The following is a 144,179-nucleotide window of genomic DNA, read 5'->3' as shown; positions in this document are numbered from 1 at the left end:
AAGGTCAACATAAATTTTTTTTCTGTTTTTCCTAAACAGTTGTGATATATAATTACTAACTATAATTACCATCCATTATTATGTTCCTTAATTTTTAATTTGAAAACATTGATGGAAGTAAAATTAAGACCCATATTTATTTTGAAGGAAAATCAAAACAGTTTAGTATAATCTTTTTAAACACATTGACTACAATTATATTTAATATTTACCCAAGACGTTTAATATTTCTTTAAATCATAAAAAATTAAGAATTATATTATTATTATTATTATTATTATTATTATTATTATTATTATTATTATAAATAAAGAATAATTTATAGTAATTAAAAAAAAATTATGACCATTATAGTCATTGATTTGAGAGCAACTACCAACTTATTTACCTAAAGTTTGTAGTTAATATTTTAGAGTTTTAATATTTTAAATAGCAACTTTAAAATTTTGCAATTAAAGAATAACATTTTTTTTACTTAACAAAAATGGCCTAATTAAATTTGATCTGAATTTTCCCTATATCTCTGCTTATAAATAGATGATATTTTCTATCATTTGACTAAGCATTCTTTTTATAAATAGTTGGTCACCAAATCTTTTTCTTTTCACTAAGCATTCTCTTTTCATTTAATTACTCTTAAATCCTTTTTTAATTTACTCTATTATTTATATTGCTTTGTTCGAGAGTTAAATAACTATATTCTTATGCATAAAAATAGAATTATATTGAAAATTTGACTACAAGCATGAATAATTAGAAATATTAGCTAAAGTCAAATAAAAAAATAGAATGTATATAATAATTTGGTCAATAAATTAAATGTTAAAATAGTTCACGTTTATAATCTTATCAGATTAAGTAGTAATTTAGCGTCAGCTAATTTTTTTGACTGATAGCATTAGTAAATTTTAAATTGTTTTTGTAAATAAAATAATGCTATTATATTTTAAATAAAATAATTATATAAACTACCATTAATTTATGTATAAAAAGAATTAAAAAATATTTTTCAAATAATTTCACCATAAATGTAACAACCATTAAAAAAAAAAAGAAAAAAAGAAGATGGGACTTGGCGTGTGACAGTGGGTTTCCACTGTCACTGCCAGTCTTTTTATAAAAAAAAAAAGGGGGTCAAAAATCGGGAGGAGGAAACCACCCCCCCCCCCCCCGCCCCCAAATTTCTCTTATCTCCTCTCCTCCCCTCTCTTCTTCTTCTTTCCTTCTCCGGTAACCGGCCGGCGACCTCCCAAGCGGCTCCCTACCCCGCCGGCGACCCTCCGGCGACGGCCAGACACCAGAAACGACGGCAAGAGAGGGAGAAGAGAGAGAAAACGCGCACACAGTGGGCAGCGGCTTTCCGGCACGATTCCGGCTTCATCCAATGTCCGATCGAGGCGATTTAGGTGGCGTTGGAAAGCTTGTTCCGAGACCTTTCTTTTGATACCAATTTTGCAGCAAATGGAGGTCGGATGAGTGAGATATGGAGGAGAGAAGTTTTGGATTTTTCAAGTTTTTTCGTCAGATCTAGGACGATCCGACCGTTGGATCGACGATTCGAGACCACATATGGACTGAGGAAGAGGGGAGGAACATGATGGTATGATCAGATCCGGAAAATGTCACCGGCAACCGCGGCCGGCCACCATGCCCGGTGGTTCCGGCGGTGGCTCCGTGGGCTTTGGAGATGATTCAACTTCCAGAGGCTTCCTCATAAATTTTTGGAATTTTTGAGACACAGATAAATTTCGGGTAAGACTATTTTCATTATTTCTCCGTCTGTGGAGCATAAATACAGTGTTTCGTAAACAGGAAAAATTGGAGAAAAATTCTAAGAAAAATATATTATGAAAGTAAATTATTTGGAGATATTCTATGGTGTTTGTTGAATTTTTGAGTGATTGTAGAATATTTTTGAAAAATATAGATAGATTTTAGTTAGATTTTTAGCATATGGGCATATAAGATTATTTGAAATTAAGATATTTAAATTTTATATGATTGGTTGAAGCTTGAGGATGGAGGTTTAAATATGTGGATATTGAATGGGGTTGAATAAAGAATATGTTAGCTGTTGGAAACTTATGAAATTGAGTAATATTCTTGAATAAAATATTCATGGGTGATTAGAAAATTACAATTCATTTTGCAATAGCCTTATAATATTATTAAGGACCGCGGGACAAAATTTTAGAATTTTTAGAGTATGTTTGAGTGGATTTTTATAAAATATCAATTATAGGAACTAAAATGTAATTTTTAAGGTTTTTAGTATTGCTTGGTTTGGAGGGCCCAGGAGGGGCCATATAATGATAATGAGATATGAGTTGAATTTAAAAGTGTTATTTGAGCCTTTTTGCAGGTTGGGTAGGTACCTTTTTGCAGGTATAGGCATGAATTAGGATGTCTATTGCCTCTTTAGAGTTTTATCTTAACTTAGTACTAATAAATTTATAATTTAATTATTAGGTGATCGAGGTCAGCTATTTTTCTGCATCCAGCAGCCACAATAGTCATCAGTGTACTGTGAGTAAAATATTAATTTTAATTGTAATTTCGATATTATTATATGTTCAAGCATACCCATGCATCACTTATATGTATATATCTATGTAGTTAAACTCTAGGCACGTTTTATGTTGCATTCACAGCTGTTAAAGTGCTATGGATGTTGTTGTGGTAATTTGGAGCAGTGTGCGTGCATTGGCGTGCGTGTGATGTGGTGTGGACTATGGATAGGACGGGTAGACACGGCTTGAGATCTTCGCTGGGACCCGGTCCTTCAGGGTAGACACGGCTTGAGTTCTTCGCTGGGACCCCGATTTGGTTTATTAAGCGAAAGTCCGGCTTGAGTTATTCACTGGCACAGGTTGGATCTAAGAGAGCTGTATAGGGGATCAGCTCCCATATATTATGATTGATATTACTGGGTGTGTGAGTGCTCCAAATTACCTTTTTGATGTTATGATGTGAAATTATTGCTGATGTTCCATTTCACTCTATAGGGTGCATTAGTTTTAGATAGTTATAGAGATTATGGTTAAAATTGATATTTTACTCTCTGAGTCGAACGCTCACTCCTGTTCACCACATTTTTCCAGGCTACAGGAGGAGACATTTTTCAGAATAACCTGTCCCTTTCCTCTCAGGTTATGAAAAGATTACTTAATTGTATTATTATTCTCTAAATTTGTAATTTAGGACTCCGCATGTACTAGTAGTAGCGTTAATCCTGTCAGGGACTGCGTGAATTTAAGTTTTTGTATTAATAAATGAAAAATTTTTATGAGTTTTAAATAGTTTGTAAATGATGTAACAGGGTTGAGCTGGGCTCCCCTAATTTCAGTTTTTGATAATTACTGGGTTAAGTTGGCCCGAAATGAAATTATAACAGTTTAATTTAAATTATTTTATATGCATATTGGGTCTAAGTTGTGGGTCTGGTTATGGATTTGAGAACAGTAAGGCTTACTACGGGCCTCGGAGGCTTTATGCCGGCCCAGGTCCTAGTGCCGGTCCGGCCCATAGGTTGGGTCGTGACAATAAATTAATTTAAAAGTTACAACTAAAACAAAGGAAATTTTATTTAAATAAAATTAATTAAGCAAAAATTTTGAACAAAAACTAATTTAATAAATTTTTATTATATATATATATATATATAAATACACCAGCGTGTATAGCACAAGTATTCCACTAATTTTCAATATTATTGGCCAGAACAAAATATGTTGATAATTTAAGATGAGAAACAAATAGCTTGGTTAGTTACTAATTTTAAAAATATGGGGGAAAATATTTAATACACATATAATAATTAAAAGTTTTGAAAAATTAGGATATTTTAATCGTTATTACTGGGCTAGTAATTTGACCCATTATCTTAGGTGAATTTAACATGATAATTTTTGAAAGATTAATTGCTATTATTGCATATTGACTTCATTAGAATATGTTATGGGCCACATTTAAAGTTTTTATTTAATTGGATTAATAAAAAAATTTTAAATTATTGACAATTTAATTTTTTTATTGTTTTAAAAACTTTAAATGTAAGTGTGTATATATATATATATATATATATATATATATAAAGAGTATTATATTATTAACATAAAAATTAATACATACTAATTATAAATAAGTCAAATCTCTATATTTTATTTTTATAACTTTTTATGTAAACTATATTTTTATCTCTCCAAATTTTTAACAAAGATTTCATAATAAAAAGTATAATAATATAGTAAAAATATTTATTAAAAATGTGAAATAATTTAAGATTGATTAAGTTATATAATAGCTATTATGAGATCACAAATTAATGATTAGTTTTTTTAAATTAATGGTTATCAGTGACTTTTTATTATTATTATTATTGTTGTTGTTGTTGTCATCTTTTAAATTAATTTTATTTTAAACAATATATAATTATTATAAAATTTAATTTTCCAAATACAATTCTTTATTAATTTGATCTTCTAAAATTAAATAATGGAAAGGTAATAATTATTAAATATAATTATCATTCGCTATCATATTCCCTAATTTTTAATTTGAAAACGTCAATAACAGTAAAATCAAGACTCATGTTTATTTTAAAAGAAAATCAAAACTTTTTAAAGAAATATTTTTAAACACATTATTTATTATTATTATTATTATAAACTAAGAATAACTTATGGTATTGTTGTTGTTGCTATCATCATCTTTTAAATTATTTTTTATTTCAAACTATTATATTATTATTGATGATATTGAAGGAGCGGAAGCATGAAAAACATAAGTTTAGATCATTGAATTCAAAATTTTTTTATCTAGGGTCATATGCATCATGTAATATTTATTTTTATTTATTTGATTTTAATGATAAACAGCATATTAAAACTCTTTTAATATATTTTTGGATCTACATTTGCCATTTAAGATTTTAGAATTAACAGATTAATTCAGTAGAATCCTAGATTAGATCAAGAATAAGTGCACTAACATTTTTTATGCACTGCAGTGTGTTTGGCACCTTTGGGATGCGCCTAGGATACCAGATGTTGTCCCTCTAGCTTGTCCACACCAAGATCACCAATGGCAGCCCCTTGAACAGTTTCTAAAGCTTTTCCAATCAATTAGAAAATCAGGTTTTGCCTTTTTAGAGACTACAGATGTAAACAGGATACTAGAAACGATTTCTAGTATTTTTAATTCAAGAGATTGTTGGCAAATCTCTTTGAATTGTTGAGAGATGAAGAAGAAGAGAGGAAGAGCAAGGCAAGGGTGGCGGCACCAAAGAGTGAATGAGCAGCTTGTATTTTTTCTTTTCATCCTTTCCCTTATATAGCTAGGTCACCACTTAAAACCCTTGCCACATGTCACCTTCTGATTAGCTCTAGGTTTAATTGACCCAATCACATTGTGCCAAGTGTCAAACCTATATTTAATCTTGACTTTGATCATCTTACATGATTAAAAGACATATGGCAAGCTTATGTGTAGTGCCATATGTCACCATCTCATGGTGCCATATGTCACCATCTCATGGTGCCACATGTCACCCTGTGAAATAACCAAAATACCCCTGTATCTTAATTTTGAGTTCTCAACCCAAAATAATTATTTCTCTTTTTCTAATCAATTTATATCAAATATAAATTAATTAATTAATCTCTATTAATTAATTTCTCATAATTAAATTCATATTTAAACACTTTAAATATAAAATTAACTTATATTATACATCCATTAACCTAGATTTGATTTCAAGCCATGCTAGGGACTTTGTAATCTAATTGCAAACCAAACCTATTTAATTAATCAATTAAACTTTTTAATTAATTAATTAAATCATATTTAATTTGGTGATTACTTGTGTATGTGCGTGACTTACTAGGCTCATCACTAATTGGCAATGAGACATGATATCAACTCTTAATATCATCAGAACTCTTTCTTACCATAAATGGTTTCTCTAAATCATTTTATGCAACTCATAGACCATGGTTAACACCTAGCATAGCATGTCATGGCCACCCAATCAGTAATAAGGTTTACCTTAAATGAACCTATAATCATATGTTACCATGCACTAGAATCTCTCTGTAACAAAATCCTAATTCGAGCTGGAATCATAGTTTATGTCAAACCCCATTTGCTATGAATATTATGTTCTCTTTTAATTCCAGTTCTTGATTAAAAGATTTTCTCATCAGAAACTCTTTTCTGATTAAATCTATCTGTCCTGACCAGGAACTTGAAACATCAAGAATAATTAAATGAACATAGGATTTTATCCCTATTTACTTAGGGTAACAGATTCCATCTTGATCAACACCTACCTCCATATATAACTAGTAGGAGCCAACATATGCCCATATACCCATACACAGTACAAGTATGAAAGCAGTATCAAACTCAAACTGCCCATGTACAAGATAACTGTGCTATCTCAGGTCTAAAGATTATATGTACTAATATGATTTATAACAATACATTAATAAGAGTAAACTCCATGTGCTTGTCATAAATGTCACTGGTTCGGCCTACTTATCATATATAAGTGCCTATCATGTCTGTGATATGGCATGAGACTCACCATTCCATCTTTTTTACATCTCATATAAATAACTTGGGAATAAACATGATACAATCTTTCTGGATAAGTCATGTCCTTATTGTGAAGTATCATCGATTGTGAACCAATTTATGATACTTTGTGCTAGAAATACTGTCACTCATATTCTTAACAACTTAAGAATAGAATTTCTAACAAAATATCAATGGACCTTTTCTATTATACATAAATATATTATGTAAACGGAAAAGTGAAAATGCCTTTTAATTAATAAAACATGTATAATATACATATTAAATGATATGCTCTAGGGAATACTACTAACAGATATGTGGTAAATAATAGTTTTACATAAATAAATTTATAAAAAAATAATATAAATAATTTTTAAATATTAAAGAAAATTAAATTTTTTAAATAACAGTTAATCACTAAAGGTTTTAATTTTTTTAAAAATTAAATTTTAAAGAAAAAATAATTTAATCATAAATGTTAAAGTAATATTGTCAATAATAATAATAATTAAAAGATAAATAAAAAAATTAAATAATAATGAGTATAAAAAGTTGTTTATAAAAAATGACGCGCGCATGCTCTTTAAAAAAAGTGCCACGTAGTGGTCTTTTGAGAATACTTTTCTCCCTTATATATATATATATATATATATATATATATATATATATATATATATATATATATATGTAAAATGCAAAGTTGGATGTTAACTAACAAAGTTAAAATATTTTGTTTAATTTTTTTCTAAGTGGGCCATATTTAAATAAAATTAGTTTTTAACAAAACGCGCGTTACATGTTAAAAAAACTCGTAATTTAATTTTTATTTTTTTACATAATTTTCTATTATTTTTATATATTATATAATATTATCATAGTATTATAAATATTATATTTAATTATTTAAATTAAATATTAATTCTAATGTCATTTTAATTAATTATATAAATAAAAATATTTATAAATTTAAAAATATTATTTTGTTTGTTAGTTATATGTTATATTATTAACATATAATATCAATTTAATTATAAACTTAAATTTAATATAATAAAGAAATATAATAATAAGTTTTAAAAATATAAATATGTGAAAAAATATAAAAATTAAATTAAATTAATAATAAATATAAATTAACTAATTGAATTTAATTCATTTAAACTCTATTATTTTACTTTTTTTTTAAAGATTGATTTGCATATATTTTATTTTAATTTTTTATAATTTAAAATAATATTAGCTTACGTAAATTTGAATAATTATATACTAATAAAATATTTTACTTAGTATTGTAATACGATCAAATTATTACTTTTTATTTTTTTATTTATTACTTTTTTATTTTCGTTAATTACTTATTATAAAATTTTATATTTAATTAAGTTAAGTATAAATAGGAGTAATAATTTTAAATTTATATAAAATTTAAAATTAATTTAAATAATAAAATATATTATAATTAATTTTAAGACTGAAAAATAATTTGGGTAAAGCTAATGTTCTCCCTCCTTTATACATTTATATATACCTTAACGAGTATTGCACGTTGATTTACTCAATATATAAACATGTGTTTTAAAATTTTTTGTATTATGTTCTTTTAATTATTTATATAAAATAATATTATCATTATATATTATTTTCAATAGCTAATTAAATTTAGCTATTCATTAATATGACTGTATTTTATTTATAATTAAAGTTATTCAAAAAAGTTATAAGAAAATAAAATTAATAAGCTATATTATTTTAGTCAATTGAAATATTATAAATAAAATACATGAAATAGAATATTTAAAATACATTATTTTAGTGTTTAAAATATTATAAATAAAATGACAAAAATAAGGCATTAGAATATGAATATTTTGATTTTACAAATTAAAATTTATTATATACAAAAAGTTATTTTCAAAATAGTTTCAAATTTTTTTATTAAAGTTATTATTGTCCATTAAAAATAAAGAGAGTAAAGCAAAAAAATATGTATTTTATTGCTTGACTTTATCTTACCACAGTAAGAGTTATAGAACTAATAATTTTTTATAAAAATGTTTTTTTGTATTTTTGTAAATTATAAAAATAATAAAGGGTAGTTTTGGAAATCTTGATGTTTCCCCTTATCAATTTTTAATTTCTTTTTCAACTTCTTGCTATTGTAGTCAATTTTTTAATTTTTGAGAATTTTAGCTTATTTTAAATATTTATTATTTTTAATGAACAGTAAAAATTGAAATAAATTGACAGTTAAAATTATAGTTAGAAGAAAACCAATAATCAAAACTACATCATGTTAATTAATTTAAGTCAATTTTGACTATAGGTTAGAAAAAAAATTTTAAAACCATGCTATTATTAAAAAAATTAGCTATAATTATAAAAATTTGAAAAAGAAATATTTTTTAATATTAAGCTTTTAAATTACATGTTATCATTTACTATTAATAAAATTATTTATGATTTCAGGTTTTTGTTTATATATGTATTTTTTGAAATAAGATTTTTAATAAGGTTAAGATTTTAACATGTTAATTATTATAAATTAAAAATTTATAAAATAATTTGATCATTTCATAAATTCTTCCATTTATATTCTATATTTATTGGTTAATTATTAAGAAAGAATATAACACTATATGTACAAAGTTAGGTTAATGATTAAAGTTTATGTAATGTAAATCAAAATTAAAAAAATTGAAGTATTTAAAATCCAAAAGTATATATGGTAAATACATTGATGAAAAGTTAAATTATATGATTTTAAAGTACATTATTATAATTATATATCATATATTAATTTTATTTTTTAATATAACTCTAAATATTCACATATTTACATAATTAAATGAAATTAAAAACAAAAAAATCTAAACTTTTCTTCTTTATCAATTTTAATAAAAAACTTTTAATTATATCATTTTAATTAAAAATCTCTCCAAATGTTTTCAATTTTAATAATAAATTTAATTAAAAACAATTAACTTATTAATTAGTAAAAAATAATTAGAATTTTTTCATTTATTATCAATTTTAGCTACTCTTTTTAGTTTTATTAATATATTCAATAATTTATCATTTTTATTAATTTTAACAAATTTTGTGTTGACAAAATATAATAAATAAATAATATATCTAATATTATTATCTGAATTTTTTTTTCTCTTTTTCTTTTAACTTATACTTTTAATTCACATATTCCTATTATTTTATTTTAAATTTGATGCAAAAAAAATCAAATATTTAAAAACAAAATATGAATAAAAAATAAAACCAAAATAAATGTGATTATAACTTTTAAAATAATAGATAAATTAATTAAAATAATCTTTTTTTTATAATTTGAGGATAACTGCTAAAATTGATACAAAAATAAAAAGATTTGTTAATATTAATAATGTGTATAAATAATTTAGATTGCTTTTGTCAATTAAGTAATCCAGTTAGACTAATTACTAAAATTGAAAGTAACATCAAAATTTGAAATTAAATTGATAAAATTAAAAGGCTTGGTTTAATTGAAGAAATTTATAAAGATTTTCATTTTTTTAGTAATTTAGCCATTAAATAATAATATAAAATTTACATAAATAGGTAAAAGTTTGAAATGAATAAGTATTTAAATTTGATATTATGATTTTTTTATTATATTTTAATATAAAATTAAAATTTATTTTCATTTTAAACAATTAATTATCCAAATAAAGTTTAAATAATTTTTATGAATATTTTTTTAAATTTTAATATACTTATAAATTATAATATTCTACTAATGTAAAGAATAAAATTAATTTAAATATATGACTAATTAATAAAAAAATTCTAAGCACTTTTTTAATTTTATTTAAAATTTTTGTTGATTTTATTAAAATTGTAAAATTAAAGTTAATTTTATTTTATTTACCTAAATTAGTTAAAATTGAAATGCAATTATAATAATTTTACTAAAATTTTCAATAAAAATTATTTTTCAATTTATTATATTAAACAATAATTTGAGAATATGAAATTATTTATTTTATTCTTAATAAAAATGAAATAAATAAAATTTATTTATATATAAAAATAAATTTTAAATTTGATTAAAGCTATATTTTCATCAATTCAAATACTTAAAAAAAAGCTATAAATTTATAACTAATAATGTGATTCATCTATTTGAATTCGATTACAAATTAAAATCTCGATTTCAATATGTAGTTGAAGCTAATATTTTTTTAAATTAAATATATATATATTTATTGATTTATTTTATTAAAATAAATTAAATAATTTTTAATAAATTAATAATACTTATAGTCTTATAATTATAGAATTATTATTAAAATAGTATTAAGAATTATAATATGTTTTTTTAGTATAAGTAGAATTATTATTAAAATAATATTAAAAATTTTATTTATATTAATTATTGTAATATTAAAAAAAATGAAATTATTAGGTATTTAGTGGCAAATATTTTGTCACTAAAAGTTATTAGTAACAATATAAGATATTTTAGAATTGACATTATAAAAGATTTAGTGACAAATTTTTTTTGTCTCTAAAAGATTGGATTAGCGACGATAATGTTTGTAAGGCATTCTTGCTAAAATTATTAGCGATGCATATTTTATCGCTAAATAGTATTAGTGACAAATTTACATGATTAATTTTATTGTCTTTAATTATGCATTGTTAGCGACAAATTTTTTATCTATCGCTATAAATATATTTTTTATATTTTTGTAAATAATAGATTGATTAATAATATTTTTATTTTTTATTTATTCATTTTTTATTTTAATTAATTATTTCTCATAAAATTTTATATTTAATTAAAGTTAAGCATCAGAAGAATTAAGAATTTTAAATTTATGCAAACTCTAAATTTAATTTAAATAACAACAATATAATTATAATTAATTTTAAGAGTGAAAGGCAGTTTATGTAAAACTGATGTTCCCCCTCCTTTATACATTTATATATAATATAAATTATTAAGCCATTTTTATTTTTAGCTTGGCTCACATTTTATTTTTAATTTTATTTTTATTTTTTTATATTATTTACATATAAATTTAAAAAATATCAGCGATTAATTTAAAATTGCGGAGGGTATGTCCAATATTCTTAAAAATATTGAACTCATTAAACTAAATTTAGTGGACAACTAGACCTAAGGTGATATGGTTATTAACATATGTTTAATTTAGAGGTATATAAAACAACTAAGTGTAGTTATTATATCCGTCATTAATCTCATATATCTAAATATTATAATCATCACTAAGTGATTTTTTTTTATTGGTCAATAAAGTAAAAAATTTAATAGGCAATATTTTAATAATTTAAAAGTTTTTTTATTAGTCCAATTAAATAAAAAATTAATGGGTTTATATTTTAATTTTTAAAAGATTAGTTTTTATTGACTTAATAAAATTAAAAAATTAGTGACCTATATTTTTAAAATTTTCCGTTAAGTAATAAAAAGGAATTTTAAAAAATATTAGCTTAATAATTGGTCACTAATGAAAAAAATTAAATTGTGAGGGAGTATTACTATGGACCATATTCTATTAAAAATAATAGATAACCTATATTAATAAAAATTTCATTCACCTAACTAAAAGTTTTAAAAAAATTTTCAACTTATTTTAAAATAATTTTTTCTTTTGATTTAAAGTACTTTAAATTAATCTTTTAACTCACAATTTTCCTTTAAATAGTAAAAATTTTTAGCCTAAAAAGTCAACTAAATGGCTAGGTCTAGTTAAGTCAATTAAAAATATTAATTGTGAATAATACTTAAAAATTTTTAAATTAAAATATGAACCCAATTTTTAAAAATATTAAATTTAGATAATTGGACCTCTAAGCAATAAATGTTCGGCAAAAAAATAAATTGGCCTATTAATGGATAGTATTAATGGTTAAAAGGCTGTGAGTTAATTAATGTGCTAAGTAATAATTTAATTCTAATATTATTATAACGTCAGCTAAATTAGTCGTAATACTTAACTTTTTAAAAATTTTATTAAGATATTTCCATTAGCTTTAACGTGGCAGCTCACCATTTAAGAATACATAAAAATTAATTTTAATATTTTAATATTTTTAATTGACAATTTTTTTTTTCTAAGTTGTTTTAAATATGGGCTAATTAATAAAAAAATTTTTGAGTATTTTAGATGTGGGTGTGTTTTTAATTATCTCTTACATTACAACTAAGTTAAGCCATTAAAAAAATATATTTTAAATTATTAAAATATGAATTTATTAAATTTTTTATTTAATTAAACTAATAAAAAAATACATTTTTTAAAATTTTATTAAGATTTTTTAAAACTAAATATGAAAAACAATTAGTAATATATCCATTATTAAAATGGGCTATAAATTTAATGAGTCAATTAGTTTAACAACCTCAATAAGAGCGCAATGTTTATTACATATTGGGCTTATCAAAAAATTTTTACTAGAATAATAGATATTGACCCACTAATTAGTAAAATATTATTGACTCATATTAATTAATGATAATTATAACATTTAGATATATAATCACTATAAATATTTAAAATGAACTTTAATTTAATGGGCTAATATTTATATTAAATGTGGGCTAATTAATTTTAAGTAAAATATCAGCCCATAAAACTAATAATTTAAAATTTTTAACATTCAAATATAAAGTTCATATTTTAATTGTATGTTTAGTTGTTATATCACTTTGCTTTAATTTTCGAGCTCAATGTACTTTTATATCATTATTTTAGTCCCTATTTTCATTAAATGAAAATTTAAAGTGTTAGTCCATATAACTAGTATTTTAAAAAGATTCAATTTAATATATTGGGTGAATAAAAATATTAAATTTTAGTCAATTTTAAAATATTCTTAATGATTTATGTACTATAAATTATATTTATTTAAAATTGATATATTTTAATCCATTGATATTAATAGAATATAGGCTATATTTTAACGATGTTAACAATTTTAAAATATGGAATATAGTATATCTAACTATCATTTAATTCAGTAAATGTGGCTTAAAAGAATTATTTAGTTGGGCTAAATAATAAAATTATTGTATTATAATATTAAAATTATACATTTCACGTTATTTTAATAGCATAATTTAATATATATTTTACTATACTTTATAATTTCATAATTATATTATAAAATTTTAATTATTTTATGATTTTAATTAATTATAATTTATTTCAAGTTTAATAAATAAAATATGTTGATTAATAGATTTTTTTTAATTAGTCTTTAAATTATTTGACATATACCAATAAAATGATGAATAAAATAGAAAGAAAATACATACATCACCTGACGATTTTAAGAAAATAACACGAAGAATATAGTTTTAAGAAAATTTTAAAACTTTTAAAAAAATACAAAAACTAATTTTAAATTTTTTTACAGTTAAATTTAAATATATTTAGATAAATTAATATTTAATATGATAAGTTAATTTTTATAGATAAATTTAAAAATAAAGATAATAAAAGACCTGTAATATGGCAATTTTTAAATGTACTTATTAGCCAATATAGCGCATTATAATAAAAGTGTTGTCACATATACAAATGATTTATTATTTTATTTTAACAACATAATTTAATATATATTTTACTATTCTTTATAATTTCATAATTATGTTACAAAAGTTTAACAATATTAAAATTTTAATTAATTATAATTTTATTTCAAATTTAATAAATAAATAAGTTGATTAATAGATTTTTTAATTAAAAATTTAATTAAAAATTTAATTTTAGGGATATATAATATGATGAATATAATTTTATAATGTTTGAAGTTGTAAATTTAAGAAAATTTTAAAATTATTAAAAAATAAATAAAAAAAATTAAATTTTAATAGTTGAGATATGATTTTCATAATTAAAATTTAAAAATATTTAAATAAATTAATATTTAATATGATAAATTATTTATAGATAAATTTAAAAGTAATGATAATAAAAGAGGTGCTACATTATAATTTTTAAGCAGGCATATTAGTTTATGTGGCACACCCTATGATAAAAAAGGTGACGCATGAGAATTTTTTTAAGCATGCTTACTAACTTACGTGGCATTCTCTCATGAAACCTTTTTTAAGGCTTCGCTTTATAATATATATATATATATATATATATATATATTAATTTTTAATGTTATACCCAGTAATCATTATATCTACTAATAACCATAAATTAATAAAAATCAACCTTATTAGAATATACTCACTAATTATTAGAATATTGACCTATTATATTTGATATTAGCCCAATTAAACCCCTAAAATATGAGGTAGACATATGTTATTTATTATAGCCCAATTAAACAAAAAAATCAGTCCAATAAACATCTTAACGAAAGTTAAATACACATAATTACATTCAAATTGTTATTTATTTTAAAAATAAAAAAAATTAAATATGTAATTTTATCAATAAAATATGTTAATATAAATACGTCATTAAGAATATTTTTAAATAATAGCTAGGCTTAAAAAAATTGGAGTTGTCTAACACATTAAAAATCCAATAAATTAAAAAGTATTTTGGGACTTATGAAAACATATTACAATTTTTAAAATAAACACTACAGAATGTTATAAAATTAAAAATTTTAAAAATGTATACCATTTTTATAATTCATCACCACATTTTCAATTAAAAATGTGGACAACTAATTTTTAACTTGCAACTAAATAAAAATACCCACATTTAAAGATTTAACTTGACCATTATTAAAAGATTTAAATTAGTAATAATCTAAACAATTTAGAAATATGGGGCGAACATTTTTAAAATTTTCCTTAATATGGACTAATAATCTTTAGTTCAACAATTGGTAATTTTCAAAATAATTAGTGGCCCATATTCTTAATTGAAAATGTTGTGATCCTTTATCATTTTCAGCACATTAGAATATATTTTTGGTCCATAATTTTTAAATTTAATTAAAATTATTTTGTTTAAGTACTTTAAACTAATTAAATTAAATTAGATTCTATAACTATTTTATGTAACTCATATTTATTAACTCATTAGCTCTATATATATAAATGATATAATTGTCATTAATTAATATTTTTATTAGGCAAATGTTTAATACATTTTTTAAATTTAACATGATTAATATTTTTTATTGGTCAATTTTATTGAAAAATATCATCTATTAAAAAAATTTCAAATTGGTTCTATTTAAAATTTAATATACCTTATTCTAAATGTTGCATCCGTCTAATGCCAAACTCGAATCTAATTAAGTTAAGAATAATACCTTAATAAAATCGGATTCTTTTAAATATGACAATATTGTAATTCAACGCAATATTTTAATTAATATTTTTAATGCCAACATTATATACTAATTAAATTACTATAATATTAGTTCAATAAATATTAGACACTTTTTATAACAAGTACATTAAATTTTAATTTTTGGCCTAAAATAAGGAACGATACAAATCACATTTAGATAAAAATTATAAGTTTAGGTTAGAAATACTTGATCTAGTTGATTTAAAAGCTAGCGAATTTGTTATAATATCTATTAACATTTGAATTTAAGATGGGCTAATAAAACATTAAATTATATATAAATTTAGTTGGACCAATTTAATTTAATAATTGGCTATGAGTTAATGTGGTCATTTGAAAAATTATTTATGATATTTTATGTACCTCCGTGATTATTATTAATATAACTTAATATGATATAATATTTAAAATGTTAGACCAATTAAATTATTGATTTAGAGTACTAATCATAAATAATTTTTCAAATACAAGAAAAAAATAAATATTGTCAATGATGGAAAATATTAGATACTTATATCTATTTTTTAAAATTGAACATTAGAAAAGAATTAAAATTAACCCAATAAAGCACTCATTATATGGCTCATTGGTTATACTTAATTGGTCTAATGAAAAAAAATATTAGTCTAACACTGAATATATAAGTTAGTTAAAAATTAATAACCAATTAGGGTCAAATTTTAAAAAGATATAATTGACCTCCAATTTATTAAATAATCACAATTAGTTTTCTTGCTTTATTGGCCCAACTAAGTTGTTATATCTAACATTTACTAAATATATTTAAATATTATAATCATCATTACACTTATAATATTAGAATTATTATAATTTTTAAATTAATAAATATGACTTAATATATTTTATTCGTAATATATCAATCCGTAATTATTGATAATTTTATAAAGATTCTTTAAATCGTGAGAGACAATTAAGAACATACTCATATTTATAACATCTATCTACTAATAACAAATAGATTCAAATTATGATTTAAATGTTGCATCCATTGTTATAAAAATTTAATGACCTAATTTAGTTATATTTGAATTAATTTTTTTTTGTTGACCTAATTTGAATCTTATAATTTCTAAATTAGATATATTAAAATAGGTCATACCTAACAATTTATGTGGCCATATAATAACTAGATTGGTAAAAATGAGCCACAAAATAAGCTTATTGACTATTTAACATTTAGAATTGGCCATATTCAACTTTATTTAACATACTCATAATGTTGTCCACTTGGATTGAAATATCTCGATCCAGTTATTAAATTAAATTATTTTATTTCCATTTAAAGTAATAAAAATAAATTAAGCTTCAAATAAATAGTTTTATTTTTTTTTTAATTATTAGAATAGGTGAGCTAACTTATTTTTAATTAAATAATAAATTTAAATGAATTCATCTTCTAATAATCAAGTACCTTAAGTAACTAATTGAGTGAGTTTAAATTTTGAGATAAAATATTGTGATCCCAAAATCTAATATCTAAGTTAATGAGCCATAATAAGCTTATCAATGTTTTAATGTTTTTTTTTTTAATAGATAGACACACACGGCTTAGTGATAAAAATGGACGCTTGTTAAATTCATTATTCTAATGTTAATACTCATTAATAACAATTATCAAATTAAAAATATATGGGCCAATTTAGATTACTAATTTAACCTTATGTAAAAAATTAATTAATGTTATTAATTGCTATTTTTTATTAGTCCAATAAAATTTTAAAATAAATGGACACTAGATTCATTTATTAGGGCCAATAAAAAAATCTAATGATTAAATATATTTAATTAAATATCAAATAGAAAGCTTTTATTACTACAATACAAGGCTGATGTAATTCTTTTTAAGTTTTTTTTTATTACTTATAAATAGCTCATATATCCATTACAAAAAATAGACCAATATTGATTTATTATAAATATTAATTCATTAATTGGATCAATAAAAAAATAACTTATAAAAATATTAATATTTTATATTTTCTATTCAAAGTTATTGATATTTTATAATTTTTTTAAAAAGCTTTCGAAAGTTTTTTGGAGGGTTGTGGCTCTTAATTAATTTTAAAATTATTACATATATTATGACTGATGACCGATATTCTTAATTATAAATTGAAAATATTAATAAAAAATTAACGAGACAGTTTTTTTTTTCCTTAGTTGGCCATATTCTTAAAAGCTTGCTAATATTGGTCATATTCGGCTTATTTTACCAATTTAACCTTTTATTAGGTGATATTTTATTAGGACGATAAAAATTAATTAAAAAAAATTTAAAATTATTAAAATATTAACTTATTAAATTTTTTTAAAAAATAATTGACATTACCTCTTTAAATGTGAATGTACCATATTTTAATAAAAACTTTTAAATTATTAAAATATTTTTAAAAAAATAATTTTTTTATTCTTAATGAAATACTTAAAATTAAATAAAAATTAGTTTCACATTAATATTTAAAATGACTTTAAAACAATTTAATATACTTTCATTGGACTATTAAATTAATTGTTAATTTTAATTTTACCTTAACTTCAATTATTGGATCACCAATATTACTAGAATATTGAGTACAGCCCATCATTGCCATACAATTTGTCTAGTAATTTGTTTATAACATATTTTTATAATGTTGAAATTAAATTTTATTATTTTTTTATTGATCCAATTAAATAAAAAAATATTTATTGTTTATATTATGAGTGAGATATATAAAATAATTAAGTCAAATTATTATATTTTAATTTTAAAAGATATTTAAAACTTTAAAAATGTACCCACGTTTAAAACACTCTAAAAACTAATACATTAAATTTAAAATATCTTTATGTATTTAAATGTTATAAAAATAATCACTGATATTCTTTTTACTGGTAATGGCTTAATATTTTTCATTAATTTTTTATTTAATTATGCTAATAATTTTTTTAATTATTGAAATATTGACCTATATTTTTATTAATAAAAATTAATATCCAAATATTAATAAATATCTAATATTTTCAATATTTAAAATAGATAAAAAAAACTTTAATTTTTTATTAGCTTAATTAAATAAAAAATTAATGAAAAAATATTCTAATAAAAAGAATAATGATGATCAAAATTTTAATTAAGTTGGACTAATAAAAAAATAAATTTACTACAATAACTCCACTAATTTTAAAAAATATGAGCGCACATTTTCAATAAATATGGCCAATAAATTATTTTAACCCAGTGAAATGGCCCAATATTACTTATTAGTCCATTTTTAAATTATCAATAATTTTGTTAAAATCAATTTAATATTAATGACCTAAATTAATGTGGTTCATAAAAATTTTATTATAATATGCCCATAAATTAATATTATTAAATTTTATTGAGCTAATAACATTTAGATATATTTTTTCTATTGGCCATATTAATGTTGGGTCATATTGGGTGAATAAAAACTATTTTTGTAATTTAAAAATCAATTAATTTTAAAAGGTTACTAGAATAATTATTATTGCTCACAATTTTAATAATAAAAAAACTTTAAATTAGTGGATAGTAATTTAAAAATTAATAATGGGCTTAGATCCATTAAATAACTATTTTATTTTTAAGCTAATTCTTGTAAGAATTAAAATTTTTATATGGATATAATCATTAACCCCATATATATATATATCTAATTAGATGGCTTATATTAGGTTTAATTGAATCTTTTAAAAAAAAATTAAATGGGCTTAAAAGTAGTACTTCAAATATGGAATGAGTCCATATTTCAAAATATTTTACTTTATTAGGCTAATAAACGATGTGCCTTGGTGAGGGAGAGAATTAAACTCAATCAAATTAAACAAAAAGGGAATTCAAATTGAGAGAAAGAAACAAGAAAACTAACATTAAACAAATAGAAAATAAATAAAAATCAAGCAAGAATACTCAAAGTACAAGAATTGAATATTGTCGAATTTTAACTCTTTTGGTATTTTATAGTTTTAACTTGTAACAAAGTAAAATGAAAGGATAAAAGAAAATATTTTTGTAGTTTTGATGTTTATAAACTGAAACTAAGAACAAAACAATAAAGATAAAAGGATAAGTAGAAAAGAGAAATTCTTTGATAAGTTCAAAATGCCATAAAGAACTCAATCTTTAAAGGTAGACGCCACACAAGGAATCTTCTGATAAGTCAAGTAATTCGTCACAATCAAACTAAATTGATAAAAATTAAAATTTGGTAACACTTTGCTAAGCTTTCCTCTTCATTCTCTAAAGCGTCTGAAATTTCTTTATTGTGTTTGAAGCATTACATAGGTGAGATTATTTATAGGCAAAAATAAGAAACTAAAGCGAAAAATTACAAAGAAACTAATTAGGAAATAAGGAAATATAGATCTGGAATAAATCCTAATATAAATAGGAAAAGAAAAATAAAAGATCCATAATTAATAAAGTACAAGTCAAGATCTTCCAAGATAGTAATAATCTCCCAAGATTGTATTTTAAGTTGACAAGTCAAAATTCGTCCATATTATTGCTAGCCATAATCTTTGAAGATATTAAAGAATATTTGGTGGCCAAATATGCTAAATTGACTCTCAACTTTTATAGGAACGTAAAAAGCATCAAAAACACTAAAATCTCCTCAATATGGGCTTCTAAAAGTGAATAAATAATAATATATTATAGACTCACAAATTTTGAAGAATAAAGGCTCACCACAAATCAGCTCAATACATGCTCTAATAATGTGCTCTATTTAGGCCTAATTTTCTTAACCCTAAATAGGCTTAACTCTTTTACTTTCACTAAGCCCATGTAATCACAATGAAACAGTTTCTCATGTTCTTTCCACCTTACATGCTTGTGATGAACATGCTTCAAGGTTCTAAAATTGACAGAAATTCTTGACCCCTCATAGGCACATCAATAAACATAGGTGAATATTACTAGATCCACAGATATATTGAGTAATGAGCTATTTAGATTGATTTTTTAATCTAATTTCTCCTATTTTTTATTAGTCTAATTAAACAAAAAATTAATGGCTCATATATTCTTTTTTATTAGAATATGTGGCCATATATTTACTTACAATTTGAAAATTTATTGAATCAATTTCGTTAAAATATATTTTTATTAGCCCAATTTTTTTATATTAGTCATTAATATTTTTAATTTTTTCATTAAAGCAAAAAATTTAATGAGCTAATATTTTAGTAGTTTAAAAGCTTTTATTAAATAAGCTTGGCCAATAACAGCTGGGCAAATATTAATAAATTAATTTATAAATGATATATTTTATTAAATTGTGAGTAAGTACATAAAATAGGTAGGTCTAGTTATTATATGTGATATTAAAATATGGACTAGAATTAATTAAAAATTTTTTTGCTTTAGATTGACCATTAAGATTAGTTTTGAAAGTACAAGAATTATTGAATCAACTAGTGGATAAATTAAAATTCATGGTGATTAATCAATATTGGATTCATATATGGCCATAAATTTTAACAGTTAAACTTTATTAAAATCTTGGTAGGTGTAAATTGAATTGGTCTAAATGTGGGGAAAATAATTAAAACAAGCTAGGTTGAATAAAATTATGGATAAAAAAATTAATGAGTCAATATTCTAATAATTTTAAATTATTTTTAAGAATCTGAGTGATTAGTTTAATAAATATAAAATTGTCCCCATATTTTAATTAAATTTTTTAGTCATTGGCCATATTTTATCATAAAATATTGGTATTAGAATAAACCTCATGAGGATAAAAATATCCAATATTTTTACATTGATCATATTAAAATTTATTACAATTGGCCAAAAATTTAAAATATCAATAATTACATAAAGTAATGGGACTATGGATATGACGTAATCTATTATAATTTTGGCCCATATAATTGATATTAGAATATTTTAACATAAATTAGTGGGACCATATTATAATTTTGGTTATGGCTATAACATAGATTAGTAGGATGATATTATAATATTTTAATTTTATATTAATGTGATAAACTATTAGCTCGTATTAGATTTTTTTTTATTTAATTGATTAATAAAAAAAATATATTGATGTATATTAATTAATTACGATTATAACATTTAGTTTTATAAACCAATTATATGGGTATAATATTTAAGTATTTTATTAATTTAAAATATCCACTAAGGCCAATTAAGTGTGGACGTAATTAGTAGATATATTGAAAAAAAAAAAAACTTTAACAAAAAATCATTGGATAAGCTATTTAATGCTAACATAAAAATTATTTATTAACCGTTTAATTTTTAAATTATTGTTTAAATATATTAGGGCCATATAAATTTTAACTGTGATTAAATGTTGATTTTATTGGCCATTAAAAATATTTTAAAAAATTTAGAGTATTTTAAATGCGGCTTAAAATTAATATTTAATTAGCCTTATTTTTAGAACTAAATATTGGGCCATTCTAAGGTGACTAATTTAGGTCTAAAAATGATGTGCTTACAAGGGGATCAAGAATTTTTATCAATTTTAGAACCTTAAAGCATGTTCATCACAAACATGTAAGGTGGAAAGAATAAAAACTCTTTCATTATGGTTGCATGGGTTTAGCGAAACTAAAAAAATTAAGCCTATTTGGAGTCAAGAAAATTAGACCCAAATGGAGCACACTAATGGGGCATGTATTGGAATGCCTTGTGGTGGCCCTTTATTCTTCAAAATTAGTGAGTTCATAATATACTATTATTTATTCGCTTTTGGAAGCCCATATTAAGCAGATTTTAATGTTTTTGATGCCTTTTATGTTCCTATTGAGAGTCAATTTGGCATATTTGATCACCAAATATTTTCTAAGATCTTCAAAGATTATGGCTAGCAATAGTATGGACAAATTTGACTTATCAACTCAGAATACAATCTTGGAAGATTATTACTATCTTGAAAGATATTTGCTAATACTTTATTAAATAAGAATGTTTTAGTTTGCTTTTCCTATTTCTATTAGGATTTATTCTAGATCTGTTTTTTTTTTTTATTTCCTAATTAGTTTCTTTAAAATTTTTCTCTTTAGTTTTTTTATCTTTGCCTATAAATAGGCTCACATATGTAATGCTTAAACACAATTAAGAGATTTCAGACACTTCAGAGAATGAAGAGATCAAAACTGTAAAAAGATTTTCTTTTATCCTTTCTTTTTGCTTTGTTGCAAGTTAAACCAGAAAAAAACCAATAGTTAAAATCTGGCAGAATTCCATTATTGTGTTTCAAGTGTTCTTGCCTGATCTTTATTTATTTCTTATTTGTTTAATGTTAGTGTTCTTGTTTTCTTTCTCTTAATTCAAATTCTCATTTTATTTAATTTGATTGAGTTATTTCTCCCCTCACCAAGGCACATCAGTTTGGCATCAAAGCTTAGGTGATAGCACTTTGTGTTCTTGAGAGTATAAACACATGAGAGAGTGTGTGAATTGAGTGTTGTATATAGATATACGAAAAAAAAAATGTTTGCAAGAGGTTATGAAAGGTGTTGTCACAACTTCACAACATCATTCAAGCTTCGAAGAGAATGATTGGGCTATGCAAATTGAAACAAGGTGACAAGTGTGTAGCAATATTTGATGGAGTTTGTTGGATGCTATGATTGTTAAAAGCCTCAACAACAAACAATTGCGAGATTTCTTACAGGTTTAAGGTATGATATTGCAAGAATAGTTGAATTACAACAGTTTGATTCTTTGGATGAATTAATTTAACTTGCATATGAGGCTGAATGACAATGTATGCATAATACCAAATCAACTTCTACATCATCTAATTCCAACCTAAAAGAGGAGACAAACTTGCAACTTATTCAAGAATAAGTTGAGAGTAAGTATGAAGTACTCTTGATAGAGAAGGAGCAAGATGACGTTGTGAAAGAAATTATTGTGTATGCTAATGAGAGAGAATTGCTATAATTGGATTCTACTATGCAAGATGCTGAACATGAGGAAATAATGTCTTTATCACTAACAATTCCCAATAAAGTTTTATTATCTTTGTCAAATTGTAGGTTCGAAGAGGTGCAAGTCAAGGTACCAAAGGTGTTTGACACTCTTGTTCCTCTACTCCAAAGAGATCATATTATGTTTAGACAAATGATGAACCGGATATTAAGAAGAGCGGACCTTTCAAATCTTGTTTTTATTATCCTTGGTGAGTGTTTGAGGACAAATCCTTTTCAAGAAGGGGGGGTATGATGCATACAGGTCAAGAATTTTTATCAATTTTAAAACCTTGGAGCATGTTCATCATAGAAACTCTTTCATTATGGTAGTATGGGCTTAGCAAAAGCAAAAGAATTAACCCTATTTGGAGTTAAGAAAATTAGACCCAAATGGAGTACACTAATAGAGCATGTACTAAGCTGCCTTATGGTGAGCCTTTATTCTTTAAAATTCATGAGTCCGTAATGTGCTATTATTTATTTACTTTTGGAAGCTCATATTAAGGAGATTTTAGTATTTTTGATGCCTTTTATGTTCCTATATGGGTTGGGAGTCAATTTGACATATTTGATCACCAAATATTCCCCAAGATCTTCAAAGATCATGCCAGTAACAATATGGACGAATTTGACTTGTCAACTCAGAATACAATCTTGGCTAACATTTTATTAATTAAGAATCTTGTAGTTTTCTTTTTCTATTTCTATTAGGATTTATTCCAGATCTGTATTTTTTTATTTCCTAATTAGTTTCTTTGTAATTTTTCTCTTTAGTTTCTTATATGTGCCTATAAATGGGTTCACATATGTAATGCTTAAACACAATTAAGAGATTTCAGACACTTCAGAGAATGAAGAGAAAAGCTTGGCATAAGTGCTACCAAATTTCAATTCTTATCAATCTAATTTGATTGTGGCGAATTTCTTAACTTATCACAAGATTCCTTGTATGACGTCCACTTTTGAAGACCGGATTCTTTTTGGTGTTTTGAATTTATCAAAGAATTTTCTCTTTTACTTATCTTTTTATTTTTCTTGTTTTATTCTTAGTTTCAATTCATAAATATCAAAACTATAAAAAAAAATTTCTTTTATCATTTTTTTTTTACTTTATTACAAGTTAAACTAGAAAAAACCAAAAGAGTTAAAATCTGGCAGAATTTTATTTTTGTATTTCAAGTGTTCTTACCTGATTTTTATTTATTTTCTATTTGTTTAATGTTAGTTTTTTTTGTTTTCTTTCTCTTAATTTGAATTCTCATTTTATTAATTTAATTAAGTTATTTCTCCCTTCACCAAGGCACATCAAAAAATGTTATCAATATTTTTTTTGGATATGGGGGTAATTTTAATGGACTCATTAACAAAATGGGAATGTTCTAATTGGCCGATATTTTTAAAATTTATTTTTAAATAATAAAAAATTTAAAATTTTTTTTTATATTAGTCACAATTAAATTAAAAAATTAATCCGCCATAAATTGTGTGTGAGTACATAAAACAGCTAGACTAATTTTAAATCAAAAGAAAAATTTTAATTGAATGCATAATCCCATATCTCAATAAATAATAAATAATTTTCTTTTAGTTTTTATTGGCTCATATTATAACATGGACAATTTTTTAATATTAGAATAAGCTTACTAGAATAAATGACAGATATTTATCATAAAACAAAAATGCACAATTAACCTGGTTGATACAACTAATAATAAGCACATAAAATTAATGGTCATATTGGTATTTTTTATTAGAATCTGGCTTTATTAAATTTATTTAAATAATTAAAGTACTAGTGACGATATTACTTAAAATATGAGGCTACTAAAAAAGTTTTGTTTAACATACCACTCATTTTTACAATTTAGCTGATATTTTTTAAATTTATTCACTCAATTTTTAAATTTAAGTTAATATATTCAATGTAAATCTTTTAAATATTTGGGGCCATTTAAAAGTTTTGAATCTTTTTAATTTACTAAATTTTAAAAATGAACCTTTATGGGTATGTTCTAATATGGACATTTTAGTATTACAACTATAATTTTGAGCTCATAAATTTATTTCATATTTTAGTCCATAAACTGATATTTAGGCCTTCATTAAAATTTATAATATTGTGACTCATTTATAATATATTCTATAAATTATTAGAATATGATCTCATTAAATAATAAACTTAAAAATTCTTTATTATTAGCTCAACCTTTTAAAATTTTATAACAATTAGTTTGAAACTAAAGGTGAGAAACAGTTAAAAACATATTTCACTTAAGTTTTTTTTTTTTAATGAATAGTTTAATTGTTAGAAAAGACCCTAGCTGAGGCCATATTAAAAGTTGTGATGTAAAAACGTTTTTAACCGATATTATTTGAGCCAATAATAAAACTGTCCAATTCGTCCAATTTTATTATGTTGATTAAAGCTAGTTGAATATTTTTAAATGAACAGGGCTAATAAAAATGTTTGAATAACCCCACATTTTGTATTCATTTAGAATAAAATGCCAATCCATATTAATATTTTTATTCTAATCTTTTGTTAATAATCTTATTTAGGCAAAATAAAAAATTTTAAATTTAGGTGTTATTTACGTTATTTTTCAATTTATTTTTAAATAAAATCAATTAAAACATTTACATTCAACCTTTATCATCATTTAAAAGGTTATATCCTTCTAAAGATATTTTGATTTTAAATTACAGTTGTTTTACTAATTTAATCACTAATTGATTTTGCTAAATTATTTGATTTAGAAAATATCAACTAATCTTATTGGCCCACTAAATATTGTTCAACAAAAATATATTATTAAATTGACCTAATTTTAAAAATATTTTTGTGTATCTCAAAACAAACTAAATTACTAAATAAGCTTATTAAATAATTTTTTCGTTGAGTAATAAAAAAATTTTAAAAGAATTAAATTACTAATTAACATGACTTAGGTTATGACAATTTCTAATTACAATTAAAAATTTAGGTGATATAAAATTTGATCTAGGAGTTTGCCCATATATCGTTGTAAATTAATTTTTAAAAGCCATATTTGAGTTAGCTAATTATTCATATATTAACTTATAACTTCATGATGTATTACTTGATGATTATAAAAATATTTTTTTATTATTTAATGGCCCAATTTAGATAATGATCAATGTTTTGTCCCGATTAATGTGCTTTATAGTAATTAATGACTAATAAAATTATTGGCCCCATTTTTGACACAAATTGAATTTTTTTTTATTTCCAATTTTTATTAGCCCAATCAAATTAAATTAATGAGCTAACTGTATTTAATAGAAATTGAAATATTGACAAAAAAAATTAAGCTAAATGACGATAAAATAATAAAAAAATATATTAGGCTAAAATATTGACTATTAAACATTTTAATAAATTAATGTTAAAATAATTGTTGAAAAACTAATGTTATTTAATTTAGATGATGTATATTTTTAGTAATGAGGTACAATAAATATGGTCATTGATTATCAGGCCGTCATAACTTAATTTACAAAGTTGTGAGCTAAATACACAATTTAGATAAGCCCCATATTTTATTTTGATTCAATTTAATTAATATCTACAAATAAAAAATTTATTTGGCCTATGTTGACTCATATTTTATTGACCCATTAATTGTTATCAATGTATTAATTTCTAGTTGGATTCACAATTGATGTTTAACTGTCCATGTTATTAGAATATAGCCTTATTAAATTTTTCACATCAGCTCAACAATTAGTTTAAAAGAATATAATTAAGCTATTTGTTTAATATCTATTTTGTTCACTTACATATAAGTTAATACGTTGAACCTCACTCTCAATTTAATTTTTTTTTAATTTTTTTTTATTACTTAAAAATAAATTCAAAAAATATGTGCAATCGCTAAAATTATCTAATGACAATTGCAATAATGATTTTAAATTATTAGAATGTCAGTGTCATATCATTAGGCCAATAAAAATTTTTTTATTCTAGTCTACTAATATTTATTTCTTTTTAATTTTAAAAAAATAATGGTCAACATTTTAGTAATAAAAATTAATTGATGGCCTATTTACTAGACCTAATTAATGGGCCAATGATGGATTTTTTTAAAAAATCAAATTTATCAAATTTAAAAAGATTAATTGGACTGATATTTAAAATCTTAATTAATAAATGGTCAATTAAAATTAGCATTTTATTGAATCTATTATTAGAATAATATTTAGACATAGGTTTTATAGTAATAAGAACATATTATATTATTATGGCAATTCTAAAAGATTGATTTTTTTTTTATGTATGTTTTGTTAAAATTAAAATTATAATTTCAATAAGTTTAAAATTTTTTTTTTAAGTAATAGAAATACATTAAACTTTAATTTGTTTCGCCAATATGTAGATATATGGGGCTAATTTATCAACAATATAACAAATTTAATTCTAGTCCACAAATTGTTATAATCATATTGACTATTATATATTATTAGCCCAATTTTGTTAATAAAAGTGAGTTGAAATTAGAATATGGTAAATTTTTAAATATTTGTTGGCCCATTAAATAAAATTGAATTCTAACTATGTTATTATTTTATTTCAAATGTTATAAAATTTAATTAGTGGTTAAAAAACATTAGGCCATATATATATTTTAAAGAAACAGCAGCATTCTCAATATAAATGCATTTTCTTGTCTTTAATAATATAATATTTATTTACTATAATATTTATTTACTACAACAATTTAAAGGAAATTTATTTAAATTACAAAAAGTAATAAATATTATTTAAAATAAATAAATAAATATAATTTTTTTCTTAAAAAATAAACTATAACTAGGTGGCCCCATATTTGCATCTCACTTTTTACTTGAAATGTTAAGGAAGAAAGGTTGCTTTTTACAGGGAAACTATCACCTCTTAAGTCTTAAAAAATGATATAGGACATCACTTTTTTTTATTAATTATTATTTTCTTAATTTATAATTAAGAATTTAAAATTTTAATTTATCATATAAATACTTTATTATAATAAAGAATTATTAATATATTATATTATAAATCAAATTTTATTATATTTATTATAGTACTTATATATTTTGAAGTACAAATTTAATTAAAAATAGAAATTAAAAAATAAATATATAAATTTATGTATAATTAATAAATTATATTTGTAGTTTAATGGTAAAAGTGTTTTTATAAAATTTTTAAAGTTTTTTTTTTAACAAATTAATAACACTTGTTAGCTCAGTGATTAATAACAATATGTTGATTAAAATTTTTAATTATATAGATTAAAAGAAATATATAATTTCTTTATTTTAATATATACAAACATAACGTATGTATTTACATGTTTAATTTTTAAAAATTACTTTTTTTATTTAACTAATATAATCTATACATACTTAACATAACTTGTGTCTATATATATATATTAGTTATTGAAAATTTTTTAATATGAGAAAAGGGAATTTTTTAGTGATAAATTAAAAAAAAAAACTTAAAACTTCTTATATAAATAAAGTTAATTTTAATGAATTTAAAACAAATAACATAATATTTAGAGACTAACAAGTTTTGTCTAAAAAATTAATTATGAGAAACAAAAAATATAACACATAGAGATTAATAAGTTTTGCCTCAAAAAATTAATTATTATAAATAAACAATATAACATTTAGAGACCAATAAGTTTTTATCTCAAAAAATGAGTTATTAGAAACAAATAATGCTTAGACACTAATAAAATTTTACCTCAAATAATAATTATTAGAAACAAATGTCTTATTTGTCTCAAGATATGTATCTCTTAAAGACAACATTATAATAGTATAAGGTATTGCCACATGGCATTTTCTATAAATAGTTTTTCTTGCTTTATAATTATTTTTAATACTAAATTTAATTTTATTTTTATTTTTCTTTTAAGTATTATTATTATTATTACCATTACTCTTTTAATTTTTATAATTATATTTCTTTTTTTCTTTTAAGCATCATTAATATCATCGTTAATTTCTTTTTTTTATGATTTAGATGATTATTTTCTATAATAATTTATTTTTATATTGCTTTTTGTCTAAAAAAATAAAAATAATAATATTTTTAATTCAATAGTCCCACATCCTATATTATGTATATATTTACCAAAAAATAAATTAAAATTTTATTTATGTAATATAATTTATTATGAAGTTATGAAAGTAGTAATTTATTTGCACAATATAACTTATTAATTTCAATAAATTTTCTTTGTTTTTATCAATTAGTTATTAGTTATTTTAAATAAATTATAAATTCAATTATCTTTTTAATGCTATAATAAGTAGTCATTATTATTCCATAAGTAATAATATAATAACATATATATTTATTCCATATATTTATAATTTTATATAGTATATGCATATAATTTTTTTTCCTTTAGAAGTATTTTCATATTGTTAATATTATTTTTTAGAGTATTGTTAATATAACTAAATAAAAAAATATTTGAATATATTACATTTATTTAATATATTGTGAGAATACAAAAAATTTGAAATTTTAAAGTGGTGAAAAAATCACATGATTTAACTAGCCTAAAATTATTCTATATCTTTAATCAATTTTTATTATAGTACTAGATTTTTATTATGAATCTTCATTAAAAAAATTGAGAGACAAAAAGTTTAATCTACATAAAAAGTAATAAAAATAAAATATGAAACAAAAAAAATTTAAAACATTATTTTAATTTTATATATTAAAATTAAAAAATATAAATTAAAATTATTATTAATCACGTATATAAATATGGATAATTTTTGAATATATAAATATAAAGTATATATGTATTTTCATAGTGCTATTACATGACACTTTTTATGAAAATTGAGTACAATTTTCTCACTATGCTATCACATATCACTATCTAAAAAGAATTAGTGTTCTCTTTTATGTTAATTATCTAATTCTCTTTTTATTTTTCTTTTAAAGGTTCTTTATTATTGATATTACTATCTTATTTTTATGATTTAAATTATTATTTTTTAAAAAAAATTGATTATCAAAATTCAAGGCTTTTGAGATTAAATGTGTTATTTAAAATTTTATTATATTACTTTTTTTATAATTTAATTTATGCAAAAATATGATATGTTATTTTATACTTCACTTTTGCATTTTATTTTTAATTAATAAAATATCTTTCATTTTTTATAAATAAATTAACTATTATAATTTATTTTATATTGATTAAATAATAAATATGAATTTTGTATCATTATTACCATTTTAAATTATACGAAATGGTAATATTTTAGAAAGAATTTTACATTATTATTATAACATTATTTCCTTAAATATTTCCTATATTTAATCTGTTTACACAGTACAATATTATTTAAATAATCTCATATTACTGCACTGGTAAATATTATTCCATTGATTTAAATTTTTTTAAATGAAAGTATATTTTTCTATCTTATTTTGCTTTTTATTTACTTTTCTTATACAATTATTTGAGATATTAATCTATTTTAACATTTTATATATTCTTAATTCATTTTATATATCCCTTTTTCATAATTTATGTAATAATAAATTTATATTTTTTATTATAATTGGTTAATATTAATTTTAATATTAATAATTAAAAATCAAAAAATTCACGCACTTTTGCATAGACATTTAAGTAGTTAGGCCATATAATTAATTGGATATAAATGCTCAATTAATAATTTATTAGCCAATTTATTGCCAATGCTCTAGACTGTGTAACTAATTGAACTAATTTATATATTCATCAAATATTGGCCAATATTTACTCACATTAGCATTGTTTAATGCTCTAAATTAATTTTTTAAATTAAAGATATATAAATTACGCCATATATCTAAAATATCCTAAAAGTATATAGTTCTTAGCTCAATTGAATTTAAAATATATATATATATATATATATATATATATATATATATATATATATATATATATATATATATATATATATATATATATATATATATATATATATATAAGTGAGATACATAAAATAGTTAGATCTAGTTATTATATCTATCATTGACCACATATGATGTTATTGATATTTTTTAAATTCTTGACTCATAATTAATGTAAGTAATTGCCTAAATTATATTTTTTTATTAGCCCAACTTAATTGAAAAATTAATTGTTAATATTTTTTAAATTTAATATTAAGAAGCTTAAATAGTTGGAGTTGGGTCATAGAACACCTAGGTCATATTAATTGGGCTAACACCAAAGAAAATTAAAATATTCAGCTATTATTTTTCAAATCTTGAATATGAGCTAGATAAAATATTAAATAAATTCATAAAATTGATAATTAATAATATTCTAGTAATTTAAAAGTTTTTATTAGCCCAATTAAACAAAAAATTAATGAGTTGATATTTTTAATTGGCCAATCATATAATATACCCATATGGGCTCAATATTCTTTTAGAAAATATTAATTTTTATACCAATCTTCATATGCCGTAAAACATTTAGATATATGGAACCATAAAAACTTATGACCCAAGAAATTAAATTAATGAGCCTAAAATTAATTCAGATATTCTAATTTAATTGGGCCATTATATCTGCTTTTAAATAAAATTGAAAATTTAATTTAATTAAATTTTTGATTAATTAATAAAATTGGTCATTTGAATATTATCCGTTGATGGTAAAATGTTGGCAATATGTACCAGAGAAACCAATTACATATTCATTAGTTTAATATGGCCTCATATTCGAATACTAGGATACATAAAAAAAAAAAATAATAATAAAAATTTTAAATGATCATTAATAATCTTAATGAATTTTTTAATTAAGTTGGGAAAAAAATAAATTATTAAAATATTAGCTCATTAAATTTTTTATTTTATTGAGACAGTAAAAATAATTAATTAATGGATAATTAGAATATAGAGCCATTTAAAAATATTCCATTATGGTGTGAGTTAAACACACTAAGCATATGGGTAATTGGCCACGCCTGGGTTTTAGCTTGTTTGGGTAAACACATTTTAAAGTATTATATCATTAGTGAGTTGGTCAATTTATTTTTCTAACTTAATTACTATTTTTAGACCAAATTTAGGTAATTATTAGAATTATAATTAATTAGCCTAATTAAATTTAATAATGTGATATAGATATCATTTAATTTTTTTTATCAAATATAAGTCCAATATCAAATATAAGTCCAATATTTTTTATCAAATATTATTATTATCATTAGGGGTTAGTTAATATCAGTATCTGTTCCTGCTACTGCGTCTAACAGGTACTTACATTTACAACAAACACGAGTTAAAACCAATATATATTACAAAAAATGATATAGGGAGACTCGTAGCAGACTATTAACAGCAAAATGTTTAATTTAGTTATATATTTTATTGAGAAATTTTAATTTAATTTTATTTTTAATATTTTATTTAAATTAGTTTAAAAGTTTTAATTTAAGTTTAATTTAGCTTAAATTTATAGCTTAAATTTTTTCATTTAAATAAAAAATTAAAAAATTTATTTTTTTAATTTTAGAACTAAAATTTTTATTTTTTTATTTAATCTTAAAAAATTAAAATTTTTTTTAGGTTAAATTAAGTTTAAATTGAAAATTTTAAATTAAATTGAATAAAAAATTAAAAATTATTAAATTCAACTTTCCCTTAAAAAAATACAGGGCGTAATTGATATTTCAGCCGACTATTAACAATACATAATATATTACAAGATCCACCAAAACCTAATAGATGTACAGATTGATTGGCAATGCTTTTGACCAGTTTTCAAAGAGACCGCGAGGCTGAATATTTCGATATAAATACTTGATTTAAGCACTATAAACAAGGTATTTGACTGTTAAACCGTTGTAAAAATAAATTTTTTCTTTAAAAAAAAGGAAAAACCAATCTAATTTAAGTTATTTTAAAAATTCTGCTGGTTGAGTCTGGCAGCAGCAGCTATCGAAGCAGAAACGCCCGCAGGATGTGTGGTGAGGTATGGATTATTCCTCATTTCTGCACCTGTCACCCCTTCCGCATCTTTCCTCGTCGCCGGCCTATCCATCGGCAACTTCGGAGTCGCATCCTGCATTCATTATCATTTTATCTTAGCTGATTGATAATAATATTAATTAATTAGCTGATTGACCAAACCAACTCGCTATTAAGATTGATTTTTTTTTTTTTTTTTTAAATCTGAATTCGCTATTAAGATCTAGAAGAACATGAAGCACATTCGTCGTGACACAATTTATTTGGGCAAGAAGCATTATCAATGTATAAAATGAAGACAAGCCAAATTTGTTGAGGAGATAAATCTGCATGTCAATTATAGCATCGTAATGGCATCAATATCACCTCGTAAAAGACTATAATGTCAAATATGATTTAAAATTCTTCATTTCCTGGTGACAATGATGCAGGAATCTTTCTCTGCTGTTAGCAGCCGCCCTAGTCTCCATTGATATCTGGGTGAGGTCCACGATTAGACATTCATATTCCTCTGCCAACAGCGTACCATCCTTAAAAATGGCCTTATTTAAACGCAAACTATCTTTTAATCACTTTATTACCCGAATATGGTTAAAATCTGTCTCTGTCATACTATTACAATATATATAAAATGAGAGAGAATAAATTTTATGCTAATTGGTAATTTACAGTAATCCTTAGCTTTATGAATTTGAATTCCCTTATGTTTCATTAAATTCATTAAATTAAAGTCATGTTTGATAATAAGGAGAGAGCAGATTTCGGTTTAAACCGAAAATCGAACAAAACTGAGTCAATTCGGTTCAATCGGTTTAATTTATAATTTTTTATAATTTCGATTAATTGGTTCGGTTTGGTTATTTTCATAAAAAATAAAAAAATAAAAAAAATAAAAAAACCGAACCAAACTCAAATTATTAATATATATATATATATATATATCAAGAAAAATCAAAGAAAACTGAACCGAACCCTAAGATTTTTGAGTTTTGATTTCTAATTTTTTTTTGTTTTTATGTTTTTGTTATTTAGTTTTAATGTTGCAAATATGAAATTTTATAAAATTCAGTTTGATCGATTTAAAACCAAACTGATATTTAGGGATTTGATTCTGTCACGACCCAACCTATGGGCCGGACCGGCACTAGGACCTGGGCCAGCCTAAAGCCCCTGAGGCCCGTAGTAAGCCTAACTGTTCATTAACCCAACTCTAAGGCCCATTTGGGCCCAAATTCAAGAAATCAAACGGACAGAGTCCGGCCATAAAATGGACTTTCCAACGGGGAGTTTTCGACTCACCCGACCTGTAAACACAATAAATACTCAATTTGGGAGCTCAGCTCACCCTCCACATACTCATCAGCATAAAAATAAATGGGAGCTCAGCTCCCTCATCCAATCCATCAAACATGCATAGAATATTAAGTTTACAGGTCCAAAATAATAACTTAGTTTACAGACCCAAATCAAATAAACATTTCTAACACATGCGGAAATTCTAAGATTTAACAAGTTTATACAAACATTAGTAATCGACCTGCGAGGGAGAAAGCAGGTTAACCTCAAAAACATCCTCTTGTGGCCTGGAAAAATTTTTGAACAGGAGTGAGCGTTCGACTCAGAGAGTAAAATATCAATTTTAACCATAATCTCTATAACTATCTAAAACTAATGCACCCTGTAGAGTGAAATGCAACATCAACAACATTTTCACATCATAACATCAAAGAGGTAATTTGGAGCACTCACGCACCCTGTAGCATCAATCGTAATATATGGGAGCTGATCCCCTATACAGCTCTCTTAAATCCAACCTGGTGCCAGCGAAGAACTCAAGCCAGACTTTCGCTTAATAAACCAAATCGGGGGTCCCAGCGAAGAACTCAAGCCGTGACTACCCCTCGAAGGATCGGGTCCCAGCGAAGAACTCAAGCCGTGACTACCCGTCCTGTCCATAGTCCACACCACATCACACGCACACCAACGCACGCACATTGCTCCAAATTACCACAACAACATCATGGCACTTTAACAGTTATCAATGCAACATAATTCGTGCCTAGAGTTTAACTACATAAATATATGCATATAAGTGATGCATGGGCATGCTTGAATATATAATAATAGTGAAATTACAATTAAAATTAATATTTTACTCACAGACTTGACGGTGGTCACTGAGGTGGCTGGGCGGAGGAAGAAGGTTGTCCCGGCTCACCTGACAATTTTATTACAATCATTTAATAAATCTGACTCAATACAAACAAAGAAAAAGACCAATACGTCCTAAGTCGTGCCGAAAATCCGGCAGAGTCTCCCTTATACCTAGGACCTACACAACCTGCAAAAGGGCTCAAAACACACTTCTATACTCACAATCCATATATCCACAACTTAATCACATCACACAGCCCCTCCTGGGCCCATCAAATCAATCATCCATCACAATATGTAAAATTTCAATTTAGTCATTATAATTGACCATTTTTGCAAAAACTGCCCAAATAAGTTCTAAAAATTCTAAAACTTTGCCCCGCGGTCCTTAGCAACATTACTAAGCTATTGTAAAAAGAATCATAATTTTCTAAGCTACCACGAATATTTTATGGATTTTTAATCCTATTTAAGCACTAGAAAATTATGAAAAAGCAAGGTTTGGGTTTACCTTTGCCGATTCCGACTTCGAGGACGCGCTCGGGACGTCTGACAATGGGGGGATAGACAAAACCTCAATCCAATTCAGAGACTTTTCCGATAACGGGTCTGTCTGGTCGGAAATTCACAGACCTAGTCAACTGTCGAATTTCCCCGAATTGAGGATACCTACACGAAGCCCATAACACGGGGGTTAGTACATAAATTTTTCAGAATTTTCTAAGGTCATTAAATGCTCAGAAAAACACTGCGAAGTTCCGTGGGACCCACCGAAAAACGGTGTCGGAAAATTCGAAATTTATGTCGCCGCAAAGCTCTCGACGAGTGGAGCGTGCTGGTACCCTCAGTTTTCTCGTGGGATTCACGGTTTTCGAGAAATTTAGCCCAAAAGTCGAAATGGGCTAAAATCTTCCCGAGCAAAAATCGGACAAACCGCTCGATGGATTTCATTGTTCTTGGTGTCTATGGAAAGCTCTCGTCGAGTAGATGATTTTAGACACAAGACTCGGTCCGATTGGTGGCCGGATCGACCGGATTTTGGCCGGAGAAGTCGAAACGCCGCGCGCGTGAGGGAGGGAGTTCGCGTCGCTTCCCATTGTTTGGGCGCGTGGGCTGGTGGTGAGGTGGGTGGCGCGCCGTGAGCCGGGAAGGCAGGGGAGGTGGCGGCGCGGCAAGGGGAGGAGGGAGGAGAGAGAAAAGAGAGAGAGAAGGGGAGGAGGTCGACGCGCGCGGGAGGAAGAAAAAGGGAAGGGAGCCGGTCCGATTCGACCGGTCTGATCCGGTCTGGTTCGATTCGGACGGTCCGATTCAAGATACAAAATTTTGAATTTTTACTCTGCCTCGGGACTGAAAACGAGGTCCAAAAATTCCGAAAAAATTCCAGAAAACTCAGAAAAATTCGTAGACTCCAAATATATTTTTAGTTTTGCCACGTGGTCTTTAAATTAATTTTTAAAAATCATCAAAGTTTATATTTTCGGAAAATCAAACCCGATTTTTAAAATCCGAAAAATCTCAAAAAAATTCCTAAAATTTAAATAAAATTAAAATACCAAAAATGCTCATAAAATTTAAAATTTTGGGGTGTTACATTCTTCCCCCCTTACAGAAAATTCATCCTCGAATTTTACACAAGGCAGAATAAAGTACAGGATTACACATTGAACAGATAAGGGTACTTGCTACGCATGTCCCGCTCGACTCCAGTGCACTCTTCCACTGACTGACTCCTCCACAAAACCTTAACTATAGGGATCTGTTTTGATCTCAGCTGTCTCACTTGGTAGTCCACTATGGCTACAGGCTGCTCCTTAAATGTCAAGTTCTCTTTTAGCTCTATTACATCCGGCTGTAGCACATGAGAAGGATCTGGAATGTATTTCCTGAGCATGGAGATGTGAAACACGGGATGAACGTGAGAAAGGTTGGGTGGCAGCTCCAACCGGTAGGCAACTGCTCCAACTCTATCAGTAACCTCAAAAGGTCCAATATACCGAGGTGCCAACTTGCCCTTCTTTCCAAATCTCATGACTCCCTTCATTGGAGAAACCTTTAGGAATACATAGTCGCCCACTGCAAACTCCACATCCTCCGTCCTGGGTCCGCATAACTCTTCTCTCTTCATCGAAAGTCGCCTCGGCTCCTCGATTAAAGGAACTACCTCTGAAGTGTACTGCACTAGGTCTACATCATGCACCTTCGCTTCCCCCATTTCTGTCCAACACAGAGGAGACCTACACTTTCTTCCATATAATGCCTCATAGGGTGTCATTCCTATGCTGGAGTGATAACTGTTGTTGTAGGCAAACTCCACCAAAGCTAGCTGCTCATCCCATTGACCTCCAAAATCCAAGACACTCATGCGAAGCATGTCTTCCAGTGTTTGGATTGTCCTTTCGACCGTCCGTCATCTCGAGGGTGGAAAGCCGCATCAAGTTTAATCAGGTGCCAAGTGCCTCCTGCAACTTTCTAAAACCAGAAGTGAATCAGGCCTCTCGCCGATATTATGGAAGCCGAACTCCATGCAATCGACTATTTCTCGAATGTAGAGCCGCATACTGCGCACGTAATATGTAGTCTTCACAGGTAAGAAGTGAGCTGATTTGGTCAAGCGGTTTACAATTACCCATATCGAATCATATCCTCACGTGGTACGAGGCAACCCAGTCACAAAATCCATAGTAATCATTTCCCACTTCCATTCTGGGATAGGGAGCTCTTGCAGCTTCCTTGACGGTCTCTGGTGTTCAAACTTCACCTTCTGACAAGTCAAGCACTTGGACACAAAGTCTGCTATGTCTCTCTTCATGCCATTCCACCAATAGCTATCTTTCACATCATGGTATATCTTGGTGGAACCTGGGTGGACACTGTACAGTGTGTAGTATGCCTCTCACATGATTTCATTCCTGAGGTTGTCCACATCGGGCACACATATCCTAGAACCATGCACTAGGGCGCCATCATTGGCAAATCCAAACTCACCACCTTCACCTTGCTGTACTCTTTCTATGATCTTCATCAATTGTTGGTCTCTGTGCTGGGAAACTCTAACTCTGTCTCTCAAGTCTGGCCTCACTGAAAAATGAGCCAACAATACCCCCTCATCTGAAAGATCTAGGATTAAACCTTGATCCATCAACTCATGTACCTCCTGAATCAATGGTCTCTTCTTTGCTGAAATGTGCGCTAAACTACCAGAAGATTTTCTGCTCAAAGCATCTGCTACTACATTGGCCTTCCCAGGGTGGTACTGGATGGTGCAATCATAGTCTTTCAGAAGCTCCATCCATCTCCTCTGTCTCAAGTTTAAATCCCTCTGTTGGAAGATGTACTTTAAACTCTTGTGGTCGGTGTATATCTCGCACACTTCACCATACAGGTAGTGTCTCCAGATTTTAAGTGCAAAGACTACAGCCGCCATTTCCAAATCATGGGTGGGGTAGTTCTGCTCATGCCTCTTCAGCTGCCTTGAAGCATAAGCCACTACTTTTCCATTCTGCATTAAAACACACCCTAGGCCAACTCTGGAGGCGTCACAATACACGGTGTATCCTTCACCACTCATAGGTAGTGTCAACACAGGGGCAGTGGTTAGACACTCCTTAAGCTTCTGGAAACTCACCTCACAAATATCCATCCAAATGAATGGAACTTTCTTCCTGGTCAAGTTTGTTTGGGGAGCCTCTATCCTGGAGAAATCTTGTACAAAACGCCTATAGTAGCACTAAACCCAAAAACTTCGCACCTCGGTGGATCTTGTAGGCCTAAGCCAATCGATTCTGACTTCAATTTTCTTGGGATCCACTTGAATACCTTCACTAGAAACCACGTGTCCCAAGAATGAGATGCTTTATAGCCAGAATTCACATTTTGAAAATTTGGCATATAGTCCGTGCTCCTCAAAGTCCGCAACACCATCCTCAAGTGCCACACGTGTTCTTCCTCGGTCCGAGAGTACACCAATATGTCATCTATGAATACGATGTCAATACGGTGGCTTGAACTCCCTGTTCATCAAGTCCTTGAAGGCTGCTGGTGATTTAGTGAGTCCAAAAGACATCACCAAGAACTCATAATGACCATATCTTGTCCTGAAAGCCGTTTTGGACACGTCCTCATTCCTGATTCTCAACTGATGGTAGCCTGATCGCAGGTCTATCTTGGAAAAGAATCTTGCTCCTTGGAGCTGATCAAACAAATCATCGATCCGAGGAAGTGGATACTTGTTCTTCTGATCACCTTGTTCACCGTCTCAGAGTCGATACACAACCTCAATGACCCATCCTTCTTTCTCACAAATAGAACAGGAGCGCCCCAAGGTGAAGTGCTCGGATGTATAAAACCCTTGTCCAAAAGCTCCTGTAGTTGCTCCTTTAGCTCTTTCAATTCTGCTGGTGCCATCCTGTAAGGTGGCATGGATATGGGATTTGTACCCGGCACAACATCAATGCAAAACTCTATTTCCCTTCCTGGTGGCAACCCTGGAAGCTCCTCTGGGAAGACATCCATAAATTCTCTGATAACAGGAACATTTTCCATGCTGACACCTTCTATAGATGTATCCCTCACCAATGCCAAATACCCTTGGCATCCACGCCTCAACATTTTTCTAGCACTAATTGCTGACACCAAATTATATGGAGCCACGCTCCTGTCACCATCAAAGCTAAACTCTTCCACACCAGGTATGTGGAAATACACCTTCTTGTTCCTGCAGTCTAAAGTGGCATAATGAGTTGCCAACCAATTCATCCCTAAGATTACATCGAAATCCATTACTGGTAGAGGAACCAAGTCTGCTGGGAGGATCTTTCCATCCACTACTACTGGGCTACCCGGAAAAACCATGTTTACATCTATGTTGTCACTAAGTGGGGTAGCTGCCGACAAAGGACATCCTAAGGTTGTAGGGTTTCTACCCAACCTCATGGCAAACACAGGGGAGACAAATGAGTGCGTAGCACCCGGATCTATCAAAACACGAGCCTCATAAGAATGTACTGTAAGAATACCTGCCACAACTACATTGGAAGCCTGAGCATCCTGGTGGGTCAGGGTGAAAACTCGAGCTTGACCCCTACCCTGAGTGGCAGAACCCTGATATTGACTTCTACTTCCTGATCTGCCTCCAAATCCACGTCCCCCTTGTCCTCGCCTGGCCATCGAATCGATCGCCGCCATGTTGGAAGAACCCGATACAATCAAGTAGAAACATTTACAATGTAACTCGTGACCCCATCTGTGGCTCACTGAACACGGGGCATTCCCTAGCAAAGTGACCTGGTTGGCCACACCTGAAACATACTCTTGAACCCATCAAACAAGGTCCTGAATGTCCTCTTCCACACTGTGCACAAGGTGCCAAGGAGGATCCTGAACTGCACCAGAATCATGTACTCGAATCGTGACTACCGCTGGATCCGCACTCGTCCAATCCTTGAGGTTTGTGTCTAAAACCACTCTTCTTGTTCCTACTTTTTCCTCTGTAATTACTCTGGCCACCACTGTCCGGAGTACCCATGGAAGGGACACCTGAGGAACCCTCTGCTCTGTTTTTCTTTGCTCTCCCGCTGTCATCCGCAGCATAGCTAATCTCAATCTGTCTGGCTCGATCAACCACCACATCAAAAGACTGATCAGACATCATGGCCAGGTTCGCATACCTCCTGTCAAGCCCCTTTAGGAATCTCTTCACCTTCATAGTTTCTGTAGCTACTGCTGTAGGGGCATATCTGCTCAATTCCGTAAATTGCAGAGCATATTCATCTACAGACCTGCCATTCTGTATTAAGGCCTCAAAGGCCCACTGTTTCTGATCTCTGAAGCTTTCTGGCACAAACTGATTGATAAACAGTTCCACAAACTGAGCCCACGACAAACCCTCCATCCGAGGTAACACGTAGTCATTCATCCATTATCTAGGCATAGGCCCCATGACATGCTGCATACACTCTATAAGTCTTCTGTCAGTCAACTGCAGCTCTGTCCCTGCCTGTCTGCAGGAATCCAAGAACCGATATGCATCATCAGACACATCGTAAGTACCAGGCACCAATTTCTTGAAATTTATTATCTGTTTGTAAGGTTCTCCTCTTGGTGCGGTGGACTGCTGCTGCTGTGGAGGGTGGACCATATACTGCGCCATCATATCGATGGTTCTCTGCAGACCAGCTAGAGTAGCTGCCATGGGGTCCATGGGACCCTGTGCCATAAAGGACTGATCCTGTACTGGGGGTGGTTGCTCCTCTACTTGAGCTCTAGGCCTCCTACCCCGCCTCCTCGGGGCAGGCGCCTCATCCTGTGCTGACACATCGTCAGGCACATCTGGCTCTGGTGCAGTGGCAGCTCTCCTGCTTCTACGCATTTTCCTGAAATTCAGCAGCATTAGCCCACAAAATTCAAAACTGCACATTACACAGCTCTATAGACTCATATTTACACACAATATATGAAGCAGAAACTAGAAGCAAAGACGGCAATGCAAGATGAATGTGGACCCTATTTTTTCGCATGTGACTCCTAGTAGACTCTTCCCACCACTTTAGACAAACATTCCCTAAGAATCTGGAGCCTAAGCTCTGATACCACATTTGTCACGACCCAACCTATGGGCCGGACTGGCACTAGGACCTGGGCCAGCCTAAAGCCCCTGAGGCCCGTAGTAAGCCTAACTGTTCATTAACCCAACTCTAAGGCCCATTTGGGCCCAAATTCAAGAAATCAAATGGACAGAGTCCGGCCATAAAATGGACTTTCCAACGGGGAGTTTTCGACTCACCCGACCTGTAAACACAATAAATACTCAATTCAGCATAAAAATAAATAGGAGCTCAGCTCCCTCATCCAATCCATCAAACATGCATAGAATATTAAGTTTACAGGTCCAAAATAATAACTTAGTTTACAGACCCAAATCAAATAAACATTTCTAACACATGTGGAAATTCTAAGATTTAACAAGTTTATACAAACATTAGTAATCGACCTGCGAGGGAGAAAGCAGGTTAACCTCAAAAACATCCTCCTGTGGCCTGGAAAAATTTTTGAACAGGAGTGAGCGTTCGACTCAGAGAGTAAAATATCAATTTTAACCATAATCTCTATAACTATCTAAAACTAATGCACCCTGTAGAGTGAAATGCAACATCAACAACATTTTCACATCATAACATCAAAGAGGTAATTTGGAGCACTCACGCACCCTGTAGCAAAGAACTCAAGCCGTGACTACCCCCCGAAGGATCGGGTCCCAGCGAAGAACTCAAGCCGTGACTACCCGTCCTGTCCATAGTCCACACCACATCACACGCACACCAACGCACGCACACTGCTCCAAATTACCACAACAACATCATGGCACTTTAACAGTTATCAATGCAACATAATTCATGCCTAGAGTTTAACTACATAAATATATGCATATAAGTGATGCATGGGCATGCTTGAACATATAATAATAGTGAAATTACAATTAAAATTAATATTTTACTCACAGACTTGACGGTGGTCACTGAGGTGGTCAAGGAGGAAGAAGGTCAGGCTCACCTGACAATTTTATTACAATCATTTAATAAATCTGACTCAATACAAACAAAGAAAAAGACCAATACGTCCTAAGTCGTGCCGAAAATCCGGCAGAGTCTCCCTTATACCTAGGACCTACCCAACCTGCAAAAGGGCTCAAAACACACTTCTATACTTACAATCCATATATCCACAACTTAATCACATCACACAGCCCCTCCTGGGCCCATCAAATCAATCATCCATCACAATATGTAAAATTTTAATTTAGTCCTTATAATTGACCAATTTTGCAAAAACTGCCCAAATAAGTTCTAAAAATTCTAAAACTTTGCCCCGCGGTCCTTAGCAACGTTACTAAGCTATTGCAAAAAGAATAATAATTTTCTAAGCTACCACGAATATTTTATGGATTTTTAATCCTATTTAAGCACTAGAAAATTACGAAAAAGCAAGGTTCGGGTTTACCTTTGCTGATTCCGACTTCGGGGACGCGCTCGGGACGTCTGACAATGGGGGGATAGCCAAAACCTCGATCCAATTCGGAGACTTTTTCGGTAATGGGTCTGTCTGGCCGGAAATTCACAAACCCGGTCAACTGTCGAATTTCCGCGAATTGAGGATACCTACACGAAGCACATAACACGGGGGTTAGTACATAAATTTTTCAGAATTTTCTAAGCTCATTAAATGCTCGGAAAAACATTGCGAAGTTTCGTGGGACCCACTGAAAAACGGTGTCGAAAAAATTCGAAATTTATGTCGCCGCAAAGCTCTCGACGAGTGGAGCGTGCTTGTACTCTCGGTTTTCTCGTGGGATTCACGATTTTCGAGAAATCTAGCCCAAAAGTCAAAATGGGCTAAAATCTTCCCGAGCAAAAATCGGACAAACCACTCGATGGATTTCGGTGTTCTTGGTGTCTATGGAAAGCTCTCTTCGAGTAGATGATTTTAGACACAAGACCCGGTCCGATTGGTGGCCGGATCGGTGGGATTTTGGCTGGAGAAGTCGAAACGCCGAGCGCGCGAGGGAGGGAGTTCGCGTGCGTTCCATTGCTTAGCGGCGCACTACCGGGCCGGGAGGTCGGGCGATGACGGCGGGAAGGCAGGAGAGGTGGCGGCGCGGCAAGGGGAGGAGGGAGGAGAGAGAAAGGAGAGAGAGAAGGGGAGGAGGTCGACGCGCGCGGGAGGAAGAAAAAGGGAAGGGAGCCGGTCCGATTCGACCGGTTCGATCCGGTCCGGTTCGATTCGGCCGGTTCGATTCAAGATACAAAATTTTAAATTTTTACTCTGCCTCGGGACCGAAAACGAGGTCCAAAAATTTCGAAAAAATTCCAGAAAACTCAGAAAAATTCGTAGACTCCAAATATATTTTTAGTTTTGCCACGTGGTCTTTAAATTAATTTTTAAAAATCATCAAAGTTTATATTTTCAGAAAATCAAACCCGATTTTTAAAATCTGAAAAATCTCAAAAAAATTCCTAAAATTTAAATAAAATTGAAATACCAAAAATGCTCATAAAATTTAAAATTTTGGGGTGTTACAGATTCGGTTCGATTTTCTCTTATTAATCGGTTTGGTTCGGTTTTTAAAATTTTTTATTTTTTATTTTCAGTTTTATCGGTTCGGTTCGAAACCGAACCGATCGTTTGTATACCCCTAATGATAATAACTTTTAAGGTAATTTTTAATATTTTGATATTTATTATGCTGAATAACATAATATTTATATTTTAAAGGTAATATTTAATAGCAAAAATATTATTATTCAATTTTAGAGTTCAAATGGATGCAATATATTTTACAAATTTAATTTTTTATTTTAATTATTCAATTGCTTTCAAATATAATAAAATTATTATTTCTCTACTTAGGAAAAACTTTTCTTCTGATATTTTATTCTCAAATTCTTTCTCTGACTTGCTTTATTTTTATTGTTTTTGTTCAATATTTATTAGTCTCAATTATAAAAAATTATTTATATTTCTACTTATTTCTAATTTTCTGTAATATTAAAAAGAGTATGTTGATCCTGAAGGGTATTGACTTATGCCACAATTATTCTAAGGACAATGTAGAATAATATTTTAATTATCAATCATTTTATTATTTTTTCAACATAATTATTTTCTTATTTTAATTAATAATTATATTTTTATACATAAATCATTTCTCGACTATAGTTTTACAAAGCCGTAGAATTTCAAAGATAGATGATAAATATGATTATAACTATAAATAAGTTAATTAAAAAAATAAGTTATAATATCAAAATTATGGGTATGTCTTTGTAAAATTTATTAGATCAATAGAAATGATGATATACATGTATTGTTTATTTATTCAAAAATTTAAGTTTTATGAAATTTTTATATTTTATAAAATAAATTTATGTAAAGTGATAATAATTTTTGTAAAAAAATTATTTTACAAAAAATAGATCATATTAATAGAAAAATTTGTAAAATATAAAGATATAGCATTTTTTAAAATAATATAATAAAATATGATTCGTAATTAATAATAATGTTGTATATTTTTATTATTATTTAATTTAAATAATTCAATTCATTATTATTAATTTAAAATAATTCTTTATTATATTAATTACAAAAAAATTATATTTATATATTATTGGTTCTTTAATCTAATATATTTTTTGTAAAGTAATAAAAAAAATATTACTTTACACAAATTTATAAGATAAAATATACAAATTTCATAATGTTCAAATTATTTTTGAAAATAAAATAATTATTATATTTTAAACAAAGTAATCATAGAAACTATAATTAATTTATATACAAAAAGAATTAAATAAGGTATTTTAATAATTATACCATAAGTTAATGAAAAAATTGCTATCACAAAATTTATTCAAATTTAATTAAATAAGAGAGAAATTTGAATAGAAATTAATTTAATAATAATAATAAGAAAAAGAAGAAGAATTTATTATTTAGATAGTAATTAAAAATTTAAAATTACATAATAATTTATGCATATTATAGGCATTCTAATGGCGAATATAACAATTAGATCTAATTGTTAAATTAGGCTAATAATATGAAATTTTATATATTTTTAATTAACGCTATATTTTTTTAATGGGTATTTTTAATATTAAATATTTTTTATCAAAATTAAATAATTGTTAAATAATTTGTTCCAACTTGTTATATTAAAAATAATTGAGTACTATTTTTATTAATAATAAGGTATGGGTAATTTCAATCATTAATCTAATGGGCATACTATGACGCAAAGAATTAAACATATCCATCTATAATATTTAAAAGTTATAGGCCAATATGAGTAATTAAAAACTTAGTTTAATAAAAAATTATAATAACATTTAAATATTAGCCTATTAATTTTTATGTGGGTAGACTATTTTTTATTAGCCCATATTTAATCTAAAATATTAGTATTTAATTAATGACGATTATAATATTTATATATATAAATAAAAATAATTGTGACTGAGTACGATTAAAATTAATAGTATAAGCTTTAATGATGCAACCCAAGATCTTTACTCAAGATAGCCGAATTAGCATTTAGTATCCTTGCCGCTGCTTCAGATGCCTCAAGCAATTGATTGGTTTATAAACTCACCTTAATTGACTTAACCTAATTGATTCTAAGGTATTTTAATCATTAACCCCAATTTAGTAGCAATTAAGAACAAATTAAATAGGAAGCTGAATTGTTAACTTAAGATTAAAACCCTAAGTAAACAATTAACTACCTTAGCATAAAATTAAAGAAAGCTATTAACTCATTTTAATATGAAATTTATAAAAGAAAAAACTCAATTCTCAAATCTGATGTTTATAGAGTTCGGCTAAGCATATTTATAGGGGTTTAGAATTCAGATTTCCCCCTTTACACAGAGTCCTAATGATAAAGTAATTCTTATCTAAGTTGGTTAAGTCAAACCAACCAGAATAAAGTCCTAAGAGATTAAGGAGACTTGTAAAACTAATCATAACTTAAAGAGTCCTAATTGAAATTAATTCCTAAGGGAATTCGGCATCAGCAAAAAAATAATTAAAGAAAACAATCTTAACTAGGTTACAAGTCTTTGTCTATTGGCCCACCAATAAACTTGCTTATGTATTAGGCTCAAAAGGCTCAATTAAATTAATTAACTTGGGTTGGTTTATGCCTTCATCTATCCATATTTGCTAGTCTTTTAAGCCTTAGTTGAATTCCACCTAAGTTGGCATGTAACATGGTTTTGTGCATACATCTGAAATTGGGCTTTCAATTGTTTTAACTTAGCTCTTATGATTGGCCCATTGTTTATTATTGAGAAATCATTCAAAGCTTCATAATGGGCTAACCGAACCTCCTCTTGTGCGTAGTCCATTGGATCTACCTTTGATCTTACATCATTCTCCCTCTCCTCAAAAGCATTTGCCCTCGAATGTAAATTTGCATCATCAAAATGGGACAAATCAGAAACATTAAATGTTGCACTAACATTATAATCACCTGGCAAATCAATTTTGTAAGCGTTGTCATTAATTTTTTCTAACACTTTGAATGGACCATCTCCTCTAGCATTTAGTTTTAACTTTCATTTGGATGGAAACCTTTCTTTGCGCAAGTGTAACCAAACCCAATCACCAGGTTCAAATTGAATTTGGTGCCTCCCTTGGTTTCTATATTACGCAATCCTTTCATTCTTTCTTTCAATTTGTACTCATGCTTTCTCATGAATTTTCTTCACCAGATCAGCCTTTTTTTGCCCATCTAAATTTGTAATCTCATGCAAAGGTAGAGGCAATAAATCCAAAGGCGTTAGTAGATTAAAACCATAGACAATTTCAAATGGTGAAAACCAGTGAGAAGAATGCACACTACGATTATATGCAAATTCAACAAATGGCAAACACTCCTCGTATGACCGAATGTTACTTCTCACCATTATCCTTAATAAAGTTCCTAAAGTTCGGTTTATCACTTCAGTTTGCCCATCCGTTTGAGGGTGACAAATTGTAGAGAAAAGCAGCTTAGTACCCAATTTAGCTCATAAAACACGCCAAAAGTGGCTTAAAAATTTGACATCCTTATCACTAACTATAGTTTTAGGTATGCCATGCAATTTAACCACATGGTCAAAGAACAAATTGGCAATATTAGTAGCATCATCAGTCTTATGGCATGCAATAAAGTGTGTTATCTTAGAAAACCTATCCACTACTACGAATATAGCATCACAACCTTTTCTTGTTCTAGGTAGCCCTAATACAAAGTCCATACTCAAATTAACCTATGGATGTGTTGGAATAGGAAGTGGCATGTATAACCTATGGGGTTGTACTTTTGATTTAGCTTGCCTACAAGGAATGCAACGTGCATAAACTCTTTTAACATCTTTTCTCATATTAGGCCAGAAAAAGTGTTCATGCAACATGCTTAAGGTCTTATCTACGCTAAAGTGTCCCATTAATCCCCCATTATAAGCCTCCCAAACCAATAATTCTCTAATAGAACTAATGGGTATACTTAGTTTATCTTTCTTAACAAGAAACCCATCATATCTATAAAAATCCTTAAAGGCTGAATGCTCACATGCATGGAAAACATTGGAAAAATCATGGTCATTAACATACAATTCTTTGATATGTTCAAAACCCAACAACTTGGAACTAATTGTAGAGATTAGAGCATACCTTCGAGATAGTGTATCAGCAACCACGTTTTCCTTACCTTTCTTGTATTGAATCACATAGGGGAATGATTCAATAAATTCAACCCATTTAGCATGCCTTTTATTTAGACTACTTTGACCCTTGAGATGTCTCAATGAATCATGATCAGTATGGATGACAAACTCTTTGGGCAACATGTAGTGTTGCCATGTTTCTAAAGCACGCACCAAGGCATATAATTCTTTGTCATAGGTCGAGTAATTCAGCTGTGCTCCATATAATTTCTCACTAAAATATGCAACAGGTCTTTTATCCATAATCTTGTTGATAGCTCTACAATCAACACACATCCTCCAAGAAATATCCTTTTTAGCACCAAAAGAATTGGTACAGCACATGGGCTCAAGCTTTCCCTTATGTGCCCTTTGCCAACAGCTCATCTACTTGCCTTTATAATTCTTCTGTTTTCTCTGGATTGCTTCTATAAGCTGGTCTATTGGGAATTGTAGCTCCAGGAACAAGATCAATTTGGTACTCAATACCTCTAATTGGTGGCAAGCCTGGTGGTAAATCATCAAGAAATATATCCTTACAATCCTGCATCAAAGAAACAACACTTACAGGCAAATGCTTGGGTAAGTCATTAGTAGTAAAAAGATTTTCTTTAAACCTAATTACAATCAATACCTTTCTACAATTATAAGCCCTTATCAAATCTTTTTCTTTTGCGTAAAAGCTCCCCTTCTTCTCTCTAATTTCAATAAAGCTGAATCCACTCTCTCCATTCTCTCTCTTTTTATCTTCATATTTCCCTTCCTTTTCACTCTTTTTCTTGCCACTCAAATTTTCACTCTTGATTTTTTTTCTTTTCGGCCTCACTCTTTTCTAGCTCATCATAGGATTGCTTGATTCGCAGCTGGTCCTCCATCACTTGCTTTGGTGTCAAGGGAATTAGTATGTGCTTTCCCCCATCTTTCTCAAAAGTATACCTATTCAGGTATCCATCATGATGTGCCCTTCTATCAAATTGCCATGGCCTACCAAGTAGTATATGGCTTGCATGCATGTGAATAACATCACATATTACTTCATCACTATATCGCCCAATGCTAAACATCAATCTAACCTGCCTTGTCACCTTCAATTCACTTCCATTGTTCAACCATTATAACCTATAAGGATGTGGATGCTTCATGGTTGGCAATTTCAATTTATCAATAAGCAAGTTACTTACCACGTTCACACAGCTACCTCCATCAATTATCAAACTGCAACCCTTTCCACCAACAATTGCACGAGTATGAAAGATATTTTCTCTTTGAGCTCGCACGCCATCATCATCATCTTTGACCTGTGAATTCAAAACCCTACGGGATACAAGCAACTCAATATTAACATGTGCTTCTATATCACTACAATCTTTGAGAGGGGGCATCTTATCACTACTTTCCCCTTCACTCTCAATTAGCACTTTCCTATCAATCACAACCATAGTCCTTTTGTTTGGTCATTGAGAAGCAATATGCCCTAATCCCAAACACCCAAAACATTTGATATTTCTATTTTGGGTAGAAACATCTTTGTTTTTATCATTGTTACTCCTTTGGGCTTTAGTTTTATCATCCTTTTGAGTTGGGCAGCCTTGTTATTTGTTGCTTCAACCTTTGATTTGTTGAAAGGTTGATTCGATCTCCATGATTGATTGACCGAATATGATGTAGTGGTTTTCCCCTTCCTTTTAAGTTGTTTTTCCACCTTGATTACCATATGAAGTGTAACACCCTGAAATTTTAATTTTTATGAGTATTTTGGTATTTTAATTTTATTTAAATTTTAGGAATTTTTTTGAGATTTTTCGGATTTTAAAAATCAGGTTCGATTTTCCGAAAATATAAACTTTGATGATTTTTAAAAATTAATTTAAAGACCACGTGGCAAAACTAAAAATATATTTGGAATCTACGTATTTTTCTGAGTTTTATGGAATTTTTTTCGGAATTTTTGGACCTCGTTTTCGGTCCCGAGGCAGAGTAAAAATTCAAAATTTTGTGTCGTGAATCGAACCGGTCGAATCAGACCGGTCTCTTCTCTTTTTCTTCCTCCCGCGCGCGACGCTCCCTCCCCTCTTCTCTCTCTCGTTTCTCTCTCCTCCCCGCCGCCACCGCCTCCTCGCGTCCTCCTCCTGGCGCCGCCCACTGGCCTGACAGGCAGAACGGCCGGAACGCGCGATCTCCCTTCCTCGCGCGTTGGCTTCCTCGCCAAATCCGCCGATCCGGCCACCAATTGGACCGGGTCTTGTGTCCAAAATCATCTACTCGGCGAGAGCTTTCCATAGACACCAAGAACGCCGAAATCCATCAAGCGGATTGTCCGATTTTTGCTCGGGAAGATTTTAGCCCATTTCGAATTTTGGGCTAGATTTCTCGAAAACCGTGAATCCCATGAGAAAACCGAGGCCACCAGCACGCTCCATTCGTCGAGAGCTTCGCAACGACATAAATTTCGAATTTTTCCGAAACCGTTTTTCGGTGGGTCCCACGGAACTTCGCAGTGTTTTTCCGAGCATTTAATGAGCTTAGAAAATTCTGAAAAATTTATGTACTAACCCCCGTGTTATGGGCTTCATGTACGTATCCTCGATTCGCGGAATTCGGCGATTGACCGGTTCGCAAATTTCGCCGCATGCACTGCTATCAAAAAGTCTCCGAATTGGACCGAGGTTTTGGCTAGCCCCATTGTCGATGTCCCGAGCGTTCTCAAGTCGGAATCGGCAAAGGTAAACCCGAACCTTGCTTTTTCGTAATTTTCTAGTGCTTAAATAGGATTAAAAATCCATAAAATATTCGTGGTAGCTTAGAAAATTACGATTCTTTTTGCAATAGCTTAGTAATATTGCTAAGGACCGCGGGACAAAGTTTTATAATTTTTAGAGTTTGTTTGGGCAGTTTTTGCAAAAATGATTAATAATAAGGACTAAATTGAAATTTTGCGTATTGTGATGGATGACTGATTTGATGGGCCCAGGAGGGGCTGTGTGATATGATTGAACTGTGGATATATGGATTGTGAGTATAGAAGTGTGTTTTGAACCCTTTTGCAGGTTGGGTAGGTCCTAGGTATAGGGAGACTCACGATTTTCGGCACGACTTAGGACGTAATTGGTCTTTTTCTTTGTTTGTATTGAGTCAGATTGTATTAAATAATTGTAATAAAATTGTCAGGTGAGCCGGGACAGCCTTCTTCCTCCGCTCAGCCGCCACAGTAATTTGTCGTCAAGTTTGTGAGTAAAATATTAATTTTAATTGTAATTTCGATATTATTATATGTTCAGCATGCCCATGCATCACTTATATGCATATATTTATGTAGTTAAACTCTAGGCACGAATTATGTTGCATTCATAACTGTTAATGTGCCATGAATGTTGTTGTGGTAATTTGGAGCAGAGTGCGTGCGTTGGCGTGCGTGTGATGTGGTGTGGACTATGGATAGGACAGGCGATCCACGGCTTGAGTAATTGGGACCCGATCCTTCGAGGGGTAGTCACGGCTTGAGTAATTCGGGACCTCGATTTGGTTATTAAGTGGAAGTCCGAGCTTGAGTAATTTGTCGCACCAAAGTTGGATTTAAGAGAGTCAGATAGGGATCACCGCCATATGTTATGATTGATACTACAGGGTGTGTGAGTGCTCCAAATTACCTTTTTGATGTTATGATGTGAAAATGATGTGGATGTTGCATTTCACTCTACAGGGTGCATTAGATTTAGATAGTTATAGAGATTATGGTTAAAATTGATATTTTACTCTCTAAGTCGAGCGCTCACTCCTGTTCAATATTTTTTTCAGGCTACAGGAGGATTTTATTTTGGTTAACCTGCTTTTCTCCCTCGCAGGTCAATTATTACTGTTTGTATAAACTTGTTAAATCTTAGAATTTCCGCATGTGTTAGAAATGTTATTTGATTTGGGTCTGTAAACTAAATTATTATTTTGGGACCTGTAAACTTAATATGCTATGCATGTTTGATGGATTGGATGAGGGAGCTGAGCTCCCATTTATTATTATGTTGATGAGTATGTGGAGGGTGAGCTGAGCTCCCCAATTGACTATATATTGTGTTTACAGGTCGGGTGAGTCGAAAACTCCCCGTTGGTAAGTCCATTTTATGGCCGGACTCTGTCCGTTTGTTTTCTTGATATTGGGCCCAAATGGGCCTTAGAGTTGGGTTAATGAACAGTTAGGCTTACTACGGGCCTCGGGGGCTTTAGGCTGGCCCAGGTCCTAGTGCCGGTCCGGCCCATAGGTTGGGTCGTGACAAATGTGGTATCAGAGCTTAGGCTCCAGATTCTTAGGGAATGTTGTCTAAAGTGTTGGGAAAAGTCTAATAGGAGTCACATGCGGAAAAATAGGGTCCATATTCGTCTTGCATTGTCGTCTTTGCTTCTAGTTTCTGCTTCATATATTGTGTGTAAATATGAGTCTATAGAGTCATGCAATGTGCGCTTTGAATTTTGTGGGCTAATGCTGCTGAATTTCTTGAAAATGCGTAGAAGCGTGAGAGCCGCCATCGCACTGAACCGATGTGCTCGACGAGGTGTCGGCACAGATGAGGCGCCGCCAGGAGGCGGGATAGGAGGCCTAGAGCCGCCAAGTAGAAGAGCAACTACCCACGCTCGAGAATGTCTTTCATGGCACAGGGTCCCATGGACCCCATGGCAGCTACTCTAGCTGGTCTGCAGAGAACCATCGACATGATGGCGCAGTATATGGTCCACCCTCCACAGCAGCAGCAGTCCACCGCACCAAGAGGGGAACCTTACAAACAGATCATAAATTTTAAGAAGTTGGTGCCTGGTACTTATGATGTGTCAGACGATGCATATCGGTTTCTGGATTCCTGCAGACAGGCAGGAATAGAATTACAGTTGACTGATAGAAGATTGATAGAGTGTGTGCAGCATGTCATGGGGCCTATGCCTAGACAATGGATGAATGACTACGTGTTACCCCGGATGGAGGGATTGACATGGGCTCAGTTTGTGGAACTTTTTATCAATCGGTTTGTGCCAGAAAGCTTCAGAGATCAGAAGCAGTGGGCCTTTGAGGCCTTAAGACAGAATGGCAGGTCTGTAGATGAATATGCTACAGAATTTCTGGAATTGAGCAGATATGCCCCTACAGCAGTGGCTACAGAAACTATGAAGGTGAAGAGGTTCCTAAAGGGGCTTGACAGGAGGTATGCGAACCTGGCCATGATGTCGGATCAGTCTTTTGATGTGGTGGTTGATCGAGCCAGACAGATTGAGATTAGCTATGCTGTGGATGACAGTGGGAGAGCAAAGAAAAACAGAGCAGAGGGTTCCTCAGGTGTCCCTTCCATGGGTACTCCGGACAGTGGTGGCCAGGGTAATTACAGAGGAAAGGGTAGGAGCAAGAGAAGTGGTTTCAGACACGGTCACGAGGATTCGCACTGTGGTACGGATCCAAAGCAGGGTCACGCCTGGGTACAGCAGCCTGGTCCTGTTCAGATCCTCCTTGGCACCTTGTGCACAAGTGTGGAAGAGGACATTCAGACCTTGTTTGATGAGATCGAGTATGCTTCTGTGTGGCCAACCGGTCACTTTGCTAGAGAATGCCCCATGTTCAATGAGCCACGATGGGGTCACAGTGGTTCATTGCAAATGTTCCTCACCATTGTATCCGGTACTTCCAACATGGCAGTGCGATTCTGGGCCAACAGGCCGAGGACAAGGGGGACGTGGATTTGGAGGCGGTCAGAGGTAGAAGTCGAGATCGTGGTTCTCGCCACTCGGGTAGGGGTCAAGCTCGGTTTTCACCCCGACCCACCAGATGCTCAAGCTTCAAATGCGCTTGTGGCGTATTCTTCCTCGTCCGTTTCTTATGAGGCTCGTGTTTTGATAGATCCGGTGCTACGCACTCATTTGTCTCCCCGTGTTTGCCATGAGGTTGGGTAGAAACCCTACAACCTTAGAATGCCCTTTGCCTAGCTACCCCACTTAGTGACAACATAGATGTAGATATGGTTTTTCCGGTAGCCCAAAGAGTAGTGGATGGAAAGATCCTCCCAGCAGACTTGGTTCCTCTACCAGTAATGGATTTCGATGTAATCTTGGGGATGGATTGGTTGGCAACTCACTATGCCACTTTCGACTGCAGGAACAAAAAGGTGTATTTCCACATACCTGGTGTGGAAGAGTTTAGCTTTGATGGTGACAGGAGCGTGGCTCCATATAATTTGGTGTCAGCAATTAGTGCTAGAAAAATGTTGAGGCGTGGATGCCAAGGGTATTTGGCATTGGTGAGAGATACATCTGTAGAAGGTGTCAGCATGGGAAATGTTCCTGTTGTCAGAGAATTTATGGATGTCTTCCCAGAGGAGCTTCCAGGGTTGCCACCAGGAAGGGAAATAGAGTTTTGTATTGATGTTGTGCCGGGTACAAACCCCATATCCATGCCACCTTACAGGATGGCACCAGCAGAATTGAAAGAGCTGAAGGAGCAACTACAGGAGCTTTTGGACAAGGGTTTCATACGTCCGAGCACTTCACCCTGGGGTGCTCCTGTTCTATTTGTGAGAAAGAAGGATGGGTCATTGAGGTTGTGCATTGACTACGCATACCGAACAAGGTGACAAAGTGAAGAACAAGTATCCACTTCCTGATCGATGATCTGCTTGATCACCCAAGGAGCTAGATTCTTTTCCAAGATAGACTGCGATCAAAGCTACCATCGCTTGAGAATCGGGAATGAGGACGTGTCCAAAACGGCTTTCGTGACAAGATATGGTCATTATAAGTTCTTGGTGATGTCTTTTGGACTCACTAATGCACCAAAGAAATTTTCATGGACTTGATGAACAGGTGTTCAAGCCATTTTTGGACCGCTTTGTCATCGTATTCATAGATGACATTCGTATACTCGGACCGAGGAAGAACACGTGTGGCACTTGAGGATGGTGTTGCAAACGTTGAGGGAGCACCAGCTATATGCCAAATTTTCAAAATGTGAATTTTGGCTAGAAAACATCTCATTCTTGGGACACGTGGTTTCTAGTGACGGCATTCAAGTGGATCCCAAGAAAATCGAAGCTGTAACTGATTGGCTTAGGCCTACAACAATCACTGAGGTGCGAAGTTTTCTGGGTTTAGCTGGTTACTATAGGCGTTTTGTACAAGATTTCTCCAGGATAGCGGCTCCCCTAACTAAGTTGACCAGGAAGAATGTTCCATTCATTTGGACAGATGACTGTGAGGTGAGTTTCCGAAGCTTAAGGAGTGTCTAACCACCGCCCGTGTTGACACTACCCGTGAGTGGTGAAGGATACACTGTATTGTGACGCCTCCAGAGTTGGCCTAGGGTGTGTTTTGATGCGAATGGAAAAGTAGTGGCTTATGCTTCAAGACACCAAGAGGCATGAGCGAACTATCCCACCCATGATTTGGAAATGGCGTGTAATCTTTGCACTTAAAACTGGAGACACTACCGTATGGTGAAGTGTGCGAGATATACACGACCACAAAAGTTTGAAGTACATCTTCCACAGAGGGATTTAAACTTGAGACAGAGGAGATGGATGGAGCTTCGAAAGACTATGATTGCACCATCCAGCACCACCTGAAAGGCCAATGTTGTAGCAGATGCCTTGAGCGTAAAATCTTCCGCGATTTGGCGCACATTTCAAGAGAGAAGAGACCATTGATTCAGAGGTACATCGGTTGATGGATCAAGGTTTAATCCTAGATCTTTCGGATGAGGGGTATTGTTGGCTCACTTTTCGGTGAGGCGGACTTAAGGGACAGAGTTAGAGTTTCCCAAAGACAGAGACCAACAATTGATGAAGATCATAGAAAGAGTACAAAGAAGGTGAAGGTGGTGAGTTTGGATTTGCCAATGATGGTGCCCTAGTACAAGGTTCTAGGATATGTGTGCCCGATGTAGACAACCTCAGGAATGAAATCATGCGAGAGGCACACTACACACTGTACAGTGTCCACCCAGGTTCCACCAAGATGTACCATGATGTGAAAGATAGCTATTGGTGGAATGGCATGAAGAGAGACATTGCGACTTTGTGTCCAAGTGCTTGACTTGTCGAAGGTGAAGTTTGAACACCGAGACCGTCGTGAAGCTGCAAGAGCTCCCTATCCCGGAATGGAAGTGGGAAATGATCACTATGGATTTTGTGGATCGGTTGCCTCGCATCACGCGAGGATATGATTCGATATGGGTAATTGTAGACCGCTTGACCAAATCAGCTCACTTCTTACCTGTGAAGACTATATATTCTGTGGCACAGTATGCCCGGCTCTACATTCGAGAAATAGTCAGATTGCATGGAGTTCCAGCTTCCATAATATCTGACAGAGGGCCCCAGTTCACTTCTCGGTTTTGGAGAAAGTTGCAGGAGGCTCTTGGCACACGCTTGAACTTCAAGATGCCTTTCCACCCTCGCATGCACGGACAAATTGAAAGGACAATCCAAACACTGGAAGACATGTTTCGCATAAGTGTCTTGGATTTTGGAGGTCAATGGGATGAGCAGCTAGCTTTGGTGGAGTTTGCCTACACAACGCTTATCACTCCAAAGATAGGGATGGCACTCTGTGAGGCATTATATAGAAGAAAGTGTAGGTCTCCTCTGTGTTGGACAGAAATGGGGGAAGCGAAGGTGCATGATGTAGACCTGGTGCAGTACACTTCAGAGATGGTTCCCTTAATCAGGGAACGATCAAAACACTTTCAAGAGGCGTAAGAGTTATGCACTGCACGGAGGGATGTGGAGTTTGCAGTGGGCGACTATGTATTCCTGAAGGTTTCTCCAATGAAGGGAGTCATGAGATTTGGAAAGAAGGGCAAGTTAGCACCTCGGTATATTGGACCTTTTGAGGTCACGGATAGAGTTGGAGCAGTTGCCTACCGGTTGGAGCTACCACCCAACCTTTCTCACGTTCATCCCGTGTTTCACATCTCCATGCTCAGGAAATACATTCCTGATCCTTCTCATGTAATGCAGCCGGATGTGATAGAGATAAAAGAGAACTTGACATTTGAGGAGCAACCTGTAGCCATAGTGGACTACCAAGTAAGACAGCTAAGATCCAAACAGATCCCTATGGTTAAGGTTTTGTGGAGGAGTCAGTCAGTGGAAGAATGCACCTGGGAGTCAGAACGGGACATGCGTAGCAAGTACCCTTATCTGTTCAATGTATAATCATGTGCTTTATTCTGCCTTGTGTAAAAATTCGAGGACGAATTTTCTGTAAGGGGGGAAGAATGTAACACCCCGAAATTTTAATTTTTATGAGTATTTTGATATTTTAATTTTATTTAAATTTTAGGAATTTTTTTGAGATTTTTCGGATTTTAAAAATCGGGTTCGATTTTCCAAAAATATAAACTTTGATGATTTTTAAAAATTAATTTAAAGACCACGTGGCAAAACTAAAAATATATTTGGAGTCTACGTATTTTTCTGAGTTTTATGGAATTTTTTCAGAATTTTTGGACCTCGTTTTCGGTCCCGAGGCAGAGTAAAAATTCAAAATTTTGTGTCGTGAATCGAACCGGTCGAATCGAATCGGACCGGATCGGACCGGTCGAATCGGACCGGTCTCTTCTCTTTTTCTTCCTCCCGCGCGCGACGCTCCCTCCCCTCTTCTCTCTCTCGTTTCTCTCTCCTCCCCTCGCCGGCCACCGCCTCCTGCGTCCTCCCACTGCCCTCACCTCCGGCCCACCAACGGCCGAAAAACGCGCGCGATCTCCCTTCCTCGCTCGCGCGGCGTTTCGGCTTCCCCAGCCAAATCCGGCCGATCCGGCCACCAATTGGACCGGGTCTTGTGTCCAAAATCATCTACTCGGCGAGAGCTTTCCATAGACACCAAGAACGCCGAAATCCATCGAGCGGATTGTCCGATTTTTGCTCGGGAAGATTTTAGCCCATTTCGACTTTTGGGCTAGATTTCTCGAAAACCGTGAATCCCACGAGAAAACCGAGGCCACCAGCACGCTCCATTCGTCGAGAGCTTCGCAACGACATAAATTTCGAATTTTTCCAACACCGTTTTTCGGTGGGTCCCACGGAACTTCTCAGTGTTTTTCCGAGCATTTAATGAGCTTAGAAAATTCTGAAAAATTTATGTACTAACCCCCGTGTTATGGGCTTCGTGTAGGTATCCTCGATTCGCGAAATTGACGATTGACCGGTTCGCAAATTTCGCCGCATGCACTGCATCTAAAAAGTCTCCGAATTGGACCGAGGTTTTGGCTAGCCCCCCATTGTCAGACGTCCCGAGCGCGTTCCCGAAGTCGAAATCGGCAAAGGTAAACCCGAACCTTGCTTTTTCGTAATTTTCTAGTGCTTAAATAGGATTAAAAATCCATAAAATATTCGTGGTAGCTTAGAAAATTACGATTCTTTTTGCAATAGCTTAGTAATATTGCTAAGGACCGTGGGACAAAGTTTTATAATTTTTAGAGTTTGTTTGGGCAGTTTTTGCAAAAATGATTAATAATAAGGACTAAATTGAAATTTTGCGTATTGTGATGGATGACTGATTTGATGGGCCCAGGAGGGGCTGTGTGATATGATTGAACTGTGGATATATGGATTGTGAGTATAGAAGTGTGTTTTGAACCCTTTTGCAGGTTGGGTAGGTCCTAGGTATAGGGGAGACTCTGCCGGATTTTCGGCATGACTTAGGACGTAATTGGTCTTTTTCTTTATTTGTATTGAGTCAGATTGTATTAAATAATTGTAATAAAATTGTCAGGTGAGCCGGGACAGCCTTCTTCCTCCGCCCAGCCGCCACAGTAATTTGTCGTCAAGTTTGTGAGTAAAATATTAATTTTAATTGTAATTTCGATATTATTATATGTTCAGCATGCCCATGCATCACTTATATGCATATATTTATGTAGTTAAACTCTAGGCACGAATTATGTTGCATTCATAATCATAATGTGCCATGAATGTTGTTGTGGTAATTTGGAGCATTAGCGTGCGTTGGCGTGCGTGTGATGTGGTGTGGACTATGGATAGGACCAGGCGATCCACGGCTTGAGTAATTCGCTGGGACCCGATCCTTCGAGGGGTAGTCACGGCTTGAGTAATTCTCTGGGACCCTTGATTTGGTTATTAAGTGGAAGTCCGAGCTTGAGTAATTCGCTGGCACCAGGTTGGATTTAAGAGAGTCAGATAGGGATCACTCCCATATGTTATGATTGATACTACAGGGTGTGTGAGTGCTCCAAATTACCTTTTTGATGTTATGATGTGAAAATGATGTGGATGTTGCATTTCACTCTACAGGGTGCATTAGATTTAGATAGTTATAGAGATTATGGTTAAAATTGATATTTTACTCTCTAAGTCGAACGCTCACTCCTGTTTAATATTTTTTTCAGGCTACAGGAGGATTTTATTTTGGTTAACCTGCTTTTCTCCCTCGCAGGTCAATTATTACTGTTTGTATAAACTTGTTAAATCTTAGAATTTCCGCATGTGTTAGAAATGTTATTTGATTTGGGTCTGTAAACTAAATTATTATTTTGTGATAAGTAAACTTAATATGCTATGCATGTTTGATGGATTGGATGAGGGAGCTGAGCTCCCATTTATTATTATGTTGATGAGTATGTGGAGGGTGAGTTGAGCTCCCCAATTGACTATATATTGTGTTTACAGGTCGGGTGAGTCGAAAACTCCCCGTTGGTAAGTCCATTTTATGGCCGGACTCTGTCCGTTTGTTTTCTTGATATTGGGCCCAAATGGGCCTTTGAGTTGGGTTAATGAACAGTTAGGCTTACTACGGGCCTCGGGGGCTTTAGGCTGGCCCAGGTCCTAGTGCCGGTCCGGCCCATAGGTTGGGTCGTGACATGAAGCATGTCTCCCAATTCGACATAATGATGCAACTCCACAATGTTGACTATATCTCTATTCATTCCAGTTAGAAACTACGCCATTATAGTCTCCCTATCTTCCTCTACATTGGCTCGAATCATCGTGATTTCCATCTCCTTGAAATATTCCTCCATGCTTTTGCTCCCTTGCGTTAGACCCTACAATTTAATATGTAAATCATGAAAATAATGTGAGGGTACAAAATGCTTTCTCATCACTTTCTTCATCTTTTCCTATGTCCTAATGGGTCTTTGTCCAACTCTTCTTCTGGTAGAGATTAGCTGATCCCACCAAACCAAGGCATAGTCACAAAACTCCACGATAGCTAGTTTCACCTTCTTTTCCTCAGAATAATTATGGCACTCAAAGATAAGTTCCACCTTCCTCTCCCACTCCATTTATGCATCAGGATTGTCTTTCCCATAGAATGCAGGAATCTTTATCTTAATACTGCCAAGATTTTTGTCTTTACCAAACTTGGTCTTGCACCCATCATTTAGAGCAACAGTAGCATTATCATCTACATTCTCCTCCTTATCACTTGAGCTATCTACCAGAGTTTGAGTGGCTGGTCAATTGGTACTGGACCTGCCTCAATGCGCCCCACTTTACAAATTTGAAATTTGTGCTTGTTGTGTCTCTAACTTATCATTGACAGCATCAAACTTCAAATTTATTCGCTCTATTTGCATTTGAATGGCTTTCATGAACAATTTCAGATCTGGAGCAGTCGTTTCACTCTTTTGTGTATCCATGATTTCTGATATGGGACAAATAAAATAAAGAAAACCTCACAAGTAATACGCTTGTGTTTCACTCAATCGGCTTTTACCCTCAATTGAACTCACCACTCAGCCTTTTAGCTCTCAAGCTTTCTTTTGTGTTTTATACGTTTGGTAGTCAATCACTCATACAAGAATTAACCTTAAATCAACAAACAAAAATTGGAATGCAAAGAACCTAAAATTTGCGATTCCGAAGAATTGTTGAACACAATGATATGTGCACACTTAGATGAAGGGATTAAGCATGCAAGTTTATTAAGCAACAGAATCAATTGGTCACTTAATTCGATGTATGGGATGCAAATCAAGCTAAGAATAGAAAAGAAAATTGTAAAAGAAAAACACTAACCAATACCAATTAATGCGAATTAATCAGATTAAATTCAAGACAAATAATTCAAGTTGATATGAATTTGTTGTGTGCGAATTTGTTTAGGTTTGTGTTGATGCAATCAGAATAAGAATTGGATGATAATTTGCAAATTGATTCAATGCCCAATCACAAATCATGCACTAATTGTAATCTAACGTATGTGCACAATTAATGGAAGCAAATAATCTTGAATTTTTGTTTTTTTTTTTTAATCTGATATATATATATATATATATAAACTGAATAAAAAGAACAAGAACAGAAACTTAATGTAAAGCAGCACCTAAAAATTTGAAGGATTTGATGGAGATCAATTTGCACACACACAAGAGAACAAGAAAACACAAAAACATAAGAAGAACAGCAAAATTCAAAAAAGGAACAGAAATAAAATTAGAAAGGATACGTAATTACTTGATTCTTGAGCCAAAGCTTTGATACCAAGATGATGCAACCCAAGATCTTTACTCAAGATAGCCGAATCAGCCTTTAGTATCCTTGCCCTTGCTTCAGATGCCTCAAGCAATTGATTAGTTTGTTAACTCACCTTAATTGGCTTAACCTAATTGATTCTAAGGTATTCTAAACCTTAACCCCAATTTAGTAGCAATTAAGAACAAATTAAATAGGAAGCTGAATTGTTAACTTAAGATTAAAACCCTAAGTAAACAATTAATTACCTTAGCATAAAATTAAAGAAAGCTATTAACTCACATTAATCTGAAATTTATCAAAGGAAAAACTTAGTTCTCAAATCTAATATTTATAGAGTTCGGCTAAGCATATTTATAGGGGTTTAGAATTCAGATTTCCCCCTTTATAAAGAGTCCTAATGATAAAGTAATTCCTATCTAAGTTGGTTAAGTCAAGCCAACTAGAACAAAGTCCTAAAAGATTAAGGAAACTTGTAAAACTAATCCTAACTTAAAGAGTCCTAATTGAAATTAATTCCTAAGGAAACTCGGCATCAGCAAAAAAATAATTAAAGAAAACAATCTTAACTAGGTTACAAGTCTTTGTCTATTGGCCCACCAACAAATTACAAATCATACCCATTGGCCCACCAATAAACTTGCCTATGTATTAGGCCCAAAAGGCTCAATTAAATTAATTAACTTGGGTTGGTTTATGCTTTCATCCATCCATGTTTGCTGGTCCTTTAAGCCCTTAGTTGAATTCGACCCAAGTTGGCATGTAACATGATTTTATGCATACATCTAAACTTGGGCTTTCAATTGTTTCAGCATGGCTTCTGTGATTGGCCCATTGTTTACTATTAGGAAATTATTCAAAGCTTTATAATGGGCTAGCCGAACCTCCTCTTGTGCAAGGTCCATTAGATCTGCCTTTGATCTTGCATCATTTAATTGATATAGTTGTTTAGTAATTTTTGTTTATAACATTTCAATTAAGACTTAGTTGAAAATTAGTGAGGCTAATAATATATTAGCCAAATCATTTTTTTAAGCACACTCACAATGATATTATAACAAAAAAAAAATTTTTTTAAACAATATGTCGTAGTTGCTTTGTTTAATAACTCATTGGCCCATTAATTTTATTTTTAATGTGGGTATAAAAATTGATTCCATATTTTAATTTTAAAAAATTATTTTTTATTAATCTAATAAAATTGAAAAATTAATGGTTCCAACTACATTGTAGGCTAAATGTGAAAGACGGGTAAAAAAATTAGTAATGTTGATTATTGACCAACATATATTGAAATTAATAAATTAATTGTAAAATATAGACTAATATTGGCCCAACACCTTTTGGGTATGTTATCAAGAATAAATTTAATTTTAACATAAATGAATGACCCATTTTTAAAAAATAAGCTGATATTTCTAGAATTTTAAAAAATATGGCCCAGCCTTACTAAATTATGTTATCACAAAGTAAGACCTAGGTCTAGTAGACTATAAAAAAGAATTAATGAGTTTTTATGATTTAATGTCCATTAAATATTTTAATTTGTATTATAATAATCACTAATTGATATTTAAGGTTTAAAATTAGTTAATTTAAATTGTGAGTAAGTATGTAAAAATTAATCAACTAATGTTCTAATAATTTAAAATTTTTTATTGACACATTTAATCAATCAATTTAGATTACTTAAAAACAATTTATTATTCTAAGAACGTATTCTAAATATGGGCCAATATTTTTTATTAGCCAATTTATTAGAATATTTTTTGTTAAAAAAAATCATATGACAACAATATTAATGTTGGTCTAGGCTAGTGTTAATAAGCAATAATAGTCTAAATAAAGAATAGTTTAAATTAAAATTTGCCTAATATGCCAACTAAATAAATAGCTAGAATTTTAAAAATATATCAATTAGCCCAATCAATTATGGTGAGGTACCCAATAAAATTTAAAATATTATTTTAGTCTATTTTTATAATTTTTTAATTAGGCCAACAAAAAAAATTTAAAAATGTGGTTAAATGAGGTAATAACATAAAAAAAAAATTTTTAATTGGGCTAATAAAAAAATTTTGAAATTATTAAAATATTGGCTCATTATTTTTTTTCTTTATTTGCCTTTTTTACAAATTTATTTTTAAGTGATAAAAAGATTTTTTTAAAAATTAAAGAAAATATTTAAAGTACAAAATGATTAAAGTTAAAAATAATCATCAACCTAATATTTTTGATGGATTTATGATTATTCTAGTCCAATTATTTTAAATATGCTTAATGAATTTTAATAATTGGCCATCTAAATAAAATAATTTTTGCCAACATTAAGCTTGGTTAAAATTTTTGTTAGCAATATTAAAGTAATGTATTGTCCAATACATGGCCCAACAATAGGATATGATAAATTGGCCAAGATTCATTATTACTAAATGAAAAAAGTAATTTAAAAGAATGGACTAGCTCTTGGGCTAAAAAAATTAATAAAATATTTAATAAAATAGACTATTAAAATCATTCTACTGGCCAATAAGAAAAATTAACAATAAATTTATTAATAGTAATTAGTTATCTATCAATAGACTTTAAATAGATATGTTCTTCCAATAAATAATAAAAAAATATTTTAAATAAATTCAAATTGATAAATCTATAATCATGTTCTTTTGATTTTTATTACTCATTTATTGGCCTAGAATGGAAAATTAATTAGAATATGTTATAAATTATATTAGTTAAAAGAATATTTAGTTTATCTGTAAAGATATTTAATTATTATTTTATTAAAGTAAGTTTATAATATTAAATTACATGTAATTAAATTTATTTGTTTAATTAATGTTTATATTAGATTATCATGTATATTAATTCACATTTTACAGCACTAAGTTCATCAATATTAAGCTTGATTCAAAAGTACTTTTTACTTATTGATATAACTTAGTTAAAAAACTAACTCTATGATAAAATATATTGAACATATCGTATTTTTTACACTTTATGGGTTCATTAATTTTAAAAATGATAAAAAAATTTAAATAGGTCAATATCACTGGCCAATAGCCATTATTTTTAAAATTTTTATTAACATTAATGACTACAATTTAATATGGGGCCATCAAATAAATCAATTGAATATGAATTAAATGTTGATTAATTTAAATTAGATTAGTTTTAAGAAAATTTTAGGATGTTTTATTATTTTGAGATATAATTGAAATTTTTTTTATGGCTAATATAGCCCAAAATTTTGATATTAAAATCAACTTAGACTAATAATAGTAATTGGTCTCATCAAGGTAATAATGGCCCAGTCATTATTTTAATTCTATTGTTATATGCACCTCTTTTTTAATTAAATTCAAGCTAAGCAATAATATTGGATATAACATCGATTAATTTTTTATGTAATAAATTAATTAAAATTGTGAGATAAAGTTTATACACAAAATTAGTTTAAAATAGTTACATTTAAGAATATTCTAAATTAAATTGTGTTAATAAAAAAGTTTATGTATAAAGCTAAATATATGGGCAAAAAAATCCGTACCCAGTAATTTTTATAACATTTGCTAAGTTTATTATTAATTTGGCTCCATTTAATGTTACAAAACTTAAGTCACGTAAATATGAAAGACAGCTAAAAATGCATCCACAAAATTATTTAAACATCTATTTTAAAATATAAGTGGGCTAAACGTGAGTACTTAATTATTTAAAAATGTGGCCTAATCAATTATGCAAATAGCCTAATAAATTGATGATTTTCTTAGATCAATAGTAAAATTAATTCATAACTAAATATTCTATCTTATATCTAAATTAAGTACATATATGGTGCATGAGCTAATTCATTATCAGTGGTCCATATTTTATTGGCCCAATTAGTTTTTGGGCAAATTAGAATATGTCCATATGGCCATAAATTTATTATTATATCTCAATTAATATGTTTAATTATTTTGCTTCAAAACCTAAAATTTTAATGGCTTCCTAGCTAACACATGGATTGGACTCAAATTTTTAATTAATATGTTATTAATATTGCCAATATTCTTTTAAGAAAATGTTAATTTAATGTGGGACTTACAATTTAAATGCTAAAATTAATGAGTCTTTTAAGTTTTAAAAACTGGGGACAATAATTTCTTAATATTTAAAAATTAATTTAATATCAATTAATGAGTATGCCCATTAATGTTAAATTTAAGTGATGGATATATGAGAGTTTTGCCTAGATTGATATTTATTAGAATATTGATGATTATAATAATTAGGCCTAGGTAATTATAACATTTAAATTATTAAGATATTTACTTATTAATTTTTTTCTTTATTAAAATCATAATAATTAAAATAACCCATATCAAAAAATTGGGTAGTAGAATATTAACATTCATTTGTGGATCATTATATGTTAAGAATATATTTATTATACTATACAATTGGCCTCATTTCGATTAAACTAATTATTCTATTACATTCTAATATAATATATTGGTATTACTAATTCTCAATAACTATGATTACGTTAGAATATACCCATAAAATTATTACCCACAGCAATTGTTAACAAAAAGTAAACCCAATTTTAATAATATTTTTTATTAGATTGTTTACTAATTATTATTTAATTAGTAATAAATTGGATAATTACAATTAGATGTTCTAATATTGGCTCATTTTATTCTATTAAGTTATTAATATTAGTGGCCAACAAAATAAAAAATATAAAAAATTATTATTTTTTAACACTAAAATATTAACATTTATTTTTTTTAACTAAGTCGGATCAATATTCAATTGTTATATATGTGTTAGTCCAATTAAATAAAATTGTTAAAAAATATGGGCATGTGGCCATATAACAATTTAATGACGGATTTATTAAATTTTATAATTTTTCAGGACATTAATTTAAATTTAACTTAGTATAAAATTTTAAACGATTAGTTCATTATTTAGCTTAATATATGTCAAACATTAAATTGACTTAGACTACTATTAATTATGTGAGTTAAATAAATTGGCCCAAATATTAATTTAAATAATAGCCCATGTCAATAAAAAAAAGAAATATTAAAATATGTCTTAACTCACATATAACATTAACATGGTCATATAAATTAAATATTTTCATGTTGTTATACTAATTTTTAGGGCAATATTAGGTTAAAAATTGCAATATATAACAATATGAACCAATAATAACCTAACTCATTATCTAAAATGTTAGCCCATTAAAATTTTTCCTAAATGTGGCCAAAAAAATAATAATTCATTACTTTAAATACACACAATCTTTGTTTAAAAAAATAAGCTTACTGAATAATGTAATTGTAAATTATTTGAAAACTAATATTGTTTTAAATAACCTGGCCTCATAAGTGCTTATTTTTTTATTGGCCCATCTATAAAATTACTAATGATTTAATTGAGCCATTAATAAAAAAATTTAATTACTTATATTAATAGAATATCAAATATTAGGGCTAATCTTTGTGAAAAACAAACTAAACGCTTTAGGTGCTTTGTGTATTAAAGTTTTTTTTATTAGCTTAATTAAATAAAAAATTAATGAATCTATATTTTAATTTTAAAAAGATTAATTTTATTAACCTAGCAAATTTTGGCCAATTAGATATAATATTATTACTTAATTTTGAATTAGCACATATTATTTCATCTGGCATTGGCCCATATTTTAAAATTTTTTTATTGGTCCAATATGAACTCATTAATTAAAATAATATTTTTATTTAATTGGATCTATAACATTACCATAAGAATCTTTTTATTTGTTAATGGATATCACAAAAAAAATGTTATTGGCTCAATTAAATATGCCCCATATATCAATAATATCTAATTAATTTATTCTATATGATATATTAGTTTTGTTTAATTTTAAAAATATAATATTTTATCAAATGCTATTTTACGTACTCACTCACATTTAATTTTTCTTATTGACATAATTAGATAAAAAAAAATTAATGAGTCTATATTTTAATTATAAAGTAATATTTTTAATTCAAAAGTTTATTTGCCAATAAATTAATGAGTTGGTATATTCAACATTTTTAAATACACCTAAATGTTTTGTATATTTAATATATAATTTGAATCTATTTAGGTAATAATTTCAAATGTATTTTTTTATTGGCCATTTTTTTAATTTTCCTTTATATAATAAAAAAAATATTTTATAATATTAATTTAATATTTTTAAATTAATAAAATGTTGATCAAATTTGGGCCATAAACTAAAAAAAAATACCATTAACTTTTATTAGCCCAATGTAACCTTTCATTTATATTTGTTATTGGGTCATATTTTATACACCTCATATTTAAAATATTCTAAATTAAAAAAATAAAATTTTGTTAATATAGGTAGGTCATTGTTAGATCAATTTTAATGAGAATTTAAACTTATTAGCCAATAATTACTAGGTAGCCACTAATGAATTCATATTCCAATAATTTGGTTTTTTATATTGGCTCAACTTAACTAAAATTTAGTTGCCAATAATTAATTGTTTATATGGGCCAATTAATATTTATTTAACTCAAAATTTAAATTTTTAAAATATTTTTTATTAATTAGAGAAAAATTTTTAAAAAGTGAGCCACTAATTTTTTAATTTTATTGTTAGCCCATGTGCCCAATTTTATTAAAACTGTTCGTATTTAAAAGAATTGAACTAAAAAAATATTTTTAAAAATCCGATTAATTGGGCTACAAAATCTTGGTAAAACTAATGTTTAGGCCATTTTTTTTAATTATGAGTTATTATAATTATTTTGGTCAATTATATCAATTAAATTGGCTCAATAAAAAAATATGTTCCAAATTATTAGAATATATAATAAAGTAAAAAATTTTATTTTTAAATTTTAAATTATAAGTGAAGTACATAAAATAACTATTTTAAAAAATAATGGATCAAAATAATTATAGTAACTCACATTTTATTACTGTTTACACTAAAGTAATTATTTTTTTTATTAATTATTTTTACTGAGAAATGAAAGCGCAATCCCTGATGATATATTCAGTATCTGGTATGCCTGTATAACCGTAAGTTATGAGATAGCTAAATTGCTTCTCGAAAAAGAAACGGTTACAAGTAATATATTTTTTAAATATTGTTCAAAAATTTTTTTAAAAAATTAGTTGATATTTCTAAATAATATTTTAAAATTAATTATTTTTATTTAAATTCTTTTTACAACTTTCTAACATTTTAATTACCTAATAAATTTTTATAATTTAATAGAATATTGATACATATTATTTTTAATTTAGATTAGTGACCCAATGTTAACAAAGTATTATTATGTTCACTAATTTTTAATTTAGAGTGGATTCATTAAAAATTGATACAATTCAAATTATTGGCTTAATTTATTAGTTTTAAATGGCTAATTTAAAAAATCAACCTAATTAATAATTTAATGTGACCTATTAAATGTTATATATATATATATATATATAGAGAGAGAGAGAGAGAGAGAGAGAGAGAGAGAGAGAGAGAGAGAGAGAGAGAGAGGTATTCTTAACAGAATGCCAAGAATGCCAAGTGATATTTTCCTTAAAAAATTTATCATATTTCATTCTCCATAAATAACTCTTTTTTATTTTAATTATTATTTAATTTTTTATTTCTCTTTTAATTATCATTGTTATTCACATTACTACCTTAACATTTATTATTTAAATTATTATTTTCTTCAAAATTTAATTTTTTGAAATTAAGACATTTTAAGATTAAATATAATATTTAAAAATTATTTATATTATTTTTTTATAAATTCATTTATGCAAAAATATTATTGGCCACATGTCATAATAATAATAATAATAATAATAATAATAATAATAATAATAAAATGTCACTAATAGCTATTAATTTAAAGAAAATTGGCTATATATATATATATATATAAGCAAGTAGATTTTTCTTTGGTGTTGTCACATAAGCTTTTAAATTTATTATATTTATGCCAAGCGGTAATTTTAATTACATTTATTGATGGTAATTTTTTCTATAAAGGAAAATCAATAGTCATATTTATTTTAAAGAAAAATCAAAATTATCTAGTGAAATATTTTTAAAAACATTTACTATAATTAAATTTAGTATTTAATTATTGATTATTCGCTAACTCAAAATGTTTAATTTTAAAATTCAACGAATATTATCATGGTTATCTAGTTATTACCATAACTAAAGATTTAATTTCTTTTAAAATATTTGCTCCAAAATAGAACCAAGCATCAAGGGATATTTAAATTTTTTCAAGAAATTAATGATTGAATTTTTTTTTTAAACATGTCTAATAATTAAAGGTAATATATCCATTAATTTTTTATTTTTTTAAAAAGGGAAAGGTCAATATGAAATTTTTTTTCCTAAACAGTTGTTAGTGTTTACCCAAAACTTTTAATATTTCATTAAACCATAAAAAATTAAGAATTATATATTATATATTATTATTATTATTATTATAAAAAAACTAATTTATGGTCATAAAAAAATTTATGGCCACTAAGGTAACTAATTTGAGAGTAATTGTTAACTTATTTGGCTAACATTATAGAGTTTTAATATTTTAAATAGCAGCGTTTAAATTCTTTCAATTAAAAAATAGTATTTTTTTTAGTTAACAATGAATTAATGGCCTAATTATAAATGATATGAATTTTTTCTATCTCTTTGCCTATAAATAATTGACACATTTTGTCATTTGACACAAATCAAACTTTTTTCTTCTCACCAAGCATTTTCTCTTTTTCTAATTACTCTTCAATCCTCTTTTATCTTGCTCTATTATTTATACTGCTTCTTTCAAGAGTTATAAGTCTCAATTCATAAATCTTATAATTTTTAATTTTTATTTTATTTTTCTCACTCTATTAAGCACAATAAAATTAAAATAAATTAAATTTTTTTATAAAAAAAGAGTTTAACTAATATAAATTATGAATTAAATTAAAATAATAAAATAAACATTAATATTATATTATAGTCAATTAATATAAAGTCAGCCCATATTCTCCATATAAACTCACCCGAATATACAATCTACACCCTTATATAGTTAAAGTTGCAAGTCTTCACTATAAGGGATTATCAATCATTTTTTTCATTTCCTTTTTATTTGTTTTTTTGCATTGGATTATTTTTCTATAAATAACTATATTTTTATACATAAAATAGAATTACATCAAAAATTTGACTATAAATAAGAATAATTAGAAATATTAGTTGAAGAAAAATAAAAAAATAGAATGTATACAATAATTTGGTCAATAAATTAAATGTTAAAACAGTTTAAGTTTATAGTTAGTAAATTTGACCAATAGCGTCAATAAATTTTAAATTATTTTTGTAAATAAAATAATATTACTATATTTTAAATAAAGTAATTACATAAATCATTATTAATTTATGTATAAAAAGAATTAAAAATATAATTTTTAAATAATTTTGTCATAAATTAATTTAAAAAGTTACTATTAAAACAAAAGAAAATTTATTTAAATAAAATTAATCAAGCAAAAATTTTGAAAAAAAAATTAATTTAATAATAAAAAATTTTATTATTTAAATTTTATATATATACACACACACTATCTTGCACACGGGTATGTTGCTAGTTAATGGATATAACAGCAAATAAATTGAAATAGTCCATACCAATTTAATTCTAACATTAATTTGTTTTCTACTCATTACTTTAAATGTGGGTATATTAGCTAATTAAATTGTGAGATATATTTTGTGAACCACACTGGAACAAAATTCTTAAGTATCCCTATTTATTAGCTAATTAGACCTAATTGGTGATATATTGACTTATTTATGGAGATTAGATATTTTCTCAAAATTTAATAATTAGTTGGTAAATGATTATGACAACTTTTGCTAGGAGTGAGTTAAATTAAAATTAACATATTCTATCATTTTAAATTAATGGATCATTAATATGGTCATATTCTAATTATTTTTTTATTCTAATAAGCTTCAAATAATTAGAATATGATCTCATTAAATTTTTTATTTAATCAAGCTAATAAAAAATTTTTAAATTATGTGGCTCATACAACTAATTTAGATACCAATTTGAAAAACTAAAAATACTCTATTATAACACATATTTTAATTAAAAAAAATACTAATTAATCGTCCCTAATAAATATGGCCTAGCTAATAATACCTAGAATATTGGCTACTAATTCTAATAATTGATTAAAATATTTAAATCTAATAAGCTTCAAATTATTGTTTTAATAATGGTACATATAGTTTTTTATTTAGTCCATATTTTAATTCTAAATAAACTAATTTTATTAGAATATTATTTAAATTAATGAGGCTATATTCTAATAATTTGAAACTTATTAAAGTACTCTAATTTTATTAGAATATGAATGTATATATGGCCCAATTAAAAGTACTCTAATAATGTGAGGCTAATATTTTTAAATTGGGTGACAGCTAGGTCTAATTAGACAAATATTCAGAGTACTTTAATATTAGTTTGCCATATTTTTTGAAAGTAACTATTATAACATTTAAATTTAAATGAACAGTTAATTTAATGGATATGAGTAAGCGTTAAATTAATCTTTATAAAATTTTAAAAGATTGATTTTTTTTATTAGTTGCATTAAGGATAAAGAAGGAAAAGTGTTGGTGAAAGATGAGTACATTAAAGAAAGATGGAGAAATTATTTAATGATCTCTTTAATAATAGTCAAAATGGTAATAGCGTGAATATAGATTATAGAACAATAGAAAAGAATATGAATTATACTAGAAGGATTAGATCTTTAGAAGTAAAGGAAGCACTTAAGAGAATGAAAGTGGGTAAAGCCTGTGGACCCGATGAAATACCATTTGAAGTGTGGAAGTATTTGGGAGATATGGGAGTGGCATGGTTAACTAAATTATTTAATAAGATTCTAAACTCAAAAAAAATGCCTGATGAATGGAGGAAGAGTATTTTAGTACCTATTTTTAAAAATAAGGGAGACATACAGAGTTGTTCAAACTATAGGAGAATTAAACTCATGAGCCATACTATAAAGTTGTGGGAGAGAGTTGTGGAGCATCGACTACGTCGTGATACTTCTATCTCTCTCAATCAATTTGGTTTCATGCCCGGTCGTTCAACTATGGAAGCGATCTTTCTCATTAGAAGCTTGATGGAGAAATATAGATATGTGAAGAAAGATCTACACATAGTTTTTATTGATTTGGAGAAGGCTTATGATAGTGTTCCAAGAGAGGTCTTATGGAATGTGTTAGAACAAAAGAGGGTATCTATTAGGTACATACAAGTATTGAAAGATATGTATGAAAGAGCAACTACTATTGTGTGCACAGTGGGAGGGGACACAAGAGATTTTCCGATCTCAATTGGATTACACCAAGGATCAACCATATGTATTCCTTGGTGCATGATGTTTGCAGATGATATTATTCTGATAGATGAGACACGAGAATGAGTCAATAGAAAGCTAGAACTTTGGAGAAGTACTCTAGAGTCAAAAGGTTTTAAGTTAAATAGAACGAAGACATAATACATGCATTGCAAGTTCAGTGAAGGCCAAACTGGTGATAGGGAAGGAGTTAGTTTGAATGGAGTGGTATTGCCCCAAAGTAATCACTTTAAATATCTAGGCTCAGTCCTTCAAGTAGATGGAGGATGTGAGGAGGATGTTAGTCATAGGATTAAAGCCGGATGGTTGAAGTGGAGACGTGCCATAAGAGTTTTATGTGATCGTAAGATTCCCAATAAATTGAAAGGAAAATTTTACCGTACAGCCATACAACCAGCTATGTTATATGGTAGTGAGTGTTGGGCACTGAAAGAGTCGTATGCATCTAAGATAAGAGTTGCAGATATGAGAATGTTAAGGTGGATGAATGGCCATACTAGACTAGATAAAATCCGTAATGAGAGTATTAGAGAAAAGGTAGGAATTGTGCCAATTGAAGATAAGTTGAGAGAAGGGAGATTGAGGTGATTTGGTCATGTGAAGCATAGATATACGGAGGCTCCAGTTAGACAAGTAGAGCACATTAGGTTAGAGGATAGAAAGAAAAAAAGGGGTAGACCTAAATTGACTTGGAGGAGAGTAGTACAACATGACCTAGAAGCATTACATGTTTCTGAGGATTTAACCCAAAATCGTTCAGAGTAGAGAAAGCGAATCCATATAGCCGACCCCAAATTTTTTGGATAAAGGCTTAATTGAGTTGAGTTGAGTTGGGCTATATTCTTTTTACGTACTCACTCAAAATTTATTGTAAACATTTAGACCACATATTTAAATTTATTATTAAATTCATTGTCTTAACAACTTAAATAAGGCCCAATAAAATAAAAAATCTAATGTGTCAATATTTTCGTAATTTAAAAGTTTTTTAATTAATCTAATTAAACAATAATTTATATGGGCCAAATTTGATTCTCTCACATTGCTCAACTTACTAAATCATCATTGATGATTTAATTACCCACATTCATTAACTGGCTGATATTTTAATAAGCTTCATATTAAAATTTGAACATACTCATATTAATTATTAAAATTAACAAATTAATACGGAGTAATTTTAAATAATGGGCCCATATTTAATTCAAATTGTCAAAACAGAGACGATTAATAAAAATATTAATTAACTTAATGAGCTGAATTAAACTTTTTTGAAATTAATATTACTTAACATTATTATATAGATTTTATGGTTAATATTAGGTATTTTAATGGTCCTCAATCGTAGACAAATATTTAAATTATTAATAAAATTACTAAAAAAAGTTCTTTGTTTACGCTTATTGTGGCCTCATTAAATATAGCTTCAAATTATTAAGATTAATATATATTAACCATAAGTCAATTTTAAATTACTTAAAATAACATTTTATTAAAATGTTATATGGGACCAATAAGTTTGGTAATTTAAATGGGTAAGAATATATTACTAAATTCTTAACATTTTAAAGCAATTGGCCTCATTAAATTAAAAAAATAATTTTTAAATTATTAGAATATAGACTCATTAAATTTTTTATTTAATTGACTAATAAAAATATCAATTATTAAAAAAATAATGGGCCAATTAGTTTAGTTTAATGAAACACCACATATTTTAATTTTCAAATTATTAGAATATGACTTTATTAAATTTTTTACTTAATTGGGTTAATAAAAAAATCATTAAGATTTTTTTTAGCAGAAACATGAGAACATTAATAAATATATCTACATTTAAAGTACTCTAAATTAAAATTTTAATTAATTACAAAAATATAGATAAATATAAATCATCAAATATCACATTATATTTATATTTAAATATAACTAGAATATTGGCCAACTAAGTGACCTAATTTATTTTTAAATATAGCCCATTTTTAATTATTTTAGGTTACTCGCAGAAATATCTAATATTAATAATGTATTTTTAAAAATTTAGACCAGGTGTTTAAAATTGTAACCTAAATGTTAACGACTAATAAAATAGATATTGGCTGAAAATTAGAATTTAAAATTAGTACCTTAAGGTATGTTAAAATTATGTTGTAAAAAACATTTTGAATATTTTTACTAGATAACACATTAATAAATAGGAAAATTTTTATGGTGAATTAATATTTTAAAATATTTTTAATTTAAAAGCTTCAAAACTTAAATGGCCCAACTTATTTTTTTTAAATATTTCTTTAGTGAGTTATTGTGTGGTCAGTATATGGCTTGGTCTAAAAGATTAGGTTTTAGTTAAAAAAAAAAGTAATTAGTTGAAAATTTTTTAAAGTACTTTTTAACTCAATAAGTTTATTAAAAATTTAAAGATTAAAATAAAAAAAATATATATGTTAAATTACTCAACTATTTAAAAATAATTTTATTACTAATTGGTGGTCAATTAATATAAAAAATTAAATTTAAATTAGTTGACCTGTATACAATAGCCAATTATCATACTTAAAATTTTTAATGGATTTAATATTAATGACAAAAAAAAAATGGACTCACTAATTATAAAAAAAAATTAATTTAAAGTACTTTAAATGTGAATAGATTTTTATTAAAAGTTGAATTTAATAAATATACCTATATTCTAATAATTTGAATTTTTTTTATTAGCTCAACTTAGTTAGAAATTTGATCGGAGATATTTTTTAAATTTATTTTTAAATAATAAAAAATATTTAAAAAAAATAAATTGTAAATGAGTATAGTTAATTTAGACCAATTAGAATATTTTTTTTAATAAAATCTAATGGGATAATAAATATTAGCTCATATTTATGTTTGGTTGCTTAAAATTGATCATGGATTTTAGCCCATATTAATTAAGTAAAATAACGGCAACATTTAAACCTAGTATTAAATACGTTAAACAAATTTAATGAATTAAATGACATACTATATTTAAATTAAGTTAAAAATGTATTGTGAGAACATACCTTGTAGACCAATTTTTGAAATTTGTTATCCCACTTAAATGTACTCCAACAATGTTTAAGGCAAGTACTATAAACTGTAATATCTTAATTGTTACATAAGTTTTTTAAAAATGTGGGCCAAATATTTAAAAATTATTTTTGTGGACCACTATATTTAATAAAATTTTTGAACTCATTTATATTTTAAGTTATGGGTTCTAACTTTAGATAAGCTAGTTGATGATTTAAAATGAGATCAATATGAATTACTCTTCAATTTAACACCTATATCTAAGTGAATAATACTCAATAAAAACTAATTTTTAAAAATTATATATCTAAATAATTTTATGTTCCCACATGGGTATTTATGTACCTAAATTGTTAAAAGGAACTAATTTTTAATGTTAGAAAACGTTAGGGCTAATGAAACAATGCCATTAAAACATACTAAATACTTAGATGGCTAATTATATTAAAAATATTAATAAAAATTATTAGAATATTGATCTGGAATCAAAAATTTTAATTTAGAATATGACCTTATTTTTGAAGTGAATCAGCTTTTTAAAACTTTGTTAATATTTAAAAGATATTTCTAATTGTTATAATTTAAAAAATTTGTGTATTTAAATTTTTTAATTTAGAATACGACCTCATTAAAATATTTATATTCTTAACTTTTATAGATTAGCCAATTATTGATCATCCCTATATTAGTAAAAAAATTAAAAAAATAAGATTAGCTTATTTATCAGGTATCTATTAATCTATTTAATTGGCCCAATTAAGAATATTTTTAAGTAATCATCTAACTCTAACTCTAGATATTTTAAAAAGATTTTTTTAATGTTATGTACAGATATCTAATATATTCATGACCCTATATATCTAGATGTTATAGTCATTATTAATTAATATTTTTTTATAAGTTAGGTCACAATTTAATTCTTTTAAAATTTTTTATTATCTAAAAATAAATTTAAAAAAATTGGTGATTAATTTTTTGGCCAATAAAAAAATAAACTTTAAATTATTAGAATATTAACATTTTTTTATTGTATCTTTTATTTTGTGACTGTTTTATGTACCTAACTCATTTAATTCTTTTCAAATTCTTTTTTTTTACTTAAAAATAAATGTAAAAAATATTGATGATTAATTTTTCAATTAAGTTGGCCAATTAAAAAAAAATTAAAACATTAGAATATGGATCAATGACTAAATGTAACAAAATATATGGTTTGTCACAATTGATATGACTTAGACCTTGTCAGCTTTGGTCTAGTTGAATTTAATATTTTAATTTAATTAAATATGCTCATTTTTAATATAACAATTCGCAATTGACATACAGATAAAACGCCAATTAGATATAGCTCCATATATAACATTTAAATAAAAAGAATTAAATTATGAGTGAGATGTGTGAGACAACTAATTCAAATTATTATAACATTTAAATGTATTGGGTTAATTTAATTTAAATTACTTAAAAATAGATATATCAATCTTAAATTAAAAATAAATTTAATTGTTATTAATAAACTAGTAATTGCCAAGATTAGTTTAACCCATTTGATTGATATAAACCAACTAGAATATTTGCTAGTAAAATATTTTTTAATTTGTATTAAAATTTAAAAATGGGCCACATTATTAATGAGTTAAACTAATCTTGTAATAAGTTAATATATTTATTGGCCAACATGTAACAACTAGTCAGTTATAAATGATAACTATTTTTTTCATTAATTCCTATCAATTTTATTTTTATTAGTGCAATTTATTATCCAACGTGATAGGCACAACTTGGCCATATTCTCATTGTCAATTATTATTACTTTTTAAATTAAAAAATAAGTTTTAAATTATTATAATATAGCTTCATTAAATTTTTTAATAGATCAATATTCTAATAATTTAAATTTTTTTATTAATCTAATTAAATAAAAAAATAAAAAAATTTAATACTAATTTTTAAGTAAACAAAATATTAGAATAATTTGGCCAAAAAAATTTATTTACTTTAACTCATATTAATTATTTTGACAAAATTGGGCTAGAATAATTTTAAATGCGTACTTTAAATGAATGACCAACTAGTTGGTCACTAATATTATTGAACTTTTCAATTGATAGATTATAAATATGGGCTAGTAATTAAAATTACATATTAATGGGCCATTAAATATTGGCCCAATATTTTAGTTGAAAAAATTATTATTAATTCTTTCCAATTAATTATTGTCCACAATTAAACTAATTTAAAATTGATGTTATATTATGTATTATAATATTTTTAATTTAGAGTATCTTAAATATAAGTATGTACACCTAAATTTTAATAGCAATTTAGTGGTAGATTATGCTGTTAGAATTTAAAAAACAATGGGTTGGGCCATTAAAATAGAGATTGATGAGACATTCTTTATATAAAAATAATTAGAATATTTTAAAAATATTGGTCACTAATTTTAAATTTTATTAGATCAATAAAAATTAATTTTTAAAAATTAAAATATAGACTCATTAATTTTTTTTTAATTGGGCTAAATGAGATACAATTTGAAATAGAGCCTATTCACTTTTATTAATTGTGACAAAATTATCATGGCCATAAACACTTATGACTTTATTAATTTGAATCTTTAAAATTGGTTTTAATGGAGCTATTAGTTTATTTAATGGGGGAAATAGCTAATCTATCTATCTATATATAAAGCAGTAAAAGTTTTTTTATGGTGTTACTGCATATACAATTTCTATTTTATTTTGCCACGTGACACTTGAAAAGATTATTATGCTTTATAATTATAGTAATTATTATTATCTTTTGATATTAAGTATTTAATTCTATTTTTGTTTAATTATTTTTTTATTCTCTTTTTAAATATTTTTATTATTGTCATTATTAACTCAATTTTTATGATTAAATGATTGAAAATATTATATATATTTAATTAATATCTGGTTAATTATAAAATCTATATAAATTCCTAAATTTTTAAATATTTTATTTCATTACAAAAATTTTATGATTAATAAAATAATTTAAAATGATACTATAAAAAGTAATATTTATTATGACCATTATTAATATATTGATACTATTTATTAATGTTTAATTATTTTCCCCCTTTATTTTTTTTAGTCAATTGTCATCGATTAAATCAGTTAAAATTTTAAAATGCACATGTAATTCTAAAAGTAGCCACCATGGAAAAAACGATAACTCCTTAAAAAAAATTAGTTCAAAGAAAATTTATTTACAATTTTTTATCAAACTTTTTTAATTTTTTTGAAGAAAATATTTTTGCCAAAAAGCTTTCGAAAAAAATTCTGAAAAATACTTCAAAGAAATAATTTTTAAAAAATGCTAACAAGATGCAATATTTCAAAAATCTCCTAAAAATAACTATTTAATAATTTTTTAACAAAAAATCAACCGGAATTTTTTTCAATGAATAAAAATATTTAAGTAGTAATTATAAATATCTTATTAAATTTAGAAAGACTAAATGGATTTCAAAACAGTTTAGATTTGTAATATTATCGGATTAGGAAGTATGTCACGACCCGATTTCATGGACCAGATCGGTACTAGGACTTGGGTCAATATAAAGCCTCTGAGGCCTGTAGTAAGCTCTACTATTCTCAAATCCATAACCAATACCAAATTCAAGGCCCAACATGCAAATAAAAATAAAATAAAATGTTATAAATTTATTTTCAGCTAACTCAACCCAATTTTTATCAGGAAACTAAAACTAGGGAAGTCTAGCTCAACTCTAATACTCATTGTATATAAACTATTTAATATCATAAATTATTTATTTTTTTATTTTTTTATTAATTAATACAATATATATATATATATATATATATATATATATATATATATATATATATATATATATATATATAAACCAATGTCACAAAGGAGCTCTAGTTATTAAACAAATAAATAAATAAATAGACAAAATAAACATTAAATTAAGAAGAACAACTTGCGGAGGAAAATACAGATTAGATTCGAAGAAATAAACTCGATCCTCCTGCAACCTAGGGAAAAATATTTGAACTGGAATGAGCGTTCGACTCAGAGAGTTTAGATATTAATTATAAGTATAATTTCTATAACTATTTAAAACTAGTGCAATCCTATCATGAAATGCACTTCCATCACTTATAATAAATAATTCTCCCAATATTTGCACGAGAAGTTAATTTGAAGCTACTCACACACCCAATATATCACATTAATACATATATGGGAGCTGATCTCCTATACAACTCTCTTAATCCAATACCTATCAGCGAGGTAAACTCAAGTCAGACTTTCGCTTAATAATCTAAGTGTGGAGGGTCAATGAGATCAACTTAAAGCCGTACTTACCCTGACTTATCTATATATATAAGGATCAGGTCTCAGCGAGTCAAGTTTCAGCCGCGACTATTCGTCCTACCCATATCCATATCAGTACGATATTCACACCAACACACACACACAAAGCTCCAAATTATCTTTAAGGCGGCAATCACAAATAAATAATAATAATTAAATATGCAACAACTAAAATACCTCTAATATATTAACTATTTATGTACATAATTAATTATTTATAGAATGCATGAGCATGCCAAATATATAATTAATAATGAAATTATAAAAATAATCAATATCCACCTCACAGACTAGTCAATTTAACTATAGCTGGTCTGGCTAGAAGGAGAAGACGGCCAACACCGATCACCTAAACATATACATTGACCTCTATCAAAAGACAGACAAAATTGAATAATTAATTCAAGCTATAGAATTAAAATAAATCCTAAGGTCTTGCAGTAATCTCGGTAGAGTCTCGCCTATAACTGGACCTAACTCCCTTGCAAGAAAACACAATAACAGCAACACATAGGGCCTCAGGCCCATCACAAAAATTATTGTACCCCTCTGGGGCCTACAAGAATCTGAATCTAGGTCCAATCATTCAAATTCTAACTCGGATTCCTAACTCCTCTACAGTCTAAATAATTATTTTTAATACTTTAAAAATTATGAAAATATTTTTGGAGGTCCTCTACATTATCCTTGTATTAATTTAAGTCATATTATTTAATTTCTATAAGCCAGGAATATTTTATAGATTTTACCGGCCAGCTTAAACAAAGAACAAACAACACAATTTGAGTTAGGGATTACCTTTGCAAATTCTGCTACCTAGAACGTGTCTGGAACATATGAAAATGCTAAAAACAACTGCAAACACGACCCCTTTCTGGGACAGCTCGTTAGACACCCAGATCGAGCTGAAACTCAGTCTTAAGTGCCAGTGAGCTATTGCCGATCGGATCACACCTAAATAAAACCCATAAATTATTAATAATTATCATATAATTATATTTAATTTATGGGCATCGAAGAGGGTTAAAAATTTCACCAAGTGATCTATACCGTCAGATGATCACCTTTTTCAAACAGTATACGATCGGAGTGGAGTCAATTCCATCTCGAAGGTCTCGATGTGCTGAGTCCATTGGTGGTCTCAAATCGTCGATCCGATGGTCAAATTGCCGGAAAAGAGCTGCCAAACCCATTTCTCTCTCCTCAAGCTCTTGCCAAAAAACTCTATGAATTCTGGTGTGCTTGGTTGAAAACTAGAGTCTTCACCATCCAGGATGGTTTGCCAACATCCCCACCTCCGTCCGACATTGCAGAAGCTAGAGTTGGCTTCCAATTCACATAACCTCTCTCACTCTGCCTCACTTCTCGTTGACACAGTACTAATATCGTCCTCCTTACTGCCTGGAGCAGCTCTGGTGGCTGCTGGGTGGAAGCCTCATTAGCCTTGCTTGGTTCCTCATCGGAGAAGAAGAGAAGGAAGAAGAATGGGGTGGAGAGAGAGATCAGGAAAGGGATGCATGGGGGGGGAGGGGGGGCGCGGGTGGAGAGGAACGCATCTGTTGAAGTTTTTTTTTTTTGTAATATAATATAATATAATATCTATATAATATATTATTTAAACTTTTTTTTACACCCAAAAACAAATAATACAACAATTATACTAGACCATCAATTTACAATATATGTATCATTATATGAAATCACATCATGAAATTAAAGTACTATGTATTTTTTAATATAATAATATATTCATTATTAATATTATCAATATATAGTAATATTCATTTAACAAAATCAATAAATTGTTATTTGTAAAATATGATAAATTTTAATCATAAATTAGAAATAATATTTAAATTATGCATATACAAATACTCCCATAACCATTCAAACTTTTTAAAAAAAATAATTAGGTTTCATTGTAACTTAAATAACTATTTATAATTAAAATATTCTTACCAAGACTAGGAAGAAGAAAAAAAATGTTACTTGTTAATTCTCAAAAATATTTATAAAATAAATTAATAATAGCAAAAATTTCAGGCTATTATATTGTTTCCCCCTTAAAAAAATTCGTCTCCAAATTTTTGAACAAAAAGGGGATAAAGAAAGGAAAGTTATTGGAACAGGTGCAAGCATTTACTCCTTCGGCTATGCAGAGATAGTTAAAAACACTTTACTTCTAATCGTCACTATTGTAGTACACTAGCTACCATCCTCCATTAAAACTAAGACATGACATCTAACTACTCGTTGATCTTTTTCTAACATCTATGATAACCATCGCCCTTCCACTACACTTTAATGTATTATCTGGCAATACTAGCTTTAGTTCCCTTTTATAACCAATCCTTGCGATGCAAAGATGTGACTCATACTGTTTGTCTTACAAGGACTCGCGAAGTGTCCTTCTGAAATAACTACCTTTGCCTGCACTTTGCCCAAGATCATTGCTGATATTGTTTGGCCATTGGGACTTTAGTAAGACTTGTCTTCATGCTAAAAGCACATGTACTTCTTAATTCCATGATATTGTGAACTCCCACTTACTTCGTGTCACTAACAAGGTCCTTGTACCAACTCTTACCTATCTCATAGGTAATCGGCTGTGTAGAGTCCCATCTAAATGCCAAGCATTCCTCACACCATCTATCGACATTAACAAATAAATCGGTCTCTCCTTTGACATGACAAAAGCTTATGTATTTTTAAGCCACCCGGTCAATACGATTTATCATATGCTACTCCTTTTCTGAAAAGGGAGTTTCTTGACTTCTACTTGAAACTTCTTACTATCTAATGTACTTCCTAACATATTGGTACTTAGATCGAGGCTCTACCATTTCTTTAACTTGCCATTTTACCATAACTTATCCTAAACATCCCTTAGTGTCCCTCTCATACCATGCTTTTTTGTCTTTTCTCACTTTGTGCCTTTTTCTTTGAAGATATCCACCCCATCAATGTTAACTTTATCCTTCATATTATTTCTTAATCCTAACTTGATTGCTAACTCTATTACTTCTAAAATTCTAGCTCTGCGATTAGTTTCCACTAGCACATCTACCATATAGTATCCTACTATAGTATTAACGTAACTCATATTATGAAACTCAGGCAATATACCATGGATGATTCTTCTTGTACCTCCTTCCTAATATGACCATTAAAACATTATCATTCCCTACTATTTTTTGTAGGAAATTGCTCTTCATGATTAGATAGGTATTCTTGAACTTATAAGTTCCACCTGAACTATCATGACAGTGAGAAATGTGCATTGCACCATAATTCCAAACAAGATACTTTACACATTCATTCTTCTTGATCTAGCTACATCTATTATCTATAGCTTTCTAAACTTTAGCCTCAAATCTAACCATATCTTTTGATCCTTCTCTTTAATTTTCATCATCACTCCGCAATAATTGTGTTCTATTATAAGATATCAGCTGCACCTACCCTTGTTATACTGTTGTCCCACCTAACCTATCATTTTGGAATTTTATATTCCCTTCTTATTCTCCATTCATCCTCCATACTTATAATCATTTGTCTAGTGCCCCTTTTACTTTGCTATATTCTAGAAGATAAAGCACTGATAGATTCTTCTGGAACTAACTCCAGTCTTACCAATAATCATTCCTCTAATCCTTGTACTTCCCAATAACTTGTGATTAACATCTATACCAATCTGGTCCTATCCTGTCTTTTACTAGTGTTTTGTTACATTTTATTATACTGTTACTCAGATGGTCACACTTAAAACACTAGCCTAACTCCTGTTTACATGCTCTAGGTCTCACTATTCTGAACTCTAACATTAAGTCTCTATGCCATTATCTCTCATTCATTTCTCTCATCAGGCATATTTGAATTTGTTAGGTTGAGCTACCTACTGAATTCGCTTTTTTATCTGATAAAACAGTTCAAGTTACCATTGCACACCCCTCGGTTACTACCTACTTTGATTACATACCTCACTTAACTTTCCTCATACTATTAACAATCCAAAAGATCCTTGTCCCATTGCTTCTTATTCTACCTTTGGGACATAAAACAGACAAAATCTATTTTAAATCTTACAATTCTGAGCCTTATGTTCTAGTTCCTAACACTGCATCAATTATGACTTGCTCTAGGTTCTATACCTTGACAAACGTTCTCCCTAATGTCATCCTTTTTTAAGCTCCCTATCATTACTTTTCTGTTTATCTCATTCACCTTCCTTACAAATGCATTTTGCCTCCTCTGTATCTTAACTCTACTCTCCCTAATCTTATCCTAATTTGAACTTTGACTATTTTATACTTTAACTCTATTATCTTTCTTGACTTGACTATCATGTCAGAAACTTGTACCCCTTTTACTATCTTAACCAAGTCATCTACACCTTGATGTTACTCAGGATTGGTCCTTTGACCACTCTAGTTAGTATTTCCACTGACATTTGGGCTATACTACATCTGTAACTAACTATCAAAATTTTCATTTCTATACTTCCTCTATTTACCAGCATTCTGTAATTTGTCTTCGCTGACTTACTGTCCTTAACATTATTTTGATCTAAGTATACTCTTGTCTTAAGCAATAAGAAGTTGAAAAAGAACTCAAAGAATTGCAGCCATGCATTCATTGTGTGATCTCTGCTCCTATCCTTTAGACTATATACTACCCTTTATTACCTAAAGGAGGGGATCTACAGGAATTCTATTTTCCCATATCCACTCAAATAGCCAAAACTTAAGATACTGAGTACCCAAACCCATTATTCAATTTAAAGGCTTTACATCCATCATGATCTGATCACTTATGGTTCCTATAATAAAACTTGTACCCTCTCTAGGATACCTGAGCCATCTACTCTCTACCACACTCTATAGTCCTATTTGGGACACTATTCTGTAGGTCACCATCACCAGCAGTAACTTTCTGTCTCTCTTAAAGGATAAGACCATACCCTATATCATAACTGACTATAAAAGAGATACTGTATTTGCCACTCTGTCACAATTATGTCAGGCTATTTGGTCTTTTATCATAATACAAACTCCTTAAAGCATCATTTCATAGGCTATGAACATCATTCATAGCATTCAGTCTCCTCTTAGGGAAGCAAAGTCGTACTCTATGCCTTGCTGCCACACAAAGAAGATGCTTTTTTTACTAAACTTTAGGCAAAACGTCCATTGTAATGCCAAAATTGCCCAAGACCCACCCCATTATCGGAGAATAGATGGTCTCACTCTATAGATGCTACCTTTATTTTGTGACTAAACTGAAACCTCTAATCTTATGGCAACTCTTAATATAACTCTAGCTTATGCTAGGGTAACCGAGTCACTAGCTCTAGTTACCATCCAATTGTGACCTTCGATATTCTAACTCAAGGGTCTTAAATCCCTTACTAGGAGTTTCTAATTCCTCTGCAGATGTAGAACTCTGTTTTGTTATAACTATACCAAACCAGAGGCTATCTGCAAACACTCTCATCATGGAACACCATAGGGAAGCACGCACTCTACACAATAACCCCATGTCAGTATTATAATCTGCAGCTTACAGAATAGACAATGAAAGCATTGCATAGATTATTGTGATACGTCCTAACAGACCGTGTTTCCTAACCTCTTATCTCTCTTTAACATACTGATACTATAAACTTGCCCTGACTGGGTTGTCCACCAATAACTGCCAGTAGTGGTACTCTCATCCCTATCTAGGGCAACTATATTATCATAACTCATCTTTATGTACTTGTGCCTTGCATTAGATAGGCACACCAATTATCCCTATTCTGACAAAAACACAACATTTCTTGGAGTACGTATCCCTATGGCAGACCTCAATATGCCTGCTAGCTCTAGTTCACATCAATATGTATTCCATGAAAACTGAGACACTAAACTGAAGTACTCTTATACTGCCCAAGGAATAATGCAGAATCTAGAAATAAAAAATTATAGAAAAAGACGAAACAGGAACCTATACTTCGCATGTGACAACTCCAGGTACGCACTTTTCCAGAATACAGAGCTTAAGCTCTGATACTAACTTTATCACGACCCAATTTTATGGGCCAGATTGGTATTAGGATCTGGGTTAGCATAAAGCCCTCGAAGTCCATAATAAGCCTCACTATTTCTAAACCCATAACCAGAACCAAAATTAAGGCCCAACATGCAAACAAAAATAAAATAAAATGTTATGAATTTATTTTGGGCCAATTCAACCCAATTTCTATCAGGAAACCAAAACTAGGAGAGCCCAGCTTAACCCTGATACCCATCATGTACAAACTATTTAATATCATATATATATATATATATATATATATATATATATATATATATATATATATATATATATATATATATATATATATAAATCAATGTCATAGCGGAACTCTAGTTATTAAATAAATAAATAGACAAAATAAACTATTAAACTAAGAAGAACAACTTACGGATGAAAATGAATGTTAGACTCGAAGAAATAAATGAGCTTTCGACTCAGAAAGTTTAGATATTGATTATAAGTGTAATTTTTATAACTATCTAAAACTAGTGCAATCCTACCATGAAATGCACATCCATCACATATAACAAATAATTCACTCAATATTTGCACGAGAAGTTAATTTGAAGCTACTCATACACCCGATGTATCACATTAATACATATATGGGAGCTGATCTCCTATACAGCTCTTTTAATCCAATGCCTGCCAGCGAGGTCAACTCAAACTTGACTTTTGCTCAATAATCCAAGTGTGAGGGGTCAGCAAGATCAACTTAAAGCTGTACTCACCCTGACTTATCCATATATGTCAGGGTGAATCGGGTCCCAGTGAGTCCAGCTCCAGCTGCGACTGCCCATCCTACCCATATCCATATTTGCACCATACTCACGCCAACACACACAGCTCCAAATTATCCTCAGGGTGACAATCATAAATAAATAACAATAATTAAATATGCAACAACCAAAATGCCCCTAATATATTAACTATTTATGTGCATAATTAATTATTTATAGAATGCATGAGCGTGCCAGATATATAATTAATATTGAAATTATAAAAATAATCAATATCTAACTCATTGACTGATCGACTTGACTATAGCTAGTCCGGCTGGAAGGAGAAGACGGCCAGCACCAATCACCTAAATATACACACTGACCTCTATCAAAAGACTGACGAAATTGAATAATTAATTCAAACTATAGAATTAATGTAACACCCCCTACCCGGTCTACAATGTAGACGAGCAAGGCGTGCTATATTCGGTGTCAGAGCACCATTTCTTATCTTACTTTATGCCTTTAAAATTTTTGAACTTGTTATATTACTAAGGTATTATGTGTTCTATTTGTAATGGGAATACAAGTCCCATCTACCTATCCACATGATTTAGGCGTAAGTCATTTAGGTTTTGGTTCTTTGGGTTTGATGTCATTATGGTTACTATTCACATTACTATTCATACAAATGTTGACTATTTCATAAGTAATAGGAATACAAGGACAATGTGGAAGACCTGTAGGAATATTTTTATAATTTTTAAAGTGCTGAAAATAATTATTTGGACTATAGAAGAGTTAGAACTCAAGCTAGAATTTGAAGGATTGGACCTAGATTATGATTCTTGTAGGAATACAAAATTTTCATAAGTCATATTACTTAATTTCTCTAAGCCAGGAATATTTTATAGATTTTACCGGCTAGTTTAAACAAAGAACAAATTATACAATTTGAGTTAGGGACTACCTTTGCAAATTCTGCTATTTGGAACATGCCTAGAACTTCTGGAAATGATTGTAAACACGACCCCTTTCTGGGATAGCCCGTTAGACACCCAGACCGGGCTAAAAACTCAGTTTTGAGTGTCAGTGAGCTATCACTAATCCTTTCACATCTAAAACAAGCTCATAAATTATTAATAATTATCATATAATTATATTTAATTTATGAGCATCGAAGAGGGTAAAAAATCTTACTAAGAAATCTGGATCGTTCAATGATCGCCTTTTTCAAACGGTATCCGATTGGAGCGGGGTAGGTCCCATCTCGTAGGTCTCGATGCACTGAGTCCATCGATGGTCTCAGATCGTCGATCCGTCGAAAAAGTCACCTAAAAGGTGCTTCCAAACCCATTTCTCTCTCCTCAAGCTCTCGACGGAAAACTCCATGGATTCTAGTGTGCTTGGTCAATTACTGGAGTCCTCACCATCCAAGATGGTTTACTGACGTCCCCACCTTCATCTGATGTCGCAGAAGCTGGCGTTGGCCTCCAACTTGCACAAACTCTCTCTCTCTCTCTCTCTCTCTCTCTCTCTCTCTCTTCTCGTTGACAAAGTGCTATCGCAGTCGTCCTCACCACCTGGAGCAGCTCTGGTGGCTGCTGGGTGGAAGCCTCGTCAACCTTGCATGGTTCCTCACTGGAGAAGAAGAGAAGGAAGAAGAATGGGGTGGAGAGAGAGATTGGGAAAGGGATGCGTTTGGGGAGAACGTAGCTGTTGAAGTTTTTTAAGGGGGTGGGGGGGCGTGGGGGGAGAACGTAGCTGTTGAAGTTTTTTATTTTTGTAATATAATATAATGTCTATATAATATATTATTTAAACTTTTTTCTACACCCAAAAACAAATAATACAACAATTATACTAGAACATCAATTTACAATATATGTATCATTATATGAAATCACATCATGAAATTAAAGTACTATGTATTTTTTAATATAATAATATATCTATTATTAATATTATCAATATATAGTAATATTCATTTAACAAAATCAATAAATTGTTATAAAATATGATAAATTTTAATTATAAATTAGAAATAATATTTAAATTATGCATACATAAATACTCACATAATCATTCAAACTTTTTTTAAAATAATATTGGGTTTCATTGTAACTTAAATAACTATTTATAATTAAAATATTCTTACTAAGACTAGGAAGAAGAAAAAAAAATGTTACTTGTTAATTTTAAAAAATATTTATAAAAAAATTAATAATAATAAAAATTTCAGGCTGTTACAAAGTAACAAATACAATCCAATTTATTTGATCAGAATGATTAATAAAGTTTAAATTATTTTTTCAATAAATTTATTTTGTAATATTTTAAAAAAACTAGTTATAGAAACTACTATTAATTTATGTGTAAAATGAATTAAATAAGTTTTTTTAATTAATTAAGCTACAAATTAATTTGAAAATTCTACTAACAGAAGATAAATTTTTTAAGTTACATTAATTACAAGAAAATTTTGAATAAATAAAATTTAATTATAAGAATTTATCATTATTAAAAAGGTTAAGCACATATATAAATATACACACTAACGTGCATAGCACGAGATTCCATTAGTTTTTAATAAAATATGCATCTTCAAATTTTTAGAATATGGGTCATAGTTAATTAATAAATTTAACAAAATTAATATTAATAAAAAAAATCTTCTTTTAAGTTGTTTTATGTATTTTATTAAAAATTAGCTATTTTACACATTAAATAAACAATAGCCCCATTGACCAATTAGCCTATTAAAATTAGTTGAAAAATTAGTTATTTATATGTTTTAAATTTATTTTAAGTAAGAGAAAAGAATTTTTTCAAAAAATTAAATTGTGGTGGGTACATAAAACAGTTAGGTCTAGTTGTTATATTGGCCCCATATATCCAAATGTAAACATAACTTGTTCATTATATTAAAAATAAAGTAATTGAATATTAGAATTTAAAGTAATATTAATAAAGCATATAATATTGGGTTAATAAATTGGTCCCATATATTTTAATAATATCAACATTTAAATATATTTTCAAAAAAAAAATTATGGGTCAATATCTTATTTAGGCTATATTCAAAAAGTAAAATCTATACTTTAAGTAATAAGTCATTCATTGATTATTATTCTATCAATGTTGACCCATGTGGACCAATAAGAAAATTTTAAATTCTAATATTGGTCACATTAAACCCAATAAATTTTTAATAAAAATAATAGAAATATAGTAAATCAAAGAAAAAATTTTGAGAGCAAAATATGAGAAAAGAATGATTGATATGTAAAATGTCTCACTATACATAAGCAAATAAATGAAAGCTATTTAAATAAAAAAAATTAATTTTATCATTAAAGTTTCCATTTAGTAGCCAAAGTCGGCTGTTTGAAGTTAATGATCATAACCTACATTTGGCCATTCAATGCCATAACATACTAATTATTAATTATTATTTTAAAATTATTTTAAATAACTTCTACAATAATTACTTATAATTATTGCTCGCAACTATAAAAAAGAATTGTTAAATACATTATAATTCTTTATAGCATAATAAATTATATATTTTTAAATAAATTAAAATATTATGAAAAACACCTACATTATAGATAGAATAAATATTAAAACAATAATTGCTTATAATTATTACTCATAACTATAAAAAATGTTAAATGCATTATAATTCTTTATGGCACAAATAAATTATATATTTTTAAATAAATTATAATATTATGGAAAAAACCTATATTACATGATAGAATAAATATTAAACATCTAAAAAATTTTAAAAAGAAACTTGAAAAATTAAAATTAAAATAATCATTTAAATTATGAAAATTAAAGTAATAATGAAAATAATAAAGATACATAAAATAAAAATAAAAAGAAAATTAAATAGCTAGCACAAATAATAATTAGTTATAAAAAAGTTAATCTATATATGGTAAGCACCATGTGGTAACACCAAGAATAAAAGTGCCACATGTCAACTCCAATAGAAATCTCATCTATATATATAGATAGATTTTGTCACAATTATATAGACCTTAGTAAAAATATTTTAATTTTTAGATTTGGACGACTATTTCTATCAACTAATTGAAGTTTTTTTTTAATTTTTTTATTTTTTTAATATTTAGGTATATCTAAATATTTTCTTTTATTAGTAATTTTAAATCAAATTATTAAAATATGACTTCATTAAATTAAATTTAAATTTTAATGACCAATATGGGCCAACTTAGAATAAATTATGAGGGAGTAATGTTAAATTTAATTGATTTTTATTGGGCTAAACCCTGAAAATTTAACCTTTTAAATTCTAGATTGAACCATAACCCCTTTAAAATATTAATTTTTATTTTAGAGTACTTTAAATGAGTAAAAGAATTAAATTATGAGTGAGGTACATAAAAAAATTAATTGGACTAATTATAACATTTTTCAAATTTCTGTCTATATTAATAAATCCTGCTAAATGATAAAAATTATTAGAATATGAGTTAATTTAATTGATATATTATTTAGTAAAATTCTCAAAGTTATGGATATAAAAAATAAATTTAATTGAATCTTTTTAGGTCAATTTTTAGCTATTATATTATGATTTTTTTATTTGTCCAATTAAATTAAAATTTTAATAATGATTATAACATTCAAATATATGGAGCTAATAAAATTTTGATTTTGTTAGTTACCAATTAAGGTTTTTATTGGCATATGTTTACCCATATTAAATTATGGGCTAAATAAAAAATTAATGAGTCCACACTTAGACATATGAGACCTCTAGTTATTTTATGTACTTACTTATTATTTAATTTTTTATTTTTTTATTACTTAAAAATAAGTTTAAAAAAATATCGACAATTAATTTTTTAACTAATTTTAATGGGCTGATTGGTCAATGGGTTTATTTAATGGATTAAAATCTATTTTTTAGTAAAATATACAGAGCATCTTAACAAAAAAAATTTTTGTATTAAAATTAATTTTGTTAAATTTGTTAAGTAATTATGGCCCATATTCTAATAATTTAAAGATGCTTTATATATTTTATTAAAAGTTAGCTATTTTACCCATTAAATAAACCAATAGCCCCATTGACCAATTTTAAAAGATTCAAATTAATAGATTGATAGGTGTATATTGCCATGATGATTTTATCACAATTAATAAAAGCGAATAGTCTCCATTTCAAATTATACCTCATTTAACCAAATTAAATTAAAAAAATTAATGAGTCCATATTTAAATTTTTAAAAAGATTAGTTTTTATTAGTCTATTAAAATTGAAAAATTAGTGCCAATATTTAAAAAAATTCTAGTAATTTTTATTTAAATAATGTTTCTTTAATTTCTAATTTAACCCATTGTTATTTCACAATTTCTAATGAGTGAATTAAATTGACTTAATTCTTTTATATTAAGATTAGACATAACTATAAAATAAAAAAAAATTTAAAAAGAATTAAATTGTGAACAAGATACATAAAACTTTAAAAATATATTCAATTTGACATTATTTTAAATTTAGTCCTTAATTGACATAAATTTAATGGGCTAATAAAAAATTTATTTATGTACTCACTCATAATTATTTAATTTAGATTAATTGGGCCATATCAGGTCTAATGGCTCAATAAAATAAAAATATTTGAGCTATATTTAAAAACAATTTTAATTTTGTTCATATATTATAACATTTAGATATATGGGGCCAATGAGGGATATAATAACTTGACCTAGGTATTTAAGGTATCTCGCTCATAATTTAAATAAGATATATTTAAAAATTAAAAAGATATATTTAAAAATTAAAATATGGTTTGGTGTTAGATAAATTATAACATTTAGATATATGCAATTACACTTTGCCTAATATTATAATCGAAAATATTTTTAAATACACAATTTAATTCACTTAGCTAGGTCTAATTAATGTAATAAATTGAAAGCTTTTAAAAATTAACAAAATCGGGATTTGTTTAGTGTATATTATTAAAAATAACAAATTCTTATAATAGGACAAAATCTAAATGTGAAGATAAAAAATTATTACGGCCTAATAAAAAAAATATCTATAAAAAAATTAATGAGCTCATATTCTAATAATTGTTATAAATTTTAATTTATCCACTAGGTACATTCACTAATTTTTTTTTATTAATAAAAATTTATTGGGCTCAAAAAAAATTTACTTAAAAATAAATATAAAATATATTAGGGACTAATTTTTATTAATTGTAAAAAATTAGTGACCCACTTTTTTATTTTTATTGAATATTACTATTTTAAATATTAATTTAAATTTAATAAAAAAAATGTTATTTAACGATTATATTTAATTGGGCCCAGTATAGCTATTCATAATCAACCTTTGATTATTATCTATCAAAAATAAACCCCCATGATTTTTAATTGAATTAAAGATAATAATTGGCAATCTAATATGGCCAACATAGAAAACTTAAATTGTCAATTATTTAACCTCATTCACGTGATTAATGATATCACTTATTTTAAAACGATTTAGTTTAATTTATTAGCCACTTTAAATTAATCTTATTTTTTACTTAAAAATAAATTTTAAAATCTAAATTATAATTAGTATTTGTAAATTTTATTGATCTAATTTTATTAGTCAATTTTTGTGATATTAGGTCAATGAAATTTAGAGTACTAATTTTTTTTATTGGTAATATATTCATTTTTAAAATACTCTAAATTTATATTTATTCTATATATAAATATAAGAAGCGGAGATAATATTAATTTTGTCAAAAATGCCTTCTATTCTTTAAATTAATTTTAATTATATTTTTATTATTTAAATTAATTTTAATATTTAAATAAATAAAATTTTTAGTCGTTCTTATATTATAATTTTAATTAAATATAAAATTTTATAATATATATATATATATATATATATATATATATATATATATATATATATATATATATAAAGATATTTGGATTTCTCAAGATACCCTTCATGATATTAATTATTTACATTTATCTTTTCTTATTATTTAAATTAATTTTAGAAATTATCTTATTAATAAATATAATAGTATTTAAATAAGACTTATAAATTTAATTTTATTTAGAACTAACTTATCTAGATAATTTAATTGGTTATTAAAAAAATAATATATTTTGAGTAAAATATGAATGAAAAATTATTAGTTCTAAAATATTATTGCATTGGGATTCTAAATAGACTATCCTAAATGTACGCGAAGGATATATATATATATATATATATATATATGTATATATATATATATATATGTGTGTGTATGCATAAAGAGATAGTTAGTTGAATATGTAACTAGAAAAATATTTTTAATTATTTATGTTAATCATGATAAATACAAAATTCAACGTCAAAATATATTATTGAACTTAAAAACTTTTTAAAAAAATCAACCATTATAATTTTCATGTACCTTTATATTTATTTATTTATTTTAATTTAACTTTTATAATTATTAAGTTAATTTATTTAATAAAATTCAATAAATATTATTAGACTTCTAAAATAATATGATTGATATTATGGAGGAAGAAGAATAACATGGTTGATATTACGGCAATTTTTAGTGAAGAAAAATATCTGTGTAATGTGAACCCAATGATACTTATAAAAAGAAAAATTCAAACAAAAAAATTGAAAAAAAAATCTAATTATTATTGACTTCTAATAAAGCAATATATTGAGATTTTTTTTTAATTTCTTTTTATCATGCATTTGGAGCACATTTAATTTTAAAATACGTTATGAACTAAAAAATTTTTTTTACAAAAAATAATTATATTTTTAATTTACTTTTATACTTATTTATTTATTTTAATTTCAATTTTTATAATTATCAAGTTAATTTATTTAATAAAATTCAATAAAAATTATTAGACTTCTAAAGTAACATGGGTGATATTATTATGGCAATTTTGGTAAAAGAAGAATACTTTATAAAAAAAAAAGAAAGAAAAATTCAAGAAAAAAGAAATATTTAATTATTAGTTTGGGGTCTAATTGTTATTGACTTTTACTAAAGCAATTAACCTAACTAATAAACGTCAAGATCCTTAGTATTATATAATCAAGTTTTATGGAATAAAAATAGAAGAATGCTTCTATTGGATTCTATTAAAAACATGGTTTGTATTAATATTTATAAATTTTTTAATTTAAATTAGTTTTATATTAATATTTATATTTTTTAATTAGAAGCAATTTTTTACATTTAATTGAAGTTAAATATAAGTCGAACTAAAATTTTAAATTTATATAAATTTTAAAATTAAGAATTTATACAAACTTCAAAATTATTTAAATAATAAAATATAATTATAATTAATTAGAAGAATGAAGGGCATTTTTGACAAAATCAAAGTTCTCCCTCTCCCCATATATATATATATATATATATATATATATATATATATATATATATATATATATATATATATATATATATTAATTTTATTTTTTATTTTTTACTTATTAATTTATTATTTTAGTTAATTACTCCTTACAAAATTTTATATTTAATTGAAATTATAGTATAAGTGAAACTAGAATTTTAAATTTATTCAAACATTAAAATTAATTTAAAGAATTAAGGGCATTTTAGGCAAAGTTGATATTTTCCCCTTCCCAATTTATATATAATATAGATCAATACATGTAATGTTAATTATTATAGTAAACAATTAACGACAATTGAAAGAATATCAACCTTAAGAATGTTAGTAAAGCAATTTGAGTAATTACGTTAAAGTATAAATAATTTTTTCTAGGAATTTCATTCCAAGACTGATTGATTAATTTGAAATTTTATGTCTATTTAATTTATAATTTTTTGTTTGATTTACAGACTCTAAATTTGCTACATCAACTTTTTTTAATTATGATTTTAAGTGTGAATATTCTTAAAAGTGATTATCCCTAATACATACATTACAAATACTATTTATAAAAACAACATAATATGTGCATTGCTAATAATAGTATAAGAGGATGGTATAACCTAAACTATATAAATATATATAAATAATAAAACCAAAAAAATTATAAATTATATAAATAGTAAAAATGAAGAGGATTGGTTTTTATTAATGTTTGTAAATTTTTAATTTAAATTAATTTTATATATTATTTTTCAATTGTAGTGTAAATTAGAAGTAGTTTTATTTAAAAAAAAATAAATGTAATAAATTTTATATTTAAGTAGAGTTGAGAATTTTAAATTTATTTGAATTCTAAAATTAAGAATTTAAAATTTATATAAACTATAAAATTAATTTAAGTGATAAAAATATAATTTTAATTAATTGAAAAAATGAAGGGGACACACATATTTATATAATTGTATTTTTTATTTTTTATTTATTAATTTTTTATTTTTATTAATTACTATTTATAAAATTTTATATTTAATTAAAGTTATAGTACAAGTAGGACTAACAATTTTAAATTTATATGAGCTCTTAAATTAAGAATTTTAACTTTATTTGAACATTAAAATTAATTTAAATAATAAAAATATAATTATAATTAATTTTAATAATGAAGAACATTTTTTTACCAATTATAGATAAATAAATGTAATATTAATTATTCTAGTAAACAATTAACGAAAGTTCAAAGATATGTCAATCTTAAAAATGTTAGCAAAACAATTTGAGTAATTAAATTGAAGTATAAATAATTTTCTTTTAATTATCATTAAATGTTAGGAATTTCATTTCAAGACTAATTGATTAACGCGAAATTTTATGTCTATTTAATTTATAGATTTTTTTGTTTGATTTACAAACGTTAAATTTACTATATCAACTTTTTTTTTTAATAATGGTTTTAAGTAGGACTAAGTAGTTTTTTATTTGAATTGGAAAAATCGAATCGAACTAAGTCATTTTAGTTTAATTTGTTTAATTTTTTAATTTAATTGATTTGTTAAGTTATTATTTTATAATATTTTTATTTTTTGGTTCAATTCAATTAATTAACCGAAATTTATGAAAAAAATTATATCTACTAATTTATTACTTTCATTTATATGTTATTGTTTTTACCATAAGGGATATCATTTTATAAACCCTTTAAAAGAAGCTTGAAGATGGTGAATAAGCAAGGGTTGGAGACATGCATGTCTCTAAATTTGACAAAAATGGCACTGCAAAATGAAATTGATTGGTGTTTCTTGACCCTTTCGATTGTAATATGGGTTTAGTGTTGGTTTGTTTATTTTTAATTACAATTATTCCTTCTAAATTTTTTAGGCCTTCTCTTCCTTGTGAATATATGATTTGAAATTTTTAATCTGTGATTATGAAATTTTGAAACTGGTTAATGAATGTTAATACTTGTAATATGTGATTTTTTAAGTGTTAATGATGAAACAAAAGATTGTTGAAGATTTATTTTATATATGTAGAGAGAGAGAGAATTAAGTTTAATTTCCAAATACGAGTACCCAATTTTTACGGTTACTTGACAACTACAGTTTTTTCTTTAGCTCATGTTGGCTTACAAGTGCAAGCTAGAATGAATATAAGCATTGAGGATTTGCACGCACATTCAAGATGGTTGCTTCTTGGTAAAAGGATTACTTTGGAACAATGTATCACCAAGGGAGCAAGGAATTGAAATACAAAACAAATAAGATGGAAATTCCACTTCCATCAGCAATATTTCATTCCTTCAGTGTGCATGTACAAAGTCTATAAATTGTGAACGCTTGTAATTTGGAAATTTGGGTGTATTCATAAATTTAGTTCTCTATAAACTGAACCATACCAACATTGATCGGTTTTGTTATTCCTTAAATGTCAGTTTGATTCGATCTGAATTTTAGGATCATTTGATTTTTTTGGTTTTTTTTTTAGTTGGTTTGGTTCGGAATCAAACTGACTGAATGCTATTCCCTAATTCCCAAATTTTGAGGATGGACATTAAGGATGGATATTCTTAAAAGTGATTATCTTTAATACGTGAATTACCAGTATCAATACTATTTATAAAAACACCATAATATGTGAGGATGGCATAAACCTAAACTATTAAATATATATAAATAACAAAACCAAAGAAATCATAAATTATATAAATAGTAAAAATAAAGAGTATGGTTTTAAAAACGATTTCTAAATTATAAGTATAAAAAAAAAATTAAAAAATATAGACCAACTTTAAATAGAAGTAAAATAAGTCATATTAATTTGGTATTATATTGAAGGATTAAATTTAATTGGTTATTCAAATTTAATATATTATTAATATTATATCATAAAATCACAAGTATATATAATGAATATAAATAATGTGCGTATGTTGAAAAAAAAAGGTTAAAAATTAAAATTTTCAATAGATTGTTGCTCTATTTCAATTCGGGCCAATAAAAATTTAATGGGAAAAGTACTCATTAATTTAAAAGAATATTATAAATACTTAATTAGGTTAATAAAAAATAATAACATTATAAAATTTAATATTGGCCAAAATTAATTTGGTCATTATTACTAGTAATTTAATTGGCACACTAAATTACAAAATGGGCTAATCATTCAAATTAAAATATGGACTCAATAGTAAAAATATTTAAAAAATTTTAATATTATAAAATACTCATAATTTAATTAATAAGCCCATATTCTAATATTACCCCATTTGATTGACTATCACTAGGAAATGTTATAACTAATTTAGTTTAAACTAAAAATCAACAATTAAAATTTATTTTTAATTGAGCCATTAATTAGGTGAGAGTATGGAAATTTTTAAAGTACTTTTTAACTCAATAATTTTTTTAAAAAATTAAATATTAAAATAAAAGAAATAAAATATGTTAAGTTACTCAACTATTTTAAAAGTTGGGCCACATACCCTTAGTTTATGTTCACGAAATATTGTTATAATCTTCAACTAACATATTTAGAAATCTAAAATATTGAATATGGGCTATCAACATACCCAAATTCTTTTTTAAACATCATTAGATAAAATTAACCTAATGTTGGTCAATAATTAATACAAATTTTAGAATATGGTCAAAGCCCATTAAATTGTATGTTAATAATTATTCTAATTATGAGTGATTATTTTTTTTTTCCAATTTAATGGGCCTTTAAAAAAAGGCCCATGTTTAAATACTTGCCTAAAAAATTAGAATATCAATTAAAATAATTATTGGGCCAATATTTAAAATATTTAATAAAATATTTAGATTTAGTTGTTAAAAAACTTTCAATAAAAATTGAACAGTTAGAATAGCACAATTTAATTTTTTTTTAAGTTAATAAAAATTAATTTTTCAATATTAAATAGGCCTATTAAAAATTTTAACAACTAAAACTTTGTTTATTTAACTGTAATTTGTTATATCTAAATATTAACGCATTAAAAGTTTTATTGTTATATCCTAGAATAAAACTAATTTAAATTGTCAATTTAAATATTTTTAATCAACAAAAATTAAAATACAGAATCAATAACATTAGCTATTTTTTAGATATTGGCCATATTATTTTTATTACTAAGATATGGACCAAAATTAGGTGAGTAATCCTTTATATTCAAACTATGCTTATATGGTTGTTTTTTTTTTTTAAAGGTTGTATTTTTATTAACCCAATTAAATAAATTACTATATCTTTTAACCATATTTTAATACAGGTATAACATTGGCTCATTAATTAAATGAGCCTATATGGGCAAATTTTTAATTTAGAAAATTGGGTATTATTACTAATATTGGTGGAAAGTTTAAATAATAAAAACAATATTCAATTATTGATTTTTGTTAATTTGATGTGTTAGATATTTTAATGTATTTCAATAAGATATATGGACTCATTATCATTTTATACTAAAAGAGGGCACACTTTTACTGTTATTATGCACAGTCAAAGGACCCTCTTGCCCCTCTATTTTGCTTCTTCCACTTTCTTTTTTTTTTCTCTGTATGCTCCACTTTATTTTATTAAAATAATTGTATTTATAATAAAATATAATTTATTGTTCTAATAATAATATTGTGATTATTTTGCCAATTAAAATTCTTATTTTTAATGTCTTTATTTAAAAAAAACTTTTATTTTATTTTTAAAAATAAATTTTTTAATTATTATTTTATTATTTTTAATTTTTACATGATATATTTCGAAATTTTAACATATTATTCTATTTTTTTAATTAATTGAAATTTTTTAATTAATTGAAATTTCTGAATTAGAAATTGAAAGTTTAAGAATAGTATTATGCTTTATTTTAGATGGATTAATTAATTTGCTTTTTTAACTAATATTACTATTATTTATTTTATAAAATCCATATTTAAATATATAGATCTTAAATTAAAACTATATGCGCATAAACAACAGTGAAAAATTAAAATTTTATTTCATTTAAATTAATTAAATAATTTAATAATTATTAATAGATCAAAATTTTATTTATAAGATATAAGAATAATATTTTATATTATTAAAAAATATAGTTAAATAAATTTTTAATATAATTTTTATTAATTACATTAATATAGAAAATATAAAAAAATAAAACCGCAAGTGCGGGCTTCACGCTTGTATATTCTAATTTTAATGGGCTAGTTGTTATAATTTTCACAACTCATTATAAGGCATTTAAATTATTAGATAACTAGGCCCAATTACAATTAAATATTTAAAATTTAAGCTTCAAATTTTTATTTTTTAATATTAAATTTTTAAAAAATTTAATTAGACTAATAAAAAAATTTTGATATTAACCAAATACTAGAATAATTGAGGAGCCTATTCATACTAAAATATCAGCTTAATATATTAAATTAATTTTTAGCCCAAAATTTTAATTTTTAAATTACAAGGATAAGTTTAGCAAGATAATAATTTTACATAGCCTTAACAATATCTAGAATAAAAAAATTAGTCTATATCACCTAAAGTATGTTTTGTTTAATTGGGCAGTTGTTATACTCAATAATAATGGATATATTTTGATAGCCACTTGGCCAGTTAAAATTAAAAATCGATTAAATTAGTTTTAATTGATATAAATTAATGTTTAAAATTTAAATTATTAGAATATTAGTCTATTAATTTTTTTTTCAGTGGAGTACCACAATAATAATTTGAAAAAAATATTGATCACTCATGTTTGACCCAATTAAATTTTTTAGTATGTGGCCAATTACTAGTAATTTAAAAGATTAGTTTTCATTATGTGTTTAACTCACAATTTGAACCTTTTTAAAATATATTTTTTATTACTTAAATGATAATTTATAATTTATAGGGTATAGATTTTATAACTTATGGGCTCAATTTTTAATTTTTAAACAATTAGTGATATCAAAAATTAGTGAAAAATATGAATTTATTTTGAAATTTAATTTATAAAATAAGCTTATATTTTTTTATTGGGTTAATATTAGCTTTTTAAAATTTTGTTAAAATTAAATTATTAGAATATATTTAATATAAAGCAACTTAAAAGTAAAATTTTGTTTATAAAATATTGTAATCACGATCCATTAAACTGTCTTACCTAATATACAAATGTTAGTTAGCCAATTATTTAGTCATTTAAAAGAAGAAAAAATAAATGAGTATTGTCTATTTAAACTGTATTACCCACTCATAATATTAGATAATAAATCAAAATATGGACTAAATAAAATGTTATATGTACCATTATTAAATTAATAATTTGAAGCTTATTAAATTTAAATATTCTAATCAATTATTAGAATTAGTGACCACCAAATTATTGAATCTAGGGCCATGTTGCATAATTATTTTTTTATGTTTATTATATTAATCTTATTATTAAATAAAAAATATTTATATTGAAAACATATCTAATTATGTTTTATAACAATGTAAAATAATATACTTACATCTTATGAAAAATTATAATCCATATCAATATTTATTAAATTTATTTAATATATTCAATTGAAATAAAATTTTAATTATCTACTTTAGCTGTGTCTATAAGACCAATTTATATTGATAATATATTCAATATTCAATATAATTTTATAATAAAATATATTTAATTGTAAAATCTAATTATAAAAGAAGAAAATAATAATTAATTCTAGTTAAAAAAATTAATTAATTAATCAATCTAAAAAAATAGCACTATATGCACATTTTAAAATATTTTTATTTATTAAAAATAAATTAAATATATTGAAATTATATAAAAATTTAAGAGTAAAATAAATTTAATTATTTGTTACATATATATCACATTTACATATTTAGTAGACTAACAACTCCAATTATTTTTAAAATTTTATAATTAAATATATGAAATTTAATTTAAAATTATTTAAATTAATATATTTAAAATTGCATTTTTTTTCTCTTTTTTAAATAATAATGTCAAATGAGAGATATTATTTAATATTCTTTCATTATGTGTTTATTCAATATTTAATGTATACTGAAAATATGCGATCATTCCCATGAGATGACTGAACTAGCTCATCAGATCTTTTCCAAAGCAAAACAAAACTTTTACACTTACATAGCACTACGTGAGCCATCACTTTCCAAGCCCCACACACAGGAGTGTGTGGTTCTGGTTCTGTTCTGCCTATGAATAGAAATCAAACTAAAATCTCAATATAATTCTAAATTAATTTTTCATTGTATCGATTCTGGTTTGATATGATTATTAATTTTTCAATTCCTATTCAGTATGATATAGTTTCAGTTCGATTATCAATTCTTGAAATAATTTTATATAATTACTTAAAAAAGTCATACTTGAATTGAATTAGTATTTAAGTTTTGAATTGGGTTATTAATAAATAATATATCATATAATATATCTTTTAGTTATTTCTAAATTATATAATTCTTAATTGTAAAATACATATATAATTTAGAATTAAGTATATTATATAATATAATTATATAAATATATAATATAATATAATTTTTAACTATTTATTAATTATGTAATATTTAACTATAATGTACTAATATAATTATGAATTAACATATATATAATATGTAACACCCCTAATTTTTTTTTAAATTTATTATTTTTGGGTAATTATTGATATTTTATTTTATTTGAATTTTAGGAAATTATTTGAAATTTTTCGGATTTTAGAAATCGGGTTCGATTTTTCCGAAAATAAAAACTTTGATGATTTTTAAAATTTAATTTAAAGACTACGTGGCAAAACTAAAAATATATTTTGAGTCTACGAATTTTTCTGAGTTTTCTAAAATTTTTTTAGAATTTCTGGGCCTCGTTTTCGGTCCCAAGGTAGAGTAAAAATTCAAAATTTTGTATCCTTAATCGAACCGACAAAATCGAACCAGACTGGATCGGATCGGTCGAATTGGATCAGCTCCTTCTTCCTTTTCTTCTCCCCGCGCGTGTCCCGACGTCTCTCTCTCTCTCTCTCTCTCTCTCTCTCTCTCCCATTTTCTCTCTCCTCCCTCCTCCCTCCTCCCCTCGCCGCGCCGCCGTCGCCTCCCCAGCCACCCCAGCTCGCCGGCGCGCCGCCCCACCACCTCCCCACGGTCGGCTGATGCCCTAGACGGCCGAAAAATGCGCGTGAAGGCCTCCCCTGCGCGCGCGCGACGATTCATCTTCCCGGCCGATCCGGCCACCATTTGGGCCGGGTCTTGTGTCAAACACAGTCTACACCTCGAGAGCTTTCCATAGACACCAAGACACTAAAATCTATCGAGCAGTTTGTCCAATTTTTTTCCGGGAAGTTTTAGCCCATTTTGAATTTTGGGCTAGATTTCTCGCAAACCGTAAACCCCACGAGAAAACCGAAAGTACCAGAGCACTCCACTCGTCGAGAGCTTTGCGGCGTTATAAATTTCAAATTTTTCAGACACCGTTTTTCGGTGGGTCCCACGAAACTTTGTAGTATTTTTTCGAGCATTAAATGAGCTTAGAAAATTCCGTAAAATTTATGTACTAACCCCCGTATTGTGGGCTTCGTGTAGGTATCTTCAATTCGAGGAAATTCGACAGTTATCCAGGTCTGTGAATTTCCGGCCAGACAGACCGGCTACCGAAAAAGTCTCTGAATTGGATCGAGATTTTGGCTACCTCATCATTTTCAGACGTCCCGAGCGCATCCCCAAAGTCGGAATTGGCATAGGTAAACCCGAACCTTGCTTTTTTATAATTTTTTAGTACTTAAATGGGATTAAAAATCCATAAAATATTCGTGGTAGCTCAAAAAATTATGATTCTTTTTTGCATTAGCTTAGTAATATTGCTAAGGACCGCGGGGCAAAGTTTTAGAATGACTAAATTGAAATTTTACATATTGTGATGGATGACTGTTTGGATGGACCCAGGAGGGGCTGTGTGATGTGATTGAGTTGTGAATATATGGGTTGCGAATATAGAAGTATGTTTTAAGCCTTTTTGCAGGTTGGGTAGGTCCTAGGTATAAGGGAGACTCTGCCAGATTTTCGACACGACTTATGATGTATTTGTCTTTTCTTAGTTTGTATTGAGTCAAATTTATTAAATGATTATAATAAAAATTATCAGGTGAGTCGGGACAGCCTTCTTCCTCCACCCAGCCACCACAGTGACCGCTGTCAAGTTTGTGAGTAAAATATTAATTTTAATTGTAATTTCACTATTATTATATGTTCAAGCACGCCCATGCATCACTTATATGTATATATCTATGTAGTTAAACTCTAGGCACATTTTATGTTGCATTTACAACTGTTAAATTGCCATGTATGTTGTTGTGGTAATTTGGAGCAGTGTGCGTGCGTTGGCGTGCGTGTGATGTGGTGTTGGCTATGGACAGGACGGGTAGACACGGCTTGAGATCTTCGCTGGGACTCGGTCCTTCGGGGGTAGTCACGGCTTGAGTTCTTCGCTGGGACCTCGATTTGGTTTATTAAGCGAAAGTCTGGCTTGAGTTCTTCGCTGGCACAGGTTGGATTTAAGAGAGCTGTATAGGGGATCAGCTCCCATATATTGTGATTGATATTACTGGGTGTGTGAGTGCTCCAAATTTACCTTTTTGCTGTTATGATGTGAAAATATTATTGATGTTACATTTCACTCTACAGGGTGCATTAGCTTTAGATAGTTATAGAAATTATGGTTGAAATTAATATTTTACTCTCTGAGTCGAACGCTCACTCCTGTTCAATATTTTTCCAGGCCACAGGAGGATATTGTTGAGGTTAACCTGCTTTTCTCCCTCGCAGGTCGTTTATTAATGTTTGTATAATTCTGTTACCTTCTAGAATTTTCGCATGTGTTAGAAATATTTATTTGATTTGGGTCTGTAATATAAATTATTATTTTGGACCTGTAAACTTATTATTTTATGCATGTTGATGGACTGGATGAGGGAGCTGAGCTCCCATTTATTTTTATGACATTTGAGTATGTGGAGGGTGAGCTGAGCTCCCCAATTGATTACATATTGTGTTTACAGGTCGAGTGAGTCAAAAACTCCCCGTTAAAAGGTCCATTTTATGGTCGGACTCCATCCGGTTGAATTCTTGAAATTGGGCCCAAATGAGCCTTAGAGTTGGGTTAAGGAATAGTTAGGCTTACTATGGGCCTCGGGGGCTTTAGGCTGGCCCAGGTCCTAGTGCCGGTCCGGCCCATAGGTTGGGTCGTGACAATTATGGTATCAGAGCTTAGGCTCCAGATTCATAGGGAATAATTGTCCTAAGTGTTGGGAAGAGTCTACTAGGAGTCACATGCGAAAAATAGGGTCCACATTCGTCTTGCATTGTCATCTTTGCTTCTAGTTTCTGCTTCATATAATTGTGTGTAATATGAGTCTATAGAGCTGTGTAACATGCTATTTTGAATGTTGTGGGCTAATGCTGCTGAATTTCAGGAAAATGCGTAGAAGCAGGAGAGCTGCCACTGCACCAGAACCAGATGTGCCTGATGAGGTGTCAGCACAGGATAAAGCGCCTGCTCCGAGGAAGCGGGGTAGGAGGCCTAGAGCTGCTCAAGTAGAAGAGCAGCTGCCACCAGTTCAGGATCAGTCTTTTATGGCACAGGGTCCCATGGACCCAATGGCAGCTACTCTAGCTAGTTTGCAGAGAACCATCGATATGATGGCACAGTATATGGTCCACCCTCCCTAGCAGCAGCAGTCTACCGCACCAAGAGAGGAACCTTACAAACAGATAATCAATTTCAAGAAGTTGGTGCCTGGTACTTATGATATGTCAGACGATGTATATCGATTTTTGGATTCCTGCAGACAGGCAGGAACAGAATTGCAGTTGACTGATAGAAGACTCATAGAGTGTATATAGCATGTCATGGGGCCTATGCCTAGACAATGGATGAATGACTACATATTACCTCGGATGGAGGGTTTGTCGTGGACTCAGTTTGTGGAACTGTTCATCAACCGATTTGTACCAGAAAGTTTTAGAGATAAAAAACAGTGGGCCTTTGAGGCCTTAAGACAGAATGACCGGTCTATAGATGAATATGCTACAGAATTTCTGGAATTGAACAGGTATGCCCCTACAGCAGTAGCTACAGAAACTATGAAGGTGAAGAGGTTCCTAAAGGGGCTTGATAGGAGGTATGCAAACCTAGCCATAATGTCTGATCAGTCTTTTGATGTGGTGGTTGATCGAGCTAGACAGATTGAGATTAGCTATGTTGTGGATGACAGCGGAAGAACAAAGAAAAACAGAGCAGAGAGTTCTTTAAGTGTTCCCCACATGGGTGCTCCGGATAGTGGTGGCTAGAGTAATTATAGAGGAAGAAGTAGGAACAAGAAGAGTGGTTTTAGACACAAACCTCGAGGGTTCAGACCAAGGTACGGATCCAGCAGTGGTCACAGTTCGGGGTACAGCAGTTCTAGGTCTGGTTCAGGATCCTCCTTGGCACCTTGCGCACAGTGTGGGAGAGGACATTCAGGACCTTGTATGATGGGTTTAGGAGTATACTTCAGATGTGGCCAACAAGGTCACTTTGCTAGGGAATGCCTCGTGTTCAGTGAGCCACAGATGGGGTCATAGGGTTCTATTGCAAATGTTCCTCGTCAGTTGTATCCTAGTGCTTCCAGCATGGCAGGCAGTTAGTTCAGTGGCCAACAGGGCCAAGGACAAGGGGGACGTGGATTTGGAGGCAGATTAGGAGGTAGAAGTCAGTATCAGGATTCTGCCACCCAAGGTAGGGGTTAAGCTCGGGTTTTCACCCTGACCCACCAGGATGCTCAGGCTTCCAATGCAGTTGTGGCAGGTATTCTTCTAGTCTGTTCCTACGAGGCTCGTGTTTTGATAGATCCGGGTGCTACGCACTCATTTGTCTCCCCTGTGTTTGCCATGATATTGGGTAGAAACCCTACAACTTTAGAATATCCTTTGTCTGTAGCTACCCCACTTAGTGACAATATAGATGTAGATATGGTTTTTCCGGGTAGCCCAGTAGTAGTGGATGGAAAGATCCTCCCAGCAGACTTGGTTCCTCTACCAGTAATAGATTTCGATGTAATTTTGGGGATGGATTGGTTGGCAACTCATTATGCCACTTTAGACTGCAGGAACAAAAATGTGTATTTCCACATACCTGGTGTGGAAGAGTTTAGCTTTGATGGTGACAGGAGCGTGGCTCCATATAATTTGGTGTCAGCAATTAGTGCTAGAAAAATATTGAGGCGTGGATGTCAAGAGTATTTGGCATTGGTAAGAGATACATCTGTAGAAGGTGTCAACATGGAAAATGTTCTTGTTGTCAGAGAATTCATGGATGTCTTCCCTGAGGAGCTTCCAGGGTTGCCACCAGAAAGGGAAATAGAGTTTTGCATTGATGTTGTGTCGGATACAAACCCCATATCAATGCCGCCTTACAGGATGGCGCCAGCAGAATTGAAAGAGCTAAAGGAGCAACTACAGGAGCTTTTGGACAAGGGTTTTATACGTCCGACCACTTCACCCTGAGGCGCTCCTGTTCTATTTGTGAGAAAGAAAGATGGGTCATTGAGGTTGTGTATTAATTATAGACAGCTAAACAAGTATCCACTTCCTCGAATCGATGATCTGTTTGATCAGCTCCAAGGGGCTAGATTCTTTTCCAAGATAGACCTGCGATCGGGCTACCATCAGTTGAGAATCAGAAATGAGGACGTGTCCAAAACAACATTTAGGACAAGATATGGTCATTATGAGTTCTTGGTGATGTCTTTTGGACTCACTAATGCACCAGTAGCCTTCATGGACTTAATGAACAGGGTGTTTAGGCCATTCCTGGACCGTTTTGTCATCGTATTTATAGATGATATTTTAGTATACTCTCGGACTGAGGAAGAACATGTGTGGCACTTGAGGATGGTGTTGCAGACTTTGAGGGAGCACCAGCTATATGCCAAATTTTCAAAATGTGAATTTTGGCTAGAAAGCATCTCATTCTTGGGACACTGGTTTCTAGTGAAGGTATTCAAGTGGATCCCAAGAAAATTGAAGCGGTAACTGATTGACTTAGGCCTACAACAGTCACTGAGGTGCAAAGTTTTCTGGGTCTAGCTGGCTACTATAGGTGTTTTGTGCAAGATTTTTCCAGGATAGCGGTTCCCCTAACTAAGTTAACTCGGAAGAATGTTCCATTCTTTTGGACAGATGATTGTGAGGAGAGTTTCCAGAAGCTTAAGGACTGTGTTGACACTACTGATGAGTGGTGAAGGATATACCATGTATTGTGACGCCTCTAGAGTTGGCTTAGGGTGTGTTTTGATGCAGAATGGAAAAGTAGTGGCTTATGCTTCAAGGCAGCTGAAGAGGCATGAGCAGAACTACTCCACCCATGATTTGGAAATGGCGGCTGTAGTCTTTGCACTAAAAAACTGGAGACACTACCTGTATGGTGAAGTGTGCGAAATATACACCGACCATAAGAGCTTGAAGTACATCTTCCAACATAGAGATTTAAACTTGAGACAGAGGAGATGGATGGAGCTTCTGAAGGACTATGATTGCACCATCCAGTACCACCCTGGGAAAGCCAATGTAGTAGCAGATGCCTTGAACAGAAAATCTTCTGACAGTTTGGCGCACATTTCAGTAGAGAAGAGACCATTGATTCAGGAAGTACATGAGTTGATGGATCAAGGTTTAATCCTAGATCTTTCAGATGAGGGGTTATTGTTGGCTCATTTTTCAGTGAGGCTAGACTTGCGAGACAGAGTTAGAGTTTCCCAGCACAGAGACCAACAATTGATGAAGATCATAGAAAGAGTACAACAGGGTGAGGGTGGTGAGTTTGGATTTGCCAATAACGGCGCCCTTATGCAAGGTTCTAGGATATGTGTGCCCGATGTGGACAATCTCAAAAATGAAATCATGCGAGAGGCACACTATACACTGTACAGTGTCCACCCAGGTTCCACCAAGATGTACCATGATGTGAAAGATAACTACTGGTAGAATGGCATCAAGAGAGACATAACACATTTTGTGTCCAAGTGCTTGACTTGTCAGAATGTGAAGTTTGAACACCAGAGACCGTCAGGGAAGTTACAAGAGCTCCCTATCCCAGAATGAAAGTGGGAAATGATTACTATGGATTTTGTGACTGGGTTGCCTCGTACCACACGAGGATATGATTCGATATGGGTAATTGTAGACTGCCTAACTAAATCAGTTCATTTTTTTCCTGTAAAGACTACATATTCTGTTGCACAGTACGCCCGGCTCTACATTCGAGAAATAGTCAGATTGCATGGAGTTCTTACTTCCATAATATCCGACAGAGGACCCTAGTTCACTTCTCGATTTTGGAGGAAGTTGCAGGAGGCACTTGGCACACAGTTAAACTTTAGTACTGCTTTTCACCCTCAGACAGACGGACAGTTTGAAAGGACAATCCAAACACTGGAAGACATGCTTCGCATGAGTGTTTTGGATTTTGGAGGTCAATGAGATGATCACCTAGCTTTGGTAGAGTTTTCCTACAACAACAGTTACCATTCCAGCATAGGGATGGCACCCTATGAGGCACTATATGGAAGAAAGTGTAGGTCTCCTCTGTGTTGGACGGAGATGGGAGAAGTGAAGGTGTACGATGTAGACCTAGTGTAGTACACTTCAGAGATAGTTCCTTTAATTAGGAAACGATTGAAAATAGCTTTCAGTAGGCAGAAGAGTTATGCAGACCCCAGACGGAGGGATGTAGAATTTATAGTAGGTGACTATGTATTCCTGAAGGTTTCTCCAATGAAGGGAGTTATGAGATTTGAAAAGAAGGGCAAGTTGGCACCTCGGTGTATTGGACCTTTTGAGGTTACTAATAAAGTTGGAGCAATTGCCTACCAGTTGGAACTACCACCCAACTTTTCTCACATTCATCATGTGTTTCACATCTCTATGCTCAGGAAATACATTCCTGATCCTTCTCATGTACTACAGCCGGATGTAATAGTGCTAAAAGAAAACCTGACGTTTGAGGAGCAACCTGTAGCCATAGTGAACTATCAAGTGAGGCAGCTAAGATCAAAACAAATCCCTATGGTTAAGGTTTTGTGGAGGAGCCAATCAGTGGAATAGTGCACTTAGGAGTTAGAACGGGACATGCGTAGCAAGTACCCTTATCTGTTCAATATGTAATCCTGTACTTTATTCTGCCTTGTGTAAAATTCGAGGATGAATTTTCTGTAAGGGGGGAATAATGTAACACCCCTAATTTTTTAAAAAAAATTTTTATTTTTGGGTAATTATTGATATTTTATTTTATTTGAATTTTAGGAAATTATTTGAAATTTTTCAGATTTTAGAAATCGGGTTCGATTTTTCCGAAAATAAAAACTTTGATGATTTTTAAAATTTAATTTAAAGACCACGTGGCAAAACTAAAAATATATTTGGAGTCTACGAATTTTTCTGAGTTTTCTAGAATTTTTTCGAAATTTTTGGGCCTCATTTTCGGTCCCAAGGTAGAGTAAACATTAAAAATTTTGTATCATGAATCGAACTGGTTGAATCGAACCAGACCGGATTGGATCGGTCGAATCGAACCGGCTCCTTCTTCCTTTTCTTCTCCCTGCGCCTGTCTCGACCTCTCTCTCTCTCTCTCTCTCTCTCTCTCTCTCTCTCTCTCTCCCGTTTCCTCTCTCCTCCCTCCTCCCTCCTCCCCTCACCGCGTCGCCGCCTCCCCAGCCACCACAGCTCGCCGGCACGCTGCCCCACCACCTCCCCACCGCCGGCCGACGCCCCAGGCAGTCGAAAAAACCCGCGCGAACGCTTCCCCTGCGCGCGCGTGACGCTTCGTCTTCCCGGCTAAAATTCGGCCGATCCGCCCATTTTGACTTTTAGGCTAGATTTCTTGCAAACCGTAAACCCCACGAGAAAACCGAGAGTACCAAAGCGCTCCACTTGTCGAGAGTTTCGCGGCGATATAAATTTCAAATTTTTTCGACACCATTTTTCGGTGGGTCCCATAGAACTTCGTAGTATTTTTTCGAGCATTAAATGAGCTTAGAAAATTTCGTAAAATTTATGTACTAACCCCCGTGTTGTGGGCTTCGTGTAGGTATCTTCAATTCGCTGAAATTCGACAGTTGTCCAGGTCTATGAATTTCCAGCCAGACAGACCGGCTATCGAAAAAGTCTCCGAATTGGATCGAGATTTTGGCTACTCCACCATTTCAAATGTCCCGAGCGCGTCCTCGAAGTCAGAATCGGCATAGGTAAACTCGAACCTCACTTTTTCATAATTTTCTAGTACTTAAATAGGATTAAAAATCCATAAAATATTCGTGGTAGCTCAAAAAATTATGATTCTTTTTTGCATTAGCTTATTAATATTGCTAAGGACCGCGAGACAAAGTTTTAGAATTTTTAGAGCTTGTTTGGGTAGTTTTTGCAAAAAGAGTCAATTATAAGGACTAAATGGAAATTTTACATATTGTGATGGATGACTGTTTGGATGGGCCCAGGAGGGCCTGTGTGATGTGATTGAGTTGTGGATATATGGGTTGTGAATATAGAAGTGTGTTTTAAGCCTTTTTGCAGGTTGGGTAGGTCCTAAGTATAGGGGAGACTCTGCTGGATTTTCGGCACGACTTATGACGTATTTGGTCTTTTCTTAGTTTGTATTGAGTCAAATTTATTAAATGATTGTAATAAAAATTGTCAGGTGAGCCGGAATAGCCTTCTTCCTCCACCCAGTAGCCACAGTGACCGCTGTCAAGTTTGTGAGTAAAATATTAATTTTAATTGTAATTTCACTTATATGTATATTAATTTATATGTTCAAGCACGCCCATGCATCACTTATATGTATATATCTATGTAGTTAAACTCTAGGCACGTTTTATATTGCATTCACAACTATTAAAGTGCTATGTATGTTGTGGTAATTTAGAGCAGTGTGCGTGCGTTGGCGTGCGTGTGATGTGGTGTTGGCTATGGACAGGATGGGTAGACACAGCTTGAGATCTTGGCTAGGACCCGATCCTTCGGGGGTAGTCACGGCTTGAGTTCTTCGTTGGGACCCCGATTTGGTTTATTAAGCGAAAGTCCTGCTTGAGTTCTTCGCTGGCACAAGTTGGATTTAAGAGAGCTGTATAGGGGATCAGCTCCCATATATTGTGATTGATATTACTGGGTGTGTGAGTGCTCCAAATTTACCTTTTTGCTGTTATGATATGAAAATATTGTTGATGTTGCATTTCACTCTACAGGGTGCATTAACTTTAGATAGTTATAGAGATTATGGTTGAAATTGATATTTTACTCTCTGAGTCGAACGCTCACTCCTATTCAATATTTTTCCAGGCAACAGGAGGATATTGTTGAGGTTAACCTGCTTTTCTCCCTCGCAGGTCATTTATTAATGTTTGTATAATTCTGTTACCTTCTAGAATTTTCGCATGTGTTAGAAATATTTATCTGATTTGGGTCTGTAATATAAATTGTTATTTTGGACCTGTAAACTTATTATTTTATGCATGTTGATGGACTGGATGAGGGAGCTGAGCTCCCATTTAATTTTTTGACATTTGATTATGTGGAGGGTGAGCTGAGCTCCCCAATTGATTACATATTGTGTTTACAGGTCGGGTAAGTCAAAAACTCCTCGTTGAAAGGTCCATTTTATGGCCGGACTCTGTCCGGTTGAATTCTTGAAATTGGGCCCAAATGGGCCTTAGAGTTGGGTTAAGGAATAGTTAGGCTTACTATGGGTCTCGGGGGCTTTAGGCTGGCCCAGGTCCTAGTGTCGATCCGGCCCATAGGTTGGGTCGTGACATAATATAATAGTATATTTATAATTAAGAATTATAAAGTAATTTAATGTATTTATAACTAAAATTATTAAAAAAAATATAGATAAATAAAATATAATATTAGGTTATGTTTAGTTCATAATTAAATATACATAGATAAATATATATAATTATATTAAAAGTATATAATACATTTAAAAAAAATAGAAAAACATATGTATAAGTTCAGTTTCGGTTCGATTCTTAGTGAAAAACTAAAACTTAAGTATTAAAATAACTTATATTCTATATGGTTCTTATTGATTCGGTATAGTTCTTTGGTTTAACTTGAAACTCTCAAGAACTGTGTACAGTCCTACTACACACATATAGCCTCAAACAAAGAAGTGAAAGAAGTATAAAAAAAGTGGGCAATATGGTATTTTTATTGTTTCTTAGGAACAGTAAAAGTGCGTTTTGTTTGTGTATAACAAGCATTAAAACCCTCCACGCGATGCTGCAGATATTTTTTTATTTTATTTTATTAATGTAATTAATAAATAAAAACATTTATATTAAAAATATATTAAACTGTATTTTATAATAATATAAAATATTATGTTTATATCTTGTAAATAAAATTATTATCTATCAATAGTTAATAATATTTAATATAAATTTAAATAAAATTAAAATTTAATCATTACATATATTATGTATTAGTTATCTATATATATTCTAATTTAAGACCAATTAATATTAATATTATACTATTTATTATTTACTTATTATAATAAATTGAACAAAGTATAATTTAATAATAGAAAATATTTAACTATAGAGTCTAGTAATAAAAGAAGATAATAATAATAACACTTATTAAAAAAGTGAATTGATTAATCCATTTGAAAAAGGCATAACATTATTCTTATGGTAATTAATCTAGTATTCACATTGTTTTTAAAAATTTTTAATTATTAAAAAATAAATTAAATATATTGCGATTAAATTAGATTTTAAGAGTATAGTAAATTTAAGTATTTATCGTTTATAAATTAAATTTACATAATTTAATAAATTAAAAACTCTAAATAGATGCTATAAAAAAGTTTATAGATATATATTTTTAATATTTTCTAAATAATAATAATAATAATAATAATAATAATAAAAGAATAATAATGTCAATCAAAATCTTACTATTTTAAAGTAGTACTTATAAAGAAAAAAAAAGCGTAATAAATATTATTAAAATAAATCAATAGTTTATTATTACCATACTTTCCTATGTTAATGTGAAAATCTTATATTTTCTTAGTGTAATTTTGATTTATAAAATAAAATTTATTTTTTCATAAAATAAATCATCTTAAGATTAGTTAAATAAAGATAATAATGATTAAAGAAAATTTAATAATTAAATAATTAAAAAACAATTAAAAAGAAAAAAAACATAAAAAATAGTAAAAAATAATTTGAATTAGTATATGAACACTTATGTGGTTTAAAATTTAAATAAATAGAAATTTAAAAATTCAAATAGTAAAATAAAACACCTAAATTAAAATTAAAAGATAATTGAAAAAGAAAAAAAAAGAGTGGCATGTCAAAAAATTTTAAGATAGATAATGCAAAAATTGAAAAGCAAGTTTTTATTTTTAACAATAAAATAAAAAATTAAAAAAAAACACCAAAAATAAAAAACCATAACATGATAAGATTATCAATATTCTTCATAAACCAATAAAATAACTTAAGAAAAAATTCACTAAATATTTTTTTCCCTCCATTTAATTATTTTAAGAAATATTTAAAACTTATATTCTAATATTAAAGAATAAAAAATATTTCTCTAAAAAAATTCAAATGAGAGATGAATTAAAATATAAATAATAGATCATTAATTTACTTGATGATAAATAAATAAAGCTAAAAAAAAAAAGAGAGAGAAAAAATACTTTGTCTTTGAGAGGTTCTCAACAACTTTTTCTCTCTCTTTTTTTTTTTTTTTTTCCCTAACACCTTTTTTCCTACAAAAGTAGAGAAATAATTCTTAAAAGAAGAGTGTAGATGGATTGGAAGAAAAGTATGGAAGAGTTGACACAATAAAAGAGAAGATTTTATGAAAAAAAAAAGAAGAAAGGATAAAGTTTGTTATTAGTATAATATAATAATAATAACAAGCCCTAAATGCCCACGTGATACTGCAGTTATATTTTTTATATTTATACAATTGATATAATTAATAAATAGAAAAATATTTGTACTCAAAACATATGTAATTTTATTTTATAATAATATAAAATATTATATTTACATCATATAAATAAATTTATTATCCATCAATAATTATTAAATTCATTAAATTAATTTAATAAAAACAAAATTCTATTCATTAACTATATTACATATTAGTTATAGTTTTTTGTTGATTTTAAACCATAACTAATATGTAATATAGTTAATGAATAGAATTTTGTTTTTATTGAATTAATTTAATGAATTTAATAATTATTGATAGATAATAAATTTATTTATTTAATATAATATTTGTTTACTATAATACATAAAATAAAATGTAATTTGATAATAAAGAATATTTAATTATAGAGAGTTTAGTTATAAAAAATATAATAGTAATACTGGTTAAATAAATAAATTAAATAGCCTTTCTTTTTAAATAACACTACTTTATGGTAATAGTTTTAGTTCATTTAAATAATATATATGCACATTATTTTAATTAACAAGTTTTTTAATTATTATAAAATAAAATAAATATATTATAAATTACATAAAGCAAATCTAATTATTTGTTACTTAAAAAAACTCTAAATAGATATTAATAAAAAAAAAGTTTATAGATATTATTATTATTATTATTATTATTATTATTATTATTATTATTATTATTATTATTATAAATGAATAATAATATCAATCAAAAGTTTACTCTTTTAAAGTAGTGTTTATGACAAAAAATAAAAAATTGTAAAAAAATTGCTAAAATTATTTATTATTTATTATATTTTTCCAATGAGATAAAAGTTTGATATTCATTAATATAATATTAGTGCATGAAGTAAAATTCATTTGATCATAATATAAGGTCATCTTAAATTTGGTTTAACAATGATACTAATTAATGTAAATTTAATAATTAAATAGTCAAATAATTAAAAAACAATTAAAATGATAGTGACAGAGAAACATAATAGTAAAAAAATAATTTGAATTTCTATGCAAATTTTGAAGGGAACTCAAGCATTCCTTTTAGTTTATAAGATTAACTGATTGAAAAGAAAAGAGTAAAAAAAATTAGTGTAGCATGTTAAAAGAGTCCAAAATACATCGTATTAAAATTAAAAAGAAAATATTTATTTATAGTAATAAAATGAAAATTTTTTTAAAAATTAAAACATTTAAGTAAAATATACTGTTATTAGAATAACAAACTACACTTTATTATAAATAAAAATGTTTCAAAATTAAGCAGCTCCTTAAAAAATAAAATTTTAATAATTTTTATTTAAAATATTAAATATTTTAATTTTAGTGATTAATTTTATTAATGTCTCTAAAGATAAATTTGAGTATATCAATTTTAATATTTAAAATTAATTTTACTATCGAATATGAAAATAAATTTAATATTAAAGCTAAAAATCTAATTTTGTGGCATAAAAATTTGTTTATTTATTTTATTCCTATAGACACAAAATTTTTAGTTATTTTATATTACAATAATTATAAATTATTATTTTAAAACACTAATTAGCGATTGTTCCGGAGGCAGGCTTTAGCCATTGCTTTTACTTTCCTAATTGCCACAGGCTCAGGCGTGTGGTCCAGATAAAAAGTACTTATTGTCTATACAGGATAATGTCGAGCTTAAGCTCACTAAACAACCTAAATTTAAAAAATATCTCAATGCATATTTAAACTCTTAAAACCTAAATTTAATTTTTTTTTATGATATTTTAACTTTTTAATAGAGCTTCATTAATAAATTTACATTTTTAATTCTATGTTTCAATCAATTTCTTGAACAATAAATTTAATGACCATATGATAAAATTGATTATTCTTAGTTCAATTTTAAATCCAAAAGAAATGCTGCAACATTCAAAATTGGTGATGTTTACTGATTAAAAATATATTTCTCTCCAATTGCTTGTTATTATATCTTAAAAAATATATATATATATATTAAAAAATTTACTACAAATTTACTTATAAATAATTTTCATAATATGAAAGAATGACACACTCTTTTTTAATATGTTATATATAATAGTTAAGATAAATTAATTTTTAAATATTGACCCTTCTATATTTATTCCTATCTCTAAAATTTATCAATTCAATTTTATATTTTTAAAATTAAATTCATTAACTATTAACATTTTATAACATTGATATTTTAATTCATTTATTCACTTTTTAAATATTTTCTAAATCAAATTAGTAAAAAAAAAATTGAAAGTTTAAAGATTTTATAAATATTGTCTATTAATAAAAATAAATTTTCAATAAAAATTTATTTTTTTAATATTCAACTAAAGAAAATTTTCAAATATATATTTTTTATAAAAATATTTTATGGGAAAATTCATTTATTTAAATAAATTTTAGTCTCCTTCTAAATATGAGGATTATTTGACACTTGCATGTTTGTGGGATTGCTGTGGTTTAGATTCGAGGATACGCTAAAAGAAAAGAGTTTTCTAACCAAGGAGAATAAAAAATGAAAGGATGGCAAATTCGTCTTTTCACTGTTCTTACGAATGCTCTGCTTTAGTATATTAGTATAATAATAATATTCTAAGTATTAATTTGAAACGTTCTAAATAATTAAATAGAGTCAATAAAATTACTCAATTTAATTGGGCCTTTATATTAAAAATTAGTGGCTCATTAATAATTTTTTTAAATTAGTGAATTTTTTGGTAACAAATTCGATTTTATTAGCCTATTAATTTAGATGATTAGAAAAATTTATTGGCCAATGTAAGACTTAATTTTTATATGGATATTAGCATATATCCTATTCGTTTTATAATGAATTTAAACATATTTAATTTTAGCTATTTTAAGTTGTGGAAAAGAATTAAATTGTGAGCCCATATATTCTAGTACTCACAATTTTTCATATTCTTTATTTCAAATTATAAATTATTAAGTTTAATTATTTTTTAAGTAATTTAAAATTTTTTATTAGTTTAATTAAAAAAATTAATAAGTTTATATTTTAATTTTAAAATATTAATTTTTAAATTTAAAGTGATATTTGATTGGTCAAATTGTACCATATCATTAATGTGATACAATATTAAGATTAAAATATTTAAAAGCAACCTTAATTGTTAGAATTGAATTTAAACCTTAATTGTGAATATTTTTAAACCTTAATTTCTATTTATATTTTTTATTTTAAAATATGTCTCAAATTATATTTTTATTTGGGTTAGAATACTTTTAGGCCAATATTTTAGTAATTCAAAAGTTTTTTATTAGCCAAATTAAACAAACCCTTTAAACGTGGCCCACAACATATTCTAATGAAGTTAATAAAAATTAGGGGTCATTCTTTTGTTTGTTAAGCTTAAAAGTTTATTTTAATTAATATATTTTTACACAAAATTAAATAACCACTAAAAAATAAACTTCAAATTATTCAATTATGTAAATTTTTTTTTTTAATTGAGCCAGGCCAAATACTAAATTGAAACTTTTAATATCTATAAGAATGTGGGGTCCCTTTTAACTAAAAAAATTAGCGGGCCAATAATTAAAACTTTAGTTTAGCTCAATTAAATAAAAAAAAATTTATATTTAACCATAAAAATTGGTTACAATGACATATATAACAACTACATTTAAGTATTTTGTAACCTATTATGTTTTTTACTTTATTAAAAAAATTAGACCAATAAAATTGTTTAACGTATTTTTGGATCTAATAATTTAAAATTTTTTTTATTAGGTCAATAAAAACCACAATTTAATAATTAGGTCATATCCTCACATTTTGCCATATTCTTATTACTTAAAATATCAAATAAATTTTTGTTAGTTAAAGGAAAATATTTAAAAACTAGTAGAGGGATGGGCCACAATTTCAACCTAGTTTTATGTACTCACTCATTATTTTTTAAATTCTAGTAATATTTAATTAAATTCAAATGATACTTTAAGGTTATTTTTATTAATATTATAGTTAATAAATGTCCACTAATTTTTCAATTTTGTTAAGTTAATAAAAATTTATCTTTTAAAAAATTAAAATATGGACTTATTATTTAAAAAATTAATAATCTCATATTCTAATAATTTGAAACTTATTTTTTTTATTAATTTACTATTAAAATATGGCCCAATTAAATTGAAGCTTATTATTGGTTGCTGAACATCATGGTGTATCTAATTATACACAAATTCTTATTAGAAAATATGGACCCATATTAGATATATGGTCAATCTAGTAATTTAAAATATTCTTTACTAGCTCAATTAAAAAAATATTTAAATTATCTAAATATTTAAATATATCTAATAAAGATTATGGCTAATAACTGATATTCTAGATTATATAATCGTCATATATTAAAATAAACTAATCCTTTAATTTAAAAGATTACCTATATTTCTAGTTATCATTAATTGATATTTTAATATATTAATAAACTGATGACCATTTAATATTTAAATGTTGGGCTAAAAAAAATTTTTAAATTACTAAAATATTGGCTATATGTCTAATGTGGGATCATATTTTCTAAATAAAATGATATTTTTTGTTGGTCCAATTTAGTGAAAACATTGTTATCAAAATAATTTTATAGGCCATTAATTTTTTTTTAGATAAAAAGTAATTAATTTGCTGAACTTTGAAAATATAGGCTAGTCAATAAAAGTTTAAATTAAAGGTCCGTATATTTACTTAATATGAACATTTATGTAAGTGAGTGAGTGATAAAGTATGATCCAAATTTTTTACTTGAATAATTTTAATTGGATTAAATTCTAAATTAGTGATATATTAAAAAATTTTGACCAATTAAAATATTTGAAATGTGGCCATATTCCATGGGCCAATTCTTTTTTATTATTTAAAAATAAATTTAAAAAAAAAATTGATGATCAATTAAAACTTTAAAAATATGGGTCAATAAAAAATGTGAATTACGTAAGTTTATTAGATTAAAAATTTCAATTAATGACAATAATATTAAATTATTATATCCATATAAGGTATAATTTTATTTCTAAATATTGAAAACCACAGCTGGAATATCGCCCAAATATTATAAATTCAAGGCCCGTATCCAATTAAAACTAGTATATTTTAATAAAAAAATATTAATTGAGGATTGGTATTCATATAACTAATCTAATGACAGATATAGCTGAATTTAGGTCATATTCAAATTATGACAGTATTCTGTTTTTTATGGAGAAATTAATATTTTTATGCGCTTATTAAATTCTTTTTATGGAGTCAACTGGTAATTTTTTACTACTAATGAATGTTGAGTTTTTATTAAATTTAATTTTAAAGTAGTTAGGTTATTGTTATATTTAAATAAGAAAATTAAGCGATTTTTCTATAAATTAATATAAATTTATATTAGTTAAAAGATGGTGCATAAAATTTTCAATTAATATTGACTTAATTTAAATTAATTGACCATATACTAAATAAGCGGGCCACATTAACTTTCAATTAATGAGTTCAAATTTTGAAATTTTCTGCCTAACACCTAGGTCAATATTTTGGATCAATATTGATAGATATTTAAACAACATTTAAGTAATAAAATATTGACCCAATAACTTCCTATTATATTAATGGATAATTAACTAATAACTTTTTTAAGGTTAATATCAACTAAAAACTAGGGCCACTATATGTTCTTATATGACCATTTATTCAACTGTTAATTTTACTAGGTTAAATTAAAAATTAATGTTAAACAGCTACCCCACATTAATGTTATTTGAATGGGTTAAATTTAAAAAAATTGTATGTTAAATAAAATTTTGGTCCATTTAATTTGTACAACTAAGTGCGAGATACATTCTGATGTTCATTTTTATTACTCACAATTTTTAATTCAATATGTAATAGAAAAATTACTAAAATATTTTTAATAAATTAACCTAAAATTAACCTAAAAATTTGATTAGCTTAGTAATATGGGCCAATGTTTATAAAAAAAATTAATTGGTATGTCAATTATAACATTCAATTTAAATAACGATGGCTAATAAAATATGACTAATTTTTAAACACATTAATAGGTTGTGAAATTATTATATTAAGAATAATTTAGTTATAATTTAGGGTAGTAAATTAATACTAATAACTTTTTTATTCAAACAAGAATTAGCTATTAACTAATTTAATATTATTAATAAATTTTAAGTAATAATCTATATAAAATATTCTAAATAATTGAATGTGGGTTAGGTCTAATCGAAAAAATGTGGCTATTAAAAATTAGTTAGGTCAATGAAAAATTATTGGGTATTAACAATATTCAATCCGTCATTTGATGGACTAATCGTCATTTTATCATGTCATTTAAGGCCCAACCCAGGAATGGGAATGATTCCATTTGTGGGTGTTTGGAAACTTTTTTTTTTTTTTTTCCATTATAACTAAGGGAATTACAATTCCCTTTCTCAGCATGAGAATCAAAATGGATGAGTTGGAATGATTAGCTTATTAAAGGCTAAATGATTGATCTTACCCATATATTTGTTGGAACTAGTTTTTTTTTAAATGTGCATCGGACGTTTTGTGTAGTCGTAATTTAATATTTTTATATATTATTATTTATTATTTTTTATATGATATAATATTATTATAACATATTAATTATTATTATAATAATATATTAATTTTTAATTTTTCGTGATATTTATATTGTATATACACTTATCATTTTTCAATTAAGTTAATAAAAATGAAAGTATATCAATAAAAGTTTTAAAAAATATAGTCTATTTTTGTTTAGAATTAATAAAATAAACGTATAAAAATAAAAAAATATATAAATAAACTTTAATAAGAAGTAAAATAAAGTTACAATAATCTAGTATTTTGACAATTAACGAAAGACTAATTTTAATTAACTATTACTTATTAGAAAAATTAACAGAAAATTACATATGAAAAAGTTTAATTACGAGTAACAAGTATATATAACGAGTAAATTAACATGCAACACACTTTGATGCAAAAACTAGTAATATATAAATGTGTGAAGGGAAACACTAGCTTTTACCAAATTACCCTTTGTATATTATAGTATTTATAATTATATTTTTTAATATTTAATTTAATTTTAGAATTTATATAAATTTAAAATTTTTAAGACTTAAAATTTAATTATTTATATAATTTAAGAGTTTATATAAATCTAAAATTCTTAGCCTTACTTGTATTTAAAGTCTATTTAATTAAAATTTTATTATAACATAATTTTAAATAAAATTTTATAAAAATAGCTTCATGATTTATATTATTTACAAAAATAGGAAGATGTTTTATTTATATAAATAACTTTTTTAATGAATCCTAATAAATTTTTATCTCCAACTTGTAATTATTTATGTAAAATTATTTTAATATAATTATATTTAAATTTACACAGAAGAAGAAGAAAATATATATATGAATTATTTTATTAGTGTTTTTGAAATTTTCATTTAATTTAATTTCTTATAAGTTTATTAAAAAAATATTTCATATAAATAAAAAAATTTATATTTTTCTTAATTATAAATATATTTCTAAAATTCTTAATTATTACATTACTATATAAAGTAGTTCTAATTAAAATTGAATTTATAAATCTTATGTAAATAATACTAATCAATACACACACATATACATATTCAACAATGGACAAACAAAAATTCATATTCATTGATTTATAAAAATATTTAATTAATATGTAATATATATTAAAATTATATGAATCTAAAAGTTTTAAATAATATATAATTACATACAAAACATAAAAAACAAATTATATATATAAGAAAAAAAAACATTTAAATAGATAAACAAATATTATTTACAATTTAATAATTAACAGAATATATTAAGTTTGAGTTTCATTATAAAATTAATATAATTAATAGGATGATTATAATTTATAATGCTGATTTTTTTTTACTTTAAGATGATACATTATTAAAAGTTTAAAAATATTAATGTTGTATATATAAAAATATATGTTTTAATTTTTTTAATACTATAATGTTATCCTAACTTAGTAAATAGTAAATGCATATAAAAATAATTTGAATATAGAATTATTATTTTAATTTAATAAATTTATATTTAAATATAAATATAAATTGACAATTTGATTAAAAAAGTCACAATTTTCATATAAATACAAGTATTACATTATTTAATAAAATTTTTATTTATATGAATTCAACAACTTCTTTTATTGAAATTTAATGTTTACTCCTAGAAAAATTATTATAACAAATTTAATTTAAAAATACGTTCAAAGTCAGTTTAATAAAATATTTTATTGTAATCGAATAATTATCTATATTTTTTTTATTATAATCATTTCAATTAAAAATAATAATATATTAATGTTAGTGTTTTTTATTCTATTAGCATCGATTTTTTTTATTTTTTTATATAAAAAGAACATTTAGTTATTAATTTATTATTTATAAATAATTTATTAGTATTAATATATTTTGCAATCTTATTTTTAAAGTTTTTCTTCATATCATTTAAAAATATGAAATTATGTAAAATATTATATATTAAATAAAAATTAATAATATTGATACATATTGATATAGATGTACACAATTAATTTTGTGAAACAAAATCAAAAAATCAAATTGAAAATAACTAGAAATAAAAAAATCAATATTATATGAAATTATACCAAATTAGACTTATTTTGCTATTATGTGTATGAACTTTTAGATAGTGTTGGAAAAAATTTAAATTTTTTATGTTAATTATATATGTCTTATAAAAATTATAAAACAGTAAAAACTTATTAGCTTTAATAAACTTAACGCTTATGAACTAACAAAATAATAAATAGTTAAAGTTATATATTTATAAAATACTTACAATTATAAAATTATATTGCAATAATAAATTTTTAATTATAAATTTTTTATTTATAATTTTTTATTTCTATTGATATACTTTCATTTTTATTAACTTAATTGAAAAATGATAAGTGCATATACAACATAAATATCATGAAAAATAAAAAACTAGTATATTATTATAATAGTAATTAATATGTTATAAAAATATTATATCATGTAAAAAATAATAAATAAATAATATGTAAAAATATGTAAAAATGTCAATAAAAACTTTTAATTATATCAATTTAATCATAAAGCTTTCCAAATATTTTTAATTTTAATAATAAATTTAATTAAAAACAATTAACTATAACAATTGGCAAAAATAATTGAATTTTTTTCATTTGTTATCAATTTTAATTACACCTTTTAGTTTTATTAATATATTCAATAATTTTAGTATTTTTATTAATTTTAACAGACTTCATGTTGATAAAAAAAATAATATATGCAGTATTACTATCTGAATTTTTAAATTTTTTTCTCTATTTCATTCTACTTATAATTTTAATTTACACTTTTCCTATCATTTTATTTTAAATTTAATGAAAAAAAGAAAAATCAAATATTTAAAAATAAAATATGAACAACTAATAAAATCAAAATAAATATAATTATAATTTTCAAAATGATAGATAAATTAATTAAAATAATATTTTTTTTATCAAATTGAGAATAATTGCTAAATAGATATAAAAATAAAAACATTGGCTAATATTAATAATGCATGCAAATATTTGAATTGATTTTGTTAATTAAGTAATCCAATTAGGCTAATTGCTAACATTGAAACAATATAAAAGTTTGAGATTAAATTAATAAAATTAAAAGATTTGGCTAAAATTAAAGAAATTTATAAAGATTTTGATTTTTTTGTAGTCATTTAGCCATTAAATAATAGTATAAAATTTATATAAATAAATAAAAATTTGAAATAGATAAGCATTTAAATTTGATATTATGATTTTTTTTATTATATTTTAATATAAAATTAAATTTTATTTTTATTTTAAATAATTAATTATCCAAATAAAGTCTAAATAATTTTTCTGAATAGTATTTTTAAAATTTTTTTAATATATTTATAAATTATAATATTTTATTGATGTAAAGAATAAAATTAATTTGAAAATAAACCCTAAGTTTATAAGAAAGAGAATATCATCTTTTTCCTTTAGTTTTCATTTCTGCTACACATGAGAGCCTCCATTAGAGAAACAGTCTGAGTTTTCTTTCTTATTAGTTTCTAGAAGAACTAGGACTTAGGCAACTTGATCACTTGCCTATTTTTCTTGATGATCAATGTAATCTCCTATAAGTTGGATGTAACACCCCAAAATTTTAAATTTTATGAGCATTTTTGGTATTTTAATTTTATTTAAATTTTAGGAATTTTTTTGAGATTTTTCGGATTTTAAAAATCGGGTTCGATTTTTCGAAAATATAAACTTTGATGAATTTTAAAAATTAATTTAAAGACCAGGTGGCAAAACTAAAAATATATTTGGAGTCTACGTATTTTTCTGAGTTTTCTGGAATTTTTTCGGAATTTTTGGACCTCGTTTTTGGTCCCGAGGCAGAGTAAAAAATTCAAAATTTTGTATTCTGAATCGAACCGGCCGAATCGAACCGGACCGGATCGGACCGATCGAATCGGACCGGTCTTCTTCTCTTTTTCTTCTCCCTCCCGCCCGCGTCGACCTTCTCCTCTTCTCTCTCTCTTTTCTCTCTCCTCCCTCCTCCCCTTGCCGCGCCGCCGCCTCCCCTGCGTCCCCACCTCGCCGGCGCCCCACCTCGGCCCTTCCCCACGGCCGGCCGCCGCCTGGAACGCTGGAAAACGGCCTTAGAACGGACGCGCAGCGCGCGCGTGACTGTTGGACTTCCCGGCCAAAATCCGGCCGATCCGGCCACCAATTGGACCGGGTCTTGTGTCTAAAATCATCTACTCGGCGAGAGCTTTCCATAGACACCAAAAACGCCGAAATCCATCGAGCGGTTTGTCCAATTTTTGCTCGAAAAGATTTTAGCCTATTTCGACTTTTGGGCTAGATTTCTCGAAAATCGTGAATCCCACGAGAAAACCGAGGGTACCAGCACGCTCCACTCGTCGAGAGCTTCGCGGCGACATAAATTTCAAATTTTTCCGACACTGTTTTTCGATGGGTCCCACGGAACTTCGCAGTGCTTTTCCGAGCATTTAATGAGCTTAGAAAATTTTGAAAAATTTATGTACTAACCCCCGTGTTATGGGCTTCGTGTAGGTATCCTCGATTCGCGGAAATTCGACAGTTGACCAGGTCTGCGAAATTCCAGCCAGATCAACCTGTTACCGGAAAAGTCTCCGAATTGGACCGAGGTTTTGGCTAGCCCCCCATTTTCAGACGTCCCGAGCGCGTTCCCGAAGTCGGAATTGGCAAAGGTAAACCCGAACCTTGCTTTTTCATAATTTTCTAGTGCTTAAATAGGATTAAAAATCCATAAAATATTCGTGGTAGCTTAGAAAATTATGATTCTTTTTTCAATAGCTTAGTAATATTGCTAAGGACCGCGGGGCAAAGTTTTAGAATTTTTAGAGCTTATTTGGGCAGTTTTTGCAAAAATGATCAATTATAGGGACTAAATTGAAATTTTACATGTTGTGATGGATGATTGATTTGGTGGGCCCAGGAGGGGCTGTGTGATGTGATTGAGTTGTGGACATATGGATTGTGAATATAGAAGTGTGTTTTGAGCCCTTTTGCAGGTTTGGTAGGTCTTAGGTATAGGGGAGACTTCACGATTTTCGCACGACTTAGGACGTATTGGTCTTTTTCTTTGTTTGTATTGAGTCAAATTTATTAAATGATTGTAATAAAATTGTCGTGTGAGCCGATGACCTTCTTCCTCCGCCACCGCCACAGTGATTGTCACAAGTCTGTGAGTAAAATATTAATTTTAATTGTAATTTCGATATTATTATATGTTCAGCCTGCCCATGCATCACTTATATGCATATATTTATGTAGTTAAACTCTAGGCACGATTTATGAGCATTGATAACTGTTAAAGTGCCACGATGTTGTTGTGGTAATTTGGAGCAGTGTGCGTGCGTTGGTGTGCGTGTGATGTGGTGTGGACTATGGATAGGACGGGTAGTCATAGCTTGAATTCTTCGCTGGGACCCGATCCTTCGAGGGGTAGTCACGGCTTGAGTTCTTCGCTGGGACCCTCGATTTGGTTTATTAAGCGAAAGTCCGGCTTGAGTTCTTTGCTGGCACCAGGTTGGATTTAAGAGAGTCAGATAGGATCGGCTCCCATATGTTATGATTGATGCTACAGGGTGCGTGAGTGCTCCAAATTACCTTTTTGATGTTATGATGTGAAAATGATGTTGATGTTGCATTACACTCTACAGGGTGCATTAGTTTTAGATAGTTATAGAGATTATGGTTAAAATTGATATTTTACTCTCTGAGTCGAACGCTCACTCCTGTTCAATATTTTTTCAAGTTACAGGAGGATTTTATTTTGGTTAACCTGCTTTTCTCCTTCGCAGGTTGTTTATCAATATTTGTGTAATTTTATTTACTCCTAGAATTTCCGCATGTGTTAGAAGTATTTATTTGATTATGGTCTGTAATATTATTATCATGTTGGACCTGTAAACGTATAATGATATGCATGTTTGATGGATTGGATGAGGGAGCTGAGCTCCCATTTATTTTTATGAGGATATGAGTATGTGGAGGGTGAGCTGAGCTCCCCAATTGAGTATTTATTATGTTTACAGGTCGGGTGAGTCAAAAACTCCCCGTTGGAAAGTCCATTTTATGGCCGGACTCTGTCCGTTTGTTTTCTTGATATTGGGCCCAAATGGGCCCTAGAGTTGGGTTAATGAACAGTTAGGCTTACTACGGGCCTCGGGGGCTTTAGGCTGGCCCAGGTCCTAGTGCCGGTCCGGCCCATAGGTTGGGTCGTGACAAATGTGGTATCAGAGCTTAGGCTCCAGATTCTTAGGGAATGTTTGTCTAAAGTGTTGGGAAGAGTCTACTAGGAGTCACATGTGGAAAAATAGGGTCCACATTCATCTTGCATTGTCGTCTTTGCTTCTAGTTTCTGCTCCATATATTGTGTATAAATATGAGTCTATAGAGCTGTGTAATGTGCAGTTTTGAATTTTGTGGGCTAATGCTGCTGAATTTCAGGAAAATGCGCAGAAGGTGAGAGCGCCATCGCACTGTAACCATATGTGCCTGACGAGGTGTCAGCACAGGATGAGGCGCCTGCCCCGAGGAGGCGGGGTAGGAGGCCTAGAGCTGCTCAAGTAGAGGAGCAGCCACCCCCAGTACAGGATCAGTCCTTTATGGCACAGGGTCCCATGGACCCCATGGCAGCTACTCTAGCTGGTTTGCAGAGGACCATTGATATGATGGCACAGTATATGGTCCACCCTCCACAGCAGCAGCAGTCCACCGCACCAAGAGAGGAATCTTACAAACAGATCATAAATTTCAAGAAGTTGGTGCCTGGTACTTATGATGTGTCAGACGATGCATATCGGTTTTTGGATTCCTGCAGACAGGCAGGAACAGAATTATAGTTGATTGATAGAAGACTGATAGAGTGTATGCAGCATGTCATGGGGCCTATGCCTAGACAATGGATGAATGACTACGTGTTACCCCGGATGGAGGGTTTGACATGGGCTCAGTTTGTGAAACTTTTTATCAATCGGTTTGTGCCAGAAAGCTTCAGAGATCAGAAGCAGTGGGCCTTTGAGGCCTTAAGACAGAATGGCAGGTCTGTAGATGAATATGCTACAGAATTTTTGGAATTGAGCATATATGCCCCTGCAGCAGTAGCTACAGAAACTATGAAGGTGAAGAGATTCTTAAAGGGGCTTGACAGGAGGTATGCGAACCTGGCCATGATGTCTAATCAGTCTTTTGATGTGGTGGTTGATCGAGCCAGACAGATTGAGATTAGCTATGCTTCGAATGTAAGAGGAAGAGCAAAGAAAAACAGAGCAGAGGGTTTCTCAGGTGTCCCTTCCATGGGTACTCCGGACAGTGGTGGTCAGAGTAATTACAGAGGAAAAAGCAGGAACAAGAAGAGTGGTTTTAGACACAAACCTCAAGGATTCAGACCTGGATACGGATCCAGCAGTGGTCACAGTTCAGGGTACAGTAGTTCTGGGTCTGGTTTAGGATCCTCCTTAGCACCTTGTGCACAGTGTGGAAGAGGACATTCAGGACCTTGTTTGATGGGTTCAGGAGTATGCTTCAGGTGTGGCCAACCGGGTCACTTTGCTAGAGAATGCCCCGTTTTCAGTGAGCCACAGATAGGGTCACAGGGTTCTGTTGCAAATGTTCCTCGCCAGTTGTATCAATGTACTTCCAACATGGCAGGCAGTCAGTTCAGTGGCCAATAGGGCCGAGGACAAGGGGGACATGGATTTGGAGGCAGATCAGGAGGTAGAAGTCAGTATCAGGGTTCTGCCACTCAGGGTAGGGGTCAAGCTCGGGTTTTCACCCTGACCCACCAGGATGCTCAAGCTTCAAATACAGTTGTGGCAGGTATTCTTCTGGTCTGTTCCTATGAGGCTCGTGTTTTGATAGATCCGGGTGCTACGCACTCATTTGTCTCCCCTGTGTTTGCCATGAGGTTGGGTAGAAACCCTACAACTTTAGAATGCCCTTTGTCGGTAGCTACCCCACTTAGTGACAACATAGATGTAGATATGGTTTTTCTGGGTAGCCCAGTGGTAGTGGATGGAAAGATCCTCCCAGCAGACTTGGTTCCTCTACCAGTAATGGATTTTGATGTAATCCTAGGGATGGATTGGTTGTCAACTCACTATGCCACTTTAGACTGCAGGAACAAAAAGGTGTATTTCCACATACCTGGTGTGGAAGAGTTTAGCTTTGATGGTGACAGGAGCGTGGCTCCATATAATTTGGTGTCAGCAAATAGTGCTAGAAAAATGTTGAGGCGTGGATGCCAAGGGTATTTGGCATTGGTGAGAGATACATCTGTAGAAGGTGTCAGCATGGAAAATGTTCCTGTTGTCAGAGAATTTATGGATGTCTTCCCAAAGGAGCTTCCAGGGTTGCCACCAGGAAGGGAAATAGAGTTTTGTATTGATGTTGTGCCGGGTACAAACCCCATATCCATGCCACCTTACAGGATGGCACCAGCAGAATTGAAAGAGCTGAAGGAGCAACTACAGGAGCTTTTGGACAAGGGTTTCATACGTTCGAGCACTTCACCCTGGGGTGCTCCTGTTCTATTTGTTAGAAAGAAGGATGGGTCATTGAGGTTGTGCATTGACTATAGACAGCTGAACAAGGTGACTGTGAAGAACAAGTATCCACTTCCTCGAATTGATGATCTGTTTGATCAGCTCCAAGGGGCTAGATTCTTTTCCAAAATAGACCTGCGATCAGGCTACCATCAATTGAGAATCAGGAATGAGGACGTGTCCAAAACGGCTTTCAGGACAAGATATGGTCATTATGAGTTCTTGGTGATGTCTTTTGGACTCACTAATGCACCAACAGCCTTCATGGACTTGATGAACAGGGTGTTCAAGCCATTTTTGGACCGTTTTGTCATTGTATTCATAGATGACATTTTGGTATACTCTCAGACCGAGGAAGAACACGTGTGGCACTTGAGGATGGTGTTGCAGACGTTGAGGGAGCACCAGCTATATGCCAAATTTTCAAAATGTGAATTTTGCCTAAAAAGCATCTCATTCTTGGGACACGTGGTTTCTAGGGACGGCATTCAAGTAGATCCCAAGAAAATTGAAGCTGTAACTGATTGGCTTAGGCCTACAACAGTCACTGAGGTGCGAAGTTTTCTGGGTTTAGCTGGCTACTATAGGCGTTTTGTGCAAGATTTCTCCAGGATAGCGGCTCCCCTAACTAAGTTGACTAGGAAGAATATTCCATTCATTTGGACAGATGACTGTGAGGAGAGTTTCCAGAAGCTTAAGGAGTGTCTAACCACTGCCCCTGTGTTGACACTACCTGTGAGTGGTGAAGGATACACCGTGTATTGTGACGCCTCCAGAGTTGGCCTAGGGTGTGTTTTAATGCAGAATGGAAAGGTAGTGGCTTATGCTTCAAGGTAGCTGAAGAGGCATGAGCAGAACTACCCCACCCATGATTTGGAAATGGCGGCTGTAATCTTTGCACTAAAGATCTGGAGACACTATCTGTATGGTGAAGTGTGCGAGATATACACCGACCACAAGAGCTTGAAGTACATCTTCCAAAAGAGGGATTTAAACTTGAGACAGAGGAGATGGATGGTGCTTCTGAAAGACTATGATTGCACCATCCAGTACCACCCTGGAAAAACCAATGTTGTGGCAGATGCCTTGAGCAGAAAATCTTCTGGTAGTTTGGCGCACATTTCAGTAGAGAAGAGACCATTGATTCAGGAGGTACATGAGTTGATGGATCAAGGTTTAATCCTAGATCTTTCAGATGAGGGGGTATTGTTGGCTCATTTTTCAGTGAGGCCAGACTTGAGGGACAGAGTTAGAGTTTCCCAGTACAGAGACCAACAATTGATGAAGATCATAGAAAGAGTACAGCAAGGTGAAGGTGGTGAGTTTGGATTTGCCAATGATGGCGCCTTAGTGCAAGGTTCTAGGATATGTGTGCCCGATGTGGACAACCTCAGGAATGAAATCATGCAAGAGGCACACTACACACTGCATGATGTCCACCTGTGTTCCACCAAGATGTACCATGATGTGAAAGATAGCTATTGGTGGAATGGCATGAAAATAGACATAGCAGATTTTGTGTCCAAGTGCTTGACTTGTCAGAAGGTGAAGTTTGAACACCAAAGACCGTCAGGGAAGCTGCAAGAACTCCCTATCCCAGAATGGAAGTGGGAAATGATCACTATGGATTTTGTGACTGGGTTGCCTCGTACCACGCGAGGATATGATTCAATATGGGTAATTGTAGACCGTCTAACCAAATCAGCTCACTTCTTGCCTGTAAAGACTACATACTCTGTGGCACAAGATGCCCGGCTCTACATTCGAGAAATAGTCGATTGCATGGAGTTCCGGCCCATAATATCCGGCAGGGCCCCAGATTCACTTCTCGCTTTGGAGAAAGTTGCAGGAGGCACTTGGCACACAGATTGAACTTTAGTATGGCTTTCCACCCTCGCATGCACGGGACATTTAAAAGGACAATCCAAACATCGAAGACATGCTTCGCATGAGTGTCTAGGATTTTGGAGGTCAATGGGATGAGCAACTAGCTTTGGTGGAGTTTGCCTACAACACAACATTACCACTCCAAAGATAGGGATGGCACCCTATGAGGCATTATATGGAAGAAAGTGTAGGTCTCCTCTGTGTTGGACAGAAATGGGGAAGCGAAGGTGCATGATGTAGACCTAGTGCAAGTACACTTGAGGTAGTTCCTTTAATCGTGGAACGATCGAGGCGGCTTTCAAGAGATGTAAGAGTTATGCAGACCCCAGACGGAGGGATGTGGAGTTTGCAGTGGGCGACTATGTATTCCTGAAGGTTTCTCCAATGAAGGGAGTCATGAGATTTGGAAAGAATGACAAGTTGGCACCTCGGTATATCGGACCTTTTGAGGTTACCGATAGAGTTGGAGCAGTTGCCTACCGGTTGGAGCTACCACCCAACCTTTCTCACGTTCATCCCGTGTTTCACATCTCCATGCTCAGGAAATACATTCCCGATCTTTCTCATGTACTGCAGCCGGATGTAATAGAACTAAAAGAGAACTTGACGTTTGAGGAGCAACCTGTAGCCATAGTGGACTACCAAGTGAGACAGCTAAGATCCAAACAGATCCCTATGGTTAAGGTTTTGTGGAGGAGTCAGTCAGTGGAAGAGTGCACCTGGGAGTCAGAACGGGACATGCGTAGCAAGTACCCTTATCTGTTCAATGTATAATCATGTGCTTTATTCTGCCTTGTGTAAAATTCGAGGACGAATTTTGTGTAAGGGGGGAAGAATGTAACACCCCAAAATTTTAAATTTTATGAGCATTTTTGGTATTTTAATTTTATTTAAATTTTAGGAATTTTTTTGAGATTTTTCGGATTTTAAAAATCGGGTTCAATTTTCTGAAAATATAAACTTTGATGAATTTTAAAAATTAATTTAAAGACCACGTGGCAAAACTAAAAATATATTTGGAGTCTACGTATTTTTCTGAGTTTTCTGGAATTTTTTCGGAATTTTTGGACCTCGTTTTCGGTCCCGAGGCAGAGTAAAATTTAAAATTTTGTATTCTGAATCAAACCGGCCGAATCGAACCGGACCGGATCGGACCGGTCGAATCAGACCAGTATTCTTCTCTTTTTCTTCTCCCTCCCGCGCACGTCGACCTTCTCCTTTTCTCTCTCCTCCCTCCTCCCCTTGCCGCGCCGCTGCCTCCCCTGCGTCCCCACCTCGCCGGCGCCCCACCTCGGCCCTTCCCCACGGCCGGCCGCCGCCTGGAACTCCGGAAAACGACCTTAGAACGGACGCGCAGCGCGCGCGCGACTGTTGGACTTCCCAGCCAAAATCCGGCCGATCCGGCCACCAATTGGACCGGGTCTTGTGTCTAAAATCATCTACTCGGCGAGAGCTTTCCATAGACACCAAGAATGCCGAAATCCATCGAGCGGTTTGTCCAATTTTTGCTCGGGAAGATTTTAGACCATTTCGACTTTTGGGCTAGATTTCTCGAAAACCGTGAATCCCACGAGAAAACCGAGGGTACCAGCACGCTCCACTCGTCGAGAGCTTCGCGGCGACAGAAATTTCAAATTTTTCCGACACCGTTTTTCGGTGGGTCCCACGGAATTTTGTAGTGTTTTTCTGAGCATTTAATGAGCTTAGAAAATTCTGAAAAATTTATGTACTAACCCCCGTGTTATGGGCTTCGTGTAGGTATCCTCGATTCGCGTAAATTCGACAGTTGACCGGTTGGCCAAATTCGCGAAATTAGGCCAGACGTTCTAAAAAGTCTCCGAATTGGACCGAGGTTTTGGCTAGCCCCCCATTTTCAGACGTCCCGAGCGCGTTCCCGAAGTCGGAATTGGCAAAGGTAAACCCGAACCTTGCTTTTTCGTAATTTTCTAGTGCTTAAATAGGATTAAAAATCCATAAAATATTCGTGGTAGCTTAGAAAATTATGATTCTTTTTGCAATAGCTTAGTAATATTGCTAAGGACCGCGGGGCAAAGTTTTAGAATTTTTAGAGCTTATTTGGGCAGTTTTTGCAAAAATGGTCAATTATAGGGACTAAATTGAAATTTTACATGTTGTGATGGATGATTGATTTGGTGGGCCCAGGAGGGGCTGTGTGATGTTATTGAGTTGTGGACATATGGATTGTGAATATAGAAGTGTGTTTTGAGCCCTTTTGCAGGTTGGGTAGGTCCTAGGTATAAGGGAGACTCTGCCGGATTTTCGGCATGACTTAGGACGTATTGGTCTTTTTCTTTGTTTGTATTGAGTCAAATTTATTAAATGATTGTAATAAAATTGTCAGGTGAGCCGGGACAGCCTTCTTCCTCCGCCCAGCCGCCACAGTGATTGTCGTCAAGTCTGTGAGTAAAATATTAATTTTAATTGTAATTTCGATATTATTATATGTTCAGCCTGCCCATGCATCACTTATATGCATATATTTATGTAGTTAAACTCTAGGCACGATTTATGATGCATTGATAATCATAAAGTGCCATGATGTTATTGTGGTAATTTGGAGCGGTGCAGCGCGTTGGCGTGCGTGTGATGTGGTGTGGACTATGGATAGGACGGGTAGTCACGGCTTGAGTTCTTCGCTGGGACCCGATCCTTCGAGGGGTAGTCACGGCTTGAGTTCTTCGCTGGGACCCTCGATTTGGTTTATTAAGCGAAAGTCCGGCTTGAGTTCTTCACGGCACGTGTTGGATTTAAGAGAGCTGTATAGGGGATCAGCTCCCATATGTTATGATTGATGCTACAGGGTGCGTGAGTGCTCCAAATTACCTTTTTGATGTTATGATGTGAAAATGATGTTGATGTTGCATTACACTCTACAGGGTGCATTAGTTTTAGATAGTTATAGAGATTATGGTTAAAATTGATATTTTACTCTCTGAGTCGAACGCTCACTCCTGTTCAATATTTTTTTCAGGCTACAAGAGGATTTTATTTTGGTTAACCTGCTTTTCTCCTTCGCAGGTTGTTTATCAATATTTGTGTAATTTTATTTACTCATAGAATTTCCGCATGTGTTAGAAGTATTTATTTGATTATGGTCTGTAATATTATTATCATGTTGGACCTGTAAACGTATAATGATATGCATGTTTGATGGATTGGATGAGGGAGCTGAGCTCCCATTTATTTTTATGAGGATATGAGTATGTGGAGGGTGAGCTGAGCTCCCCAATTGAGTATTTATTATGTTTACAGGTCGGGTGAGTCGAAAACTCCCCGTTGGAAAGTCCATTTTATGGCCGGACTCTGTCCGTTTGTTTTCTTGATATTGGGCCCAAATGGGCCTTAGAGTTGGGTTAATGAACAATTAGGCTTACTACGGGCCTCGGGGGCTTTAGGCTGGCCCAGGTCCTAGTGTCGGTCCGGCCCATAGGTTGGGTCGTGACATTGGATTATTGTGTTGACACTTGATCTGTTCCTCTTTGAATATATATTCTAGTGCTTCTTTTTCTATAGAGATTGCATCTTATTTTGTTCAAAAAATACTTATTTTGGTGTTAATGATCCTTGGGTTCCATTAGAGGTCTACATCCTTAGGCAATGTTCATTTGGGTGCCTATCAACATATCCACAAAAGGTGGAGTAGAATGAGCTAGCATGAGCAGGTAAAATCCAGATTAATCCGAAAAAGGTACTATCCTTTATTCTATAAATAGGTTCACATCAATATTCAAGGTACACAATTCTATTTTTTTTTTATTAGTATTTGCTCTCTTTGGCATTTATTAACTTGAGGGTTGAAGTGGCCTAGCTCAGGCCATCGACCTCACCTTCTTCTCTTGATTGAAGGCAACATTTTGATCAATCACTAACTTAAGAATTCCAGGCAACATCAAATATAAATAAACTCAATATTAAACAAAGCACGTATGGATGATATCATTAAAAAAATATTTTTTTGTTAGAATATCATTGTGAGTATGTTGAAATAAATGATTAGCTAATACATTATTGGCCTTACTAATTTTTCAACTAAGTCTTAATAGAAGATAACTAATGTTATAAACAAAAAATTATTAAACACCTAGGTTAATTAAAGCTTATACTATTAATTTTAATCGTACTCAATCATAATTATTTTTACCCATATATCTAAATTATAATCAACATTAATTGAATACTAATATTTTAGATGAAACGTGGGCTAATAAAAAATAATCTACCCACATAATAATTAATAGGCTAATATTTAAATGTTATTACAATTTTTATTAAACTAATTCTGTAATTAATCATATTGGCTCATAACTTTTAAATATTATAGATGGATATGTTTAATTCTTTGGGGGTCATAGCATGCCCATTAGATTAATGATTGAAATTACACATACCTTATTATTAATAAAAATAGTACTCAATTTTTTTTTTGAATCTATTAAATGTTTATTAAATTTTTAGCTAAAAAAACCAATGATGGATATCTATCAAAATTTATAAATGTGTAAAAAAATATCAATTTTAATTTAAACTCTTTATTTTGTTTTTATTGATTCAATAAAAAAAACTTAGGTTATTGTGTTTAATTGGATATAATATAATATTTTCAAAATAAGTAATAATAGATATATAGCTACAATTAGATTTTTTTTTATTCGCCACATTAGCTATATTCAAATTATTTTTAATATAACAAGTTGGACCAAATTATTTAACAATATAAAGTTGGTCAATTATTTAATTTTGATTAAAAAATTTTAATATTAAAAATATCAATTAAACAATTATAACGTTTATTAAAAAATGTAAAATTTCATATTATTTGCCCAATTTAACAGTTAGGCCTAATTATTATATCCATCTAGTTGCATATCTTAACTAGTAGAATGCCCATACTATGCATGAATTATTATGTAATTTTAAATTTTTAATTATTATCTAAATAGATTATTATTATTATTATTATTATTATTATTATTATTATTATTATTATTATTATTATTATTATTATTAATTTCTATTCAAATTTCTCTCTTATCTAATTTAATTTGAATAAATTTTGCAATAGTAATTTTTTCATTAATTTATGGTATAGTTATTAAAATACCTTATTTAATTCTTTTTATATATAAATTAATTATAATTTCTATGATTACTTTGTTTGAAATGTAATAATTACTTTATTCACAAAAATAATTTAAACATTATCAAATTTTTATATTTTATCTTATAAATTTGTGTAAAGTGATTTTTTTTTTGGAGTACTTTATAGAAAATACATGAGATTAATGAAAAATAATATTATTTCCAATAATATATCAATATAATATTTTTTGTAATTAATATAATAAAAAAATTATTTTAAATTAACAATGATGAATTGTTGAATTATTTAAATAATATAATAATAAATTTATGATATAAAATATAAAATTTCATAAAAATCAAGTTTTTAAATAAATATACAATATGTGTATATCTTCATTTCTATTAATCTAACAAATTTTACAAAGACATACCTATAATTTTGATATTGTGACTTATTTTTTCAATTAATTTTACCCATAGTTATAATCATATTTATCATCTCTCTTTGAAATTCTGTAGCTATATAAAAATATAGTTAAGAGATGATATATATATATATATTCCGAAGAGAATGTAACGTTGCATTCTCTTTCATAATAGTTACTCTATTAATACTACAGTAATTAGTTATTGTTATAAGATAACTTATAATATTTTGACATATATTAATTATATATATTTATACCTATATTATATATAGATAGATTTTAATAATTTATATTATGAAATCTTTATTAAAAGTTTGAGAGATAAAAGTATTAAAAATAAAATTTGAAATAATTAATAAAAAATGTAGAACATTACATTATTTTTATTTATTAAAATTAAAAAATATATAAAAATTAAAATTATTAATAGCCACGTGCATTAGTATGAATAATTCTCATCTAACACATGACATTCTCTTTTATAGTATTATCATGTAACATTCTCTATTATATGTAATTTATACATTGTTTAATAGTTGTCCTATTAGTATTATAATAAGTAGTCATTATTATAAGGTGACATACAATATATTAATATATATTAATTACATATATTTATATCTATATTATATATAGATAGATTTTAATTATTTCTATTATGAAATCTTTGTTAATTTTATCATAATTGAAGGCAATTGAATAATTATAATAAAAAATAGATTTGTAAAATATTTTTTTCACCAAAATTTTTATTGCTTTATATAAATTTATGATAGAAAATATAAAAATTTCATAAAAAATTAAATTTTTAAATAAACATACAATATATGTATATCATCATTTCCATTAATTAATTAATAAATTTTATAAAGATATACCCATAATTTTAATACTGTAACTTATTTTTTTAATAAACTTTATTCGTAATTATAATCATATTTATCATTTATCTTTGAAATTCTATGACTATATAAAAATATAGTTGAGAAATAATTTATATATAAAAATATAATTATTAACTAAAATAGGAAAATAATTTTATTAAAAAAAATAAAATAATGGACAATCAAAATATTAGTCTGGGATGTAGTTACACTATCCTTAAAATAATTATGGCACAAATCACTATCCTTCAGAATTCAACGAACTCTTTCTTATTATAGGGTATCAGGAATCAGTAGAAATAAAAATAATTTTTCATAATTTAGACTAGTGAATCTTGAATAAAGATAATAAAAATAAAGCAAATCGGAAAAAGAATTTAAGAACAAAATATAAGAAAAAATATTTTCTAATTAGAGAATTAACAATTTTATCATAATTAAAAGCAATTGAATAATTATAATAAAAAATAGAAAAAAATTAATGAAATTAAATTAATTATATTTTGTAACTAGAGAATTAATAATTTTATCATAATTAAAAGAAATTGAATAATTATAATAAAAAATGGGAAGATTTAATGAAATTAAATTATATGCAAATAGGTTTAATGTATGAGATATTTAAATAGATAATATTGTGATAATGATATAAAATTCTCTTCAAAAGTGAAGACATGTTTAAAATAGTAAAATGATAAAAAGTTCACATTTATTATTTAATTAATGTGAAATAAATTGTCTGACAAAAAAAAAGTGAAATAAATTGCAATCAACCTTACTAAGCTAGGCCAAGTTGAAAAATTGATGGACCAATTTATTCTAGTAAACTACTTAAATAAAATAACATTTTTAACTAAGCCATATTCAAATAATTGCCATTAATTTTTAATTACTTTTAGTAATAAAAAAAATAAATTGCAAGTAAGGTACATAAATCAGGTTTAGTTATTATATTTACATTTAATAGAGTAAAATCGTCATTTATTATTATTATCCACATTCTTTCAATTAGTTCACTAATTTTTTATTGGCACATAATTTTAGAATATTACCTCATATATCTAAATTTTATAATCAACTAGGTTATTATGGCTCATTAATTTTTTAAATGTTGACCCATTTAATTCTTTTTAAATTCATTTAGCTTATTTAGTAATAATAAGAATTAAATTTATTACGTTTATGTACTGTAGGTCTGAATATTCTTACTCTAATTTACTTTGATTAGCATCCATATAAATTAGTTGTAGTCATTGGTCACTAATTGCCCATATTTTAAACTAGAAATTTAGATATATGGGTCAATAAAAAAGTAATTAATGTTTTAATTAGTTAACCTAACAAAATCAAAAAATTAATAACCCACATTTTTAAAATTTTTTATTAAGTAATAAAAAAATATTTTAAAAAAGTTTAAATTATGAGTTAAATACATAAAGTATCTAGGTCCAAATATTTTTAGGCTAATATTGATAAAAACTAAATATTCAATTTTTTAACAAAATTGATAAATTCTAGTTGAATTAATATAACTTAATGGTATTGTGAATATTAATAATTTATTCTTTATAATCAACTAATTGACATTCTTAACTAATACACAAACTTTTTTTTATTAATCTTGCCTAAAGTTGAGATTAATGTTATTACTTATTTTTATGACCAATTAAAATACTTATGGGTTATGTAAATTTAAAGGTATTGTACTTGTAAACAACGTTAAAAGTTTATAGTTAAAAAATATTAAATTTAAAAATAATGAAAAGGTTTGGCTTCACTAATTTTTAATAAAATATTTATCATCCAATCAATATTTTATAAGTTCATTGTCTCTCATAATAAAGTACTAATTGGGTCAATAAAATACTAATTATTGTGTACAATGATGGATATTGGCTTAAAAAAGTTGGGCTCATTTAAAATAGCCCATTAAAAGTTAGTAATTCTTGGGAATTATCAATTACATTAAGAAATTTATTTCTTGTGTTGCAAAAGACACCAGCCAGTTGTCAAAGATGAAAAAGTTTGCCCCACCTGAAAAAAAGAGGTTGGTAATTGATTATAAACCTCTTAATCACTTTCTCTAAGACATCAAAGTTCCTCTTCCTAAACCAGAAGCCCTTTTCACTCAACTTCACAAGGCCCATTGGTTCTCAAAATTTGACTTGAAAGCAAGATTTTGACAACTAGGGGTCCAACCTGCTGATCGGCCCTTGTCTCATCTTGTATGATGTTTACACCTACCTATGAAACAGAATATCCCCCTCTTAGTCCACAAACTGAGCCAAAACCTATGCAAGAAATCATCTTTTTCATTTCCAAAGTGTCAGAAATGTACTCAGACAAACTATTCCCTCAGAATTTTTTTTTTCAGCTAGACTATCCTTTTCTCAACTGTATCAGCATCCATCCTGGCCATAAAAATTTTATGATATTATTTATTTTTAAATTTTTTTTAGATGTGGACTCATTAAATAAATTAACAATTAAGTATTAAATTGTTCATATTCTTTGATTGGGTAACACACTAAGTTGATTAATATGTAATGGCTTAAAACAATTATCATAGTTACTTATAATAAAAATACATTTGTTACTCTAAGTCAATTATTGACCCAATTTAAATAATAAAATTTTATTGACCTCACTATGGGTAATTGGCCACTTATTTTTAAATGAAAAAAAAAAAAAACATTTAGATAGATATAACGAACAAAAGAAAATATTCTTTAACATTAGTGAGTTGATTAATGGGAGAATAAAAAAAAATTAAGATATCATTTTGTTAATATTAGAAAAATTTTGAAACATTCTTTTTTATTACTTAAATTTTTAAAAATTCTATTTAATTGTGTAACACCCCAAAATTTTAAATTTTATTATTTTATGAGCATTTTTGGTATTTTAATTTTATTTAAATTTTAGGAATTTTTTTTGAGATTTTTCGGATTTTAAAAATCGGGTTCGATTTTCCGAAAATATAAACTTTGATGATTTTTAAAAATTAATTTAAAGACCACGTGGCAAAACTAAAAATATATTTGGAGTCTACGTATTTTTCTGAGTTTTCTGAAAATTTTTCGAAATTTTTGGACCTCGTTTTCGGTCCCGAGGCAGAGTAAAAATTTAAAATTTTGTATTCCGAATCGAACCGGACCGTATCGGACCGGTCGAATCGGACCGGCTCCTTTTTCTTCTTCTCTTTTCTTCCGCACGTCCCGACCTCCTCCCATTCTCTCTCTCTTTTCTCTCTCCTCCCTCCTCCCCTTGCCGCGCCGCCACCTCCCCTGCCTTCCCACCTCGCCGGCGCGCCGCCTCAGCCCTCCCCCACGGCCGGCGGCCGCCTGGAACGCCGGAAAACGGCCCCAAAAAAAACGCGCAGCGCGCGCGTGACTTCTCAACTTCCCGGCCAAAATCCGGCTGATCCGGTCACCAATTGGACCGGGTCTTGTATCTAAAATCATCTACTCATCGAGAACTTTCCATAGACACCAAGAACACCGAAATCCATCAAGCGGTTTGTCCAATTTTTGCCCGGGAAGTTTTAGCCCATTTTGACTTTCGGGCTAGATTTCTCGCAAACCGTGAACCCCACGAGAAAACCGAGAGTACCAAAGCGCTCCACTCGTTGAGAGCTTCGCGGGGATATAAATTTCAAAATTTTTCGACACTATTTTTTGGTGGGTCCCACGGAACTTCGCAGTGTTTTTCCGATCATTAAATGAGCTTAGAAAATTCTAAAAAATTTATGTACTAACCCCTGTGTTGTGGGCTTCGTGTAGG

At 28.8% G+C, this 144,179-nt stretch overlaps 1 long non-coding RNA gene across 1 annotated transcript; it reads left to right on the top strand.

Moving 5' to 3' along the window:
* The first annotated feature begins 135,853 nt into the window (after positions 1 to 135,853).
* On the top strand, positions 135,854 to 137,238 carry LOC131175601 (uncharacterized). The gene is made up of 2 exons (XR_009145801.1): positions 135,854 to 136,401; positions 136,974 to 137,238. It is a non-coding gene; the product is annotated as an uncharacterized LOC131175601 (long non-coding RNA).
* Positions 137,239 to 144,179: the final 6,941 nt, after the last annotated feature.

The sequence above is a fragment of the Hevea brasiliensis genome, chromosome 17, assembly GCF_030052815.1.
Source record: "Hevea brasiliensis isolate MT/VB/25A 57/8 chromosome 17, ASM3005281v1, whole genome shotgun sequence".
Classification (NCBI taxonomy): Eukaryota; Viridiplantae; Streptophyta; class Magnoliopsida; order Malpighiales; family Euphorbiaceae; genus Hevea; species Hevea brasiliensis.
This window is presented reverse-complemented; position numbering and strand designations above follow the sequence as displayed.